This window comes from Cynocephalus volans, chromosome 10 (assembly GCF_027409185.1).
Source record: "Cynocephalus volans isolate mCynVol1 chromosome 10, mCynVol1.pri, whole genome shotgun sequence".
Classification (NCBI taxonomy): Eukaryota; Metazoa; Chordata; class Mammalia; order Dermoptera; family Cynocephalidae; genus Cynocephalus; species Cynocephalus volans.
In genome coordinates this window covers 5,636,341-5,758,236 of record NC_084469.1, presented here as the reverse complement: position 1 = coordinate 5,758,236, position 121,896 = coordinate 5,636,341, and the positions used below count along the sequence as shown (strand labels likewise).

General features: G+C 44.1%; 4 protein-coding genes, 5 non-coding genes and 1 pseudogene across 10 annotated transcripts; 2 read left to right on the top strand and 8 right to left on the bottom strand.

The window, feature by feature from the left end:
- Positions 1-11,991: 11,991 nt before the first annotated feature.
- On the bottom strand, positions 11,992-12,063 carry TRNAC-GCA (transfer RNA cysteine (anticodon GCA)). The gene has a single exon. It is a non-coding gene; the product is annotated as a tRNA-Cys (tRNA).
- Positions 12,064-12,826: 763 nt separating this feature from the next.
- SPMAP1 (sperm microtubule associated protein 1) lies at positions 12,827-15,515 on the bottom strand. The gene is made up of 3 exons (XM_063109226.1): positions 15,309-15,515; positions 13,866-13,965; positions 12,827-12,992 (listed from the first exon to the last, which is right to left on the bottom strand). The coding sequence occupies exons 1-3, from the start codon at positions 15,513-15,515 to the stop codon at positions 12,835-12,837; spliced, it is 465 nt and encodes a 154-aa protein (XP_062965296.1). The 3' UTR covers positions 12,827-12,834.
- A 2,804-nt stretch (positions 15,516-18,319) lies between these two features.
- RPL23 (ribosomal protein L23) lies at positions 18,320-22,289 on the bottom strand. The gene is made up of 5 exons (XM_063111917.1): positions 22,218-22,289; positions 21,556-21,639; positions 21,137-21,265; positions 18,586-18,699; positions 18,320-18,466 (listed from the first exon to the last, which is right to left on the bottom strand). The coding sequence occupies exons 1-5, from the start codon at positions 22,228-22,230 to the stop codon at positions 18,384-18,386; spliced, it is 423 nt and encodes a 140-aa protein (XP_062967987.1). The 5' UTR covers positions 22,231-22,289; the 3' UTR covers positions 18,320-18,383.
- LOC134389843 (small nucleolar RNA SNORA21) lies at positions 21,389-21,524 on the bottom strand. The gene has a single exon (XR_010024802.1). It is a non-coding gene; the product is annotated as a small nucleolar RNA SNORA21 (small nucleolar RNA).
- A 3,565-nt stretch (positions 22,290-25,854) lies between the features above and the next one.
- On the bottom strand, positions 25,855-25,926 carry TRNAC-GCA (transfer RNA cysteine (anticodon GCA)). Its single transcript has one exon. It is a non-coding gene; the product is annotated as a tRNA-Cys (tRNA).
- A 4,022-nt stretch (positions 25,927-29,948) lies between these two features.
- Positions 29,949-30,020, top strand: TRNAC-GCA (transfer RNA cysteine (anticodon GCA)). The gene has a single exon. It is a non-coding gene; the product is annotated as a tRNA-Cys (tRNA).
- A 1,512-nt stretch (positions 30,021-31,532) lies between these two features.
- Positions 31,533-31,604, bottom strand: TRNAC-GCA (transfer RNA cysteine (anticodon GCA)). The gene has a single exon. It is a non-coding gene; the product is annotated as a tRNA-Cys (tRNA).
- A 724-nt stretch (positions 31,605-32,328) lies between these two features.
- LASP1 (LIM and SH3 protein 1) lies at positions 32,329-71,869 on the top strand. Its single transcript, XM_063110921.1, has 7 exons — positions 32,329-32,494; positions 39,616-39,710; positions 48,632-48,716; positions 56,417-56,524; positions 67,220-67,373; positions 67,742-67,842; positions 70,387-71,869. Exons 1-7 carry the CDS (start codon positions 32,426-32,428, stop codon positions 70,558-70,560), a joined length of 786 nt encoding a protein of 261 aa, XP_062966991.1. The 5' UTR covers positions 32,329-32,425; the 3' UTR covers positions 70,561-71,869.
- A 13,043-nt stretch (positions 71,870-84,912) lies between these two features.
- FBXO47 (F-box protein 47) lies at positions 84,913-106,096 on the bottom strand. 2 transcript variants are annotated; one of them, XM_063112485.1, is made up of 10 exons: positions 106,075-106,096; positions 103,303-103,509; positions 102,739-102,909; positions 99,906-99,982; positions 96,836-96,944; positions 92,345-92,521; positions 91,216-91,362; positions 88,713-88,855; positions 86,220-86,379; positions 84,913-85,449 (listed from the first exon to the last, which is right to left on the bottom strand). In XM_063112485.1, exons 2-10 carry the CDS (start codon positions 103,481-103,483, stop codon positions 85,337-85,339), a joined length of 1,278 nt encoding a protein of 425 aa, XP_062968555.1. In that variant the 5' UTR covers positions 103,484-103,509; positions 106,075-106,096; the 3' UTR covers positions 84,913-85,336. The 2 variants fall into 2 exon arrangements, with proteins under 2 accessions (XP_062968555.1, XP_062968556.1); XM_063112486.1 differs by lacking the exon at positions 91,216-91,362.
- An 8,282-nt stretch (positions 106,097-114,378) lies between these two features.
- Positions 114,379-114,773, bottom strand: LOC134386799 (prefoldin subunit 1-like; annotated as a pseudogene).
- Between the last annotated feature and the right edge of the window lie 7,123 nt (positions 114,774-121,896).

Below are 121,896 nucleotides of genomic sequence, written 5' to 3'. Positions count from 1 at the left end.
CTTAACAACCTACAATAGTTCTCCATTATTCATACTGAAAAGCCTACTTTTTTTTTTTTTTTTCCCCCGGTGGCTGGCTGATACGGGAATCCAAACTCTTGACCTTGGTGTTATAAGCCCACATCTTTAACATGGCAGTTATGGCCCTTTATGACCTGACCCTTCTGATCTCTCCAGTCTCATAACACTTCATACCCTTCATACTTACTCTATGCTAGAGCTAAACTTTGGTTTCCCTGACATAAAGAATGCTGTTAATAAAAACATTTTAAAAATAGGTAATGCAAGGGGCCAGCCCGTGGCTCACTTGGGAGAGCTCACTATATAGGGATGGCTGGTTAGCTCACTTGGGAGAGCGTGATGCTGACAACACCAAGTCAAGGGTTAAGATCCCCTTACTGGTCATCTTTTTAAAAAAGGTAATGCAAGAGGCTGGCTGGTTAGCTCAGTTGGTTAGAGAGTGGTGCTGATAACACCAAGTTCCGGGGTTAGATCCCTGTACCAGCCAGCTGCCAGAAAGAAAAAAAAAAAAGCCTATGATGTAAAAACAGAAGTCTCACTGTTCCAGAAACTATCTTGTTCGTGGTTTTATTGAGGAACATATTAAATTGCTAGATTAAGAGAATAACAGCACTTATCATTCTGTATTATAATTGCCTGTACACATGTCTGTGTCCATGTAAGTTCCATAATGGTAGCGACCTTATTCACCTTTGAGTCCATTATGCCTGGTACAATTTCTGGCACATAACAGTTACTCAATAAAGTGTGATTAAATAAATGAATGGATGGATTAAAGTCCATAAAGGCCCCATGTCCTGGAGTGAAAAGTTGACCAAGATGTTTCCTTGGGGCAAGACCTCACAGAAATAATAGTAATCATTAATATAACTAATAATAATACAATAATAAAAGGGGTTGTGTAGTTGAAAAAGCCATGTCTAACTTTAATTTGGATCCCAAGTCCATCTTGTATGTTATGTGAACGTGACAAGTTTTATAACCTCTCTGAGGGCTTTTCCCATCTGTAAAATATGCATAATACACCTACTGTTCCAGGTTTTTGTGAGAATTAGTTGAAATAACATTTGTAAAGCATTTCACATACTGCCTGGCAGAGAGTAGGTGTTCAATAAATAATAACAATTCTACCTACAATGTTACTAATATCTGTAGTAACTTATCTTCCAGGGCTCCTGACGGACATCAGAGGTTGGGAGGAAGAGAGTGATTCCAAAAGTCATTGGTGCCATAGATTGAGGTAGAAAATATTAGATTGAGGTAGAAAATATTTGAAAAGAGGACAAGGTTATTTTTGAGGTGTACAGATAACTAAAATTGCAGGAACTATACTAATCTATTTCTTTTCATCAATGTTTCTCAAAGTGTGACCTGGGAACAACCTATAACCGAACCCCCGAGGGTCTTCTTAAAAACTACAGTTTCCTGGACTCTACCCCTGACCCACTAAATCACTCTTTCTGGGGATGGGATCCACAGATCTTAAGTTCTTCATGTGATTCACATGCACACTAAAGTTCCTTTTTTGGGGGGATGGGGGATGCAGCTGGCCAGTATGGGGATCCGAACCCCTAACCTAGGTCTTATAAGGCCGGTGCTCTAACCATCTGAGCTAACTGGGTAGCCCATGCACACTAAAGTTTAAAAACTACTGCTTTAGAACAAAGTTAATTTTCAAGGGAAAAAACGTGAATGGTCTTGTCTTAAACCTGAGAACATAAAGGTTATTTACAAACACTAATACAAAGCTGTTTTCCCATGAGAGGAGAGGAGAGATGTCACAGGTGAATCAAGGAATTAATCTCCATGGCTAACTTGTGTTGCCCTTTCATCCAGCTATTCATTAATTAATTAATTCATTCATTCAATAAATTCATTCATTCAATAAATTCAATAAATATAGCCATAGTCTGTAAGGTGAAAAATGCTCTTCCCAAGGTAGAGCCAGGTCTCTGCTGCTTCTTGGCTACTACAGAGATGGACGCTCCAGGTTATGCTTCTTTAGGACTTACTGCAGCCAGCCCTGGCAAGTAGGCCATAAATAGCATCACAGCTGTTGAACCAGATTACCTGCACAGGCCCTGATCACAGAGTAGCAAAAGGTCTGGTTAGGCAACAATTCTTTCAGAAAGTAGTGGGACAGGGAGCTGGTGAAGTGGATTAAGGCCAAAGCATCATCCAAGTTAGGAAGTATTCCTGCCTCTCTTTCTTCCTTCCTTCATTCATCCATTCAGCACCTTAAGGGAGAGATTATTACTCACAGTGCTAATATGGAGGCTACAAAGTTGGAAACTGTTCCTGTCCTCAAGGGGCTTATGATATAAAGGAGGAGACAGATATCTAAACACCTGATATCACTATTGTGTAATAAAGGCAATAACTGACAAATATACAAATTGATATATTAACACAGAGAAACAAAAGATTTTTTACACAAGCTGTGAAATATAGTGAGCTCTGGAGTCAAAGCACACTTGGGCTGGGATCCTGGCATGCCATGTTGGAAGTCAGGTAACTTTTCTGAGCCTCACTTTCTCTATTATATCTAACCTACCTCATAAGGTTGTTGTGGTGATTAAATTAGGTGATGCTCTGCTTCCCAGTCTCAGACATTCAAGTACTACTTTCTTGATTTTTGCCTTATTAATATAACCATGATATTTATACTTTTATTTACATTGATTCAACTTTTAAAAAATTCCCCAATATTTTCATATGAAAAATTTTAAACCTGTAACATAGGTGAAAGAATTCTACATGGTCTACCATATACCCACCACCTAGATTCTACAGTTAACATTTTATTATACTTGCTGTATCACATTTCTGTCTATATATTTATCCTCTCTCTATCCATTAAGCCGTCTTATTTTCAGTGTCAAAGCTGCCAACAGTACACTTCCTCCTAAATACTTCAGCATGAATATCATTATCTAGAGTTCAGTGTTTGTTTACGGTATTTCTTATTGTACACTGGTTACAAAAAATGAAACGCACAAATCTTTTTTTTTTTTTTTTTTTAAAAGATGACCGGTAAGGGGATCTCAACCCTTGGCTTGGTGTTGTCAGAACCACGCTCAGCCAGTTAGCCGACCGGCCATCCCTATATGGGATCCGAACCCGTGGCCTTGGTGTTATCAGCACCGCACTCTACCGAGTGAGCCACGGGCCGGCCCTAAAACGCACAAATCTTAAGTGGACATTCACTAAGTTGTGACAGATGCGTACACCCGTGAAACCCAAACCCCCACCAATAAATAGAACATTACCATCACCCACAGAAATTCCCTCATTCAACTTCCAAATTAATCACTGTCCCACAGGCAACCACGATTGTGATTTTTGTCCACCACAGATTGGTTTTGCTTGTTTTAGAATTTCATACAAGTAAAATATAACATGCACTTTTTTGTACAAGGCTTTTATTCAGCATAATGTTTGTGAGATTCCTCCAACTTATATCCATAATTCATTCTTTTTATTGATGAGTGATATTTCATGAATAAACCACAGATTTTTAAAATCATTTTCCTACTGATGGGTCCCACTGTGTTTTAGTTTTGGCTGTTATGAATAAAGTCACTATGAAGACTTTGCTATAAATCTTATTGTAAACATATGATTTCATTTATCCTAAGTAAAATCTTAGGAATAAAATTGCTAGGCCACAAAGTCTGTGTATTTCAGTTTTATAATAAACTGCCAGACCCTTTTCCAGAATGGTATACCATTTTACATTCCTACCAATTTGATTGACAGTGTTTTGTGTCATGGTTTTAATTTGAGTCGTTCTGATGCATGTGTGGTATCACAGTGTGATTTTAATTTGCATTTTGCTGACAACTAATGATGTCGAATAGTTTTTCATGGGCTTTCATTGGCCATTTGTATATCTTCATTTTTTGAAAAAAAGATGGCCAGTAAGGGGATCTTAACCCTTGGCTTGGTGTTGTCAGCACCACGCTCTCCCAAGTGAGCCAACCGGCCATCCCTATATAGGGATCCGAACCCGTGGCCTTGGTGTTATCAGCACCACACTCTCCCAAGTGAGCCATGGGCCGGCCCCATTTGTATATCTTCTTTTGTGAAATGTCTCTTCAAATATTTTCCCCATTCTTTAATTGGGGTGTTCTCAGTCTTTTTACTTTGTTAGACTTCTTGACATTCTGAACACTAGTTCTTGATCAGATATATATTTTGCAAATCATTTCTCCTAGTCTGTGGCTTGGCTATTAATTTTCTTAACAGTGTGCTCCAGGGCTGGCTGGTTGCTCAGCTGGTTCCAGCATCAGCCTTGTAACACTAAAGTCATGGGTTCACATCCCCATACCAGCCATCGGCCTATAAAAAAAATATATGTATACACCTTTTGATAATCAGACATTTTAAATTTTGGTGAATTCTAATTTATCAATATTTTCCTTTATGCTTATTGCTTTTTGTGTCCCCTCTAAGAAACCTTTGCCTACCCTCAAGTCAGAAACATACTCCCCTAAGTTTTCCTCTAACAGCTCTATGCTGTAAGATCCTTCTAAAATTCACTTTCATGTATGGTGTGAGGTTCATCTTTTTCCATATGGATATCCACACATTTTTTTGAAAAGACATTTTCTTGCCATTGAATTCTTTTGGTACCTTTGTTGGAATGAGCAGGACTAAAGCCAGGCTAGGACCTAAAACTGCCTAGGCTGCAGGAAATGTTAAAAGACAGTTTTTTTCTTGGCATGTATTTCTATGAGTTCCCTCTTTTCCCAAGGTTATTTAATATTTTCAACCTTGGTTACATGGCAAGATGACATTATTTACATAAGGGTAAAGTTGTTTTCCAGTCAGCCTGGAGCTGCAGACTTGCAATGAGGCACGTACTATCCAGACCCTGAGAAACCAAGTTAGACATCGATAAAGCTATGCTGATCCCACCCCTCCAGGAGGACCATGAGATGACACCAAGGACAGGAACAGAAGCCAGATGGGGCCTTGGTGAGACCTTGCACCTGGCTCCTTGCATAGACCCACCACAGATCATGTCCCCATTCCTCCTGCTTTTCATTTCCCATGTTCTATTCCCTCAGCCTCCTCGTTAAAAACCCCTCAGTAAATCTGAGTCTTGGAGATGATTTAACTGTGTCTGTTCTCCTTCAGGCTTACAGGAGAGATGGGTTAGCCTGACATCTCTCCTCAGGTCACTGGTATTCCTGAATAAAAGCTGAATTCCATGTTCAATAACATTTGACGTTTGGGTTGTTTGTTTTTGTTTGGGGCAGGTAGCTGGACTTGGGTTCGATAACAAGATTTTGGTCAGCCTAAGCCGGAGCTGAATGCCCTGGGATAACAGATTTTGGCAAGCCAGGCCAGGGGAAGGCAGATGGACTTGGGCCCCGTATCACCTTGTTGAAAATCAAATGGCCAGGCAAGCGTGAATCTATTTCTGGGCTGTCTGTCTTCCTCCACTGATGGGCTTGTCAATCTTTATGCCAGTACCACCTGTCTTGATTACTGTAGCTTTATAGAAAGTATGGAGAGCAGGTAGTGTTAATCCTTCAATTTTGTCCCTTTAAGATTACTTTGGATATTCTAGGTCTTTTATATTCCCATATAAATTTTAGAATCAGCTTTCCAGTTTAAAAGCCTTCTGGGATTTGATTGGGATTGTGCTGAATCTATGAGTTTGAGAAATTGACATCCCCTATCACTACTGAGTCTTAATTTTGTGAACATGGCATATTCTTCCATTTATTTAGATGTTCTTTAATTTCAGCAATGTTTTATAATGTTCAGAATAGAGGCTTTGCATATCTTCTGTAAAATTTATTCCTAAATATATTATTTTTTGTGATGTTATTTTAAATGGAATTGTTTTTTAAAAATTTAATATTCAAATTGTTTGGGCCAGCCCATGGCTCACTTGGGTGAGTGTGGTGCTGATAACACCAAGGCCACTGGTTCGGATCCCTATATAGGGAGGGCCGGTTAGTTCACTTGGGAGAGCGTGGTGCTGACAACACCAAGTCAAGGGTTAAGATCCCCTTACCTGTCATCTTTTAAAAAAACAAAAACAAAAAAACCCCGGTTTGCTGCTAGTATATAAAACATAATTTTCCATATATTAACCTTATATTTTACAACCTTGTTAAATTCACTTATTAGTTGTTGGAGTTGTTTTATACTTATTTATTTATTTATTTATTTTAAAGATGACCGATAAGGGGATCCGAACCTGTGGCCTTGGTGTTATCAGCACCACACTCTCCCGAGTGAGCCACAGGCCGGCCCTGTTTTATACTTATTCAGTGTTAAAATTATTTGGAAAAAAAAATTAAGAGAAAATCAATTCTTGGGAAAATAGTTTGGCAGTTCCTCAAAGAGTTAAACTTAGTTACCTAGGTATATACACAAGAAATGAAAACATAAGAGGGTACTTCAAAAAGTTTGTGGGAAGGGCCGGCCCGTGGCTCACTCGGTAGAGTGCGGTGCTGATAACACCAAGGCCACGGGTTCGGATCCTATATAAGGATGGCTGGTCTGCTCACTGGCTGAGCATGGTGCTGACAACACCAAGCCAAGGGTTGAGATCCCCTTACCGGTCATCTTTTTTAAAAAAAAAAATAATAAAAAAGTTTGTGGAAAAATAGAATTAAATGATTATATGAGAGGCTGGCTGGTTAGCTCACTTGGGAGAGTGTGGTGCTAATAACATCAAGGTGAAGGGTTTGGACCCCAATACTGGCCAGCTGCCAAAAACAAACAAACAAGATCATATGAATCTTTCCATGAACTTTTTGAAGACCCCTTGAACATCCCATACAAAAACTTGTACATGAATGTTAATAGCAGCATTATTTATAATAGGCAAAACATGGAAACAACGCAAATGTCTGTAAACAAATGAATAAATAAAGTGTGGTATATTCATGGTAGAGATTATTTGGCTATAAAAAGAAATTTTAAAAAAAGGAATGAATTACTGATACATGCTACAACATGCATGAAGCTTGAAAACATTACACTGAGTGAAAAAAGCCAGTCATGAAAGCTCTTTTGTGTTGTGTGATTCTATTTACATTAAACATCAAGAATAGGCAAATCTCTAGAGACGGAAAGTAGATTGGTGGTGCCTAGAGATGTGTAGGTGGAAGGAAGTGAGTGACTGCTAAATGGGTATGGAGTTTCATTTTGAGGTGATAAAAATATCATAAAACTCAACTGGCTGATTAGCTCAGCTGGTTAGAGCACAGCCTTGTAACCCCAAGGTCTAAGGGTTCGGTTCCCCACTCCAGTCAGCTACCAAAAAAAAAAAAAAAAGTTCTAAAACTGATTGTGATGATGATTGCACAACTTGGTGAAAACTATTGCACTGTGCACTTTCGATGGATGAATCGTACAGTATGCGAATTATATAAAAAAAGCTGCTTTAAAAAAAAAGAAAATCAGTATCACTTAACATAAATAGAATGAGAAACCAAGTACAATATTATTAAATACTAGCTAGGTATTTATATGTGCTCTCTTTGATTAAAAAAGCATAGATTGTAGGGGGAGGGGGAAAAAAAAGCATAGATTGGGGCTGGCCAGTTAGCTCAGCTACACAGAGCACAGCCTCTTAACACCAAGGTCATGGGTTTGGGTCCCCATACCAGCCAGCTGCCTAAACAATTAAATAAATAAATAAATTCCTTAAATAAAAAACAGGGTGGGGGTTGGTCAGTTATTAGCTCAATTGATTAGAGTATGGTGCTGATAATACCAAGGTCAAGGGTTCAGATCCCCTTACTGGCCAGTGGCAAAATTAAACAATAAATAAAGGGGGAAGATTCATAAGTGTTAAAGAGCTAGCACCAAATAAAACACTTTCTTTCAGCTACTCAGGAATGAGAAAGGATTGAAAAGGGAATAATTTTCTCACTCCGTGGTTCCATGTTTTTCATGACTTGTTTGACAGCTACAGTCAAATTGCAAATACCTGCAGAACCCATCCTACGTTTGGGGAAAAATGAGATGCCAGATGCAAAGCCTCACTACACTACCAGGAGTGTGGCAAGTGCCCCATTCATTCAAGCAACTCTATTAAGTAGCAAAGGAAGGGACTTACAAGCATTTCACATATCACTTTATAAATTGTCTAACTGCAAACTAGCCTCTAAAACTTCAAATGGGTTTAAATCTCTTAGAGATAGAGGAGGAATTGCTGGGGAAAACACCAAATTGAAACAAGGACTAGCTGGTCTGTGATGAAATATTTCCACCATGAAGTTCTGACCCGCCACCTGCCTGTTTAGTTGCCATCACCCAAGAACAGATCGTCCTCAGTTCATTTGTGGCCTGTTCTGGCCTTCTTTTTTTTTTTTAAAGATGACCGGTAAGGGGATCTTAACCCTTGACTTGGTGTTGTCAGCACCACGCTCAGCCAGTGAGCGAACCAGCCATCCCTATATGGGATCCGAACCCGGGGCCTTGATGTTATCAGCACCGCACTCTCCCGAGTGAGCCACGGGCCGGCCCTGGCCTTCTTTTTTAAACAACTTTTTTTCCCCCTCTTTTGGAACTGGGTGGTAAGGGGATCTGAACCCTTGCCCTTGGTGTTACCAGCACCACACTCTCCCAAGTAGGCTAACTGGCTGGCCTTGGCCTCTGTAATATTGTAAGGAAGTGCTGTCTCCCCATCTTGGGCCCTGTGAGAGCAAAAGGAGGGAAAATTAGAAGAGCAAGTCCCTTCTTCCACACCTGAATGATAAATTTGTACTAGATACCTTGCAAGTGTTTCAGCTGACCTTTCTCAGACGTTTCTTCCCAACACTGGGGAGAATTGGACCCAAAGCCACCAGGATTCCTGGAAACTATTAGGAGACAAAAAAGATTTCTTGATTCCATAGACAATAGTAGGACCTGAGGTTGGGACTCCTACTGTGCGATGGAAGGTTCTGCTCCTGCTGCCATATGTCCAAATTGTGGTACGTGTTGCAACACTTGATTAATTACTAGGGTAAAAAGTTGGAGGTGGCTAGGTGTGTTGAAAGCAACTTCAAATATTGCCCCAGCATGTGTCTGTCAAAACACAGACACCACGAAAAGGGTAGGAAACTGAAACTGAAGAGAGCTTTCATTTGACCAAATGTGCATATTGGTGGAGTTATATTTACTATTCAGCCAACAACTGCCATCCTATATGGAGCACACAATATGTGCCTAGCATGTAGTAGGCATTCTGTACTATGGCTACTATGAACAAGTGAGTGAATGAATAAATGCAAGAATGCAGGGACTGGCCAGATATCTCAGTTGGTTAGAGTGCAGTGTTATGACACCAAGGTCAAGGGTTCGGATCCCTGTACCAGCCGGCTGACAAAAAAAAAAAAAAAGAATGCAAGAAAACTCTTTTCTGGCCTCTGTAAAGAGAGAGCAACCAATACATGAGATAAGCCACGTTTATACATTTCAAAAATTCATATATAAATAATTCTCATATGCTGGCCAGTTAGCTCAGTTGGTTAGAGCATGGTGTTCAAAACACCAAGGCCAAGGTTCACATCACCGTACCAGCCAGCTGCAAAAACAAAACAAAAAATGATCAATAATTCTCATAGAGAAACAAAGTCTGTGGAACATGTGTCTATCCCCACTCCTCTCCAAAACTCAGCCAAAACCAAAGTAGCTTATAACTCTACAAGGACGAAGAGAACCAGAGAGGAAACAACAGTGAAAGAGCTGTGTCAAAAGGTTTTTGAAAATGGAAAGCAGTATGGGAAGTGACTTAGCAGAGAAGAGGAAGCTGAGCCTCTAGCAGAGGTTCTCAATCTTGGGTGCACATTGAAATTACCTGATGAGATTAAAAAACAAATCTTGAGGCCTAGGACCCACTAGCTGTCAACAGTTTAAAATTATCTCCAGGTATATGGCAGCCCCTCAAAATACTAAATTACCATATGATCCAGAAATTCTGCTCTGGGTATATACCACGAAGAACTGAAAGCAGAGACTCAAACAGATATTTATATACCCGTGCTTATGTCAGAATTATTCACAATAGCCAAAAGGTGGAAATAACCCAGGTGTCCATAGATGGCTGAATGGATAAACAAAACGTGGTATATACATACAATGGAATATTATACAGCCTTCAAAAGAAAGGAAATTCTGACTCATGCTATAACTTGGAGGAAGCTTGAAGATATTATGCTAAGTGAAATAAGCCAGACACAAAAGACAAATATTGCCTGATTCCATTTATATGAGGTACCTAGAGTAGTCAATTCATATAGACTGGAAGTAGAAAGGTAGTGCCAGAGTTGAGAGCTGTGAGAAGAGAAGGCAACTGATTAATGCCTGAAGAGCCTTGGGAAGGCTGGGAACTTGGCATCACCAAGAAGGGCTGAGGAGTGGGCTGCAAATAGGGCACTTATTGTGGTTAAAGTCTGTATAAAGAGCAGTTAAGATCCCTGTTCCTTATCCCTGGTCCCATAGGAGAAAGAAGATTTATTTATTGGAGAAATTGAAACTGTGAGACCCCTCTACTTCCAACTGGGTGGTCCAGGGCTTTCAGAACAGCAGCAAGGATTAAGTGAAAGTTTTTTTGAAAAGTGGGATCACCAATTCCCTTCCTCCTCTTTGTCCTGCTCCCAGAATGTCAAGGTATATACCCCAGGCAGGAGATCTCAAGATTTTTCTATGGAGGAACTAAATGGCCTTGGGAGTGGGCAGGATGGTGACCCACAGATATAGACATTTGGAAGTTCCCAGATGAAAAGGCTGGCTCAGCACTGGACTAACTACAAGAAGTTCACCAGTCAACAAGCCCAAGTACACAGAGTTTACAATGGCCTTTGTCCTATGGAGGGCCAGTTATTTGATGAATGCGTTCAACATGACAGTTCAAGACTGAGGGAAACAGCAGCAAAAAGGACATTGAGGAATCAGAGACAATACTTGCAGAAGAAGAATACTTCAGAAACAACCGTAATTTTAAAGAAACAAGACAAAAGACTGTATCCATGAAACAAGATCAGGATGTGATAAAAAAGGAGTAATTGGAACACATGAGAGAACTAAAATTAAAGAGCCAATCAAATGCTCTTATCAGGCATTTTGAAACTCAAGGACTTGTCCTGAAGATACAGGTGCAGGTGGGACAATATCCATGGCACAGGATGAATGCCTAAGGTGGGCAGTGCCAGCAGTGGACAGTTCCAGGGTTGAGAACTTAGCTGGATTTTTCTGCTTCCCAACCCCTCATACTTACTGCTTTCTAAGTTGGGTTCTCCAAACTTCTACCAACTCTGAGACCCCACTGTGCTTGCAGTAGATCCCTTTTCTGCTTAAGTGGCCAGAGTGGATATGTGTCCCATTCCAAGAACTCTGACCAGCACAATAAACAACTAGGAAGAAAGTGCCTCCCTAACTCTGCAGAGAAAAGATTATAGTGTCCCAAGCAACAGGTTAATAATACTCTTCAGATCAGGCAGAAATATCCTTTCAAACTTTAGGAAAGCTTCAGTTAGAAATTTTTTTTCTGGTTAGAAATTATGCCTAGAAAAAGTGAGTACATATTTTTTGAGATATCTCTTTCTTGAGCTGCAAACAAATGATCTTTTCTGAGGCAACTGTGTGTGTGTCAACTCCCACCAGAATGAAAGCTCCCTGAGAACAGGGGCCCTCTTTTTCTTTCAATCTGCTGCAGCTTTGCATGTACTAATCTTCCAAAAACACATGTTGAATGAACGTATTTATCTTTACTCTTATATGTCAGCTTGTGTTCACAGCTCTCAGACCTAATCCTAGGTTTAGAATTTCCTCAGAGACTTTATGTTAATTGAAGCCCAGGGTGGGTTCTACAGGGGCTTTGTCCTCGTGGTCACTTCGAATGTGGGAGGAACTAGGCTTTCAATACAAGGAGTTGAAAGTTCTTTGTCTTTCCTGGTGACAGTGTGGCTGGCAGTATTTATTCTTGATTCCACTGAATTAAAAAACAAATTAGGAAGGGGGCACCCGGATTTGAACCAGGGACCTCTTGATCTGCAGTCAAATGCTCTACCCCTGAGCTATACCCCCACGGCCAGTGCAGGCCTTCTTCCTTGTCCATTTATGGTTACTCAATGCAACGAGGTTCCTCCCACAGTGGAGCTCTGACAAGCTTTGTGTTCTAAAGCCCCACCTTCTTTGTATCCACCACCTGCTTTGGCTTTTCTCCTGGCCACCAATAAATTGAGTGGGGACACTCAAAAAATGACATCCTGGAAACTAGCCAAAAAGGAAATTAATACAGCATAAACAGAGAAAATGTCCACCCACACAGTATTACAGTTTCAGAATCCTTGGGCTAAAATGACCTCAGATATCATCTTGTTCACCCCCTGCCTCCTGATGAATTGAGGGCAGAAAGGAGAAGGAAGATGTGAGTTCTTTTGGATGGAATCACTCCAACAGGAAAATTGGAAAATCTTTCCCAAGGCAACCAAAGCCAATCCCTGCAGCCACTCCTGCCTTCTCTGTTCTTGATGGAAACAGCCAGCTTCTGACCTGGGGCCCTGCTGATACCTGAGGAAGTCCTTTGTTGAGGGCTAGGTGGTATGGTTCCTTCTTATTACAAGGGCAGGAGAGAACTGAGGCCTCTCCTTTCAAGCCTGGCACTCATTGGGTCTGAGAAGCCCTTTCTCCTCTAGAGAAGCTGAGGGTGGAGAAACTAGCTTGCCCCCTCCTCTGCCTCAGGAAGAAACAGCACACTTTGGAGACACCACATTTTTTAATATATAAAATAACATTGAGAGTGCATCTAAACATCTGTTTGAGTTTAGGTCATGGGCTATGAAGGAAGAGATGCTGTTAGAAGAGAGGGAACGGGGTGACCTCTCCAAAGACGGATGGGCGCTGGCGGAGGGCTGGAGTGTTCCGGCGGTAGCCAAATCGGCCATTGAACCCATTGACGGGTTTCAGATTGGCATTGTAGTAGTCGTGCCCGGTCACCTGCTGGAGGCAATGCCCTTGGGGGCAGGGATAGAGTCCAGAGTCTGCATTCAGCCCCCTCTTGCCTTCCCCACCCCCATAGTGCTGGTATGGGGGCTGATATGGGATGCCCACCCAGCTGTAGTCACTGTCCTCAAATGTCCCGAGTCTCTTGACTGAAAAGTCAAAGGCCAGGAGGTTGAGGGGACAGTAGGCTCCCTAGAAATCAAACCCCGTCTGAGGAATAGTTGCAGGAAGAGTGTGAATGGTATATGCTGGGACAGGAGGGACCGGAAATTTCTGGGCTTGGCCGAGCTTGCCTTGCTCCCAGGAGAAGAAAGAAAACCCCACCCTTGCCTCTCTGCCCCATCTGGAGAAAAGGGGTGAGATCAATTTGGCTAAATGGTGCGAAGATCATGTGACTGGAATGTGGCTGAGGGTGGAGGAGTTGGGGCGGGAGGAGGGTTCACCCTGCCTGAAAAATCTCTCTCAACTCTCCCAATTTGTTGCCAAATTGGGCCTGGAAAACAAGCAGGACACAGCCTGCTCAGGGAGCAGTGAGAGGAACACAGGCTTTGGAGTCGGAAAGAGTGGAATTCCAATCCCAGCTCAGCCCTTCTTAGCAAATCGCTTTAACGCAATAAACATCAGTTTCCCCAGCTGTAACTCAGGGATAGTGTGAGGGTAAAAGGCACCTGACATACAGTAGATGCTCAATAACTGCATATTAGGGGGCACTGTGGCACCACCTGCTCACATATGAGAAGATAAGCTGGGAGGATACAGTCCCTGTGTCTCCTTTCTCCACCCAGGCCTCTTGGCCACCACAGTTTCTCTCTCTGAATTGTGGGACACGCAGTACTGTTCCTCAGTGGGGCCACGGTGAGGCTAGAAATGAAGGTGGCACTTGCCTGCCCCTGCCCAGTTTCTCCTGTTGAGGTATCTCTGTCCTTGCCCGAAGATGTGGAAATAATCTACTATCCAGCCATCCCTTCCTGTACCGCCATGATCCTGAAAGTAAGGAAGAAAATATGGAAGACTGTCAGCCACAGTGCGGACAGATGCGCGGTGCAAACTCCCCCGGTACAGATTAAATAAACTGAATGCAACAGCGTAGCTTGGCAGCGAAGGGCTCAGTCTCTGCTGCCAGACAGACTGGGTTCCAGCTCCAGCTCTGTCACTAACATGCTGTGTGACCTTTTACACAACCTTTCTGAGCCTCGATAAAAGTTCAGATAAGGAAGGCTTGGCATAGTAAAGGCTTAAACATTACCTTTATTTAAAAGAAAATAATACCTACCACAAATGGTGGTTTTGATGATTAAAGACTACTTAAACATAAAAAGTTTCCAAAATGTGTACACCGTATGACCTTCGAGCTTTAGATTCTCAGGTTTTTCCCTTTTCCCCCAGATTCTGGCTCCTTCTGTCATAAAAGTTAGGTGAGTAGACACATAGATGCGTATATCCACTTTTTAAAAAATCACTTTTTTTTTTTTTTTTGGTGACCGGCCGGTACGGGGATCTGAACCCATGACCTCGGTGTTATAAGGAGGCGCTCTAACCAACTTGTGTCCATTTATATGCACTGCCCACACACCGCGTGCACACAAGCATTCGGGACCACAAACGAACCCCAAGATTTGTTCACAGAGTAACTCCATAAATCCTCCTTTCCTTTCCCCACGCCATTAATATAAACACAAATGCTTCAGGCCAAAGATTTGTTTGTTTGTTTTTAAAGTAAGCAACAGCAAACGTCCTTCCCGGGCAAGTCCTCTGCTGGGACGGGGAAGGAACTGAGGTCCGCAGAGGTGCGGAGGTTCCTTCCCCTGGCTGAGGTCGCGTCGAGCGAGTCCCAGCCCTGCCACTATGACATCACAGGACGCAAGGCCGCTCGCCCTCGGGTCTAGTCGGTTCCCTTTGTTTTGCTCACCCAGGTCGCACGGATTTTCGCGGTTTTAGAGCATTGGTGGCGTGAGGTCACCCTAAAAGTCGGGACTGTGACGTCACAAAGGACAAGGAAACAATCTTCCTAACTGGTTAATTTGGGAGAAGCGGGCTTTGAGCTCCACTCCCTAGCCTTGAGGAAACCCTAAATGGGACTATTCTCGAGTTCAGGGCTGGAAAGAGATTCTGCGAGCTCAGTGTGCCCGCGCTCAACACCTGTCACCCCCTCCTCCAGTTCTCGGGTTTAAGAAAACGAGGGGTGGGTGTGGGGGAGCCTCCTTGGTGATGAGGGCGCTAGAGTGAGACGCTTGGATGTGGGGGGTGCGAAACTGGGAAGTCGGCCCCGCCACCAGGGCCAGACTCTGCGGGCGGAGACAGTGGGATCCTCCGGGAAGCTCCTATACCTGATCGGTTTTCCGTAAAACGGGCGGAACCACGTGGCTCTGGAAGTACCGGTGGGTGTGGCAGTCCTGCTGTGCATTGTAGGGCGGAATCGCCGACCACAGCTTGGGCCTTGTGTACTCATAGGCGTGGGCCACGGTGCCTAGGGCCACACAGTCCAAGATAAAGCCCTTCTCCAGTCGCAGAGGACACTCACTGAAGTGCGCCATTCCAGCCACCGCAGCCTCAGAGCGCCTTTCTGGTGGGAGATGAGGGACCTGGATGGGGGCTCCCCTGCGCATCATTACGTGTCAAGGACCCCTGCGACACAAACCCTATTGTCCCCCCTCATCCTGATTGGACCGAATGAGTCCTTAGGGCGGTGGCGTAAGCTACTTGCGTGGCCCTGAGGTGAGGAGTGACTAGGAGACTATTGCAAGAGGAGTTGGGAGATCGAAAGAGGAGGAAAGAGGATTACTGAATGTGGGAAGTTTGAGTGCAATCAGACGCAGCTCCCCAAGTGTTCCTTTTAAGAGCAACGTGGGCCTTGCAATCAAGGTCAGGGGTTCAGATCCCCCAAACCAGCCAGACACCAAGAAAGAGAAAGAAAAGCTTGTATACAGAATTCATCAGAGGTCATATAGCATCTACTTCCAACTCTCATTTTACAGAGCTAGAAGTTGAAGCTTAGAAAGGTTCCCTGAATCCAGTTGGGTGCACAGCCAGAACCAGAATTCAGGTCTCCTTCTCCTCTCCTCACCCCAACCCTTTTCATCAGCTAGTATTCAACCTCTTGTTAAAACAACAAAAAGTGGGTAAACACATATATATTACCATCATTTTTCTCCCCCCAATTTTATGTATATGTGGTAGGATACAGCAAAATGTCAATTTTCTCTGGTTATGACTAGGTGATTATTTCCTTTATACTTTTTCTCAATTTTCCCCCTGAATAACCCCCATATAGATGCTTTATAATAAAACACCCTTACACAAATTCCTTGGCTCCTCGCACCAACCCTATGAGGTTCTATTAAATTCAGTTGACAGATGAGGCAACAGGCTCAGGGAGGGATTTCCTTTTATATTCAGTACTTTTATTATATGAAGGCACAGGTATTACTTTTCAAAACAGAAAAAAAAGCTTGCATTATATCCATATAGAAAAATCATTAATCCTGGTGATTCACTACTCATCATATTTAGTTTTCTACACTATGACTAACAAGCTCCTATAAATCAAATCTGAAATTACAGGAATTAAGTCTATAGCCTTGAGTCCATTCTATTAAACCTATTACCTAGAAAGAACATGGACTTAAGAATAAGAAAATATTTTAGTGAGTGTAAATATGGAGATTTCAGGGCCGGCCCGTGGCTCACTCGGGAGAGTGCGGTGCTGATAACACCAAGGCCCCGGGTTCGGATCCCATATACGGATGGCCGGTTCGCTCACTGGCTGAGCATGGTGCTGACAACACCAAGTCAAGGGTTAAGATCCCCTTACCGGTCATCTTTAAAAAAAAAAAAAAAAATGGAGATTTCAGTCCAAGTCAAGAACATAAATCTTTAAAGAATGAAATTTGTGTACTGGCCAGCCACCAAAAATCAAACAAACAAAAAGAATGAGATTTGAAGTAGCAGCCATTAGGGATTATACACTATCACACACCAGCTAAAAATAGGATTCATTTAAAATGGCAGACATGGGGGCCTCATGTCACACTAAAGCAGATTTGAAATTCACCGGCTGGGGGATGAGGTAGAATCTAAATCTCTACAACCAGAGATTGATTTAATACTCCTAAAACCAACACTGGCCCAGTCTAGACGAAACACTGGTTCTCAATTTTGGCTGCACCTTGGCATCTCCTGGGAGCTTTTAAGTACTGATGCCTGGGCCCTAACCTCCATACTTCAACTTAATCAGTCTGGGGTATGGCCTGGAAACTCTTTTAAAAACTCCACAGGATGAGAACCACTGTGCTCAGTTCTGGTGCATTCCATATCCAGTCTTGGAGGACAAAATGGTAGTCACCTCACAAAGTGAATATGTACCAGGGTCTTCATATACATCTTAATCTTTGGCCTTGCAGTGTACCCAACTTCCAGATGACAATACTTAAGGCTGACAGGTACAGATAAACAAACATAAAACTTAGTCTAAAAAGCCTATTTAGTCAAACTACTAATCTAAACCAGTACTCATTTTTTCCAGACCCTGAGTATGTCACCTAAATAAATCAACCATCACATGGTTTGGAAAGAAAAGCTCAATATCAAGACAACCTCAACACCTTCAAGCATAATTCCCTATTAACAAGGCGACCACCCATCTTGACTTGCCAGGGTTTATGCCTGTTGTGCTGGCATAATTCTATCTTCTCTTCCCATTCTCAAACTAGAATTTGGAAGGTAAGTTGTATAGCCATCCTATAGCCAAAACATTTTGATAGCAGCAAAAAACCTGCAGGGGGCTGGCCAGTTACCTCACTTGGTTAGAGAACTGAGTTTTAACACCAAAGTCAAGGGTTTGGATGCCCATAAGGGCCAGCCACCAAACAAACAAACCAAAAAAAAACCCCCAAACAACTCAAAATCCTGCAGGCACTATTAACTTCAATCTTCCATCTTAAAGCAAATTTACATAGCAATTACCTTGTGTTAAAGGTCTTACTAACATTAACTCATTCACACAACAATTTGCTCAAATCCATGGTCAGGATGTAACTATACACTACTCTACCTTATCTGAAATACCTTTCTCACTGTAGGACATTCAGTTAAAAGCTGTAACCTGTAAACAATAATTACTATTTGCAATTTATTTTAGGAACTTGAAATTCAAATAACTGTATTTCTTTAACAGCAGAAATTGGAAATACAATTGGAAAGCACCAAAAGTTCTGTAAGCTCACAAAAGGACAAGGACTGTGTCTTTTTTTTACACATGCCCACAGGGTTTGCACTGTGCAGTTTCATTTGATGGAGACGGCGATGATTAAGAGTGTAGAAATAAACAGAAAGGCAAGCATTAGGAACAAGTACTTTTTAATGGATATATATATATATTTCTTCCCCACAAATACACTGGACAATCATGCAATGCTGCCAGCATTAGATGCAATCCTGGGCCACAAGTCTGCACACTCCTTTGCAACTGGTCCTGTGATGGCAGAACCTACATGAAAAAGGGAGGTAAAAGGTAAGACATCAGAGGGTTCCTTGCTTGTACTCCTAGATCAGAGTTAAACCACTTAACCTCAGAGACCTAAGGAACAACATTGACTGCATTCTTACCTTTCATCTCGCCTTTATTGTTTACTATGACTCCTGCATTATCTTCAAAATAAAGAAACACTCCATCTTTTCTTCGGTATGACTTTCGTTGTCGAATTACCACTGCTGGATGTACTAAGAGGGAAGAAAGGAGAGCAATCATTTACCTGCCAAGTCCCAGCACCACCACAAAAGTGGTTTACCCCTCTGGACAGAACGTATACATCATTAGTGGTTTATTTTCTAAAAGTAAGTGTGAGAGAGTGCAAATATCAATCACCCTTTAGGGAAAGACCCTAGTCACTTAAATCAAAACCACCAGTATTTTCTTGCAAATGTTAATTTGCACTCTCTTTTGGAAGAATAATTAACAACATACCAGCAGGAAACTTGCTAAAGCACAATCTATGCATTTTCCCACTTCACCTAACAGGTGGGAAGTATTAGGATCCCAGCATCACAGAACTATGAATGGGACACCCCACCCTAAAACTGAATGAGTGGACAGCTGTTAACCCGTCATTAGCCAATACTGGACACAGCACATATCAAAACCCCAAGAAAGTAACTTTTAAACCTACCTGCACTAAAATGAAAGACACATTTTGCAGACCTTCAAAATGAAGCATCACAAAGTAAAATAAAATGCTTGAAAAGAACTATTTGAGTCAGACACACCTGGGTTCAAATCTTGACTGATACTATCTTGGAGACCTTGAGCCGAGTCACAAGTTTTCCTCTTGTAAAATAGGGACAACAATTACGCTTCCACATTCAAGATCAAACACCAGAAATATAAAGACAGGGATCCTGATTACCCTTGAGGCAAATACCAGACAAGAAAAATCTAGGTAAGCAGACACTTTCTAATCAAGTTAACAATGGAATACACACTGAGAAGTAACCAATACTGTATGTACAGAGAGCCTCCTCTGCTGGACCCTCATCTACTTATAAACCACTTAATTCTCACAAATGCATCAAATAGATAAATAAAGCAACAAATCCAGGGCGCTAAGACTTTCAGTTCTGCCTCCTTTCCACATTTCTGTGCGTATTATATTTAAAAACAAGTCCAAGGTGAAAGGATGTATTTATTCATTTAGGAGAAACAAGAACCAAAGACATTAACAGAATTGGAAATTCTCTTGTCTGTCCCACCACTGATTGAGATCAACAGTACCTCATCCTGCCATCTCACCCAGAATGATGGCAATTTGCTCTGCTCTTCTCTGACACCTCCCCAGGCCACAAGTCAGAACCAGGTAGTGTTCTGAGAAGAGGAAAAAGCTCATGCAGTTGCATCCTCATCCCAACCAACACATTGATTAGTCAATGCTTATCACAATTGCAGTGCTACCAAAACCTCAAGAGGACATTAAAGGGAAACAGAGTAAGGTTTCTAACCAAAAGGCTAAAAATTTACTGGGTGGTATGGAGAGGTAGATGCAGCCACAGAGGAGTAACTACAATACATCACCATAACCAGTCATATCACATTTCTACTACACAGCAAGGGATGGCTAGGACTTCTCTAGAGCAAGACATCCCAGAGCAGAGACAGACCAAGCAGGCACAGGGAAAAAGTTCAGGAGCTGAAAGTTAAACGTGCACTAAATATCAGAAGTTCTAAAGTCAGAAGTGCTCCAAGGCTTCCCCTTTTAATTCATATAGTTGGTGGGAAAACTTCTGGGGGATAGCGCATGATTAAACAATGAGCAGCTCCCTCTTTTAGTCTCTATCATAAGAGATCTAGAACCAACCAACCACAACAAACACGCAGCTCATCACCGGGATCTCACAACCACTTGAGAAAGTATGTGTTATTATTCTCTTTCAAATCAGTTAAGTCTAGAAAAGGAAACACACCTGTGGTAACGTAAGTCTTAAAGCGGTGATCTCACCAGGTGTAGCTCTAAACCGTCTGTCAAAAAAATATTTCTTTACTAAGCACCACCATATATATTTGTTGACAAGGAATCAGTAACAAACCAAAGATCTGCTCTGATGGAACCTTAAGTAGAAGGCACAACCCTAAATGTTACAAAAAAGAATTTCCACCTGGGAAGAGGAGAGGTGTCAATAAGTAAATGAGCTGAAGATGAGTGGATTAGAACATTCCAGGCAGGAGGCCGAGCAAATGCAAAGGATCTGAGGCTGGAAGGGGTATAGGTTGGAGTGGTAATCCAAGAACTGAGAGGCTGGGGATGACACCCAGCAGATGAGGGTGGACTGTAAATTCCAGGAAGGCAGGCTTCTGTTTCTACAGGTATAGGTATGGGTATGGGAGGTGGTCTACAAGTGTCTGATAAACTGAGATGGGGAAGCACCAAGTTGAATACGCCAAACCCTCAGCTTACATCAGAAGCCAACGAAGATCTTAAGTAGGGAAGTGATAAGATGGTCCCCAAGACAGTATGAGCAGAGCTTCAATTTCATTTATTTATCTCACACTACCTCTAAAAAGAAATTAAGATTTAAGAAGCCTTGAGAACTGTAAAAAGTTCCATTTTCCAATAAAGGGTTATCCCTCAACTATCCACCATGAGATAAGGGCTCCTTGCATACTTACCCTTCTTTCTGAGCTCTGGTTTGCCTTTCTTGACTGTGGCCATCACCATATCACCCACACCAGCGGCGGGAAGTCTGTTCAGGCGTCCCTTGATCCCCTTCACAGAGATGATATACAGATTTTTGGCTCCTATAAAAGGATGTAAATAAAAACCTAGTTTTTTGAGGGTTACACCGGTGTAACAATTGCCAAACACTTCCAAAGTCTCTCCCACCACTCGCTGCCCAAGCGGTTAGTTCCCAAGGTGGAACTCCTTGTCACACCACCGATTGAAGCAAAACAACACAGCATGCTGCTACTTCACCCAAAAGCGGTGTTTTTGCTCTGCCCTTTCTTGACGGCTCAGTGGGTCATTAGCAAAAGGCCCATTGAGTGCTTTTAAAAGGGGGAGTGTAGCAGGGTGCAGCGAAAGGCCTCACCTGTGTTGTCAGCACAGTTGATCACGGCTCCCACCGGAAGACCCAGGGAAATCCGGAATTTCGCACCGGAGGACCCACCACGTCCTGCAGGTAGGAAGAGAAGGGAAACAGGATAAAGAGGTCACTGTCCAGACATGATTCGGAGTTCCCTTCACTGTCAAGCTATAAATTCATCACCCATGCTTTGGAAGACTGTATACTATAGATTAGCTCTCTCTAGGATGCCACTTACTCCCTCTCCGTGTGCCACCCGGTTCTCAAGGAACATAGCCACCTCCTCACTATTAACATCCTTATGCGAGATTAAGGGGCCTGAACGACTCAATCCTTGATCCGACTTTTGCAACACGCAGTTCCTCTTACAATACGGGAGACAGCGCCCGTCCCCGAAGCCGGAGCCTAAACCAGTTCAATTTCATCCCCATTACTGCAGCGCCACGCGCGGAGCGATCTCGCCGGTTTGGGTTTAGGATCACATCGGGATCCTACAGCACCCCCAACACTTTCGGGGACACTTTCAGTGCTCTTGCGGCGCCCCTCCTCTCCCTCTCCGACCCAGAGGAAAGCAAAGCGCCCAAGCTGCACAGGGCCGCCGCTCCCAGCGAGGCCGGCAGCCACCGCACGACAGATGGCGCAGGATCCCCCACAGCCAAAAACCTCACCTCGCTTCGACATCTTGGACGCCGGAAACGGACAAAAAGGAAATAGCCACAAAGGACACTGGGATATGAACCTTTCCGTCACGCCCACTCCCGTCACGTGACCGGAAGTGTGTTAAACCAGCCTCTTCCTCCCAGGACTCTCCCTTACCGTGCAGAAATGCGGGACGTCAGTTGCGACCACGCGTCTAAGTGGCGGGTGGGGCAGCAGAATAAGACGCGGCGTCTCCTCTCTACGAGCTTTAAAGTAGTTAGGGACATAGATAAATTGATTTGTTAATTTACCCAACACCTCTTTTGAGCACTTAGTTTGTGCCAGGCACTTCTCTGGACACTAAAGATTCAGAATTAATGTGCCATGCAGGGGTCCCCAAGGAACAGAGGGCGTGGGGGTGGGGGGAGAGCGAGCTCTAAACGGTTTCATTTGGATGTGATACAATTGAGAAGCGCCGTTACAGCGCTACAGATCATTCCGTCTGTGTGTGCTTGGTACCATGCCTTTCTGTATGTTACAGGTATTGCTTTATAACCCCTTTCACTGTTTCAAGATCCTCCTATTCTCCTGGCTTCTTTCCTTCCGTGGATATATTCATTCAAATATGTATTGAGCGTCTACTTTATGCCAGATTCTGTACAGGACATGCATCAGAGTACATGAGGGAACAAAACAGATCATTTTTGCCCTTATGGAGATTACATCCTGCCGGAGTAGAGGTGGATGTTACACACTGAACAATAGATATAATAGATAATTACAGTATATAGTGTGTTATATGGGGATAGTATTAAGAAAAAGTGAAAGGACAGTAAGAGGGATGGGGGTGCAGATTGCAATTAAAAATAGACTGGTCAGTGTAGGCCTTATTGAAGAAGTTGACATTAGAGCAATGACTTGAAGGTGAGGAAGTTAGCAATATGACTGGAGAAGATTGGTCCAGATAGAGTCATCAGCAAATGGAAAGTCCTAAGGCGGTGGCGTGCCTGAACCAAATGAGAGCGAGCAAGGAAGCCAGGTGTGAAGGGAATAGTAGGAGATGAGGTCAGAAGTATTGGAACTGAGGGACTGGCCTGTGGCTCACTTAGGAGAGTGTGGTGCTGACGACACCAAGTCAAGGGTTAAGATCCCCTTACCAGTTATCTTTAATTTAAAAAAAAAAAAGTATTGGAACTGAACCACTGTGGACTTTGGCCTTTACTGAGTGAAATGGGAGACAATTGCCCAATTTTAAGCAGAGGAGGAACACCGTCTGTGTACCAGAAGGGTCTGTGGTTGTATTTTCGAGACTAGACTGTTGGAGGGGAGACAAGGACACAATTAAGGAAATCTGTTAGGAGGCTATTGCAGTAACCAAGGAAAGAAATGACGGTGGTTTGGACTAGAGAGGTAGCAGGAGAGGTAATGTGATGTGGTCATATTCTGGATGTGTTTCGAAGGCAGAGCCAACAAAATGTGGTATATGAAAGAATGAGCCAAAAAGTCTCCAAGGCTCCTGAGCAATTGTCAGATGGCATTGCCATAAACCAAGGTACAGCAGTTAGAGCTGGCTGGTTAGTTCAGTTGGCTAGAGTGCAGCCTCATATCACCAAGGTCACTATGCCAGCTGGCCACAAAAAAAATAAAATAGGGAAGTCTATGGGAAGAAAGGGTTTGGTTTTGTGTTTTACCTGGCCAGTATGAGGATCCAAACCCATGAGCTTAGTGTTGTAAGACTTCACCCTTACCAGCTATGCTAACCAGCCAGCTCCAGAGCAGCTTTCTTCTGGCCATAATATCCTGGGCACAAGTGGTGACAGTCAGCTTTGTACCTCATGAATATGCATAACCAATACAATTTTTTTAAAAAAATAGTTTTCTTGGTTGGTACTAACATTAGTATTTGAACCAGAAAAGAGGGACACAATTAATTCTCTTCTCCCAGGCTCCCAGATCTAGACACCAAGTCTATCAACTTGACTCTTTTCTAAACTTTTCTGTCCATGAGTCCCAAGGTCTGCCCTTGGTTCAAAGCTATTGCAATAGCCTTTAACTGGTCTGACCATAATCTCCCATTGCTTAAAACCCTGTGCTATAAACTAGAGAAGCAGAACAGAAAAAGAAAGAAGAGAGAGAGAGAGAGAGAGAGAGAGAGAGAGAGAGAGAGAGAGAGAGAGAGAGAGAGAGAGAGAGAGAAAGAAAGAAAGAAAGAAAGAAAGAAAGAAAGAAAGAAAGAAAGAAAGAAAAGGAAAGGAAAGAAAAAACTCTGTGCTGGCCCTCTAATGCTTATAGAATAAAGTCCTAGCTCCTTAGCTTAGACTACTGCTACCACTCTAGTCCAAACCACCATCATTTCTTTCCTTCGGTACTGCAGTATCTTCATAACATTTCCTTACTTATGTCCTTGTGTTCCTTCCCACAGTCTAGTTTCAAAAATTCAACCACACTGATCCTTCTGACTAATTAATCAGATAGTATTTCTCCTTTGCATTAAATAGGGCAATGGTTACCCATCCAGCACAGCATTGAAGTCTCTTCTCAAAATGTTCTACTTCCTCCCCAGCCTCACCTCCTGCTACCTTGTGCTTACACTTCACACTCCAGCAGTACCAAACTGCTTAGGATTTCTCGACATATCCTTCAGTTTCACCCCTCCTTATAATCAGATTTGTGCACTTTCTCCTGCTTTATCCAATACGTGTTCTTCAGAACTCTGCTCAGATTTCGTCTCTTCTCTGTGCCATCTCACAACCCAGCGTTCTCTTCCCCAATCCACCTCTTTACCTGGAGCTGTAGTTCTCAAATATTTTCATCTTAGACCCTTTTACCCTCAAATTATTGAGGACCTCAAGAATTTTTGTTTCTATAGATTATATCTGTTGACATTTACCAGATTAAGAATTAAAACTGAAGAATGTTTAAATATTTATTAATTCATTTAAGGTATTAATAAGACCATTATCTGTTAGATAACATTTTTCAATAAATTACTATATTTTCCACACAAAAATCAGTTAGTGAGAAGAGTGGCATTGCTTTCCATTTTTTTGGAAATCCTTTAATGTCTGGTTTGATGAAAACAACTGGTTTTTTGTATGTTTGTATATCTAATCTGTTGTAATATCACACATCATGTAACCTCTGGAAAGCTCCACTCTATACTCATGAAGAGTGAGACAGGCAAATAATGTCTTAGTATTACGGCAAACCCTGAACAACACGGGTTTAAACTGCGAGGTTCCACTTACACATGGATTTTTTTCAACCAATTGCGGATGAAAAATACAGAATTTGAGGGATCCAGAGCCCACATATTGAAGGCCAAACTTTTCATGTATGTGGGTTTTACAGGGCTGTTATATGTGGATTTTCAACTGTGCGGGGGTCGGTGCCCCAACCCCTGCGTTGTTCAAGGGTCAACTGTATGATGAAAATAACTCTCTCTGCACGGAAAATGTCGCCAAAACACCCAAGGGTTCCCATGCCACACTTACACAACACCACCACCGACCCAGAGTCTGGGGACATAACTTTCAACTTTGCACAGTAACTTTCTCACTTGCACTTGGATACTGCAGTTAATCGCTTTTTGAATTCGCGGAACACACAAGAGGCTTGTTGAGCAATATCTTTTTCTCTGTTTTATATTCTAAAACCGTTAGGTTTAGGGGGCACCCGGATTTGAACCGGGGACCTCTTGATCTGCAGTCAAATGCTCTACCCCTGAGCTATACCCCCTCTACCGGTAGGAAGCAGATTACAGCTTAATTATACTGCAATTTTACTTACCAGACATTATTTATGGACAATAGTTTGGTATCTATGATAAACTGCTTCAAGAGAAGATCACAAAGGCAATCCAGACCCAAGTGGTGGGAGAGGAGGAAAAAATCTTCTCTGACCAAGCCTGGATCTGAAGATCCTGTGGGTGTGTGCAATGGGATTCCTCTCTTTCATCACAACCTTTCCTACCTCTGGCATCTGGGAATTCTTCATGTCTAATTTCAAACCTCCCTGCCTGCAACCTGAGTTGCATTGAATCCACAGCCCAGTGCTTTGCACACAAGAGGAAGTGCCTCCTTTGTTCTCCCTAAGACCCACTCTGCTCCCTGGCCAGACTGCCCTCCCTGTCTGCATTCTCTCCAGCATCATCAATCACTTCCTCTCCCCTGGCTCCTTCTAACATCAAGTTTCCCTAGATAGGAAAATCCTTCTTTTAGCTGTGATCACCTGCCCATTTCTTCTTTCTCACTACCAAAATTTTTTTTTTCTTTCCTAGATGACCGGTAAGGGGATCTTAACCCTTGACTTGGTGTTATCAGCACCACGCTCTCCCAAGTGAGCCACGGGCCGGCCCTTCTCACTACCAATTTTAAAGAAAGTCTGTGACTTCATTTCTTTCACCATCAACTGCCTGTCTCTGAAGTTCTGCTACTCTCTGCATTTGCTTTCTCGACTGTTATTTTTTTCCCTTGGACTATATATGTTATTTCTCCAAGCAGACTATAAGTTCCTTGAAGGCAGGGATCATGTTGCATTCCTTTTTGTATTTCCCAAAGTACTTGGCACAGTGCCTGGTTCATTGTAAGTCCTGGTTTATACTCCCCGGCCAAACCACAACATAATTAAATTCAACTATGGGATTACACCAAGCCTGCCCCTAAGCAGCTGAATGTTGTTGAAGAAAAGGTCACAAATATGTGTCACTCCAGCAATCTCAGACCTAGCATTTCTACACTTCTGCCCACGTATGTGCACTTTCCCACTCTCAAAAAAGACTATTTCACACACTTTCTCCTACCTCAAACCCTCCACACCTTATCACTCCTCCTCCCTCTCCCAGCTGAAGAGTTTGCCTCTTTCTTTTTGGAGAATACAGAATCAGTCAGATGCAATGGTGTGCTGACAAATGCTTAACAACCAGCTCGGGGGGAGCAGATTTGTAGCCTCTGCCGATTCCTGTGGTGCACATACTCCCGCTGCTGACTTCAAGCTACCAAGTGGAATCGATTGGCTTAAAAAGAAATTCCTGAAAATTGAACCATTGGTTCTCACAAGCCAATATGAGCTGAATGCAGCACACTTCTGAGATCAACTACCTCTTTCATCAACTATCTATACACTGACAACTCCCAAAATTATATTTCCAGCCCAGACCTCTCCCCTGAATTCCAAAATTAGCTGCATCTCCAACTGTGTACTCAACATCTCCTCTTAAATGTCTGTTTTTTTTTTTAAAAAGATGATCGGTAAGGGGATCTTAACCCTTGACTTGGTGTTGTCAGCACCATGCTCAGCCAGTGAGCGAACCGGCCATCCCTATATGGGATCCGAACCTGTGGCCTTGGTGTTATCAGCACCACACTCTCCCGAGTGAGCCACGGGCTGGCCCCTTAAATGTCTGTTAGGCGCCTCAAACTTAACATGTTGACCTCATACTAGATGTGAAGTCCATGAGGATAGTGGGATGAACTTTATTATTTTCTGTACAGGAGTTTTATTTATTTTTATTTTTTGGTGGCTGGCCAGTAGTGGGATCCGAATGTATAAGAATTTTAAGAAACTTTAGCCCTGTGCCAGCCAGTTGCAAAAACAAACAAAAAACTCCTGATTTTTTTCGAAACTTTTCCCTTCCCATACATATATATATATATATATATATTTTTTTTTTTTTTTAAATCCCAGGAAAACCACAGCGCTATCCACACAGATAGTGAAGAAAAAAAAGAAGGAAAAAAAAAAAAAAAAACAGAGAAGAATTGTTCTTAATTCTTCTCTTCCCTTCATCTTCCCCCCACCATCCAACCTACAGCAACAGCTGTGGCTCACCTGCCATGGTCCACCTGGATGCCTTCATTCCCCTTCAACTCCATCTGCTATTCCCACTTGTGGTAGACTAAATAAAGGGCCTCCAAATATGTCCACATCACGATTCCCGTGTGAATCCACTCGAATATGTTGCCTTCCATGATAAAAGGAACTTTGCAGAAGTGATAAAATTAAGGATCTTGAAATGGGGAGACTATCCTGGATTATTCAGGCGGGCTCAATGTAATTACACAGGTCCTTATAAGAGGGAAGCAGGAGGGTCAGAGTCAGAGACAGGGAAGGTGTAAGGATGGAATCAGAGGTCGGAGGGAGAGGAGATGCCTCACTGCTGGCTTTGAAGACTGAGGAAGGGGCTATGAGCCTAGGAACAAAGCAGCCTCTAGAAGCTGGGAAAGTAAAGGAAATTGATTCTCCCCTAAAGCCTCTAGAAGGAATGCAGGCATGCTAACTAACACCTTGATTTCAGTCCAGTGGTATTGATTTTGGAATTCTGACTCCAGAACTGTAAGATAATAAATTTGTGTTGTTTTAGGCAAATAAATTGTGATAATTTGTTATAGCAGCAATAAGAAATTAATCTGCCACTGTACCTTAAGACATCACCACCATCTCTGACCTGTGCTATTGCAATAGATTCCTATCTGGTCTCTGGATCTGCCCTTTTCTTTTTCTTAATGTGGTAAGAACACTTACTGTGAGAACTACCCTCTTAACATTTTTAAGCATAGAATACAGTATTGTTACCTATAGACACAACATTATACAGCAGATCTCTAGAACTTATTTATCTTACATAACTGAAAATTTAGACCCCTTGATCAGCAACTCCCTGTTTCCCCCTCCCCAGTCCCTGGCAACCACCCTTCTACTCTCTGCATCTATGAGTTTGACTATTTGAGATACCTCACATAACTGGAATCATGCAGTATTTGGCCACCTGTGACTGGCTTACTTCATGTAGCATAATGTCCTCAGGGTTCATCCACGTTCTTACATGTTGCTGGATTTCTTTTTTTTCAGGCTGAATTATATTCCATTGTTTGTACTCGCTGGGGCCACTCTTGACTCCCTGTAAATCTTCCTTACAGTAGTCTGGGTGATGATGTCAAATCTCCCTGCTCAAAACTGTCCAGTGGCTTTTCATCCACTTGGTGTGAGATCCAAGCTCCTTACCTTGCTTGGCCTATAAGGCCCTCCACAGCCCTGGCTACTTCTCCAGCTCTCTTGAATCACTCTCCCCATCCCACCTTCCTCCAGCCACTCTGGCCTTAGGGTCTTTGCAGTAGCCATTTCCTGTATCCGGAAGCCCTCCCCCCACAGATGGACAAATGGCTGCCTCCTTCATGTCATTCAGGTCTTAACTCAAAAATCACCTGCTCAAAAAGCCTTCCATGGCTATTCAACCTGAAATAGCCCCCTAGTCCCTCCCTAACACATCTTGCTTTTTATTTTAATGATTTCCTTTATCACTACTGGGCATTTCCTTATGTATTCACGTGTGCATTTATTTCGTCTGTCCCCAGTAGATTGTAAACTCAGTGACAGTGAGAACTTTTGTGTCTTTTTATTGAAAGTATGTCCAGCACCTAGAGAGGGACATATAGCTAGTGCTGCACGAAAAGAGGGGGAGGGGCTCTAGACTATATAGCTAGGCCTCTCAGTGGAGGTGTCTTTTTAGCTGGTGTTTTTATTTCTCTTTGGAGAGATCGGGGGAAAGTTTTGCAAGAGGTTGTTCTCTGACTTGTTGGGGAAAGGAATGTGTGAAATTGTGCATAAAGAACTGAGCCTAGAAAAGGCAGATTGGTAACGCCTCACCGAAAAACTCAGTATCTTCTAGCAAGAAGAAACTAATTTTGAACCAATGAACAATTTTTAGTATGAAAATGTTAAAATAGATGTAAAAAACAATTCACCTACTTCTTGCAAGAAGAGGGGGTATAGCTCAGTGGTAGAGCATTTGACTGCAGATCAAGAGGTCCCCGGTTCAAATCCGGGTGCCCCCTCACTTTAAGTTTTCCACAGCTCAGGTATAACCCAGAGCAATCTGAGTCAGCGAATACGGAATCCAAAACTTCCTGGAGGTGTTCTTTCTTCTGCGTAATTTGCCCGTTCGAATGTTTGCCGTATCTGAGAAGTAGAGAGCAGCAACCCGAAGGTTGATTTAGTGGGACTGATCTGTATACCGAAAGTGGCGAGAAGCCCACCGGTACCCTCGAGACCGGTTAGTGTAATGTCAACTGTAGTTCGTAACAATGACGTGCCGGGGGAGGGGCAGCATCAGCACAGACATAAAATAGTAGAAGATAAAAAGTGGCGGCTTCCGTCCTTTATATTAGCTGAGAGGTAGGGCTTTGACCTGAAAACCCAGAGGTGGTAAATTCGAGGACCGGTGTCCAGGAAAGGGGAGAAAAGTCGCTCATTTCTCTCGTTTCGGCTTTGTCCCCGGCCGCAGCTCTGCTGTCTCTCTGTCCAGCCTGGCGACACAGCTACAGTAATGGGGGCCGAAGGGAAAAATGCGCTCGAGTATTCCCCCAGGGCTCCGAGGAATGACACAACCAGATTCCAGGTTTAAAATATCGCAGCTGCCCCTTGACCCCGGCAGCATGCCTCTCTCTTTCTCCTTTATTTTTCCTTTTTTTGGGCAAAACTCAGTTGAGGGGACGCCTTTCCTTCTTCCTTATCGTTTTCCTCCAGCCCGACGGTGATATACAGTCAAGGAGCCAGCAGATACCTGTCCCCATTTTTAGGTTTTGCAACTCCATGGGCCTTGTATCATTAGTTCAGTGGTTCTCATAAAGTGTGGTCCTCCAGCCAGCAGCACCAGCAGCACCTGGGAAATTGTTAGAAATGCACATTTTCGGGGCTCCACTCCAGGCCTACAGAATCAGAAACTGGGGGTGTTTTAAACAAAACCTCCGAGTAATTCTGATGGACGTTCACGTTTGAGAACCACTGCATTCATGTATATCAGCATCGGGATATAACTTTATTTTTGTACATTAAAATGAGCGGGTGGCCATTTAACGTTCTCGGCATGCTTTTCCCTCGGCCTGTGTCACGAGCAATAAGGATGCGCACAGCACCGTCATGTCACTGGTAATAAAGAAAGTTGAAGTTGGAGAAGGGCTGTGTCTGCGGGTTCCCCTCTCTTGAGCCACACCCTACCCCCATCAGCGACGGAACGCCAACTTGGGGGAGTAACCCTGTCCCCCGAACCTGGCACCTCGAACTGCCTGACACATCTGAGGCCGGCGACCTTGGCCGCGGAAATCCAGACACCTCTGGCGCTAGAAATGCGGCCGCGAAGCTTTTGTACCCTACTGTGCGCGTACCCTCCTCTCCTCCTTCCGCTGGGCACAAAGCAAAACTGAAAGGTTTCCGGTAAGTTTGGAAAATGAGGAAGGGACTTTTTTCATTTTTGTTTTCTTTTAGCCTAGGAACCAAAGTTAGAAAATGTAAGTCAGAAATGAAACATGGGTTATACTAGTTGGAGGGGAGGAGGAAAAGCCAGCACGAGGGGGCACCCGGATTTGAACCAGGGACCTCTTGATCTGCAGTCAAATGCTCTACCACTGAGCTATACCCCCGCGCCGCTCCCGCGCTAGAAGGCGGCTCCTCTGCGTGCTAAGACACAGTTGAGTAGAGAATCAGAAACAGGAGAAAGGAATGAAGGAGGGAAGGGGGTCAAGCAGAAAGCAAAAGGTGCCCAGATCCAAGAAACCCGGGGGAAAGCTGCATGGCAGAGGCGCAGGGAGAAAACTAGCCCAGGTCGCGCGGCGCTGAGTCCAGGAGGGAGGCCCTGGTTCTACCCTACAAACGAGGGAAAGGGTGAGGGCGGAAAGGGGGCTGGTCAGGGGGGTTCCCCTTCGGTCCGTAGGTTCATGCCAGGTACCGACGGGTAGAAAGGAAAGTCCCTGAATCTGAAGCTGCTCGGGCATTCAGCAGCGTTCCAACCCCACCCTCGATGGGTGCGAGGGGTTTGCCAGCCTCCTGCAGCCCGGGCGCCGCAGATGTGCAGCCAGTCGGGCTCCGCGCCGCCTCCAGCGCGGGCAGGACCCTGAGCAAGGGGCACGCACGGTCGCCCTGGGATCGCTGCGGCGCTAGCACCCCCAGCCCGGCTGCCCTCCCCGGAACCCGCCCCCGCGCAGCCCCACGTCGCCCCGGCAGCGCGCCTCGCCGCGCGCGCCCCTGCCCGCGCCCGAGGCGCGTCCCCGCCCCGGTGCAGCCCCTCCTCCCTGCTGTGTTTATTAGGGGAAGGAGGGCGGAGGCGGAGGCCAGTTCCCCAGCTCCAGCCGCTGTCGCCGCCGCTGCCTGTGTAGTTGCAGCCGCGGCCGCCTCCCGCCACCTCGCCCGGGGAAACAGAACGCGCGCGAGCTCGGGTGTCCCCGCCCCAGCCTTTCCCGAAGCCATGAACCCCAGTTGCGCCCGGTGCAGCAAGATCGTGTACCCCACGGAGAAGGTGAACTGTCTGGACAAGGTGAGCCCCGGGACCCGGAGACGCGTCTCTGCAATCCCCGAGCCAGTGCTCCGAATTGGGGAAGGAGAGAAGGGCCAGGTCCTTGCCGCCTCATCCCCGCGATCCCTCGGGAAGGGAGGGCGGCAGGCGGGCGGTGTCATGGGGTGTGGGGACAGACTCCGGTCTGGAAACCAGGAGATTCGGGGCGAGGCGAGGAGTCCACGCGTGGCCGGCAGCCACTGATGGAAAGGGTGGGCTCCGTGCCCCGGGGTCGGGAAGACGGGAGAGGAGCAGGGTGTGTTGGGGAGGAAGGTTAGGGGTGCAGTCCCGCCCCCTAGGGCCGGGAGAGTGAGAGGAGACGGCCGCTCCCTCTCCCCGCCGCGCCGAGCGCCAAGTAGGCGGAAGCGCGGGGCGCTGGGGGAGGGGGAAGGGAAGGGCGGGGGGCGGGGCAGAGGCTGGGGGCCCAGTGAAACCGCCCGCTCTGGCGGCGGATGGCCCCTCTTCCTGGCCTGGAGACTGGGCAGCGGGGGCTCTCGGCCGGCTAGTGTTGCGTGGTGCTGAAGGGGCTTCGGGTAAGGACCGAGCTCCACCGAGAGATTCCCTTTTTTGAACGACCTGCAGCCCCCTTGGTGGTTCAGCGGTTCATGGACTATCAGACCTCCCCCATACCTTCCCAACCCCCACATCAAATGAAAAGCCAACTCCCGGTGCTGGGCCGCCCATCCTGCACCGGGCGGGGTCCGGTGCTGGGGTAGAGTGGGTGGGGAGTGCTTCGCTGAGATCTTCTGAAATTGTGCTCAAAGCCAGGAGTCCGGCTTGTAGAACAAAGAGCTAACTTTTCAAAGCAGGTTTCTCCGGTGGAGGCTGGGTTGGTTGTGTTCTGGGGAAGCCGAGGAAAATGGGAGGTGTTTGGGGGGAGGCGAAGGTGGCCTTCTGGAAATTCATTGTCCCCTGGGGGGCCTTATGCGTCCTCCCACCCCTCAGTGCTGGACTTGTTCATCTGGTTGCCATTATACTTTTGGGGGGGGGGGCGGAGAGTACAACTGGGTGTTTCCAGCAGTTTGGGGTAGGATCCTGTCCGTCCGTAAACTCCCTAAGATCCTAAGGCAAAACCTGCCCCTCTTCTGTATCCCCTCCCCAGTCTGAACGGGAGGTCTCTATGATTTTTGTCCCCCTCCTCACTGGGCCTTTCACCTGCCACCCAAAGCTGGCTCTGAGTCCAAATATTCCCTCTTTTCCATATGAACCGGCAGGGGTGGGGGCGAGGGTGCACGGGCTGGAAGAGGGGTGCAGAGTCCTGGGGCCAAGTTCATTGCTGGCTTGGAGCCAGGTTTTGTTTGGGGAAGGATAGTTCATTGGATGCTTTGTCTCTCCCCTCCCCCTTGGGGTTGCAGCTTCTTCAGTGACCTTTGGCCTCTGAGTCAGGATGAGGAGGTGGGGTTTGAGGTTCTGAAGCACTTTTGAACTTGCTCTTGGGGGAAGGGGGCATATGGGGCTGCTGCTGTTTCACCTTCCCTCCTGGGCTTGACTGGGCAGGAGATGAGGGGACATATTGTGGGCGCAAGGGAAGATGCTGACCTGCCCAATGACCATGCCAGCCTATGGAGGGCAGAACTTTAGCTTGGAGCTACTAAGTGAAGAAGCCTCTTCTCTCCTTGCACACTGGGGTGTTTGCCCTTTCCTTGTGTAGGGATTTTGGCCTCTGCATCTTGAGTTCCCTGTGCACCCCTTCTTCCCTACAGACAAGAATGGGGAATAAGCAGTGGGCACTTTCACTGATATAAGGCAGAAGCAATACAGGATGGAGGGATTGCTAGCCTGGGAGTTGAGAGACTTGGTCCTAGTTCCAGTTCTGCCGCCACCAGCTTTATGAAGCACCTCAGTGTTCACCATCTGTCAGATGGGTGAGATGATGTCATTTCCCTGGAGGTGGAGCAGTGCACAAGTGCCTGCCAAAGTGCGGGAAGGGGGTGTGGTATAGGCTGTGCCCTCCCTACCTTTCTGGGATACTCTGTCCAGCCCCACACCCATTCCCCTGGTAAAGACCTTCGGTGCTGTGTGTCAGAAGGGAGGGAGGTAGAGATCCTCCCCAGTTGTTCTCTTGCCCTAACTGGGAGAGGACGTTCACGTGGGAGCTGCCCTGGGAAATGGGAGTTGGTGATTCCTCCCTCTTTAGAACCCTCCCTACAGGAGGAAGTGGCCCTGGAGAGACTTTGCTCCTTGTTCTGTGCAGGAGGTCTTGACATATTCAGGTATCAGACCTATCTCCTTCTCCTCCCCAAGGCAGTAAGGACAGAGCTGGTACCCAGTTGCTGGAGCTGAGACCTGGGAAGGGGAGCATTTAGTCCCATAGGAACGGTTGCTAACCAACTTCACAAGGCTTCCCATTTACAATGAGAGAGTCAAATTAGACTCACCCGGTTCACTACAATCCCCTATGGCACTTATCCCACAGTGTGGCCCGAGGTACAAGCTGTGTCCTTGGTGTCAGCCTTTTCTTCTTCCAGAGCCTTATCTTCCAAAGGCATAGGTGGGAAAAGGCCATGTCACCTCTGAAGGCTGCCCTGCCCCCATCCTGCAGTACCTGGTGTGCTCTGCATGCTGAATAAGTATGTATTGCTGATGACGGTATTTGAGGAAGGAGGTCGAGATTTGCTTTCTCAGAGGAGTTCTGGGATTAGTGCTGGGGAGAAACAGAGTGACCTCATTCACTCACTCAATGAGCAAATATTTATTGAGCACCTACTTTGTGTACCTACTTTGTTTCTGGGACCTACATTGTCAAGAATCTTGCCATGTCCGTCCCTGTCTTGCTTCTCTAGGCTTCTGAAAACAGGTGGACACATTCAGGAAGGGTGGAAGATTGGTCTGCTGCCAGCCCCCCAGGAATCCCCCAGGGTAGGTTCTCTGCCTCTGGTTGTCAAAGTACCCCCTCCCCCTCAATGGGGGTAAAGTCCTTGCGGCTGTTGTGCCCATTTTCCCAGTTGAAGCTTAGAGCACCCCATGATCATCTTGTGACCAATCCGTTCATAATAGCTCCTACTTACTGCAGGGTACCGGGCTTGGTCTTCAAAGCAGCATCACAGAGCAGGTGTGATTGCTCCTGAAAATTATGAACCCCATGGACGGAGGCTCAAATCGGTGATGTGGCTTGCCCCCTTTCTTAGCCAGAGCTAGAATTCATATCCTAAGTTCTTTCAGCCCACTTCTTCTGCTGGTGTGTTTGAAAAAAATTACTTTTATTTACACTATCTCATTAGTGCCCAAATGAGTCCCACCTCTTCCTGACCCTGTCTGGAGGAATGCTCTAGGCCTGGGACCTTACAGAGGGGAACTGGGGCACTAGGAATAATAATGTACTCCTGGGGATTTATGGAAGTCTGTGCCTTTTTTTTTTTTAAAGATGACTGGTAAGGGAATCTTAACCCTTGACTTGGTGTTGTCAGCACCACACTCTCCAAAGTGAGCCACCGGCCGGCCCGAGGTCTGTGCCTTTAAGCCAGCAGCTCAGGTGGCCAGCTGAGCTAGACTGGTGACCCTGCCAGGGTGGGGCTGGCGTTGCCCCTGGAGGAGAGAGAAACTGTAACCCTGAGCAACAGAAAGGGAGGGGAAGGTGTCATACTCCAACCCTGAGTCACAGCCACCCCAGGCAGCCTGGGTACAGAGGGCAAGGTGCCAGGCTGCAAGCCCAGTGACCTGAAGCTCGCCACATCCCCTCACCCAGAGATGTAGAGGGAAAGGGGCTGGCCCAAGCCTTGTCCAAGTGAGGAGGATCCTTGCAGACCTTCTGCCTCTACCAGCCTCCATTTACCTTTCTGTAGAGTGGGCTTTCTGTAGAGGGGGATGCAGGCAGACAAGGGAAAGTCAAGGGTGAGTCTCCTCTGGGTTGAGAGGTTGCGTCTGGGGCTGGCTGGCTTCGGTGAACAGGCAAACCATGGACTTTGTGGGTAATGGGAAGGATTAGAGTCATATGCCTGGAGGTGCACTTTGCTGCTGAGTCCTGAGTCCCAGGAATGCACCTCTAAAACCTTCTCTCTCTTTTTTTTTTTTTTTTTTTTAAAGATGACCGGTAAGGGGATCTTAACCCTTGACTTGGTGTTGTGAGCACCACGCTCAGCCAGTGAGCGAACCGGCCATCCGTATATGGGATCCGAACCCGCGGCCTTGGTGTTCTCAGCACCACACTCTCCCGAGTGAGCCACGGGCCGGCCCTAAAACCTTCTTTCCAGGGGCCTCTAAAAGAGGGGACTCTTGCTCTGGGACAAGGCTCATGGGGCAGGGTAACGAGGCAGACAGGGCCACTGTAAGATTGTATCGACTCATGTCCCTGGCAGTGTCCTTCGCCTGACCTGAGTCAGGACAGGGTTTCTTTATCTTGGGGTCCTGGTGGCCAGCCCATACTTGGCTCACTGGGCTTGTTGAGTGACTGGCCATTTTCTCTCTCCCCTCCCCACAACTTTCCTACCCTCAAGAGGACACAGTGGCAGGAGCTGCTGGATATTCTTGACCCTCACAGCCCCCCCCCCCCAGAGGAGAGGCAGTGGCACGAGGCAGGAGAGGCTCAGGCATTGCGTGAGGCCTGGGGCCCGCCTGTCTCCTTACCCACCCCCAGCACCTGTGCGAGACAGTAGTTCTAGCCCCACTTTACAGACATGGAGGCTGAGTTCGGTAGTTACCCAGAAGGCACTCAGTCTACTCTTGTTTTCATTATTCTGCTCCTGAGCCCTCTGTAAGGAACAGGTGACCACCCTCCCCTGCCCCAGCCTCTGATGTGTCTAGCTGAAAGCAAGTAGTCTCTGGGGGTGAGATGCGGAAGAGCCACTGATGGAAATGGGTACCATCCCTTTGTATAGGGGATCCACATCCTCCAAGTGGCAGCCTGGAGGGGTCTTGTGGAACCTCTGGATAGGGTGGTGGCCCTGTACCCCCAGCCTGGTCAGTATCCTCTGCCCCGCTTCTCCAAGTGGTTTGCCTCCATGGTGGGGACCTGGCCGTGTGTTATAGTAGGGGTATCTGTCTCTCTCTCTTCATCTCCCCCACGTTAATCAGGAGGCAGCCTTGGAGGTCCCCAGTCCTAGGACAGTGTGTATTCCTGCGTATGTGTGTGTGAAAGTGGGTCATGGTCTGGATTCCGGAGAATGTTTTTCCTGGCAGTCCCCTGCGGGGGTGGGGAGAGGCGGGGGCCCAGGCAGGGGCATGTGCAGCTAAGCAGGCAGGGGCCAGCAGACTGAGTAGTGACAAGGCTGGGGCACTCTGCCGATGCCTCCCCATCACTGGGGAAGAGAGTGGAGCTATCACTTCAGGGGCCTGTGGGGCAGGGACCACCTTGTTTTAGTTTTCCAGAGGGTTGTGTGTACTGGGGTTACACACTGGAAATTGCTGTGTGAGGGGGTAGGGGATGGGCCAGGTTGGGGTGGGGGCCAAGCTTAGATGAGAAATCCCTCTGCTTGCAGACTTCCAGCTGGCCTTCTTCCCAAGGAGTGGTTCTCCTGTCACTTTGTTTAATATTTCATCATTAGATTTTTCCTTTGGGTCTCCTTGATAGGGAAAGTACATTATTAGAAGGCGCTTGCCCCCTGAAATTACCCTGGTGGTCTCTGCTTGAAGTGGGTCATGATGGGGGAGGTTGAATCCCAGCTTCTTGGCTTCCGTCTGTCCCTTCCTCCACGTGTCTCAGAAGCACCTCTTGGTTTGGGAAACACATTTTGAAAAGCACCGCCTTGGAGGAATTCCTTGACAGATGGCCAAGAATCAGCCCGGTGACTGGGCACCTTTGAAAGTCCCCCTGGGTCCTTCCCTACCCTGTGCCCTCCTTCTCTGGGGTTCAGGAAGTCTTCCCTGACCTCTGGGAAATGGAGCAGGGACAGGCCAGCCAGGTCACCCAGGCAGCCTATATTCTGGACCCCTGGTTTGTCCTGATCTCAAGGCCTCATCCAGACCTGCCAGGGGCAAATTTATATCCCATTTGCATGGGTTTACCTGAGCATCAACAGTTCCCAGAGATGGGGTCATTTCTGTTTTGTGGTTTCTCCTCTCATCGCTTTCTCCTCGCTCTCCCCCATTGGCTATCCTGGACCAATCCTGGTGACTCAGTTCCAGTTCCCTGGGCTTGCCTGTCCCTCATTCTCACACACAGGCACCGGAGCTGTGGCTGGGCACAGTGAAGCCCTGCCTGTGTCCCAACACACACAGCCTCCAGGGAGGGCTGCTGAGCCCCTTGGCTGACGTTTATGCCTGCCGTGCCCAGCACCTGACATTTGAGTACTTAGAGGTGCCCAGTGCTGTGCTGAGGGCTTTGCAGGTGATTTCTCATTTAATCTCAGCCATCCCAGGAGGGATAGGTATTATTACATGCATTCTACAGACGTGGACGTGGACTCAGAAGTGCAGGGCCCTGCTCTAGGTCATGTGGCTAGTCGGGTGGAGCTTTGATGTCCACTATGGGGGATCCACCTCCAAGATTTTCAAGCCAAGCTCTTGAGTGCCTCAGCAGGAGACCAGCTGCTGAGTGCTCTCCTACCTGGGCACCCGTCCCACTCCTCTACTCAGGGGTTCCACAGCAAGTGGGAGGTGTCAGAGCTGGAGCATCGTGGGGCTCACGTGGGGCTTGTATATGCATTGGGAGGCCCTAGTGTGGGAGCGGTGAGCGCCTGGGCTCTGGGCCTGCGTGGGGGCTGGGCCTTCCTCTTCTCCTGTCCTTGTCCAGGCTAGAGGGGTTGCCCCTTCGTGTTCAGCAGCTGCTTCTTAGCAACCCTAGTGCAGCTTTACATAAGCAATGAGGCCTCTGCACTCTGGAGTGGGAAGAGTGGTCTGGGGGAGGTGGACTGACCTTCTGGGGGCTGCTGCCACCACTGTAACCGGGCTCTTCACCACTCACCCTTCATACCTGCCCTTCTCCCCTTCTGACAGCTCAATGGCTGATGGGTGGGGGGTGGGCAAAGGGAAAGCAGTAGCATCCACTGCCAGAGCCTGTGACCTGAGATGCCTCAGGCTCAGAGGGGTGATTCCATGTTCTCCCTGCAGCTATGGGCCTAGGACAGTCCCCAGAGTGGAGAGCTCCTGAGTGCCCCATCCTAGGGCACGAGCCCCCTTCCTGAAGTCCTCATGTCTGATGGGTGTCTTCCCTCTGTCTCCATCCCCAGTTCTGGCATAAAGCATGCTTCCATTGCGAGACCTGCAAGATGACACTGAACATGAAGAACTACAAGGGCTATGAGAAGAAGCCCTACTGCAATGCGTGAGTCCTATCCTGGGCAGGGGGCTGGCTGGGTACCTTGGCTCCCTGCCCGAGTTCTTCCTTTTAACCACAAGGTGACATTGACGAGTACTTCCACACTCTATTTGATATGTATTAATCACATCTTGTCCTCACAGTAGTTGGGTGAAGCAAGGGTTGTTATTATTCCCATCTTACAGATGAGGAAACTGAGGCTTGGGGAAGGGAAGGGACTTTCTCAAGGTCGCATGGCTAGTGAGAGGCTAGTTCAAGCCCAGTCTCTTGACATTAAAGCAAGCATGTTCTTTCCATTGTACCCTGCTGTAAGAGAGGGACCCAGCTTGGTCTTTCAGGAATAAGTGACCTGCCCTGTTTCTGCCCAGCTGTGTTTGGGATTGGAGACTTTGTTGTCCCTTCACCTGGCAATTAGCAGACTCCTTCTCTTACCTGGGCACTTACTAGGCTTTGGGAGCTCCTTTCTCAGTGGTCCCTCAGGAAAGCTGGCCCCAGACCTTCTGATGTTCATTTCTTGAGAAGTAGGGGAAGCATGAAGGGTGTGGCCCGGCATGGGCAGATCCCTTCCCTGCCTAGTGAGGCAGGCTGTGGAGACTGGTTTTTTTGGATTGTGGTTAGCTTGGGCTCTGTTCCTTCTGCACTGGGACCTGCAGCCTGGTCTGCTGGAGGGGGGAGTTGGGAGGTGGAATAGAGGTGGAGTCCCTCATCTCAGAGGGACACAACCTATCCCATCCCATGCGGTTCCAGATGGTGCAGCAACCTTCCATCTTCTGGTTGACCTCATGAGTAGCAAGTGCAAACTCAGCGTCAGGTCCGCAGGACACGCAGGACCTCATAGCACCCCGCTAGGTAGGGGCTTTGAAGGTCAAGTTATTTGCAAGTAGGTGGCAACAGCAGTATTCAAATAAATTTAGGATCTGATCTAAGTCCAGTTTTTTTTCTTTGTTTTTAATTCTTTGTCAAGAGGCCCTTTGTAGCTGCAAAGTTCATCCAGGAAGGGAAATTTGGGATTCGTCTATAAGGGGTTGGGGGCTTAAGCCCCTCTGAAGGGCTGTCTCTCCCTTACCCCACTCCACTTGCCTGCTGCTACCACTGCCCCGTCACTTTGGGGGTTTGATCATTCATCAGACATTTATTGCCTGCCTGCTGCTATATGCCAACCTGTGCCAGGTGCCAGGAAAATAGATTTCTGATAAAGTCTCCAGCCCAAGAAGTAACATAAATGTTGTCCCTTCTGGAAGGACTGGGCACTAGGCAGGTTGCCTGGGGTAGTGGACGGGTCACGGCTCTGTCCTGGCTCCTCCTTCAGTTGTCCCTTCTCTTCTATTAACTTCTACTGTTCCTCTTCCCTCTATCTACCCCTCCCACCCACCCCCCAAGGGAAATGGGACATGCTTCGAATTCTTAAGGGCTCACACAAGCCCTGATTCTCTGCCACTTCCTCTCTCCATTGGGGAGTGGGGTGGGGTTCAGAGAAGCCAGGGCAGTTAACCCCTTGATTGCTGGACCACTTCAGGATTTGTGACCCAGCTGTGTATCACTCTAAGCTGTCATAGCACCTTGCTGAAGGCACGTATGCTCACACAGAGCAGCTAGTCTGGGCCAGCCAGCCAGACATGGGGATTCCGGGATGAACCAGATGGGACCCTGCCTGTAAGGAGTACCCTCTAGACCTGTCTAAGCCTTGGTTTCCCCATAGTTAAAAAGTCCTACAGGGCTGGCTGGTTAGCTTAGTGGGTTAGAGCATGTTATTACCAAGGTCCAGGGTTTGATCACTGTGCCACCCAGCCCCCACCCCCCAAAAAAGTCCTGTACAGCTAGACCAAACACCAAAGAGTATTTGTTGAGCACCTGCTATGTACCAGGCACTGTGCCAGGTGTTCACTGTTACACTCTCCTGTTTTCTTCCTGCATCTGGCCCCATCCTTGAGTGACATTCAGTTTCCTGAATCCTGGAGTTTCCAGGGAATGTTTTACCCCATTCCTGTTTTGGCCTTGCTTTGTGGACCACAGGCCTGGCTTCCTTTGCTTTCGCATCACCTGTTACATGCTGGGCTAAGCCCAGTGCAGGACCCAAAGAGGCAGGTGGTCTCTCCTGGCACTTTGCCAGGGAGTTGGGCCCACCCACTGAGTGTGTTAAGTTTGATGTGCAGGGTGGCCTCTATGTTCTCCCTGCCTCTGGCCAGTCCCTGAGCCCTGAAGGGAGCTAGGATCTTGCAAGAAGGTGGTCAGGAGAGAAGAAAACTGTCTTTTCACAAGGCTTCAGCTTCTTAAGGCTGCGATTTAAGTTCTGGAAAGTGACTATAAGCAGTGAAAAGGCTTCTTAGGTTCTTTCCTTGTATCAGACTTGTTTGGGGGGTGAGGTTGGGGAGAGAACACAGGCCAGAGCTCGTAGTAGCCTGCTGGTGTGGGGGACCGCCATGTACGTGCAGTTACACACGTGCCTGGTGCAGACCCAGACACACACGCCATGGGGAGGAACACCAGGGAGCTGGACTGAATGGGCCGCGTGTGTGTGCTCACATTTGGGGCCGCAGCCACGCAGGCACTGCTGTGCAAGGGAGAGGAGCACGCCTGCTTTTGCACAATAGCCAATGGTGGAAGAACCGCTAGTTGAATTATTTCTGGAGGCTTCTAGGTGGGTGGGGTGAGCCTGCTGGTTGGTTAGAGAAATATTTATGCCCTTGATTATTTGTTTTGTAAACTGGATTTTCCAAAAGTGGGGCAGAAAGGTCCACACACCCTGGCTTGGTGCAAACCTGCTTCTTTGTCTTCATGCAAATGGTCTAGGAGTCCGGAGGTCAGGGAAGGGGTGGGGATGGAGGTGGGAATGGAGAGAAATGTGCCTGTTCCCTTCTCCTGGGGGGCCTACAGACAGAGGCGGGGTTGCAGGCCAGGGGAGACAGCTTTTGGGGTGTCAAGTAGGGAGTGGACATGGGCTGGGGAAGGAAAGGGGGAGCTCGATTCTACCTTTCTCCTCTTCATTGACTGCAGATATCTGGGGTCCATCCTTCAATTTCCGTGAGCTGCTGGGTGAGGGGTGGAGGAGGGTGGAGATGTCTCTGATTCTGGGGAAGCAGAGGCTATGCTGTTGCCCCTTCCTGCAGGCCTCAGATGGGAGTGGGATGGAGTCCGTGCCAGATGGGCCTGGATACTTAAATGTCTCTGGATTCTAGCAAACTCTAATCCCAGCTGCTTTTAAGCTGGGGTCATGGTGGGCATATCCAGGACTGGGGCCGGGGGCTTTCCTGCCTCCCCAGAAGTCTTTGCTTTTGACTAAGAAAATTGAGATCAGACATCTTGGGGAGCCGGGGCTAGCAGCAGGAGTAAGAGTGAGGGGTATGGGGTAGATGTTTGGGGTGGGGAAGGCACGTGCAAATGGACAGTCACAGAGGCCAAATGCAGCCTCCAGGCAGCACCCCCTCACTCACCTCCAACATTCAGAGATATCAGGGCCTCCAGGAACCTCAGGGATCACTTTGCCTCCTAACACCCCCATTTTACAGATGAGGAAACTGAGACCCAGCATTTCCATGTCTTATTCAACTTGGCAGAATCATTTCTTTATGTATTGCCAACAGGGGCAGGTACAGGCTTTGTTTTTCCTTTTCATTTTGTCTGTAATCCCTGGGGGCTGGAAAGTTCTTCCTCATGTCTAGCCTTGATCTTTTCGACTGCTCGTTTTGTTCTTGTGGTCAAACAATGCTTCCTTGTTGCTTCCTATCCCCACCACTTCAGCCCATTAGGCCGGGGGGACGGGTGAGAAACTGGGTTAGCAGGGAGCCCTCCCTGCCTGCCTATGGGCAGTGTTCCAGCAGCAGCTCTTCCCAGAGGCAGGATGTCAGGGCTGGGTTTTTTTTCCTTTCCTTTTGGTAAAACCAAAAAGCTCCTTGTTGCTTTTGTTCATGTATTTTTGTTCCCCCTTGAACACAAAGCTGTGGTTTTTGAAGGGGTCCAAGCCTGAAAGAGGAGAAATTACATGTAGAAAGGGGAAGCTGGGCTTTCAGGATCTTTGGTCTACTCCTGTTCTTCCTCTGGAGGGTAGCTAATGGCAGGACTGGGGAGTGAGGCTGGTGCCCTACAAGCCGTCCCTGTTCCCCCTGAAGCCCATAAGCCTTGCAGCTTCTCAACATCCTCCCTGCCCTCAAGGTCCCTCTGAGCAGGAAGGAGGTCCTCAGGGATAAACCCTCTCCTGCGACAGAAGACGTCTCTCCCACATCCCCTCAGGTCATTGTCTGGCCTCTTGAGACACCTCTTTTTGAGCCTACAGTTTATTTATTTTTTTAAAAAGATGACCGGGTAAGGGGATCTTAACCCTTGACTTGGTGTTGTCAGCACCACGCTCACCCAGTGAGCGAACCGGCCATCCCTATATGGGATCCGAACCCGCGGCCTTGGTGTTCTCAGCACCACACTCTCCCGAGTGAGCCACGGGCCGGCCCTAAATTGTTTATATTTTTACTGAAACATCGTTGATTGTACATATCTGTGGGGTACAAAGTTGAATATCAATACCTGTGTGCAATATGTGATGCCCAAATCAGGATAATTAGTATATTCAACATTATACCATGTAATTGTCTTTCGCGGCCCTTTACCAATTGCTCCTTTACCCTTCCTCTCCCTTGAGATACCTCTTGACCAAGCCTGGAAACAGGGGTCAGGTTGGAAGGATGAAGTACCTTCTTCTGTACCCACCCTGCCAAGCACATCTTTCTACAGAGGCCTGAGAGCTGGGGACGGACTGGGGTCCATCTGACAGGGAGATGTCAGCCTGCCCTTAGCTGGCTGGGCAGCTGTGGTGTAGGGGAGAGTGCACTGGACAAGGTCTCTGTCCTTGACACTGGGCCTTGGTTTATTCATGTGTAAAATGGGCACAGTGATAACACCTGCCTTTTCTAGGCCAAAGCCTTGTGGCATGTTTCAAGAGAGAATGTGCACGGACACAGTATATCAACAAGTTGAGTTGCATGTCTGTAAATTCTCCTGAAGGCCCAGGCCGCTGCCAGCAGCTACCTGACTGCCCTGCCCCATCCCTGTTCTTGCCCCATTTCTTCCTGGCCAGGAGAGGCTTTTTCTTGGTTTTGCTCTTATGGATGCTGTCCCTGCCTCTGTCCCCCAGGCTTCCTGTTGTAGCGGGCTGTTTCCAGAGTGGCTAAGAGCAGGGACTAAGAGGGGAGCGGGGCACGTACAGAGAGCCCATCCATTTGGAATGATTAACAAGGGGCCTGGGCACAGGCTGGCCTACAGAAGGGACAAAGAACAGCTGTGCTCTGGACTCAGCTCTCTGCCTGGGCTTGCTCACCCTGCCCTCATTCCCTTGCTATAGCCAGTCTGTTGTGGGGTTGGGCTTCTAGCAGGGTCACCAGCTGGGGTGGTGGCCACTCATCTGTCTCAGCACCCACACTAGCATTACACACACATCCATCCATCCCGACTGGAATCTGAGGGTAGTGGGTGGGGGAGCCTTAACCTGAGGACAGACTGGGAGGAAAAAGGTAGTATTCTCAAAAATTGTTTCCAGAAGGAGGTCAAATCAATAGGAGCCCTCTTCGAAGCCAGTCGTGTTGGTGGGGGGAGGGGCTCAGCAGTGCTGTTGGTACGCCCTTCCTTCTAGAAACAAACCCATGACACCTGTCTTCCTCCCTAAATTGTCTACACGGATCCTGCAGACACACACAGTATCCTGGTTTTGCCCTCGTGGGCTGCTTCTCAGTTGAGGACACCCCTGCTGTTTGTGTCTCTTCCCCCACCCCCTTAGACTTCCCTCTCTCTCTGTCTGCTCTCCCTGCTCTCCTGCCTGGAGCTGAGGATGCAGTTGCCATGGGAACCTGAAGCCAGAGAGCAGGGAAGGGAAAGGCAGGGCTGTCTCGCCAGGGCTGGGGGCAGTGAGGAGGGGGCGGGGTTGGCCCAGCAGGAGGAATATAGCCCCTGCTGCAGGTCTGCTGCCTTCCTCTGTCTGGGGTTGGGCTTAGAGGGTAGGGGTGGGAGACTGGGGTTTTGGAGCTTCCTCTTTAATCCAGTTAATCTGATGCAGGATTAAAAACCTCCCCCCACCCCTGCCAAATTAAGCTGAGTCAACATCTAGGCTGGCTCAACCCCCCTTCCTTGCTGATGGGATTAGTGTTCTGGCTGTGGGAGGCTGAGATCAGGGGTAATGGTGGCTCCAGAGAGAGGATGAAGTGCCTGCCCACCCCATCCGAGGCATTTGCAGCATGTGGAGGGGCTCCAGAGATCCTCTGGTGGGGTGTGGGGTAAGGGGAAGAGGGACGCACCCTGGGCTATAGGAAGTGTGTGGGTGTGGCCTGTAACACAGCTGCCAGCCTCAGTGTCTAGGAGATGCCCGTTGCTGCAGAGGGCACATCTGTATGTTCATTGCGTGTGAGGCATACACAGTATGTGTAGGGTCTGCAGAACTGTGCCACTGGTGGGGCGTGTCAGGTGCACGTGTCTAGGTGTCCTTGGGCTGCTGGATCTGGCCCTGTGTTTTAACTCTGTGCCTTTAGGCAAACAGGAAACTCTAGGGTTTGCAGACTGGCTCCCAGGCCTGCCACCCACCCTGCCCCCTACCTCCCAGGCTGCCTCTACCCTGCCTCCACCAAATGCCAACCGGTGCCGTCACACCATCGTCTCAGAACTGACCCTTCAAATCTTCTCCATCCCCCTGCCTGCTTCTGCCACGTGAGTTCCTACTTTCAGATGCTGTCTGCACCACAGCCCCCACTCAGGGCCAGCCAATTCTGCTAGCGATCTTACTTCGATCCCTTCTACTCTTCTCTTTTTAGTCTCCAGGAACAGACTCCCAGTTGATCCTCCCTTGCCCTGAAACTGCTCAGGAATTTTGAAGGGAGCTCCTCAGCTGTGGGTGGCCCTGGCTGCATGGCACTGGGCCAAGCCCGGGGACAGGACTCCTTGCCTTAGGCCCACATTCATCCATGGGCCATTTCTGTTGCCAACTGGAGGCACCTGTGTTTGCTTTTCTTCTGCTTTCCTCCCTCTGTGTGCCTGGGCTGACGCAGGTGGCCAGGACCCAGGCAGGTCCATGGGGATTGGGGGAGGGGCACAGCTGGAATCACCTAGGTCCAGGACAGTGAAGCCAGCCCAGAGGGGAAAAGGATTTGCCAAGGTCACCCAGCAAGTCAGTGGCAGGGCCAGAGTCCGGTAGTATGCCTTTCTAGTCATACCCCCCCTTGGTTGAATTCTCCAAACCCCAAGTCCTTCCCTTCACAAGTGGTGGCGCAGAGGGAAGTCGTGTGTTTACAGGAAGCTCTGGCTTAGGGTGGTGTGGCAGCTGGAGAACATGCCAGGTTTGGTGAAAGCACAGGCAGGTGAGCAGCTGTGTCTAGCTCTTGTGCATGTCAGCCATTCGGGGTGGGACATGCCTGGAAGGAGGTCCCTGGAGGCGGTCCATCTCCTACCTGAGGGCAGCCTGTGAGTCAGGGATCTGCAGTGGTCACAGCTGGAGGCAGGGGGACTGTGGTCTCCCAGGGCTGAAAATGGCTAGAACTTGGGCTCCTACTTGGGGAAGGCACCCACCAGTGCCTGCAATAGTTGGGGCCCATGTGGACACCCAGCCATTTCACTACCAGCCCATACAAACCACCGTGAATCAAACTGCCTCTCTTTATCTCTGGTCTGCTGGGGACCATGTGATGACCCAGGGGGATGTAGGAGTCTCGAGTTCTGGTTCCGGCCCAGCTTCAACGCCTGGAGTGACGTTTGTTTATTCAAAAAATATTTATTGAGCACCAGCTACTGTTCTAGGATCTTGGGATAAACCAGTGAACAAAAGACACCAAAAAATCCCTCCCCTCGTGGAGAAGTAGTGGAGAGAGAAGACAATGAACCAATGTGATAAATAAGTTAATTATGAAGATCTCTAAGTGACCAGTGCCTGGTGCCAGCACGCTGTTTCCTCCTCTGTGAAATGAAGGAGTTGGACCGGATTGTTCTGGAGGTCCCTGCAGGTTGGCTCTGTGGGCTGCCCAGGCTCCTGCTGCCTCCAAGCCAGCCCTTGTTCTGGGGACCAGGACCCTGGTGTGTCCTGTACCTGGAGATTGGATGCTTAAATTTGGCATGTGGGCTCTGAAGAGATTGTCTAGGTGGAAATCTGGATCCTAGCACACGCTAGCTGTGTGCCTTGGACACGTGGTTTAACCTGTCTGGCCTCGGTTCTCCCATCTGTCAAAGGGAGACAATGACGGTACTAGCCACATAGGGTGGCTGTGAGACAGTCTGATGAACTAAGGCGTGTAAGCCCTTAGCAAAGGATGAACATTAACTGTTGTTATCATTGTTGTCTGTCACCCATCAGTGACCTCCTTTCTGGCCTTAAACAGGTCTTCCTACCTACTCTCCAATTAAGTTAGACCTTGTTAGCCTTTTGAAACATCACTTTGGACATGTGCATCCTCTCATCACTTCCTCCAGGAAGCTGCCCTGGATATGCTTGTTTCTTTTTCCTTCTGTCTCCCTCTCCCCCTTTCCTTTCCTCTGCATGGTTGTCTCCACTTTTGGTCTTAGCTGAAAGCTTAGTCCCAACGCCATGTCCATCTTCTCTCCAATCTTGCTGGGCCCTCCTGGGTGGCCCAGTCCCTTTGACCTTCTTTTGTGGTGGTAGAATTGAAGGCATGGATCTTCTCCAAACAATGGTAATCTGAAACCCTCAGAGAATGTCCTGATGGCTTCCCTTTGGCTCAGGACAGTTCCAACCCCTGTTTCCCCAGTTCAGCCAGCCCAGGCTGAGTCTGAGAAATGCTTGCCTCCCCTTGGCCATGATGGTGGACACCATGGTCCTGGGGTTGGGGCATGGGCTGCCCAAGGATAAGAGGAAGTTCCCAGGAGAGAGCCAGAGCCCTGAGAGAAGCTCAGATATTCTTGCCTCTTCCCCAGAGTGACCCCCACTCTGTTTTTTTTCTGTCCTGCAGACACTACCCCAAGCAGTCCTTCACCATGGTGGCCGACACCCCGGAAAACCTCCGCCTGAAGCAACAGAGCGAGCTCCAGAGTCAGGTGAGGGGGCGGGGCTGGTGCTGTGGCCTGGTGGGGACAGCTGTTGTAACTCCCGATTTGGCAAGGGCTCCTTCCCCCTGTGCTTACTCAGCAAGGCCAAGGTGCTGAAACCCTAGCAGTTGCCTTGGCTCCACCCCCGCACCCAGGTACTTCATATTTCTGGACTCTATCAAAGGACTGGGGGAGAGCACACCCCCCACCTACCTAAAGTGGGTGGGACAGGCGTATGTGTCTGTCTGATTCTGCTCTGGGGCCCCCTAAGGCCCGCCTCCTCCAGGAAGCTGTTTCCCTCCCCCTCGTCTCCATGGACATCTATCCACAAAGGAGGGACTTGGGGGAGACCAGGCAACTCTCCTGTCCAGGCTCATGCCAGTTTAAGGTTACACAGCCCACCCTCTCTAACCATGTCCCCAAGCCTTTGCCACCCCTTGGAGGGCAAGGTAGGAAGGGGGCTTTGCCATGGGGTCCTGCCCTGCCTTTGAGCACTGCTGTGTAGGAAGAGGTACATGCTCCTCTAGCAGGACACGTGGGGAGGAGACGTGTTCCTAGCCTGGGGAGATTTCGGTCTTTAGGGGACATTGAGAAATAAGCCAAGGGTCTGGAGCCCTCAGACCAGAACAACTAAACATGCTTGGGGGTTGGGAGGGCTTCTGGGACAAGCCTGGCCTGCAGTGTGGTGGGGCGGGGTGGGGCTTCAGCAAGGATTAAAGGATTAATTGAGAGAATACATGCACTGTAAGGGAATTTACCGAGGTCAGGGGGCCCAGGGTCAGGAAAGTGCTGCAGATATGCCACCTGGGTCATACAGGGGGCATCTCTTCTAATCCCGCCAGAGTAGAGTTCCTCCTGCCTGGTCTTGACATGACCTCCATGGGTCCTGTCAGAGAGAAGCAGTGCCACCCTGTGTAGGGCTTCTGGGCATGTAATTCTCTTACGTAGTCCTCCCAGCATCCCTGTGAGGAAGGTGCTGTTTTTCCCCTTGCATGGATGAGGCACCCGAGGCTCAGAGACATTAAGGGACTTTCTGAGATCATGCAGGTTGTAGTGGAGGTAATAATGGCATCAACAGCTCACGAACTAAGTGCTCAGTGCTCCGGGCGTATTAGCTCACTTAATCCTCACAGCAGCCCTGTGCAGTTGGTAGGATCGCCCCACTTTACAGGAGGGGAAGTAGATGCTCGTGACCGGCAATGCAGGTTTGTCAAACGCTGGGGTTTGTGTTCTTTCCGGTTTTCCACCTGACTCCTCTAAGGAGAATGATCTCTAGTAATAAACACGATTGTCCTTCATGCAGTTGGGGACTTCTATAGCTTAGCGAGTGCTTTTATTTTTATTTTATTTTATTTTTTAAAAAGATGACCGGTAAGGGGATCTTAACCCTTGGCCTGGTGTTGTCAGCACTACGCTCAGCCAGTGAGCTACCCGGCCATCCTTATGTGGGATCGGAAGCCATGGCCTTGATGTTATCAGCACCACACTCTCCCGAGTGAGCCACAGGCCGGCCCTTAGTGAGTGCTTTTAGTTACCTCACAGCATTGATCATTGACTCAATTCTAGGGTGCAGGTAGAAGACCTGTCATCTGCATTTTACATGGGAGGGAACCGAGGCTGAGAGAGGCACAGGGCTTTGCCTGTTGACCCACACAGTGAGTGAGTGAGGGTCCAGGATTTGGGCCTGGTCCTCTCACTCCCAAGCCCCAGTATGGTGCCCTTGACCACACTGAGGCTCAGGCCTCCTGTGTGTTCCACAGTCAAGGAGAGCAAGTGGGGGGATCTGTTTTGTCCCTTACCAGCAGCTCACATCTGCCACCCCACCTGCTGCAGGACAAAAGCTGCAGTTATTGGGGGAGATGGTGTGCACAGTGGACCTCTGCCAACTGAGGGGGACCAGGTGGTCCAGTGGGCAGGGAGAGGGCTCTGAGACAGCCAGCTGCCAGGGCAGACCCTAGACATGTCCTGACTAGTGCCTGGGACTCCCCATCCTATGAAAGGCTGGTTCAGGCCAGAGGTGGAGCGTCAGAGGGACCTGGAGGAAGAGGGCTGGGAGGAGACGGTAGGTACTCAGAAAAGGTGCAGGGCTACAGGTATGGGAGCAGCACACACACACACACACACCCCTACTGTCAGGAGGAGAAATTCAAACCCCTCAGCCTTTGTCAGTCCCACAAAAGTAGGGCTGCAGCTCTTTTTGCCCCTGGAAGCTGATCCCTGGGGATATATGTGTTACGCATACCTGACCTCATTTAATCCTCACAACCACTGATGAAGGAGGGGCTCTTATTACCCCCATTTGTACAGATGGGGGCACTGAGGTTTAGAGAGGTCACTCCACTTGCCTGGAGCCCAATGACAGAGGCAGATTTCCAGCCCAGCTGATCTGGCCCCAGAGCCCTTTGCCCTTAACGGTTCTGCAGTGGCTCCAGCCCCATGTTCCCTCCTGCAGGATGCACCAGTCACCAGCCAGTATTAGGGGGCATGTGAGAATGCACATTCCTAGGCCTCACCAGGGGCTTTTGGTTGGCAGCTCTGGGTGAGGCCCAGGAATTTGCATTTTGACACACCTGGTGATTTTTTTTTTTTTTTTAATTTAACGTTTAGATAGAAAATTATTTTCTCAACATACAAAGGAAAACATCACAAATTGAATTTAAAGTCAGTTGATAAGGAATAAATTTAACACACAAAGATTGACATCTTTAATGCGTAAAGAACTCTTAAAAATGAATTAGAAAAATCTTAATAGAAATTTGGTGAAGGACATGAGCAGACAAGTCACACACCCCAAAGAAACACATGTGGCTAATAAATACATCTTAAGATGTTCTTGCAGGCAGGGGCAGTAGCCCACAGCCCCTGTCTCAGAACCCCGGGCATGCTCCGTTGCTTGCCTGGATGCAGGCGGGACAGCATGGCCCACGGCCCCATTCCCCTGGTGATTCTGGTAGGTACTTTTGGTCCCACAGACATACTTTGAGAGGCTTAGCTGGGCCAGTGGGCAGGGTGGAGGCAGGCAGGAGCTGACAGAGAGATCACCCTGTTGTGCTCTGAAGGGTGTGGTGCGACGGAGTTGGGGCTTTGCGCTGAGGGCAAGTTGGGGATCCTTAGGGCTGGGGCTGGGGCAGGCAGAAGGACCCTGTCCTCTCGAAGGCCTGGTTCTGTCTTCCTTCCACTTCCCGCCAGCTGTGTGGTCTGAGGCCCGCCTCTCTTTTTTGCCTCTCCAGTAAGATGGGGACAGCAAATCCAGTTGCCTGGAGGCTGGGGCTGGGCCTGATGCCCTGAGGCTGGGAAGGCTGAGCCAGCCTGGCTGGGGGTGGTGACAGGTTCTGGTTCCTGCTGCTGCCCATTGTGGGGGCTGGGCTGGCTGGAGCTGCGTGTGGCTGGTGGGGAGGGAAGTGGGAGCCTCCTCTGCCTGCCCTGCTCCCACCCCACCAGGTTCTCAGCCAGTCTCTTTCCTGGGTCCCTTCCTCATCCTGCCTTGATGTGTCTCAGGCCTGCTCTGTCTCTGCGAAGGTGCCCATGCTATTTCAACTTTGTTTTCCCATCTTTATACTGGTCGCCAAAATGGTACTTTGGGTGTCTGGGACACCTGGAGCCTCCTCTGCAAGAGAGGTAACCACAGAGCTGTTCAGAAATAATCTTCTGAGTGGTCCTGCCCAGGGTTAGGTTAGGGTTAGGTTAGCTGGGCTCCAGTCCCGCTTCCTCACCTGCAGCTCCCCCATCCCCAACCCGGGCCGACAAGAGGCAGAAGCTTTAGAGTGGGATTGTGTGGAGGTATCTTTGTGGCCCTGGAGAGTGTTTTTTCATGTTTTCCTTCATTGTCACACCTTCATGATGGTGTGGGAAATGCCATAGAGGGAAGGGACAATACTGTGAGAACCCCTCACTGTGTCATGGGGCAAGATTTACACTCTTCTTTTGGACCTCGTGACAAGCACAGCAGGCAGCACACGTGTAGTGTCACTCTTACCTGAACCAACTGGCCTAAAATCAGAATCCCAGATCTGCCACCACTAGCTCTGTGACCTTGGGCAAGTTACTTAACCTCTCTGTGCCACTGTGCCTTCATCGGTAAAATAGAGCTGACCTCTCTCTAAAGGTTGTTGTGAGGATATTAATATATGTCAGGCATTTAACAATTCCTGGCACAGAGGCAGCACCCAATAAATGTTTGCTATGACTATTCACCTGGAAAGGAGAGGAAATGGAACTTGGGTGTGATGAAGCCGAGGAATGGACACAATGACCTTTTGACCATTGCTTCCAGTCCTGGCCCTTTTCATTAGCTCTCTTCCCCATCTGTGTGTGTCTAATTTAAAAACTGATTTCTGTGCTGGTCAGTTAGCTCAGCTGGTTAGAGCACAGTGTTACAACGTCAAGGTCAAGGGTTTGGATCCCTATGTCAGCCAACTGCCAAAAATAAAAATAAAAAGGGATTTCTTTTTTGCTGGTAGGGGATGGGTTACATAGTATGTGGGTCCAGTACCTCGTAAGCACATAATAAGTGAAAATTTGTTGGTGACATATTTTGTTCAATAAATTTCTTTTTAAAGTCATGATCTTTCAGGGCCATCCGGTTAGCCCAGTTAGTTAGAGCGTGGTGCTCATAACACCGAGGTCCAGGGTTTGGTCCCTACACTGGCCAGCCACCAAAAAAAAATAAAAAGGGCAGGCCAGTTAGCTCAGTTGGTTAGAGTGTAGCCTTATAACAACAAGGTCATGGGTTTGGATCCCTGTAATGGCCAGCTGCCCAAAAAAGAAATGAGAATTTATCCTTTTTGGGCTGGCCAGTTAGCTCATTTGATAGAGTGTGGTGCTGATAACACCAAGGTCAAGGGTTTGGATTCCCATATTAGCCAGCACCGTCCCCCCAACAACAACAGCAACAAAAAGTCATGCTCTTCTTTTTTTTTATGTTCGGTCGTCACAGCAGATATTTTCCAAACTATGTTGCCATGTTAGTTTGGAGATTTATGATTATGTGCCTGTATTCAATTAATTCATTATTCATCCAACAAACACTGATTTGTACCTACTGTTTGCTGGAGTAAGTGATGAACAAGGTAGATACAGGAGTAATAACTAGGAACCTACATATAAAAAGCAGTTTCATGGACAGTGATTGTTGGGGCGTCAGGAGCCTCAGGCATCAGTCCTGGCCCTGCTGTGGGAGTTTCCAGGATGGGAGGGCCCGGGCATCGCCCAGGAGTCATCTGGCCAAAGTGCTGAGTTCCACCCTGACCTGAAAGACAATGGGGTCACATGACCTCAGGAAGATCCCTTCCCTCCACAGGGACCCCTACGTGCCCTGGGCAAGCCGTCCCAGACAGTAAGGGTAAGCACTGCTACCTGAATAAGGAGGGGCCCTGATGGGGGGCCTCTGGGCCTCCTCATACTCCAGCCACCGTTTCCAGCACCAAAAGGCCTTTCAGAGAATCTTACCTACGTTGATTCTCTATAATCAGGGTCTGAAGTTACTTAAAAATGGTCACAGACTCCAAGTGGGAGGGCTTTTAGAGATCAGCTAGCCAGCTCCCCTTAGGAGACACAGAGAGGGGAGCTGACTTGCGTAGAGACACACAGCAAAGTAGTGCTGAGCCCAGGCCTCCCTCCTTTCTCAGCCCCTATTCCCCTCAGCCCCACCCTCTCTGGGCCTCCTAATTAGGAGTGAAAGTAATTATCCTTCCCCAACAGTGAGGGGGAGGCAGTTCCTGAGCCTGGGAACCAGCTGATGTCATTGCAGTGTCACCATGGCGATTATTCCCCTGGATTAGGGGCCTGACCCTTGCAAAGCCAGGAAGCAGAGGGAGGAGTGAGGGACTGGCCCTTTAATGTTGACGAAGTCCTTTCACAGTCATTCTCAGGAGTGTGCTGAGCCCTACTCTGTGCTGCGTTGTGCGCTTGCTACTTTAGAGCCTCTGTCTTCATTGGTGATTGGAAGGACGGTATTATGATCTCCATTTTACAGATGTGGAAACTGAGGCTGGAGAGGTTAAGTCATTGGCCCAAGATCACTCAGTAAGTGGGAGACTGAACCTGTGTTAGTACCAGCACTGTCTGGCTCTGTGCGTGCACTTGGTGATAGGAAGCTCCGTCCCCATATTTTAATTGACAGCTCTTTTTACAGATAGGGAACCAAGGCCAGAGGCCTTAGATTCAGAGTTTCTGCATCTGAAACTATGTTTTTCTGTCTTTGAGTGCCTTACCTTCCCTGAATCCCTCTTCCTAAAGGGCACCCCCCAGCATGAGTCACTGTGATGGCCCAGGGCTTCCTGGAAGATGCTGGGTAGGTTCTGGCTCCTGGGTGGGTTGGTGTGTGTATCCACTCCATTAATTTCTGGTCTGATGGGAACTAGCACATCCAGGCCTTTCTTTTTAGTCTAGATCAGAACAAAGGAGGAAGTAGAACCCCACAGATAAGTGGGGAACAAACAAGGACCCCTGAGCCCTGGGGGATGTGCAGGGGACCCGACAGGTGCAGCCATGGCTATATATGTGTGTATCCTCGGGTAAGGGTGCAGCTCAGCACTGCAGCTGAATGACTCCATGCCTGGGAGCTGCCTGAGCTCATCATCCTGGAAATTCCCAAGCTCCTGGGCCCTGTGTCCTGGTCTGACCTGTTTTCAGGACAGTGCAGCCCCCATGGAGGAAATCCAGGCAGCTGGTGGGGTCTGGAACAGATGGCTGCTGAGGTGGACAGTGAAGTCTCTGGAAGCTAAGGAACAGTTCCCTGTCCCATGAGTATTTCCCAGCCTTCATTCTGTTCTTCAAAAGCCTCAGGGGAGGACAAGCTGTTCCTCATATTTCAATTCCTTAGTATCAAAGTCCTTTCTGATATCTCACATGAGTCCCTCTAGTACTTGAGTTTTCCATGGAATTCTCCGAAGAGGAGGGCAGTGGTGGGGTGCTAGGGTTCCTCCCCGGAGCTTGGAACTCTGTTCTGAAATGCTATCTATCCCCCACCAGTTCACTCCCCTCCTATGGCGGTGGCCTCAGAAGCCATCCTGGCAGGCTCCAGGAAGCCACCAGGGCCTGTCAAAGGCTCATTGATTGAGCCTTCCGTGTGGCTGTCTCACCGCCCTCCTTTCTGGGCACCAACTTTGTCCTTTGGCACAGCCCTTACTCAGCTGGTCACTTAAGAACTCCCGCAGGCTCTCAGCGGGTAGGGCCACATCCTGGCTAGGGTGAGGACTGGGACAGCCCTAGGAACTTTGGAAAGAACCTTTCAGGCAGGCTGGGCTGGCTGTGAAGGGTCAGGAGTCGGTCAGATAAGGGTTTGCATCTTGGTGGCTCTGGACATTTGTGCTAAGCTCTGTGACCCTAGGCAGGGAACTTTACTTTGCTGTGGCTCAGTTTCCATATCTGTAAAATAGAGCTAGTAAGTGTTTGTGTGTGTGTGTGTGTGTGTGTGTGTGTGTGTGCGTGCGTGCGTGGTAAGACTTACGTATGATAGTTCATGTAAGGCACTTGGCACTGCGCCCACCACTCAGTGCACCGAAGAAATGTGAATGGGTTATTATTAGTCTAATACTTCTTAGCTAAGGCTTCTGCTTTGAGTTGGGGATTTCTGGTCAGGCTCTTTCTCCTGACTCCCTGGCCCCATCTCCTGACTGGCTGCTGTCTCAGAGGGGGCTGCAGGCTGAGGCCCGTTCTGCTCCCCAGGCCTGACTCCAGTCCTCTCCCCTCCCTCTTGGGGCCTCCAGGTGCGCTACAAGGAAGAGTTTGAGAAGAATAAGGGCAAAGGTTTCAGTGTGGTGGCAGACACGCCTGAACTCCAGAGAATCAAGAAGACCCAGGACCAGATCAGTAACGTGAGTAAGCTCCTACCCCCGCAGTGCCCACGCCATCCGCTGCCCTCCCTGCCAGCCTGGCAGGCATGAATGAGGCCCGTTCCTCCACTGCCCTGCTCTTGGGCGGGCCTAGCTTGGGCAGAGGGCAGGGGAGGGTGTGGAGTTCCCTGATGCCTTTTCTTTGTGCATCCCCAGACTCCCTCTTTGCCAGACTCAGTCCACATAGCATTTCCTCCTTGAAGGGGATATACTTTTGCGGGGGGTATATGGGGGGCCTGTGTGCTAAATCACCCCTTGCTCTCTCTGAAGCTGTTTTTCTTTTTTTCTGGGTATGGTGGGTGTCAGGGTGCAGACTGGATGTTTCATCTTAGCACAAAAGTCAAAACTGGGGGGTGGGGGTGGGGAGGGGCCAGCCCCCCCCCCCCCCCCCGCCTGCCTTGGGTGCTGACATTGCAGTCATTTCCGCCCTTCCTCGGCCTCCTCCCCCACCTTGGCCTGCTCTTCCTTCCTGTGTAAAAACCCCAGCCAGCTCTGCCCTGCCAGACCTGTACCCCGTGGTATGGGCCCTCCTGAGCCCCAGGTGGCCAGCAGTGTCAGGCTGTGGCAGGGGTGGGAGTGGAGAGTGGGCGGTGGATCGATGGTCCTCGGCATCGTGTGCCCTCCCCCTCCACAACACCTGTGGCCAGAGAAAGGGACTTGATTTCCTGCTTGGCAGAGCCACAGACCAGCAGCTTGTGTGGCTCTGGGCATGCGGAGAGTATTGCCTTTGGGGCTTTGGGCATGTGGGGGAAGGGACTGCTGTGAGCCACCACCACGGAACCAGGGCAGGGGCCCCATGCACAGAGTCCTGGGGCACACAATACTGCACAGTTTTCCCAGCCAGCCTGGGCTTGGAGGTTCCACAAATGAAGGATTGGGCAAGTGTTTGTCTTCATGTCTGTACCAAGAAGGGGTTGACCAGTTGCCCAGTGTTGCTGTGGGCGGAGGGCCCAGATTTCAGGTGGCCTATGCAAGCACCCAGCCCCTTCCCATCCCTCCACTTGTCCTTGTCAGGGCACACCTTCTAGAGGTTGGCTGTACCATACTTGGAGTGGGCTGCATGGGTAGGTTGGGGGGATTTCAGAAGCCCAGGGCAGCCAGCAGAACCAGCCCTACCCAAGACTGTGGCTTTCAAACTTTGACTTCAGCCTACAATAAAAAACACATTTTACATCATTACCCACCAAACAAGAATACATTTTTTTAGAGAAAAAATAGAATCAAGACTTTCATGAACAAGTACTTACTACTTGGAGGACTTTCACATCTTTTCTGTTCCATTTTATTTTGTAAAGATGCAGGTTGTAGACTTACTAAGTAAGCTTTGCAAATGGTTGTTGATCTGTAGTGGCCTGAGGAATTGGAGTGCTTCCTTTGGGCTAGGAGGGCATGCCTCAGAGGGCTCTAATCCGTCTTCTCCCTCAAAAGACCTGTCACAGTTGCCCCTTTATATGCTAGGGCCTGGCCTCCCACCCCGAGCTCCCCTTCTGGCCCGACACTCCACAGGGTAATTAGGGTTTGTGTCTTAGAGCTTTCAACATGGAAAGTGGGGGAGGTGGGAGATAGCCTTGGTAATGGGGAATGGCTCACAAAGCTGGAATCTTGGCTCTTTAGCTTCTGTGGCTTTTCACTGTGACCACCCTTGTCTTTTATCATTGACACTTGCTCCTGGTTTGCAACCCCAACCCCCCCAGCACGTTCACTCATAGCTTCTTCCTGTGGGTTTTGGAGGAAGGGAGACAAGCAACTCCAGTCATCCCTGCCTCCCTTTCTGGAAGGCTTCCAGAATACTTCCTACTCAGCCTGTTCCACCTGCTCTCTTCCCCTACTACATTAGAGGTGTTAATGTCCTAGTAACAAAACTCACTGTGGCTAAGACATCCACACCTAAGGAGATAACCATCTTATCGTTAACCACAGGGCTGCAATTAGCTGATTGTCCTCTGCTCTGAGCAGGGAGAGGTGACTTGAACCTGACCCTGTTGCTGTTTTTGCAGCTTCATCTGAGACCTGTGAAGTGTGATCACAAAGCTGGAAGACTCTTGGTTTTAATGAATGCAGTTAAAGTCTGTCAGATGTGGGCCTCCAAACCCATGCATTACAATCACTTGTGGAGTTTACTGAAAATGCAGACTCAAGGGCCTCCTCCCCGAGGCTGTCAGAATCAGCATCCCTGGGAGTGGGGCCCAGGGATCAGCATATTAAACATGTTCCCTGTGTGCCTGTGGTGCTCCTGAAGCTTGAGAGCCATCACCTTAAAGTCTGGAAAAGCTTCACCAACCCCTAAGTCAGAGGCCACCACACCTGGCTGTGTCCCAGAACCCCAAGGGAACTTTAAACCATGCTTAGAACCATTGCTAAGTTGTCCCAACCTCCAGAAAAGTGTAAGGAAAGATGGTGTTTAGAGCCACACCTTTCATATCCAAAATAGTGTTTCTGTATGTAACTTGTCACTCACTGCCCAGATTAGCACCAAATGACTCCTAGTTGTTTCTAAAGGTCAGATCATCTTGCAGAGAGACACAGATTTGCTTCCCTAGAGGAATATGCTGCAGACAGCTTTTGCCAGCCAGAACATTTTAAAAACAAGTGTCTGTCTCCTCAGGGGGTGTTTGCTTTGGATATGCGCAGTCTGTCATCAGTCCCGCTAAGAGGACTAGGATCCCAGCTTCTGTCATTTCTGGGCCGGGCGGGCCTCAGTTTACTCATTTGTAAAAATGGGGATCATAGCCCCTATCTTAAAAGGTAGTTGCAAGGAAAATACCAAGAACTTGGCATATTATAAATGTTGTCAATATTATTATTACTTTCAAGACTGACCTTTTTGCTTTCTACACTGTAGCTAAAGAAAGGATATGAAGTAAAATTTGGCTGAAAGTTTTGCTAATGAGAGTGTATAGAACATTTTGAGAAAGATGGTAGTAAGTTATACATTTGTGGTGAGTAATTGCATTATTGTTAAAGCCATCTCTAAAGGGTTGAGAGGCCCGGGCCCATGCTCTGGGATGAATCTTATAGGAGTACTTCAGAAAGTTCATGGAAAAATGGAATTGAAAGACTATATGAATTTTTTCATGAACTTTCTGAAGACCCCCTCATACATTCAGAATCCTGGCCTTTGGTCATGAGCTCTAATGGCTTTAATGGATGGCAGAGTTTAATTGCTGGAGCCCCTTTATGGGGGCCCTTGCTTTTATTTACTTACATATTGATTTTCTGTGTACAATTTTATGTCTAGGACTTTTTCTTTTCTGTGAAATAGAACACACAGTAGCACCTACAGTAAACACTTGTTTGCTCACCATGCATGTCAAGAAGTGGAACATGACATTACTTTAGCCCTGTCAAATAGTTTGCAGAGTGTAAAACTGCAAACTATCATATAGCGAGCACCTATCATATATTTATTTAACTTACTTATGAGGGAACCAGCTAGAGATTAAAGCTGGAGAATATGAGAAGTAAATGATAGTAAGTGAAAGAAAGTACTGGATCCAATTAGGTGCACAACTGGGTTAATATCCTACCATTGGCTACACACTGGTTAATGTCCTACAGGACAATAAAACCATAAACTTTGAAGATGTCTTTGCTATAGGCAGAAATCCTTTGCATCTCTGTCAGCCAAAAATAACTAGCATTTTATATTCTATAAGTTAGTTTCAGTCTCTAGACTGGGCGTAAATATAGTAAATAGTTACATAAAGTTTCTTCTCCAGAGTTCAACGGTCTGGAGGCAGGCTGGTTGGACAGTCCTCTAGTATGATTTTGAATGCAAATACTTTTCTTTTTCTTTATAGTTTTAATATATAACTGTGCATTCCTATACATTATAGTTCCATTTTTCCTAATTTTGAACATGTAGTATGTAATTCTTTGTGTCTCGCTTCCTTTGTTAGAAATAACATAGGGTTTAAAGATTCATCTATATGTTTGCATATAGCGGTAGCTTGTTATTTTTCATTGCTGTATAGTACTCCATTGTAAGATTATACCACATTTTATTGATTCTGTTGTTGATGGACATTTGGATTGTTTCCAGGTGCTATGGACATCCTCATATATATCTTCTGGTGCTTACGTGGAGTGGAATTGCTGGCTCTTAGAGTGTATGTTCCTTCAGCTATACCAGATAATGCTGAATTACTTCCCAAGTGGCTGTACTGATTTGCCCTCCTATCACCAGTGATGAGAGTATCCATTCCTCCACATCCTCAGACTCATGCATGTTAGCCATTTTGATCATGTGTAGTGGTATCTTATTGTGGTTTTAATTTGCATTTCTCCGGTTATTAATAAAGTTGAGCACAGAGTTATATTAGTTTTTAAAATACAGTACTGTGAATCTCTAATAAGGAGCAGTATTGCCTGGTGGTTGAACTGTGGCTCTGATGTTAGAACTGGATTCTGACTTAACCCACCACTTACCCATCCCTTGAGTCTTGGTTTAACCCGTCTGTAAAGTGGGGATGATAATGTCATGTTGTTCTCTGGCTGGCTGAGAAGGGGAAATGAGTAATGCGTGTAAGGGCACAAAATAGGACCTCGACAAATGGCAGACATTGTTATTTAAAAAAAAAAAAGCCCTGGCTAGTGAGTTGATTATTCCATTCCAAGCCTGATGTTTCCTCTTTCACCATGAGGTAGAGTCATGTGGGGAGCAACATGTAGAGAGTCAGGCTTTTATTTTCCACCCCAGTCGGGAAAGTCAGGGGTTTGAGAAAAGGGAACATCAGCCAGAAGAGCTTTGTCTAGTCATCCCGGAGACCCGGCCAGTAGCGGCCTGGCTGAAAGGGGAGGGTCCTTAGGTCTTAGGCCTGGACCCCTGCATCCATATGCTCCTGGACCTCATGGGCACAGGTAGACTGTGGCCTCCTTCCATGGAGGCCCAGGGCAGCTCCCAAGCTGGGGCTCTGCTCACGTGTCTGGGCTTATGGTGATCCTCATTCAGGGCTCTTAGAAGATCAGAACTTTGCTGAGCTCGGAACAGGGATCAGCCAGGTCCTCGGAGTCTGGAAGATGTTTCTTTGCCTTCTGCATGTGCTGACACCCCCTCATGTGCCTATTTGTTTAACAAGGTCAGCCAGGAAAGTCATAAATCCGTTTGCTGTAATACTGAGTGATGAATCCTTATTTGCTGGGGAGGGGAGGGAGAGGATGTTGAGGGTCTTGAAATTTTATCCAGGTGGCCCAGGCAGAAGGGGACTGTAGTCTCACTTTTTCTCAGCCCATTTGTCCCCTCTCTGCTGCCTCTCCTGAGCTTACATGCCTGGCGTCCTCCTCTCTCCAGGTTAGGGTCACCTTGTAATTATCCTCCTCTCTCCAGGTTAGGGTCACCTTGTAATTATCATCCCTTTTGAGAGTGAAAGGGGGTGCTGCTACTTATTCCTGAACCGCAGACGTGAGCTGGGACTAGAGGCAGACTTGGGCTGTCATTGAGCAATGCCTCAGGAAGTCGTTTAGCTTATGAGCCTCATTTTCCTCTTCTGCAAAATGAAAATTAAAGTGTCCATGTTGGGCTGGCCAGTTGCTCAGCTGGTAGAGCATGCTGCTGATAGCACCAAGGTCAAGGGTTTGGATTCCCATACTGGCCAGCCACCAAAAAAACCAAAAAACAAAACAAAAGTGTCCACGTCCAACTATTTTTTAAGGTGATTATTGTCGGGGTCCGGGGAGGTAACATTTGAAGAGCTTTAGTGAACTCTGTGAAGAGCTGTGCAGATGTGAAGGTTATTAATATTCATAGTAGCAGGTGGGCGTGCATCGGCGGCGGGAGGGTGTCTGTGTATGGGTGCCACTGCTCCCGCTGCCTGGGTCAGCTGGCCCTCATTTTATATATGTTTGTCCATGTGTAGTGTTTGAAGGAGCAAGATCAATTCCACCAGCCACTTGTGGAAATTTACACATGTCCACACTTGATTTCAGCTTCGAGTTTGCTTAGGTTCCTAGAGATCGTTGGGGTCCTTAGGACCACCTGGGAGCAAATGGTACCATGGCCTATTTACAGATGAGGGGACTGAGGCCCAAAGGGGAAAAAGACTCTAGCAAAGTCACACAAGTAAGAGAAGGGCTCTTGATTTCCCAGGGATGAGGCATGGGGGGGCAGTGCCGTCTGTGATGAGGGACACTGATAGGGGACAGAACCAGGCTTTGGCTCCTCGGCCACCCCCTGCCTTTGATAAAGGGCCTAGGCACACCCTCTGCCCCAGGGCTCCCTGTCCCCCATCACGAATGTAGATAGAGTCACACCCATGGAAGGGCTGTCACCCACAGTAGCTGGGCCCCCAACATCAGGGACACCTGTCTTTCCAGGCCACCTGCTGGCACCCTCAGAGCCTAGTGCAGACCTCTGTCCCCTCCACATCTGCACTTCCCTTATTGGTCACTGGTTCTCAGGGTCAGGCTTCCTTTCATGAATAGAAAAGTAAACAAGGGGAGCTGACCTTTCCCACCCCCAGGACAAAAGTCAGAAGGCAGGTGCCTTGTGTTGTGAGCCTGGAGACCTCAGGAGGGTGCCTCCTTCCCTTGTCTTGTCCCCACCTCACCCACCAGTGGACAGGGGACACTAAGGGAGTGGGGCTGAGGAGATCCACCTTTTATCCGTGAGAACTTCACCCCTGCGTACCCTTCCGAGTGGGAGTTGGGGGGTCTGATGGATTTCCAGTCTGGCCGGTGCTGCTGCGACCCCCTCAGGAATATGCTCAGCCTGTTTTGCCATTTGGGTGTAGGTCCCTGCCTGGGCATGGAGCGAAGGGGCAGGGAAAAGAAGGGCCTGTCCTGACCCAAACCCCTAAATGAGATGCTCTCTGCCTCCAGCCTGGACTCCTCCTGGACTGTCTCCTGCGCTGTTATGTAGCCAGGATCCTGGAGAACAGGAAGTGAGAACCAGCTTCCAGTCAGGTGCCCAAGGCCTGGAGAGAATTCAGGGCCTGGGCCTGCCTGGGATAGGACCAGTTTCTCTCCTTGTCCTCGTGTCCTGTTTTCCGAGGTTCCCCTGGGGGGGTGAGGGAGAGCTGTTCAACCTGTCATTCTCTGTCCCACTTCCTCCACCACCCCCAGGCCAGCGCAACACCACAGAGCCTGCGAACCCTGGGCCTTAGCACCACCAGTCAAGGTGGGGGATGGGCAACAAGTCCCATTGGGTAGACAGGAAGAAAACCTTAGAACTCCTGGTTTTGGTCTTCTTCATCTCATATCTTTTTTATTCATTTTTTTTGTGTGTAAGTTTTACAACATACATTTCCATATTTATAAATGATGCTTCTGTGTAATTTATAAAATATATGTAATTTGGGAGGATTGTGCTAAAACAATATTTAACCAACAGGAGTCTGCAAAGTACAAGAGCCCTCGAAAAGTTTGTGGGAAAAGAGAATTAAAAGCCCATGAACTTTTTGAAGTATCCTTGTATTTTGGCAAGCAGGTGTCAGCAAACTTTCTCTGTGAAGGGCCAGGTAGTAAATATTTTAAGCTTTGTGGGCCGTGTGGTCTCTGGCAGCTCCTCAGCTCTGCAGTTATACCACGAAGGCGGCGTGGAGCATAGGGTGTGGCTGTGTCCCAATAAAACTATTTCTGGGACTGAAATTTGAATTCCAGAGAAATTTCGTGTGTCACAAAATGTCATTCCTCTTTTGGTCCTCCCTACCCCCCCAGCTCATGGGCTGTAAGCAGACAGGCTGTGGGCTGGATTTGGCCCGTGACCATAGTTTGCCAACTTCTGCTATAGACCACTGGTTCTCAAACTTGAGCCTGTTTCAGACTCACCTGGGGAGCTTCTTAAAATTGCATATTCTGGAACCCCAACCCTGACTTTGTAGATTTTCTGGAAGGCCCTGGAACCTGCATTCTAACAAGCAGTCCAGGTGTGTCAGAAGCAGGTAGTCCGGAGACCAGATTTTAAGAAACGCAGGTCTGGAGGATCTCCAGGGTCCTGGGCTGCTCAGTTCAGCCAGCCCTGAGGCCTGGGGCATAAAGTGCTGTGGGAGGCCCCAGGATCAGAATAACTGGGCCCATCACCACCTTCTAGGATCTTCCATTCAGTGGGGGACACCAGTCACTGACTGTACAGCCTGGTCCTGTGTACTGTGGGAGCAGGTGCAGGGCCCTGGATTCAGCCTGGGAGCCAGGGCCAGGGTCCCAAGGATGAGGTGCTGTGGGGGACCTTGAAGGATGAAAGAAGGCTGGACCATCCTTGAGTAGTGAGGACGGGCTGCCTCCAGGCATCCTAAATCCCTTCCCTACCCCATCACCATTTGTCTGGATGACCTTGGGCAGGTTCCTTAGCCTCTCTGGGTATCAAGGATGATAGTGGCTGTCTCAAAAGCTTGTGGGGAGGATTAAGTGAGCTAATATGCATGGAGGGCTAGGCCACCACATAGTGTCTCTTGCCCTTGTCATCCCCCATCACCATCTGCCCGTGGATGGGGGACACTTAGGGAGTGGGCTGGGAGATTCACCTTCTGGGCTTGTCTTAGGGATCTGAGAGCAGGGCATTGGCCCTGTGCACTTGGGGGTTCTCAGTCTGGCCATGGCTGGCTCTCTCCCCACAAAAGAGTCTCAGCTGGAGGTCTTCTGGCATTTGGGGCAACGACATATGCACGCGAGGTTCTATGACTTACGTGACTGGGAAGTTCAGAGGTCTTGTTTCAGTCACAGTTGGGCCATCCAGGCTCCTTGTTGCTCTTGGTCAGCTTTGATCTTCCAAAGGGCTCTCTCCACGGGGAGGGCAAGATGGCCGCAAGCAGCTGCAGACCTGCATTCTCCCACCCGCTTCCTCTTAGCACCTGCAGAAAGACCCCTGCAGGTTTCTGATCAGCCCAGCCTGAGTCGCATGCCCATCCCGGAGCCAATCACTGTGCAGAGGACTGGTCTCTCTGGCCAGGTCTGCGTCTGAGTGCCATTGAGCCAACCTCTCTCTCCTTTTCTCCTTCTCCCTCCTAAGCACTGGCCACCCATCCCCCAAACATCCATGCACTTGAATACCCAGAATGCCTGACCTGTGCTCTCCTTCCCTTTGCACCTTCAAATCCTCCTTGTCCTTCAAAGCTTAGCTCCAAGGTCATCTCTTCCAGGAGGCCTTCCCCTGACTCCCCAGGAGGAAGGAACTCAGTTCCCTGTTAAGACTGCTCACTTCTTCCCACTCTGCAGAGCAGTTGCCTGTTGGAGAGTCTCCTTCCCAGTAGACCAACCTCCTTGAAGGTGGGACCCACTTTTCCTTCTTATTTATCCTATTGGCCCTAGCAAATGGCCCAGGTCCAGACACAGAGTGGATCCCCTAAACATGGAAGGAAGGACCTGCAGAGAATAAAGCAGCGCCGCCTGTGGTCACAGGAATACACTGCATTCACAGAAGCAGGTTTCCCTCCTTCATTCCTGGTCACTCTGCCATCACAGGAAGGAGTGGACGGTACACGTGTCCACAGGGAGCATCATCCCACATGCATGTGCCATGGGCCGTCTTGGCCCTGCTCAGTGGGGTGGCCTAGATTATCATCATCTGCATTTCTTGTGTGTAGTTCTTGCTACAGATGCACCCAACATGAGTCTCCATGCCCACCTGAGATGCGGGTGCCTGGGAACAGGGATTGTGTCTCTTCCCCTGTCTCATATTGGGCTGGGCACTGGGCCTGGTGCTTGGGGAGGGTTAGAGGAGCTGGACTGCAGGGCGAGGTCTGAAGCTGCGGCATCACACCGCACTGAGCAGCTAGAGGCAGGGAGGCCAGTGGGCACAGGGAGCTGTGGGTACTTCCTCCCCACCTCCTGGCCTTGCTGGCTAATGCCACTGGCGTCAAGCTGACCTGAGTCTCAGTCCTCAAAGAACATGAAGCCCAATTTAAGACTCTTGGGTGCTGGTGATGGAGGTGAGGTCAATAGTGCACTGTGGGGGCAAGAACTGGATTGTTGGAGCCTCGTGTGCCTGCCCTGTGGGTGGTCTGGAGCAGCTGACTTCTCTGGGCCTCTCTTGGCCCTTTTTTGGAACTTGGCAAGAGGAGGAACTTATCTCCAAGATGGCATCCCAGCCTTGGGGAGGGTCCAGCATCTCCTGTTCCTGCATCTCCTGTCTGCTGTGCACCCCAGGACTCTGGACTCTGTGAGAGGCAGAATCGCCTAATGCTGGAAAGTGCAGGCTCTGGAATCTGTATGATCTTGGACAACTCACATTGCTTGTCAGTGCCTTAGTTTCCTACTTGTCTGTTACGTGGGGGCTGCAGTGTTCCCCCTTGTCGGTGCTGACAAGGTAAAATGGACCTGTGATGTAAAACACCTAGCGCAGTGCCTGGCACATAGTGAGAGCTCAGAAGCAGGAGTTGCTGCTGTTGTCACCGCTGACCAGGGGGAGCAGGGCAGCCCTCAGTCCCTGACATAGGCACATCAAAGTGACAACTCGTGTTTGTCCAATGGTTTAGTTTGCATGTTCCTTTTATATCTGCAATCTCATTGCATCGTCCAACACCAGAGGTAGATACTGATGTCCCACTTTACAGAGGTGGAAACTGATGCTTGGCAAGGTTAAATAGCTTGTCCAAGGGCACGCAGCTGGTGCTCCTGGGATGAGACCTGGTGCTCTCTGTCTGGAGTCCTCAGGGAGTCTCTCCCATCCTGGATCTTGAATGCCAATAGGAGGGGACTGGTTGGGTTGCTGTGGGTTCCTTCACCCGGTGCCTTCTGCTCCTGCAGATAAAGTACCATGAGGAGTTTGAGAAGAGCCGCATGGGACCCAGCGGGGGCGAGGGCATGGAGCCGGAGCGCCGAGATTCCCAGGACAACAGCAGCTACCGGCGACCCCCTGAGCAGCAGCAGCAGCCACACCACATCCCGACCAGTACCCCTGGTGAGTGCAGGGCCTGTGGGGACAGAGGACCTGAGGCCAGGACCCCCCCACAAACCCACACCCACACCCGTCACTACTCAAACCTACAGGTCCCATTCCCCCCAAGGGCATAAGTGCTAGGGTGACCTGTGCTGGGCAGAGGGGATCAGAAGGGCAGGCCCCCCCATGTGATGGGACACACAGCCCCTGCTATAGGATATACAACACAAGCAAATGTGCACACGTAGACACAAGCCTTTGAGAAGTGTGGGTTGTGCAGGGTTGGGGGGGTAGGGTGGAAATTCATAGCATGGGCTGCATGGAAGGGGCTCTGGGAGGGTCTGGGTTTGGCAAGGCAGTGCTGAGCCCAGTTGCCTTCCATCTTCCAGTTTACCAGCAGCCCCAGCAGCAGCCAGCTGCCCAATCCTATGGCTACAAGGAGCCTGCAGCCCCAGTCTCCATACAGCGGAGTGCTCCAGGCGGGGGCGGGGTGAGTAGGGACCCTGAGGTTGGAGGTCAGAGGTGGGTGGGCCACAGGGAAGGCCTCCTAGACACAGCTGTATGGACTCTCCTGACCTTTGACCCCAGCCCCTGTTGTCTGTGAGGGTGAGAGGAATCTCAGCCTCATGTGCTGGGAGGAAGTGTGGTGTGGTAAGCAGAGCCTGGCTGGGATTGGGGCCCTGCATTCCAGCGCTGGCTCCCTGGGAGCTCACAAAGCACCTTCTGCTTGGTGCCTTCCAGACCTGGGCCCTGCTCCCACTCTTCATAAGCACGACCTCCCCTTGTCCTTCAGATCTCAGCCTGCCCTGCCTCTGAGGGGCCCTCCCAAACCACCCCACGTAAAGTGGGTCTCCCTTGACATTTTCTGTCACTCAAGCCCACTGGTTTCCTTCAGAGCCCCTTTTCCCTGTGCCTGCTGTCTTCTCCATGGCCCCCACCAGACTGAAGCTCTGTGGGGATGGGGCAGACCCTTTGGCTCACCTACTCTGAGCCAGGCACAGAACTTTGCTGAATAAGTGAATGAGCACGAGTAGGAAGGGGGTGGGATCAGGCTGACTGAGTCCTTAGAGATGAAGTACCCGGCCTATAAGGCCTGCTGCTTATTCCACTCACCAACGCAGCTGAGCCGCCCTTACTGAGCTCTGGACGGGTTCAGCTCCTCTGTGCTGGGTGCCTGGGAATTCAGAGTAGCTCACAGAGGAGCAGGAGAGACAGATACTTAGAGAAATAGCCTGAGATAAGTGGCCTGCAGAGCCTCCTGGTCTGGACACACAAACGAGGGAGTGTCAGTGTTGTCTGGTGCACCAGACAGGCCCAAGAGGTTACCTTGAAGGATGGGGTTCCAGATAGGCCAGCCAGTCTTTCTATTAGTCCTCACTAAGCCGGCCTAGACATGAGGGATTTGGCTCGATGAAAAACCACCTTCCTCCTCTCCTGGAGCTTACATTCCAGTCAAGGAGGCAAACAAGAAAGCAATAAATAAGTACATATATAATGTAAGGTCTGATAGTGGCACATGCTGTGAAGAAAAAGCAGGATGAGGGATAGAGAGCAGCAGCGTCAAGATGTGACGTTTGAGCAAAGTCCTCAGCACAGTGAAGTGGTGAGTGGAGCAGGAAGGACAGCAGCGCAATGGCCCTGTGGCAGGAATATTCTGTGAAAGTTCTAGGAAGGCCAAGGTGACTAGAGAGGAGAAGAGGTCAGATCATGTGGGGACTTGTAAGCCACAGGAAGGCCTTTGTGACTGGCTGTTTTAGTCTGTTTCTGTTGCCTGTAACAGAAATACCTGAAACTGTGTTATTTGTAAAGAAACAATATTTATTGCTTACAGTTTCGGAGGCTGGGAAATCCAAAGTCCAAGGAATACATCTGGTGACGATCTTGTTCTTAGGTGGTGACTCTTCACAGTGACACAGGATGTCACATGGCGAGAACAGCAGAGCAGAGAGGCAGAGAGAGCTTCTCATCGCTCTCCTTTTAAAGCCATCAGAACCACTCCCATGACCACTGTTAAACCATTAATGGATTAATCTATTCACTAGGGCATGGTCCTCACAATCCAATCACCTCTTCAAGGCCCCACCTTTCAATTACCATAATAGGATCTCCCACCCTCTTAACACGTGCAATGGGAGTCAAGCTTCAATGGTTTTGGGGGGACATTCAATCCATAGCACTGGCAGAGTGACAAGGTTTAACTTATGTTTTTAAAGGATCACTCTGGCTGCTGTGTTGAGAAGAGGCAGAGTTTGAGGGTGGAAGCAGAGAGACAATTTAGGAGGCTGTTGTAGGATGCAGGAATAGATGGCTCAAGATAAAGGCAGAGTTGGCGATAAGAGAGACCCAAGTCACTTTGTGAGGGGTGTGACCTTTAGTCCCACAGGGCTGTGGGTTTCAGACTGTGTCCTGTGGAGCCCAGAGACAAGTTGATGTCAAGGGCAGTGAGGGTGAGGGAAGTTAGAACGTTGTCTACCTCCAAGCCTGCTGGTGCCTTTCACGTGCATTTACTGGATATTACTGGAGCTGGGGCTTAAGCAGAAGATTTTTGGCTGAGGTTTGGAAAGTGGAAACTGATAGAAACCTCTTATGTTCCCTGAAGATTTTTCTCCCAAGGAAAGGTCTTTGTCCTGAGTGAAACCAGACTCATCACAGCTTCAAAAAGAAAACACTGATGCTTATAATACAAATAATCACAGACAGGGCATGTCATATTTTTAAACACTACCCTGGCACTGTGACTGTTGGACCTTACTGCATTCCTGTTGGGGGAGGTGGCAGAGCTGATGTGACCTCAGTCCCTGTCCTACGTCTGGCCCTTCATAGCTGCCAAATACATTGTGCGAGGGTGATTGCTCTCAGAAAACGAGACATAGAGGTGAGAAAATTCACGGCAGAGCCTAATCCCCCATCTCTTGGTTCACTGTTCCCTGGGCTCTGCTCCAGTTCCCTAGAAAGTTAGAAAGAAATGCCAGACCCAGGAGGGCAGCGGGCGAGCCTGTGTCCCGGGCCCAGGCTGACTGTGCTCCCCCGACAGAAGCGGTACCGGGCTGTGTACGACTACAGCGCTGCCGACGAGGACGAGGTCTCCTTCCAGGATGGGGACACCATCGTCAACGTGCAGCAGATCGACGACGGCTGGATGTACGGGACCGTGGAGCGCACCGGCGACACAGGGATGCTGCCGGCCAACTACGTGGAGGCCATCTGAGCCCCGCGTGCCGCCTCGTCTGTCTCCAGTGCATTCCACAGCATCGCATCCGCCCCGCGCGTGGCCTGCCACCCTTCAGTGTCTCTGTCTTTTAAAATCTGCGACAGCTTGTGTTCCCATCCTTCCTCCAGCTTCTTTTGCCAACCGAAGCCTTGTTCTGCCGCTTTCGCGGGCTCCTTCCTCTGGCAGGTTTTTCCCTTGACTGACTTGTTAGTTTTCTCTCTGGATGGAACAGGGCCCCATCGGGGAGGGCGAGGCCTGTGGGCCGGGCTGGCATGGGAGACTCGTGGGCTCCTGCGCCTCGCCTGTCTCTCTCTGTCCACTCCTGCCCAGCTCCTCCTCTATCCAGACATTCCAGGGCTGGGGTAAGCCCCAGACCCCCCCAGACAGGGGCTCCATACATTCCCTGGAGTGGGATCCCACCCACCCCCTGGGATGGGGACGGGGGACTCTGCTGTTGTGTAGGGACCAGTGCGATGGGCTTTGCCTCTCTTCAGCAAAGAGGGCTGCTGGCCTAACCAAGAGTCCCCCTCCCTCCCTCTTCCTCCTCAAGGGCAACACAAGGAGTGTAGAGCTTCCGCTTTGGGGCGAATCAACCCCTCCCCAGTGTTCCTTCTCACACTGTGATTTCGCCCTCCTGCCCTCACAGACCTGCAGTGGGTGCAGAGCTCCCAGGAAGCACAGCTTGGGTCAAGTTCTTGCCTTTTTAATTTTAGGAACAGCTGCAGGAAGGAGGGGAACAGGGTGTTCTCTTCTACAGCCCTTTCCCCCACTCCCACCCCCAATCTCTAGGGACCTTTGCTTGCCTCCTTGGCTGGAAGCTGTGTCCTGAAGGGCAGGGCAAGGACGCCTAGGGCCTCTTGGCCTGCTCTGGCCCCCAGCCCCTGGGATCTGGGTTAAGTGGGCTGCTTCTCCCTGCTCCTTATGAGAAGATGTCCAAGGGCTTTCCATGGCCTCCCCTCCCCGGCCCCATGCCAGATGGACTTGGAGCAATGCAAAGCCAGCAGGAACCTCTGTATCTCCAAGACCTGGCATGCAGGGGTGGGAGCATGTTGTCTGCAGGTGCTTATGACAGGGAGTGTGCGAGGGTGAAAAAGGGCGGGTGCGTGTCTGCAGGTGCCTCTGGGCTTACGTGCAGTTGGGTGAGTGTGAGGCGTGCAAAGCCGTCTTCCCCAATATTTTCTTCAAAACCCACAGTGAGAGGGGAGCCCCTCGGGGAGAGATGTTCCTATGTTTTCTTTGGAGTGAAACTCCTATTTCTAAATGGAGGAAGCCCACCTACCCGCCTTTGCAGTGTGCTGGGCACAAGTAAGGGAATGATTATGGAGGTGGTGGGGGCAGCTATTGGGCCTGTAGCCTGCTTGGGTGGGAGGGTGAGGGGACAACTTCGTGGCTTCAGGCATATTCCCTGCTCCCATCCCTGTGTCTGGGACTGCAGAATCAGGCGCCAGAAGGACCCTGTGTCACCCCCGCTGTGGGTGCCTCACTCTGGGCTCTCCCGCCAGGCCTCCCCATCACTTACGTAGAGTCCCCTTGAAGCATGGGAGAGGGAGGGTCCCAGGGCTACAAAACTGGAAGCACAGACTCCGGGATGGGGAAGAGAAAGTTGGTGCTATACCCAAGTTCCTTCTCTCTGCTTGTTGTCAACTGTGACAACCCTGGCCTGATGTTACTCATCTCTGGGTTTTCTTGTCACCCCTCTGGGTCTTCCCCTCCTTTCTTCATCCTGAGTCCAACCAGGCCCCACCATTGATTGACATCTTGTCCCTTTGTGCACCTGTACCCTGCAGATGAGGGACAGGGCCTGAAGATGGTGGCCTATTCAAGAAACAAGTCATCATGGATGTTTTTGTCAACTGCTTGTTAGTTGATTTGGGAATATCTACCCAAAATCAGAGGTTGAGGAAATGACTGTGGGTGAGGAAGCCTGCCTGACCAATCCCTCTTCCTGTTTGGCCCCAGCCGAGGTGAGGGCAGGCAGAGTGTCTTCTATGGGGCATTTGGGGATTAGGGGGAGGGGCTGGCCCATTGCGTTTCCTCGTGATCTCAAAGCACAATGTGGACTCGGGGAGCAAAGGTCAGGGACACATCCTGCTGGAGGGCCTGTGGTTGCGAGGGTGGTGAGTGAGTGGGAAGACGTATGACTTCAGAAGGAGGGCCGGGAGGAGCAAGAAGCTGCCTGTGGTCACTCGGCTTCATTTTCCTCCAAAACAAAGCAAGCCAGCCACTGGCACCTCGCTGCCCGCCCCTGCCTCTGCTCTTCTCATTCTAAAAATAGGGAACATTTTCTTACACACCCCCAGAGAAGGGAGGGACTGTCACACTGGTGCTGAGGGACCCAGGGTCTACTAGGAGTCCTTGTTCCTTACCAGAACCATCTGTCCCTACAAGAGCACAGAACCCTGCGGGCTGGGCTGAGTCTCTGGTCTTTTCGTACAGTTGACAGAGGTCTCTTAGCCAGTCTAATTCCAGGAAAGAAGATGCATCGAAGCTAGAATGTGAATATAACTTTTGTGGACCAATAATAAAATGCAGGAGGCCCAACGGTGAGAAAAGTGAACTCTCCTGACGCCGCTTCCTGTTTTCTCCCCCTCATGTCCTTCCAGGGAAAACTACTTTTTTGCTTAATTTCTGCCTTTTCCCCCCTCACATCTGCACTTTGGGGCCTTTTTTGTGATAGCTGGAAACAAAACAAAACAAAATACCACCCCACAAACCTGTATTTAAAAAGAAACGGAAATCACTATGTGAAGTTTGCCTCTGTCCAAACATTTCATCCATGTGTGTGAAGCCGTCCATTTTTTTATATGGGGTTGTTGTCTTTTTTCGGTCTGTTTTGGTCCCCTCCCTTGTGGGTTTGTGCTCGGGATCAAATCTTTCTGACCTGTTATGATTCTGAACATTTGACTTGAACCACAAGTGAATCTTTCTCCTGGTGACTCAAATAAAAGTGTGATTTTTACCTGTGGACTTGGTTCTCTCTCTGGCTCTGAGGTGCTGCTGCTGCTGTGTGTGTGTGTGTGTGTGTGTGTGTGTGTGTGTGTGTGTGTGTGTCCTGTGTGTGTGTGTGTGTGTGTCCTGTCTGCTTGTGGTCCTCCTGGGAGCATTGCTGCCCTTCAGGGAGGGAGTGACCAGCCTGGAAGTCGAGGGGCAGGTTGCTGCTGTCTGACTTGGCCCTTGGCACCTACTTCCTCCCTGTTGGGAACGCCCTTCCCATCAGCCTACTTCTAACAGCCACCCATTCATCCCTCTCTGCACAGCTGAGTGACACTCCCAGAAGCTTCCCTGAGCTCCTAGTTTCCTCTTCCTGTCTCAATTCCTTGGTTAGGCATCTGCCTTCTGACTAGCCAGTGCACTCAGGGCAGGTGATGAGTCCAATCCATCTTTAGATCTCCAGCGCCTGCCCAGGGGCAGGCATGGAGCTGCCCAACAAATATCTGCTGAACTGATGAATATGCTCAGCTTGGGAGCAGTTCTAGCACTCTGTCACTGCCAGGCACTTTGTAGGAGCTCAGCACATGTTTGAGGAATGAAATGACAGGACATTCTGCAGCGAGACAAGACCCAGAGAAAACCAACTGGAAGGTGACCTGGCAACCCAAAGCACTATTCGCAATGCCTTATGAATGTACCCTTAAACACACTGCTATTTTTTTCATCTAACAGCCAATGAGAGAAGTCACTACTTGGATGTCCAACTTGCAGGTGGGGCTCCCTGAAATCCAGAAAGGCAAAGTGGTTTGGTGGAAGTAGCACAGCTGGTGGCAGAGCTGGGGGCCTTTGGACCCCCAGTGTGATGCTCACAGTCTCAGGCCATGTTGCCTTGTCAAGTGCTATGACCTTTGCAGCTCTCATGTATTTCCTGCACTCCATACTTGGCTCCAGGTACCCAGGGTCTGTGACCTCTGGCCAGAAGACCAGGTGGCCTTCCCTCTTGTCAGTGGGGATGGGAAGAGGACAGTGGTGAAGAGGGGAATCTGGTCCCTTTCAGCCCTGTTCAATGCCACCAGTAGGCCTCATGTTCAGCTGCTTTGTGGAGAGGGGCATTTCCCACGTGAGGCTCAGAATTGAATCATTCCCTGACGTAGGATAACAGCAGGTGGAGAGGAAAAGGGCTTTTCCCGAGTTGAGTGTTGGTAATCAGGAGAACGACTGTGGCCCAGTCAGCAGAGCTGGAGCAGTGTAGGAGGATCTGAGGCAGCCCGGGGAGGTATAATTAAGACAGCACTGACACCCGCTCCCCCTCCAAAGGAGCTGGCAGTGGCATATTTTCCCAATAGAAGGGAACTAGTCAGCAGATCTTGCCTCCTGTTGGCCCTGACCCTGTCTGCAGAGTGCAGTGCCTCTCCCCAGGAGGCTTCATTTACATTTAAAGCTATGTGAGGGGCAGTGAGGGGCGGCTTTCTCAGAAAGCTCCATGCTCTGCCTCCTGCGGAGGGGCCCCCTCCTAGAAGTGGCCTAAGTCCCTGAGGTCTGTCATTAGGAGTGGGGGTTACCAATGTCCTAACCCCAAGGCCCTTCAAAAGAACTATCTGGGGTGGGGCCAAGGATACTAGGCCTCAGAGAAGTCTCAGGGAGATGTTTTAATTTAATATGAAATAATCGAGATTTATAGAAAGCTGAAAAACAACACAAGACATAACTGAGTCTTCAAAAAAAATAATAAAACATCAATCCTCCTTTCCCCTCAGGAGAAACCACTTGAATGTGCATTTCTAGACATTTACTGCACAGGGACGGGCCTAACTGAGAATATGCAGTGTCCTCTCCATGTGTAACACCATGCTGAGCTCTCTGAAGAGGATACAAAAGAAAACAAAAATGTGGGCAATGACTGCGAAGAGCGGAAGGAATGGATGCAGGAGATACCTCTGGTGCTCATCCTGTAAACGGAGCGGTGTCAGCAGCACGCACCGCAGGCTAAGTGCAGCTAGAGTTCAGGAGCCCTCCAGACTGACAGGGTGAGCCAGTCTTGGGTGGGAGAGAGAATATGGACTTTGGAGTCTGCAACTCTAGTTTTGAATCTTGGTGTCCGCCATGTATAAAAGGCTTGTAGGGAGGTTGCAATTAGACTACATGGCAGTGTAGATATCACATAACTGTTAGCTCCATCCCCAGGGATGCCAACTGAGACCCACATGAAACCTTTGTTCCCCCACAATGTGACCTTTAGAACTTGCCAATGGCCCGCCCAACCCCCAGCCATTTCTTTTCTGAGATAATTTGCGAGAGATGTGTGAGACGAAAAAGGAAGCCGAAAAGCAATCAGGAGGTCCTGGCGTGGGGTGTTTTTCAGACCTTCCAGCCACAGCTGCCTCCCCTCAGGCTGGAGGGCTCAGGGGTGACAGGGCTTCACCCTCTGCCTGCAGACCCCTGGTGGGCCCATATCACAGGCTTTTGTTTCTCAACCCAGCAGAAGTGGGGCGTGGAGGGAGGTCAGAGGTAAATCTCCTGCTTCAGAAAAGAAGTGTCTCAGAAGCACAGACTGGAGGTCTCTTTTCTGCCTGCACAGGGAGCTGCCGTCCATGGGGTTCAGGTGATGTCAAGACCTTCCCATATCCAAACTCACCTTTCAGCATGGATTTTGACTTTGGATGACAAGGCTTTACTTGTAAATATGCTCTTAGTATGCAACTTTGAGACTAAAATAGAAACATCATATATTTTAAAATATAAGATGAAGTGTGACACACTGTATACAATTTAACATATATTTTTAGGATTTTGTTATTTAAGAAAATGGCATGTAATGGTACTTAACTTTCACAAAAGAGAAAAATGTTATTTTAACTGTCTGGAGAATATAAATATTTTCATTGTCGTAGAAACCCAAAAAAAAGGCAGCCAGGAGGATTCATTCCGAGGGGATCTGGTCAGAGATCTATCTCCTCCTGCATCCATAGCATGCACACTCCATTTAGAAACAAAGGGGTGGGCCTGGGTTCCTGGGGAGAAATTGAACCTTTTCAGTTCTGCCTGGTCTAAATCTAGCAGTTCCCTGGTTACCCACCCCCGGGCTCTGTGATTGGTGGACTGTGGTGTGTGTATGGGGGGGACTAAGCTGCTGCCGGAGCTGCAGCATCCCTTAGTCTCAGGCCCCCAGGAGGGGGAGGGGGAAAGAACTAGGGTGGAGGGAAGAGGAGCCATTTCTCTCCACCCACTGCAACCTCCGTGCTCACGGCTCACATTTGCCCAGAATCCAGGGGCCTCTTCAGCCTAGGACTTCACAATGCTGGATATTTTCATCCTGATGTTTTTTGCCATCATAGGCCTGGTCATTCTGTCCTACATTATTTATCTGCTCTAGTGGCCTGGAGCTGTGGCCGGGAACCTGCAGGAGAACAGCTCAGAGGAAAGGATGAAGCTGAATGGCCGAGCAGCCTGCTTGCTGACGCACCGGTGGAGTTTTGCTTCTGGTCATTATTTCGGGTATTGATTCAAAAACAAAACAAAAAGAGAGCTTGTTGTCCTTTATTTCTCTCAGATGCATTGACGTAGCATTTCTCAGACCACTCTGAAAAGAATAAGAAATGCCAGCTTCTTTCTTTTGGACCTAATTTAAAATATAATTTTTAAAATTAAAAATAGAACCCACAATGCAAAGGATTTTTTAGGTAAAAGGTGTTGGGAGTGGTGGGCATGGCAGGGAGGGACCATTATTTCCTAATTTCAAGTTAGATGCTCGAACTCCAAGTTGTCCATTTTCTCCTGGAAATGAAAGGTAACACATCTTTATGTGGCAGCAGAGTGGTTTATAACTATGATTTCATAATTGCCTTAATCAATGAATTAGTCACTCATTCTCACTTGAGGATGAGATAGCGAATTAAATTTACTTAGGGTGGGGTTTTGGAGGAGATGTCCATTTTTTCCCCAACTATAGGACGTGGTGGCGAGGAGGGAGGGACTACTAATTCTTTTCCCCCAGTCCATGACCAATACTCGGGAGCTGGTACCTCTGTTGCTACTCCCATCTGAACCTTTTTGTTTCTGGGTTTCCCACAGCTCCTGGTCTCCAGTTCAACGAGAGGCCCCTTATCAACAGCAGCAGTCCTGCTGCCCAAGAGACCCCTTCCAGAGCCTTCCAGACCTGGTTAATCCCTAGCAAGCAAGGGGCTTTTGAGCTAAGAGACAGAGGCAGAGGCACCCGGCTGGGACATCAGGAATTCATGGACATGGTTGGCAGATGCTGCATGCATTTGAGCTATTATAGATAGAGGGTGTTGAGAAGATAGAAAGTTGCAATGTAGACCCATTAAAGTTACCATGGAGAACTGCTCAAAAATTCATTTTGATAGTCTTTCCTTGGTCTAACTGCAACTGCATATTATGCTAAAATATGTTCTTTCCTTTCCCTCTCACATGCCAGGCTTCCCTTGTAAGTTCAGGAGCAAGATCAAGTTGTTTGTCTTCATTTATGAAGTAGTCACTTTATCACTGTCTTTACAGATTGCACAATCTGGGGTTGTGTTGTTTCCCTTGTCACACTCTCCAGCCAGAAGGAAACTGTCTTTTGAGATTTTAAGATTTATCATTTCTTCCCCACCTCATACCACTGTGCCCCAGCTTCTCACTTAAGGAGAGAAATGGTTCTATAGTGCTCATTCTTTGTGTCTGACTGAATTATAAATTATTGACAGCAAATGGCTATACTTATTTAGAAAACATCTCTTACCCCAAAATGAGTGTTGCTTTTTATATTGCCAAATGTTTCTTTTCTGGAAAAAAACTTTCGACATATTTTTCTGTCCAGTTAGTTGAAGAAATCGTGTTTTGGGATTCAGAGTAGAATTGGTCCCCAAATCTGTGGTATATATTTCTTTGTCAAGTTCATCATAATTGTTCTACATTTGATTTTCCCTTCTAGCTTAAAGATAAACAAGGAGAAAAATTGATTAGTAGTTTTTAAATAACATTGTGTTCAATTTCCGTGTTTCAGAAAGAAATAAAATTGAAGCGGTATAATACATGTCATGATTAAAATGGAAAACTTTCATTTTAAAATTCTGGACAAGTAAAAATACTGTTCTGGAATCTTTGTCTTGGCAACAAGTTTACATGACCTTCAATAAGTCTTTTAAACTTTAGGGCTTCAGTTTATTCTGTCAAATGAAAGGGTTAGATGAGAAAATTGGTAATACCCCTCTTCATTTTAAAATTCTAGAATTCTAGGATGCATTATCTTTGGAAACTACAATCACTGAAGGGCCGGCCCGTGGCTTACTTGGGAGAGTGTGGTGCTGACAACACCAAGGGTTAAGATCCCCTTACTGGTCATATTAAAATATATATATATATATATATATATATATATACATCACTGAGAGCAGAATTCCCGTGAAACAAATTCTTAATAGTTTACTGGTATTCCCCTTTTCCGCTCACTCTCTCCAATGTGGTTTTATAATGAAAGCTCAATTGCAAAACTTTCTTCAGCACTGACAGCCACCTTTTGAGGAGAAAATAGCAATATTCATTTATTACAAATATATATTATATCGGTTATAACTTGCCTAAACTGTTTAGGGAATATTAACAAGCACGGTGCTATGAGGTGGTATGTAACAAAAAGATAGGCAGTCTGACATACACAAATGCATGAAGCATGGCTCTGAACACTAATACATTCAGGAATGGTTTTCAGTGGAATCCTTCATGTGATATTTCCCACTAAAATATTTCTCTGACTTTATGGCATAACCTCACGTTTTGAACCACAATTTTCCACTTCAAACCAATATAGCAGCTCTATGTCCCTACCTAAGTAATTTGGGCAAGTGCTATTATTCTGGATTAATCCAAACTACACAGTTAATTATGGTTGTGGAGATCTTCACAGTATGTATAGTCTCTTAACCAAGCTTTCTCTGAAGTTTTTTTTTTTTTTTTTAAAGATGGCTGGTAAAGGGATCTTAAACCTTGGTTTGGTGTTGTCAGCCAGTGAGCTAACCAGTTAGCTAACCGGCCATCCCTATATAGGAATCTGAACCCGTGACCTTGGTGTTATCAGCACCACACTCTCCCAAGTGAGCCACGGGCTGGCCGTCTCTGAAGTTTTTTATGATGTCAAGACTCTTGAGTCTATATCCATACAAAGTTGAAACAACTAATCAATTCAGCGAAAAAAATAATTCAATTTCCATCTTACCAGTGGTATACACCACTGGTTTAAAAATAATTAAGGCTGGCCATTTAGCTCAGTTGGTTAGAATACATTATTGTAACACCAAGGTTGAGGGCTCACATCTCTCATACCAGACAGCCACCAAAAAATAAATAAATAAGTAAATAATTATATTTTGGAAGAAATTTTTTTACTTTGTACCTATATCTATGTGATAATATTCCAGTTTATAACAGGGTTTTACTGTGTTGCTTTGATAATTTTTAAAATTTCACCTTAGGGGTGGTGGGTTAGCTCAGTTCGTTAGAGCATGATGTTAAAACACCAAGGTCAAGGGTTCAGATCCCTGTACGGCCAGCTGCCCCAAAAATAAATAAATAAAAATTTACCTTAAACTATTTGTATATTGGCATCCTAGAACATAATAAAAAAATGGGAAAACTTACTTCTGTAATATAAAGTTTTGTATAACTTTTACAAATCAGTGTCATAGAGCAATCACGTCCAATAAAATGGGGATTGTACTTGGCTCATGTCAACGTAGTAAAAACAACTCTGAGTAATTGTACATTATTTAGAAAAAAATTAGTGTGATATAATTCTAAGAATCATTACTCTAATACCTGCTTTTCTGATTAATATGAGGGGTCTGTGTGGAAAAGTGATATATTTTATTTCAGGAGAAACAATAACTAAAAGGATAGATTTTATGAAAGTTAAATGATGGAAAATAAATGTTACAGAGTTAGAACCACCTATGACGCATTTTTTGGATGTATGGAATCAAACCCAAACTGTCTGAGTTTGAAACTTGGCATAGCATGATTTATTAAATTTCAGAAAATGTGCTTACTTTTAAAAGGCTTAAATTTAGCATTACTCAGATTTCAAAAGCCCTTAAAAATATCATTCTGGTTTTAAATTATTCAAAAATAATGGGACTTTACCCTAATAAGGTACTTAAGCATAGATGAAGTAGAAAATTGTCTTTGTAAATTACATGCTTTGGCTTTATCAAACTCTAAATATTTGCTAAGCCTAGAATGGCCTGTCTCTTCTGTTAGTTTTGCACCCCTCTATTTTAAACAAAAGTAAAACAGAAGGGGGGAAAAATAAAACATATGTAAAGGGGGAAATAGAAAAAGCCATTGACATAACTTCCATTATAAAGTCAAACATGCAAAAGCAGATGCATTCAGAAACATTTAAGGACTTTGTTCTTAGAAAACACTGTAAGATCTTGTAGTTATGGGAAATTGAAGGTAATAAACAACACTTAATTACACATTTTGTTTTTCAAAACTGGTGTTAAACTATGATAACTGTAGCATTTGTAGTTTAGCAGCAATTAGAATATTAATTGCTTGAGGATTTGGTCTCTGAATTAAATAGCAAAACATTGTAGAATACTGTTCTACTTATAGATTACCGTTCAATTTATGAGTTTTTACTATTAAATGAAGTTATTTAATTTTTTATATGTTATAATATTAAGCATAAATATCATATACACAAGTAAATAGCTAATTGCAACATTGTATTAAGACACTGCATTTTTTGGTCATGGTAGAGCTGTAATTAACAGCTTAAAGATAAATTCCCTTACAAGAAATTCAATGACTTGTATAATGAAACACTCTGAACAAGTTGGAAATATTTCCAATTTTAAGTTTATTAATATGAATAAATAATAAATTAAATAAAATTTAGCAAACATTAAATATTTATGTATCAAAGACATTTTACAATAAATACAATACTTTTGAAATAACAATGCATATTTATAAGTTTTATGCACCTTTCAGAAAGCAGTGATTTTAGAATGTCTACAAATATTATTTAAAAATTTTTTTAAAGTTTTTTTATTTTACCAGTTGGCCAGTACTGGGATCCAAATATTTTTTTAATTTAAGGGCCTTTCAGAGGCTGTTTAGTTGTTTTTAAGTCTCCAGTTACTTGAGGGATTTTCTGGAGTTAAAGTTGTTTTCTGGATCAAAAAAACTGCATTCTTAATTAGTCCTTTGGCACTTTTTTGTTTTAACCTGGAGAACATTGTCCAGTACAGCTGTCTTTCATATCTCCCATCTTAGTGATGCCTCAACAAACCAAGGAGCATAATGTGCATGTCCTGATTTCATACAGGTTTCACAGCTACCTGCTAGAAGAATTGCTACAGAAGTCACATTGCTATTAAAATGTCCAACAACCAAAGAGGCTTCTGTAGCAACTTTGTTTTTACCCTTTAACACAAAAATCTGTAATCATATAATTGAGTACTATTCCCATAAAGAGGTTAACTCTTGAGTGATAATCACACAAAGAGGTTAGTTTTTGTTTTTTATTGACATAAGAAGGCTCTTCCAGTAGCACCTTCTGCTGGACACCTCATACTTGCTCTAATCTCCAAAGGTGAATAATTAACCTGACAAGAAAATTTTTGCTACTAACAGAAGAACTGGAAGTATGAACTAAGTCATCATAGGATGGGAAAAGTGTGAAAAAAGCTGCCTATTGTTTATGCTATTGAGAAGAGCCTGTTAAACAACCCTTGAACTTGAACACTTGAACCACTTCCCAAGTGTAGTCATTTACTGCCTGCATTGTGAACACTACGAAGGTGACAGAAGGACATGAGAAGAAATCATCCAAAAAAGTGTTAAAGTTCTACGGTTTCATAAGGTACAGAGTATTTATCACAAGATAAAAACTTTAAATTAGTTTCTAAGAAAAGTAGCATCATTAGTTTATTAGTACTATTATGGTGTGGGGTATGTGTAGAAACAGTAATAAAGATAAATATAATGATATGTTGTTGAGCTTGCCTTCTAGTGGAAGTAATATTCACCCTCAAATCAAAATCAAAGAGACTGAGGAAATCACTATAAAAAGGAAAAAAGATCAACTGGCCCTTTTAAACTTAAGAAAGACTTTTAAAAAAAAAATTAAATAAATAAATAAAAAGGGAAAAAAGAGCCTGGTCTTCTAATTCAGACTAATCTCCTAATTTAGAAAAAGTTATGGCTTAAATTATCTGACTTGCAGGTTACATGGTTATATTATGGCTGTTCTTGTTAGAAATTGTCAGTCTTCTAGTGTTTTTTGGCTATCCTTTTGGCAAATGCTCCTTTTTCTGTGTCGCAATTTGACTGCCTATACCATCACTTAAATATCAATAATGATGATGATGATAATATATTTTTGCAGGTTAATCTCCCACCTTAAAATTTGGTATTACACTTTATTATTGATGACAAATATATTCAGCAAAAAACTGGACCACTCAATAGAAAAAACTACAAATTTGGTCACAGATGTTATTTATATCTATTAATAACTGAATAAGAATTTGTCAGTTTACTTTTTATTGGTGGCAAAATGATATGGTTTATCTACTGCACCCAAAGAATAGATCGAACATTTTATGTTCCAAATTTCTAGGGAGGGTGAGATAATAATCTCACAATTATTGATAATAATGAAATACAATGTGAGTTTGAAAAAATTTACAGCACAGTCAATTCAAGTGTGTATAGAGATTCAAAACCTAAATCAAAAATGTTTTAAATTAAATTATGTTTCTTTTGTAAACCTGCTGAAAATAATGCTGTGGAGACTTGCATAATTCAAGGAATTCAAGGAAACTTCACAATGCCAAATTTCTTTCTCTAAGAAAATTAAACTTACCATATATTTAGTAAAATATTAAAAAATTCACTATTTATATTACAATTTTTATTTTTTTCTTTATTTTTCCTTTCCCTCTCAAATAATCAAATGAGGTATATTCTCAACTTGGAATCACCAATGTTTTGATAAATAAATCCATGCTTTCCAAGCATGTATGGGAAAAAAAGGGTCGGGGGGAGAAAAAGCTAATTAAGGTGTTATTTTATACTCTCATATCTGCCAACTTTTAATCTTTATAATTCAGTTGTGGGTGAATTCTTAAATTGAGAAGAAAATGAAACTGAGATAAAAACAGAGCATTGTTTCTCCATAAGTATGCTAATGTTAAATTCTGGACAAAAAAATTCCTGGCACCAATGGAATTATAGTTGGACAATCCATCAAAGAAAGGCAGCTAAATTCTGACCCTACAAAAACTAAGATAAGTGCTTTTGCTACTGAAATTTAGTAAAATTCTGTTATCACAATTTATACTTTCTCCACAATTTTCACTCTTCTTTAGTTCTATTAATCTCTTACTCAACCCCTCTTGCCAAACATTTGAAAATGTACACCCCACTTCTGCAGGTAATTTCCATATCCTCTAGTGTTTCTTCCCTCTGTCAGCTCCAAAAGTGAGTTTAATCAAGGGCTTAAGAAAAGAAAGTCAGGCCGGCCCGTGGCTCACTCGGTAGAGTGCGGTGCTGATAACACCAAGGCCACGGGCTTGGATCCTATATAGGGATGGCCGGTTTGCTCACTGGCTGAGCGTGGTGCTGACAACACCAAGCCAAGGGTTGAGATCCCCTTACCGGTCATCTTTAAAAAAAAAAAAAAAAAAAAAAAAAAGAAAGTCAGCTCTGAGAAGTCCAGTGAGAAGGAGTGTGTCTTCAGCAGAAGTAAAGTGATCAAATCCAAGGAGAAGAGAATGAGAGATCCAGGAGGGATCCAGCATTATTTCAGCCCGGTTAGACACTATTATCATCTACTTTAATAGTAAAAGTGGTGGTGGCAGATGCTAGTCAGACTGAAATAGTCCTGGAGCTTCTTGGAAACCATTTACAATTGAGTGAAGAGAAACCCCACTCTCTCATGGGCTGCTCTAACCATCTATGCTTCTAGTGTCTTTCATCAAATTCCACTTCTTGAGATTAGGAGAAAAGCTTTAGAAAGAACTTCAAGTTATTTGTAAAGATTGTCCTAGCAGCAGAATAACTACTTTCTTTCATTTTACATTTTTCCTTATTTGCAACATTTTATTCTAATCCCCAGGAAGGTATGAAAGATGATTTGATTATATTGAGGCAATATATACCTTTCTCTACTTACAGACCTTTTGTATGATTCATCTTAAAGAAAGACATACGAATATGTAGGTATGCATATATACCTACATATATTATGCATATGTCTATACACACATACACACTTTTAAAAAATCTGTTAGTTCAAGCAAAACATGAACAAAATATAATGTTCTTTGTAAGCATATGCCAAGAAGGTGGTAAAAATGTGCTTTATATTCTGTACATTCCAAAATACCATATTGCAAATCCTCACAAAACATCTTGGCTATGTCTAGATAACTTAAGCGAAGTGAACAAATACATATTATTTAGTGAATTTGGGTCTGCTCTAACTATAAAATAGAAATTTCTCTTGCTTCAAAGATCCACACATCCAGGTTGGGCTGGCCCCAGAGTCTTGGATAGTTAATATTCCATTTCAATTTGGTGTTAGGTTTACTAAAACCTGAAAAGGCAGAGCTTGTTTTCCAGAGAAATCTCAATACATTCTTGGGTTTGCCAGTTATTTTTATATTAATAATGGTATAAACAGCTGCTTCTAAAGTTCTTTGCAGCTCTTGAATTCTTAGGTTACTTAGATGATAAAAAGTCCCATGGATGCTATTTTTCAGGTGTGAAAAAGTAGCACTCTTCTAATTCTGAGTTCAGTGAGGTATTCTTTAAAGGCAAAGCTTTCTGACTATTTAGGTAGAGTATTCATGGTCAAATACAGGACCTCCTTATGGAAGTTAGCCTGAGCATGTACAAGATGGAACAAATTCAAAAAGTTTCTGTCATCTTCTTCACGGTCTCCTATATGCCATGCACAGGAACAGACAATAGGGAAAAGAAAATGACAGTTAAATTTTTAAATATATGATGTATGTGAAACAAGATATTCTAATTGTCCCTAATAATATTTAAGCAAAAGTTAGTGACCTTTTACTAAGTCAGACATTACCCGCTGAAATCATGGAATTATATAAGAACACTGGATTAGAAGTAAGAATAATACCGGCCCATGCTTTATTGCTTCTAACTTTATGACCTTGGGTGACTCAGGTAACTTCTCTAAGCCTTAATTTTCTCATCTGTCAAATAGGGTTAATTATCATGTTGACTACCTAATAAAACTGTAAAATAATATTTGTTGAAAACTATACAAATATAAGATATTATTATGATGACTATGATAGTTGGTAAGTGAGCAAGTTAAAATTTTCTTGCTATGCAAAATTGAAATTGGGTTCTTTTAGAGCCAACTCTTCAACTTTATGTTCTCTATTAAAACCAATACCAGATCTTAAAAGTGACAAGAGCCAGGAACTAAATGTATCCCAATGGAAAAACAAAAAAAGTCTGCTCCTTCCATTGTTAGTTTAGAAATAAAAGTCTACACAAGGTTGGCTGGTTGGCTCAGCTGGTTAGAGCCTGGTGCTGCTAACACCAAGGTTGAATCCCCATACTGTCCAGCCACCAAAAAGAAAAGTCTACACAGAACTAGCTCTGTCCTAGCTCTGTCTTAAGTGGAGACTAGAATGCATTTTTACTTATACCTATGCACTATCTGCATTCCTACTCACCAGACATAATTGATTGCAGCATTTCCATTATAATACATGCAAATGCATTTGCCACACTCTGCAGGAAGTTATGTCTTTCTACTGGAGTGCTAAAGACTTTACAGACTTTTTGCATCATTTTAACTGCCCAATCCATGCAGTATAGTTCTTTCTCACACACCTGATTTAGACATACAAAGAATTATGGTAAACCTTCATGTGAAAAAATATGTAGAATTTGAAAATGTTATCGACAATGATGGTTTATGATTTTACATAGTTTATTATACATGACACTGTATTGTATAAGGGGGAAATGCTCTTATATCTAATACTCCTTTGCTTTCGAATGGTGCAATTTTAGTGGGAAAAAGTACCAAGTAAATAAAAACCCGGTCCAAGATTATCATGGAATATTATTTATTAATGCAAGAACTAATATTGAAAACAGTTAACATGAAAAGCAAGACTTCTGCTCATTCACTCATTCAATAAACATTTATTGAGCACTTGCTAAGAACTAAAGATACTATGACAAACCATAAAAACTCGGCTCTATTTTCAAGGAGTCCAATGAGGGTGGTAAACAAATAGGCAATTTCAGTAAGAAAAACTCTATGGTATTATAAACTTTCCATCTTGAGAGTTTTAGGAAATTTGTTTATCCATTATTAAAAGTAAGAAATTAAAGGGGCCGAGCCCGTGGCGCACTCGGGAGAGTGCCGGGCTGGGAGCGCGGCGCTCCCGCCGCGGGTTCGGATCCTATATATGCGAGTGGCCGGTGCACTCACTGGCTGAGTGCCGGTCACAAAAAAGACAAAAAAAAAAAAAAAAAAAAAAGTAAGAAATTAAAGTTTACATGTTCCTAGCTTAAATTGACTGAAAGGTAAAAGATTTATTTACTAATATTTACTTGCACAATGTAACTCAGCCAAATAGATAACATACAGCTTGAAAATAAACTATATAGTAGTGTAACTAAATAACGTCAATCTGACAGGAAAGATTGTTTGACTACTTCTTATGTATAAAGCACTGTATCAAGCATTATGAAAGAAATAATTGACATGGCCCTGGATTTCAAAGGGCTTGCAATTTATTTTGGGAGATGACTTACCCCACATGTACAATGGCTTAAGAACATTAACAGCAAATGAAGACAAAGAGAGTATAGAAAACAATAATGATCAGGGTTAAGATGTTAGAAAAGGCTTCTCTACCCCTAGTGACTTTCTCTCCATTCCATTTGCTATACTGCTCCAAAATGACCTGCCAAAAACATAAAACTGATCACTTCTCCTCCCTTCTTAAAACTTTTCAGCAGCTTCCTATTAGAAGATGTGTTCCAGCTCCACAGAACGGCCTACACAAAGCCCTTCCATACCTAGTCTCCCCCTTTCTAACCTTACCTCCTTCTACTCCTCTTCTTTATGTTTTAAACTTCAGAAATAATTCTGAACTGCTTACAGTGCCTTGAATATAGTCACGTGATTCCACTTCTCTGCTGCCTTGAATAATCTACTGCCACCCTCTATCTGCCTGATAAACTCTTTCTATTCATTTTTTAAAACAATTATCTACTGGGATTGGGGAAGTCCTCTCTGTCCTCTACTCTCACTTGATTCTTTTTTTTTTTTTTTTTTTTTTTTTTTTAAAGATGACCGGTAAGGGGATCTTAACCCTTGACTTGGTGTTGTCAGCACCACGCTCAGCCAGTGAGCGAACCGGCCATCCGTATATGGGATCCGAACCCGTGGCCTTGGTGTTATCAGCACCGCACTCTCCCGAGTGAGCCACGGGCCGGTCCTACTCTCACTTGATTCTGTCTCTCTCTCAGCCACCTCTTTTTGTATATATATTTTTATACTTATCCCACTATGTTTATTTTTGTATATCTTGATATTTCTTAAAAGAATGTAAGTGGCTTGTGGTCAGAGATTTGTTCTATTAATTTCCACAGTCCTAGAATCTCACACAGTTTATGGCCCATAGTAAGCACTCAATAAATTTATGTTAAATGAATGAATATTAAATATATTTTAAGAATTTTTATTTTGAAACATTTTAACTATACAAAAGTAGAGAGAATAGTAAAATGAATCCCCAGTACCCATTTCCCACCTTCAACAATTACCAATTTTGTTTCAACTCTATGCCCATTTACTTCCACATTCCCTCCCCACCCGACTCCTACATTAATTATTTCGAAGCAAATTAACTGGGACTGTTTTTTAAAAATCCTATTTTTAAGAATATAGCTTAGCAGAGCTGTATAATGACAATCTAGATGTAAAGTGGAGAGGGATCAATACAAGGAATGACTTCAAATATTATTCTAAATATAGTATATAGCATATATTTTAATATTTTGAAAAATAAGTATTAAAAATATATAATTAAATGTTTATTCTTTCAAAGTGTTTTGTGCATATTTCAATTTCTTTAGGGAAGCTCCTTGGTAGGTCAACTGAAATGTTAAAGAACTTGCTAGAGAAAAACTAAATTTTTACTTACCAAAGCCAAAAAGACTATGAGCCTTGCCAATTCAAGTGCCCGTCCATTCACAGCTTTACTAGCCATGAAAGTGAAACAGATGTTATTCCCACTTAGGATTAGGAGACGTGCATTATTCTCTAGAAGCCACTCACGGGGAACCACTTTTATTAGAGGAAGAACAGTTATTTAATGAGAAATTATACAATAGCTATAGTAAATATCATTAAATATATGCAATATTATATCACCATATTGGAAATACAATTAGTGCCAAGGGAAATGCTCAGAAAAAATACTTCAGTTTTTCAATTACAGCATTCAACCAGAGACACAGATTATTGCCATGTCATGGCAGCTCTTACAAATGTACTAGTAATATAGGCAAAGCAATTCTCCTACACATAGATTAGCAGGCAAGGTGCTCTAATCCTGTGTAAGGAAAGAAACCTTGTAAACTTTAACATCTAAAGGACTATGCAGGAATGGGAAGAATTGTTTCACCTCTCCTATACGAGCAGGAGAAGGCTTTCTTCTTACATAACTTAGGAGGGTGTTTCTGAGAACCTGCAAAATGGTAATAACTGAGCTAATTAAATAATGAAGCTTTCAAATAATAAAAAATATACATATATAGGACAGTTCTGGTCAAGATGGTGGAATAGACTGTCCCCAGTGTCACTCTCTCCCACAAATCAACCAATTTACAACTATAAAAATGTAATATCAGCCAAGCTGGGGCCGTTGGAGCTCAGGGAAAGAGGAGGAGAGACCTACGGAGTTCATGAAGGTGAGAGAAACTATGATAAGAGAAAGAAAAAACTGCTTTGAGCATTTCGTGCCACGGCCGCCTTAAGCCTGGAGCTGCTGAGTGCGTGGAGCAGGAGCTGGCAGAAGCCACAGCTATGCCCTTCAGAAAGAGGTGCTTGGAGGCGGCAGGGGAGAAGAGGGCCTTGGTGGCCCCCAGGACAGCAAGACCACTAATAGGGTTCCCATGGACCCATGCAGGAGCAAGGAGCAAGAACAACTGAAAAAAGGGAGCCATTAAGAGACCGGTGAGTCATTGCAAGCGACTAGTGCAGGGCCAGTCCTATGGGAAGTGTTTGGAGCACAGGCCCACTGGGAGAACACTGGGACACAGCAAGGACAGCTGGCCTGCCTCCCAGTCATCACAGGACCACTCAGAGGAGACTGGTTGGGAATGCAGAATTGCATGGGGTGCAGTTTGATGAAAAAACTCAGGCCCATATCAGAATTTCTACACAATCCAGACCCCCTGGGTCTCTGGAGAGCCCGAAGTACCTATAAGGGCAACGATTAAACCCTGAGCTACACAAAAAGCCTTCCCTAGAGAAACAGCAGCAAAGCAATAATTTAGTTCAACCACACAGCTCAAGTACTGGTTCCCACAGGAAGTTCCCCCATTTTAGAAGTAAGCAAAGGACAAAACATTAGTTCCGGCCCAGGCACACCACCAGTGCCTTGGGGCCTGCCTGTGAACTGGAGGCTTGGAGCGGGACCGGACCCCACTCCCACCTCTAGGCACACCATGCCAGTGCTTCAGAGCCTGCCCGGGGACCTGAGGCAGGGAGAAAGGGAACAGAACCCCCTCCCACAACTAGGCACACTGCATCAGCACCTCAGGGCCCACCTGGTGACCTGAGGCATGGAGCTAGGAAGCGAACCCCCCCCTCCCACAACCAGGCACACTGTGCCAGTGCCTCAGGGCCCACCTGGGGACCTGAAGTATGGAGCCAGGGGCCAGACACACCCCACAACCAGGCACACCAGCAGCACCAAGGAGCATGCCAAAAACATCACCTCCATGTGGGTGGCCCACCACAGCCACCACAATAACCATGGCTGCCACAAAAGCGGCTAGACGCCACAACCACCACGCAGATGGTCCACCAACCACTGGAGTGCATTGGCACAAGGTGAGTCACCAGTAGAGATAAAGAAAAGAAGAGGATGTCTCTCTCCACAAAGCCCATTTCAGAGTGACAGAAGAAGCATCTGCTCTATGATAATATTGGGGGACCTGATCACACCTCTCAGCATTGGACAGATCATCTATGCAACAAGTGAACAGAGTAACCATTATTCTTTCAGAAGGAGAGAAGAAATCTAGGGTAATTAGTGGGGAGAGGAGGGAGGGATAGGGGGATGTGGAGAGATTGGACAAGGGGCATAAAGAATAATTATGATTTGTAACAATATATATGCTAATAATATTGATTTGATCAACATATCTCAATGTTGAACCCCCAAAATATGTATAACCAATTTTGATTCAATAAAAAAATTAAATTTAAAAAATATATATGTATTTATAAAGTTGGCAATTGAAGGAAAGTAAGATGATTATATACATTCTCTTCAAACATAATGCCCAATTCTTTAGATATTTTAGAGCATTTAGTGATTTCTAATAGGTACTTCACTTGTAGAATTATCTTACTATTTTACAACTGTATTCTAATAATAAATTTCTATTATTCTGTTAGTAAATACATATTTTTACCTGATAGTTCATCTACAAGACTGATAACATCATCTGTTGTCCACTCTTTGGTGCGAGTGTCATATAGCAATTTAATGGCATCAGCCAAACCTTTCAGACTGGATTCATCTGTAGGACCTTCTATCATTTTCTGCCAAACTACCTGTCCTGAATTAAAACAAAAACTAGGCTATAACAGAATAGTTGGCTTTCTGATAAAGACTTCATGGATTGTGTAAAAAGGAAAGTGGATTGCATAATGGAATCCATTTACTTATATAAGCTACTTTCATTTTAACTTTCATAATGAAAGGTCAATTCCGATAACAGTATAATGTTTCTTACTGATATGATGAAGCACATCAGCAATAGCTAAATGAAGTAAAGAAAAGGTAATTTCATGATGCAGAATAGTGCTTCTAGTTCAAAGATAATGCTATCCCATAATAGAAATTGAAATAAGCAATTGGTGTAATCTTAATAAAATAAAAAGAACCTACAGATATCTTTCAAAAAGAGAGAATATTATATTTGAAAATCTTTCACACATTTATATCAAAACAGAGTAATTCAGTTAACTTTTGATTATTTACCTATGACCAACTTTCTTTGTGGATTACAAACAAAATTTTCATCTCGGACTGGCTTCCTGCTGTTACTCAACATACTTTAAGCTTGTTACCTTCTGACATAAATCAATGTGAGCTAAAGAAATGCATGATACTTTTAATATTAATTTAAGCAAAAGTGAGAGGCAAAAAACTTGCAAAAAATCATATTATGCAAAATTAAGCATCAATTCTGACTACCACTTTGCTTCACAGACACCAATCTAGTAGCAAATATAACCTTGAGTTAAGATAATGTTTAAAAATGACAAAAAAAAATAAAATAAAAAAAAATAAAAAAATAAAAATGAAAAGCAGCTATTGTATATAAACCAGAAATGATAGGAATATATTTGGTCACGGCCTACAGCAGAACTATTTCTGTCTTGAAGCTTAGGTTATGTAATATACAGGTATGAAATCATGAAATACAGTTTAGCCATTAGGAATGATGAAATTGAGCAGGTACAAAAAGATATACTTTCTAAATAAGAGTAATTAACCAATTATATAACACACATCCCCGAAAAATGGGTGCTCACCATCCTGAGGAGATATTGGCCCAAAGATGATATACAGCAATCTTGCCTGATTCACCATTGGCCATGGTTTTAATATTCGTGTCAACCAAAAAGCAGAATCACTTTGATGCGTCCAGTGATCAAGCAGGACATTCCTACAGAACAATCTGATCCTTAACTCCAGTTTTCGGGCACTTCCTATGAAGACAAAAGAATTGTAAACCATTCTTCCTAGAAAGGTTGATGTGAGTATCGGAGAGTGATAAGAGCAACCTATTAACCATTGAGGTTAAACAATGATCATAAATTGGGTTTCTAAACAGGAAGTAACCAAGAAATTATCTGCTCTTAAGCTGCCCTAACTTTATAGTTTATCTGCTTACCCTTACCTTTCTGATTTATATTCAATACTTTTAATAATGAGACAATCAAAAGACATGCTTAAGTTTACCAGAATCTTGTAAAATTTTGGATTTAGAAAGAAATAGAGAAAGGGCAAAGACATACATGATTAATATACTTTGTACTGAAGTGTTACTTCATTTTTCTCCATAAAAATTTTAGATTATCGAGGGACTATTTTTTTAAAACTGCTTTATTGAGCTATAATTCACATACCATACAATTTACACATTTAAAGTGTACAGTTCAATGGTTTTAGTATAGTCACAGATATGTTTAGCCATAACCAGTCAATTTTAGTACATTTTCATCACTTCAAAAAGAAATCCTGTTCTTTTAGCTATCATCCCCCTATCTCTCTGTCCTTTACCACCCTCAGCCCTAAACAACCAATATCTACTTTCTGTCTCCATTGATTTCCCTATTCTGGATTTTCATATGAGTGAAATCATATAGTATGTGGTCTTTTGTGACTGGCTTATTTCACTTAGCATAGTCTTTTCAAGATTCATCCATGTTGTAGCATATATCAGTACTTATTCCTTTTTATGGGCAGATTATATTCCATTGTATGGATATACCACATCTTGTTTATCCATTCACCCACTGATGGACATTTGGGTTGTTTCCACCTTTTGGCTATTATGAATAATGCTGCTACTAACATTTGTGTTCAAGCAAAAAATAATAATAATAACAAAAAGAAAAAAAAAAGAAAAGAAAAACATTTGTGTTCAAGTTTCTGTGTGGACATACATTTTCATTTCTCTTGGGGATATACCCAGGAGTGGAATTGCTGGGTCATATGGTAACTCTACATTTAATCATTTGAGGAACTGTCAGACTGTTTTCCAAAGTATCTGTACCATTTTACATTCCCACCAGCAATATATGAGGATTTGGACGTCTCCACATTCTTGGTATCTAACTTTTTAATTCTAGCCACCTAGTAGATGTAAAATGGTATCACACTGTGTTTTTTTTTTAACAGCTTTATTGAAATATAATTTACATACCATACAATTCACCCATTTAAAGTGTACAATTCAGTGTGGTTTTTGTTTTTTTGTTTGTTCTTGGCAACTGGCTGGTACAATTCAATGGTTTTTGATATATTATTAATTTAAAAAATTGTGGCAAAATATATATAACATGAAATCAGCCATTTTAACCATTTTTAAGTGTACAACTCAGTAGTATCAATTATATTCACAATGTTATTCAACTATTACCACTGTCTAAAAAAGTGAAAACTTTTTTATCACTCCAAATACAAACTATAACCATCAAGCAATAACTCCCCTTTCTCCCCTCCCCCAGCTTCTGGTAACTTCTAATCTATCTTCTGTCTCTATAAATTTGCCTGTTCTAAGTATCTCATATAAGTAGAATCATGCGATATTGGTCCTTTTTGTTCCTGGCTTCTTTTACTTAGCATGTTTTCAAGGCTCATAATTTTGTTTATACATTCATCTGTTGACGGACATGGGTTGTTCCCATATTTTGTCTATTGTGAATAATGCAGCAATGAACATTAACATACAAGTATCTGTCCAAGTGCCTGCTCTCAGCTCCATTAGGTTTATACCTAAGAGCGGAATAGCTGGGTCATATGGTAACTGTATGTTTAGCTTTTTGAGGAATAGCCGAACTGTCTTCCATAGCAGCTGCACCATTTTACATCTTACATTTTTACACCATTTACGTTCTACTTACTTGTAGGTAAGACAAGAGTAAATGGAAAGTCTACTAATGATCCAAGGCCATATGTAAGCACCCCCTGCTATGTCAAGCCAAGTAACACAGACGTTTAGAGGACAGAGATTATTGAGGCCTGGGTTGATCAGGAAAGGATTTACAGAGGAGGTCAGGCAAATTGGGTCTTAAAGGATGAGAAAGGGCTGGCCGGTTAACTCAGCTGGTTGGAATGTGGCATAATAATACCATGGTCAAGGATTCAGATCCCTTTACTGGCCAGTTTCCAAAAAACAAAAAAAAGGACAAGGAGAGATGTTATTTCAAGAAAATGAGATAGAATGAATAAAAGGTACTGAGGTAGAAATGTATAAGAGGTGTCTGAGAAACAGTGAGTAGAGAAATATGCCTATGTCAAAATGATATGAGAGTAGTGAGCAATGAGTTTGAAAAAGTAAGTTCGGACCAGAATGTAAAGGCCAGTATAAATCTGACTTTATTTTGAAGACATCATGGATCTAATAAAAATTTTTGATCAAGGGAGAAACATCATAAATTAATTTTGCTGTTGTTTCATTGGACTTCTAAATCTGCCCTTTTGATTTAAAATTTGTTTTATAATGAAATATTTCAAGCTTAAAGAAAAGCAGAGACACTACAACAAATACTGTGTACCAATCACCTAGCTTTGTCAAAGCTCTACTTCTTGGTATATTTGCTTCAGATTTTTAAAAATAAACATTGAAGATACAAAGATATAAAGCTTCTTGTATATCACTTCTAATTCTTTTCTCTTTCCCCCCCAGAGGTAGTCACCATCCTAAATTTGGGTTTTGTCCCTCCTTTATCAGTAAGGGTTCTCTGGAGAAATAGAACCAACAGGATAGATATATATATATTTATCTCAAAGGCAGTCTGCTGGCAGAATTCCTTCTTGCTTGGGGTGGTCAGTCTTTTTCTATTAAAGCTTTCAGCTGACTGGATGAGACCCACTGACATTATGGAGGGTAACCTGCCTTCCTCAAAGTCTACTGATTCAAATGTTAAGCTCATCTAAAAAATACCTACACAGAAACACCTAGAATAATGTGTGACCAAATATCTGGGTACTGAGGCCTAGCAAGTTGACATAAAATTAATCATCATACCTTTTGAAAAAAAGTATATGTTCTTATACTTTTTTACATATGTATGTAACCATAAGGAATAAATATAATTATTTTACATTTTTTTATTATGTATATAAATGGTATCATACTGAAGGTATCCTTTGGTAACCCTTTATCTCAAATTATGTTTTATTTTGTTTTTTTGGCAGCTGGCTAGTATGGGACCCAACCTTTGACCCTGGTATTACAAAGCTGTGCTCTAACCAACTGAGCTTACTGGCTAGCCTTCAAATTATGTTTTAAGATTTACCCATATTAATATATGTGGATCTAGTCATTAATTTTAACTACTGATGATTTTAATTGTATGAATATACCACAATTCATTTATCCATTCTCCTGACAACAGGCATTGAGGTTGTTTGCAGCTTTTCACAGTTACAAATAATGCTGCAATGGTCATTCTTATAAGACGGTACTTCAAAAAGTTTGTGGAAAATAGAATTGAAAGATAATATCAATCTTTCCCTGAATTTTGTGAAGTACCCCATACATGTCTCCCTGTGCACATTGTGGGAGTTTCTCAGAGTGGGAAATTGCTAGCTGTAAAGTTCTATAATTTTAAAAATATAAAATATTTCAGGTATACGGAAAGGGTTAAAGAGGGAGGAGCCTAGGGAAAAATTGGTTAATGGACACAAAGAATGAATACATTCTGTACTGACAGATATGCCAGCTATTCTGATTTGATCATCACATATCGTACACAAATACTGATAGTCAACTCTGTTCCTCACAGATATGTATAAACAATTACGTTTCAATTAAAATAAATAAATAAATAAATAATTTTTAAAAAGAGTTAAAGAATACTATAACGAATTCCTTTGTATTCACGACCCAGCTTAAGGAATAAAAATTAATACAGTTGAAGCCCTCTGACTATTTCTCTTTTCCCATAGGGCTTTTTGCCTAACTATTCCATTCATTGTTTATCATTCTCTTACATTTCTTTGTCTGTGTAAGAGGGGTCTTAAAAAAGTTCATAGAAGGATTTTTATTATCTTTTAATTATATTTTTCCACTAACTTTTTGAAGTTCTCTTGTATGTTCGCCACAATTTACTTTTTTTTTTTTTCTAGGTGACTGGCCAGTATGGGGATCTGAACTGCTGGTGTTATAAGGTTGTGTTTTTACCAGCTGAGCTAACTAGCGAGCCCTCCTGCAATTTACTTTTAAATATACTCTTCTTTTTTTTTCTATCTTAATCTCTATATAATATCGTCTGTGAACTGTAGTTCTTTACCTGGTTTGCTGCAGACAGCAGACTGCATCTTGCGGGAGAGATGAGTCAGTTCACATAAAAAGTTAAAAACACGATGGCACTCGAGTTCATCCCAACCTGCTGTTAAGGTCTGAGGAAAATAAAATAAAGGAAACACTGCAGATGTTCAGACCATCAAATCAAAATGTAAGTCACTTATGAGCATAACTGTTTTTAGCACATGATCAAGTCAATGTGCAATTTTTATCTACCATGGAACTATTCAAATTAACAAGAAATTTATGTAAAGAAAACCTAGAAATGCTCCAAAATCCAGTTTATTCTTGGTTGGAAAGGGAGTATCTTTTCAGAGAACTTTTAAATGGTACCAAATCCTGAATTTTGACAAATGAAGAAAATAACAAAGTAAGACCAAAACGCTGGAACACAACTTTAGACATCTGACTCACAACCACACTGTGGCTTAGTTTTAAGACTACAGTAGAACCTCTTTGACCCCCTCTAGCTGTCATTTATGATATTGCTTACAAATGAAAATGATATTTTAATGTGACAATTCTGAGCAATTCTTTAGGACTCTTCGATGTGAAAAAACAAAAAACCTTTACCAGGACAAAAATTTAATAATTATATTTGAACATACTAGAATGTACAAACATATGAAAAGGGAAAAAAATATATGAAAAGGAGATTCAAATGGTATACAACTACATTTAGATTTTGAAAGGTTGATTGATCACATAAATTCTTCTTAAAATAGTTAACTGGATTTCAGTACTTTAAAAATTATTCTTATTCCCTCTGGAAGGACATGTGAGAAACTTTAACAGTGATTACTGATGAAGGAACTCAGTGGACAAGGGACAGACCTTGGAGGGAGACTTAGTTTTCATTTTATACATTTTGTACCTTTGGAATTTTACATGAATACATAGGTATGTATTACCTGTCCCAAGGAAAGAGAGAAACAAAAAAACAAAAACAAAATTAAAGAAGCAAAAATCTGTCTTGGAAGAGGGCTAGTAGGAGGGCCTAGGCCCCTGGAGTCTGGGTGTGTAGGAGCTGGGGGCTGGTAGGCTGGGATACAGAGCAAGATTCTTCCAGGTGCAGTGCATACCTCACAAGGTTGTTGTAAGTTTTAAATTAGTTAATACATGTAAACAACTTAGGACAGTGTCTGGCACATAATAAGGGCTCAAGAAATGCTAGTTATTATTATCTTCTTTGTTTACAATAAAAGATTAGTAAAAAACGTACTTGAAATCATACATTTTAGTTGATTTCTAAAATCACACCTTAAATAACCAGCCCAAGACTTTAAACTCACTGTGTGTGTGTGTGTGTGTGTGTGTGTGTGTGTATATATATATATATATATGCACACACTCATACGACCCCATAATAAGTCTAGTCTTTACAATTGGCTGGAAACTTCGAGGACACTGGTGTAGAGAAGATAAATATCAAACATTTTTCACCAATGAGAAACCCAAGAAGAAAATATAAGATGGCAAACACACTATTAGATTAATACATACTCAAATATTTACAATTTTATTTTGCTCTCTTTAAGATTATTAAAACTTCTATTAACCTATGAAAGGTAGATTACACGCTCTACTTGTTAACAGGTCAAAAAGTATTCCATTTCTTCTTTCATTAAAAAAAGTACCTGTAAAAATATGCCATAACATGGTAATCCTAAACATTGCATAGGAGCTGCACAGCCACTGAATTTAAAACAGGAAATCTGTAAAGATAATAATGTTAATTTCTCATTTTCAGTGGAACTGTACAATGATTTGACATTCAAATTTAATGGAAATATGCAAGAATTTTTTCAGTATATATTCTGATTAGGATTGTGTTACATAGCTGAGTATTACAAAAGAAGTATAAAACAAAGTCTCTGCCCTTAGGGAGCTCACAATTTATGTGAGAATTGTGGAGAATAAGGAGATTAAGACATACACATGAAATTATAATAATTCAGGTTAGAATATGTATAAATCTTAAAAATGACTGAATAAAGACTATATCAGATAATATAAAAGTGGGGGAAAGATAAAATTTGGTAATGATAAAAAAGCTTATGAAGGAAACATGAAATAAGCAATGTCATAAAGTAGATTTGGAAATAACCAGTGGGAAGGTTTGGTGAGGGAAACAATAAGGATAAAATTGTATGGAGGTAAAATAAATAATGTCTATTTGGTAAGAAATATTATTAACAGCTTAATTAGGCTCAAAGCAGTAGAAAGTAAGGTTGTATTGTCAGGAGAACCCTAAATACTAGCTATGGACTTTGGGCTTTATCTTGCACAAACTGAGTAGCCACTGAATGGTTTTGTTTTTGGTTTTTTGGGATTTTTTTTGGCAGCTGGCTGGTACAGGGGCCACTGAAAGATTTTTAAGTAAGAAAGGTATCCTGATGTATGTGATGTTTTAGGAAGAGTAACCTTGATTCAGTATACAAAACAGTTTGGGGAATGACAAAATGGATAGCAGAAAGACTATCTGCAAAGCTGCAGCAATAATATAAACCAGAACTCAACACAAATACTGACATGGAAAAAAGTCAGTGCATCAGAAACAGTATGCATACTACTGAGTGTAGAACTGAACTATCAAAACTGGAAGTATGTTTGGATTTGTATATAAAACTCAGTCTTATACAGAGATTATGCCCAAACACGTTGATATACATTTCCAAGTCTATTACCACAAAAGGTTTGTCATTTTATATATTAAAAATACTTTCCTGGGCCGCCCGTGGCTCACTTGGGAGAGTGTGGTACTGATAACACCAAGGCCGTGGGTTCGGATCCCTATATAGGGATGGCTGGTTCGCTCATTTGGGAGAGCGTGGTGCTGACAACACCAAGTCAAGGGTTAAGATCCCCTTACCAGTCATCTTTTTTAAAAAAAAGAAAGAAATATAACTCTGTACCCCATAAATATGTACCATCAATATGTGTCAATAAAAATTTTTTAAAAAAATAAATAAAATAAAGTGAATGTAAGACATTTAATAATAAAATATCTTTACTGGAAATCAAGGTTGTTAACTAATTCAGAAGTATGATCTTACTTCTGTGAGAGTCTTGTGAACGTACTTTAGCCTTTCTTTGGTGGGTAGCAGCAACGTGCATCTTTTAAATAGTAGACCTGAGACACAAGAAAAAACGACAACACAATTAGTTTAAAAATATCAATAGAGCACAGCATAATGTCTCTTGAAAGTCAAGTATGATGTATCACAGTGGACTATAAGTTGATATGGTTTTTAAGAGAAAGTTTGGGAGGAAGAATGCAAAACAGTTATAATATATGGTGTTTACCAAGTGACTCTGATGTTCACTTATGAGGCGGTGGTATAAAATCTTGTAAAAAATTGTGAAATTGACACTATAGAACACATATGGAAAAGTATTTAGATTTAAAAAGATATGATCATAAGACATAAAGAAAGATACACAAGGGAAACTTTATTTTGTCTTTCTTCCAAACAGACTCCAATATCTCTTGAAGTTAACCTCATGTCCACAAAATATAATGTTTTGAGTTGTTAAGGTAAAACATGGAAAGAATGAGAAGAGATTTCGTATTCCTCTCTCCAAATACAAAAATTTAAAGTCATAAGTATTTAAAATTTCAAAGGTTAGAAGTCATTTTTGCTCACAGAAAGTATCCACTTTGGATGAAATATCTATCTCTTCCTTCAAAGATATCCTTTTATGGGGCCTGCCGTGTTAAGAATGTATAGAATTTTGTGTTCAGATATTTTAAAAAAAACAACAGCAAATAAGACTCCAGTTTCTCAGTGAGATGTAACTTGAACTACAGTGACAGGAAGTGTAAGATTTGTTTCCTCTAACAGTTGTTTTCCTAAAATGGCAATACATTGTTAGCATTCCTATAAGGGCAATTATCCTCCAACTACATCGTAGAAAAATGTATACCTGAATCTCATGACTTTCTTCAGCTTTCATCGTTTCTATATTTTCTTTTTTACATAAGAATTACTTTACATAATTCTGAAAAATCTACAGGAATCTAATTTATTTTTAGAAGTTATTATGTTTGGGGCCGGCCCGTGGCTCACTCGGCAGAGTGCGGTGCTAATAACACCAAGGCCCCGGGTTCGGATCCCATATACGGATGGCCGGTTCACTCACTGGGTGAGCGTGGTGCTGACCACACCAAGTCAAGGGTTAAGATCCCCTTACCGATCATCTTTTAAAAAAAAAAAAAAAAAAAAAAAAGAAGTTATTATGTTTGAGTAACACACGACCAGAAATGAGTTTTAAACATAAACCCTCCTTAGTTTTGTATATAAAATGACAGGGTTGCAATTTACCATAAAACCCAATACTGGCAGACTTTTTTTTTAAAAACACAGGTGCTCTGCTATACCCTTTAGAGACCAACTTCTTTAAGTTCTCACTAAAATACAGTCAGATATAATGTTCTTTCCATACTGGCCATCTGCTCTGTTTTGTATGAAGAAGCAAATTAAAATTTATAATCTTCAAAGTGCAGGATTCTGAAAATGTTATTTTAATGTCTGAAAACAAGAACATATTAGATAGGAATGGTAACATGATAAAATGGTAAGTACATCAAACGTTTACCTAAAGAATTAGTCATAAGCCAGGTGTCTGCATCAAAATTAAATGGAAGGTTGAAATCATTACATGAATAAAACTGTTTTTAAAAGCTAGCTATTAAGATCAGTACAAATTTGAATTTTTTAAGAACTGTTTAATTAAAAAAATTTGGGGGGTGCAGCTGGCTGGTACAGGGATCCAAACACATTACCTCCAAACACATGACTGTGTTATAAGGCTGTGCTCTAACCAACTGAGATAAACGGCCAGCTGTCACTTGTATTTTTTAACTGACTTGTCCATATAGTTGTCTTAACACTTTTTTTCTTTGTTTGTTTGTTTACGCAATTGAGACTTGGTCAGGGAGAATAAAGATATTCACAATGAAAAGAAGCAAAAAGTATTGCCATATTCTGTTACAGGCTTTACTATGTCTTATCATAAATACTAAAACCAACAACTCTGTAATCAGATTACACACCTTTCATTTGATCTTATTAAATATACTTATCAAATATACTTTGATGTATTTACATATCTATATAGTCTTATTTTATCATCTTAACATTAGGCATCCTTGGGCTACTAAAAAGCAATATTCAATTAATTTATTATTATGCATTTTTTTAAATCCCAACATCATCTTCATATTTGATTTTATTGCCATACTTTGGTTAATTATAAAGTGGTTTTATAATTAAATTGGTGTCATTAGTCAAGCCAAAATTAGAATTTTATTAGGGATAATGAAATAATGAACGGGTTAAAAGTCATAAATGATTACAAATCAAGGGAGAAAAGATTATACAGAATTTCCTTTGATAAGGTCAATTTAATTATAGCGTAACGATTTATTAGTAAATGTGTAGAGTGCTTAAAAAAAAAAAAAAAGAAAACCATAGTTCCTTTTAAGAGAATAAATGATCTTTCACAATAATGTGTTTAAATTTCTTTTCCATTTTTAAGGACTAGATTATGGCTGAAAGGGAAAGAGAGAGATAAAAGTCATTAGATTCAAAGGAAGTGAAGCATAGAAAATGCATCAATTTCCTAAGCTGGTAAGCCACCTAGACAATAAGCATAGGTGATATTATATCCACATGAAATCATAAGGACCAACACTTTCTCATCATTAAAGAGAAGTGTAAGGGACTGTTAAGGGAAAGCCCTCACACTGAAGAGTAAAAGCATCACAGAAATAGGTACATTTTAGCAAATATTCCATATCCCACTGGCCAAACAGAATCGTATGATGAAATCCTTTTTAATTAAGTGTGGTTCTCTACTTGTTGTAATTCTTATTACATAAATTACCTAGAGATCTGTAGTGCTCCAGTATAGCAGAGTCTTGTCTCCTGCCAGGCAGCTCAAGGTTATGAAAGTCCTGAAGTAAAAGTCTTTTGCTTCCTGATGAGGTTGAGATATAATTAATGATGTACTGGCTGACTGTTTTGGACACCATACTTAGCATGCTGATATCCTTCACTACCAAAAGAAATGTATATGTATGAATGGTTTAAATGCAAGAACATCACTATTTGTACAGTCTATTAATTTATAAGCTAACTAACAATACTAATAATAAACCCAGTGTGAAAAATCTTAAAATTGTTTTAAATCTAGTTTTCAATGAATTAGAAACATGTTGGGATGTAAAAATTAAGTTACCATGACATTATAAACAGAGGCATGCTTGAAAGAATTTGAGTATTGTGCTTTCTCATTGTATCCTTTACCTAACAATGATGAAACTTTAGAAAATAAACTTCACATGAATGCCACTAACATTTAGCAGGGCCTAAGATAACAAACTAGTTCTTGGGAAAAATAAAAATATTCTAGTATCTTGTGTAGCTTATTCATAGTCCCAAACCTCACCTGACAAATATCTTAAAGTTATTTGGAATATTTCCAACGGCAAGGCTTTAAAATTTCCAAGCGTTGATAAGGGCTGAGAATCTGAGTCAGTGGTGTTGGAAAAATAACTGGATCGACGATTACTACGTCTATATTTCTGGTTAGGAATCAAAGTGAAACTGGTATTTATTCTAGATGCCATCCTTTTTCTTATATCACGAATTTATCCTGGTTACAAAAACAAAGTAAAAGAGACAAAGAAGAAAGGAAATTAAAGCAATGAAAGCTGTTGTTATTTTTCTTAATAAAGAGGTTGATACTTTGATGGGTGATAGCTGTCTCTCCATATTTACAAAAGTTTTAATGTCATATCCAATTTATGGAGTTCCCACCAATAGACTCCATATATTCATCTCAGCATCATTCGAAAAATTTTTAAATCCTTTATCTCTTTGCCAAATATTCTAGATAGAGTAAGAGTTTTAGCAGGAAATAAGATGTGTATTTGGATGAGATATATTCTAAGAAAAGAGAAATACGAAATAGAAAAAAAGTAAGAGAACACAAGAATCAATATAACATAAAATACATTCAATATCAACTAGTATGTTGTTTTTACAACCTTTATATTTTAAAAAAATCAAAGTATTAATATAGCTTTAAAAATTTGTAGTAATGTTTTCCTGTTTCTTTTTTTTTTTTTTTTTTTTTTTTTTTATTTTTTTTTTTTAAAGATGACCGGTAAGGGGATCTTAACCCTTGACTTGGTGTTGTTAGCACCACACTCAGCCAGTGAGTGAACCGGCCATCCGTATATGGGATCCGAACCCGGGGCCTTGGTGTTATCAGCACCGCACTCTCCCGAGTGAGCCACGGGCCGGCCCTTTCCTGTTTCTTTAAAACTAAGTACTGACATGTTCTTTGTTAGAAACAATAAAAACAAAGATAAAAATAGAGACTAAGTTTGGAGCTATTTAAATTTACTAGCTCTAATAGATTAAATAGGTGGCATTACTATTATCAATTATGTGCTGTGTAATACACAATTATGTGCTGTGTAAGCAGTGAAATTAAAGTCTTGTAAAATTAATAAGACTCAAAGAGATGAATAGAAATAATCCTCTCAATTCCACTTTTTGTTAATAATAGTCCTTGATAAGTCTTACAAGTTCATACAGCTTGATTTCAAAGATGAACATTTCTGAAAGGGAACTTATTAATTGTGACTGATTAAAATCACTGATTACTTACACTAAACAATAATTCTTAAAAAAATATATTATGCATCACACACAGTGACTTTGTGTTATTTTATTGCTCCAGTTCAGAAAACAATGTCTTCTGTGTATATATTCATATACATATATACATGCATAACTGCTCCTTGTTTCTGAAGTAACAACTAAGAAATTTCATCAGAGTTACAAATAAATCTAACCAAAATGCTTTTTCTCCTCTGTACAAAATTGCTAAGCTCACACTGTTACTTACACATCTTAAAAGGTTACATATCAACTTACATCAATTTAAAGTTACTTATACATTCGGGAACATGACAAAGAAATATAGTGTTTAGTGAAAAGCATAATCTGAACTTCCTTTAAAACCATACCATAACACTTAGCTTCAGCATTCAGTGAATATTTAAATCAGTAGATATTTAAAAATAATCATTAAAATTACCCAAGTAACATGTCAAAAAGTCTACAAAACACAGCTGAATATTCTGCTCCTTTGCATGGTTTTAAAAATATATAGCTAAAAAAAAAAAAAAAAAAAAAAAAAAAAATATATATATATATATATATATATATATATATAGCTAAATAAAAAGATTAAATTCACTTATAAACACTTTGGTTTATATCCTTCCAGAATTATATATATATATATATATATATATATATATATATTGAACAAAAAAGGGGAATCACTATTCATTCTATTTTGTAATCTTTTTTTAAATGAATTTTCTTTCCATGCCAATAAATATACTTGTCCAAGTACATATATTTTAATAGCTGCGTGCAATTCCACCAAGTAGAAGAATCCCAATTTATTTAATCCATGAAGTTATTTTTTAACTTTTCACAGTAGGCATGTTAAAGCATTTTCATTACAATAAAATATAAATTTGGCCTACGATTTGTCCTGTTTCTCAGGAATCGTGTAAAATGAGACTTGGGTGGGGCTTGTGGCACTGACACCCAGGGGACTTCAGCGTGTCACCACTATGAATACATATTTAAATCTCTGAAAGGATTTTTAAAAAAAAAAATGGACCCAAATTCTTCTAAAACTCAAGTCTCCTCTTAGAATCCCTTGGTTTCCTCACTCAGAGCTGGACGTTTTGGGGGGAAACAGTAGGCTTTTCAAAAAATCCTAAAGCCATAATCCCGAATTACCCCAAATATTTCTGGTTTCCAACCCCTCTAGAGAGTGAGAATCACAGACCAAAATAATAATAATAAAACGACGTTTCAATGACCCTGTTCCACCGCCCTAAATTCTGACTGTGTGAAAAGTTTTGAGGGCCCAACTGGATTAATTTTCCCCGCCGCACTTCAGAGAAAAACATCAAACAGCAATTAACCAGGATTTCGGTTTTGTTTGAATTTAACAAAACCTTTTGAAGAGCTCCACCCTACCTGTGGGGAGACCCACAAGAGAGACCGGCCAATAAGAGAATCAAACCTCAGGGTGATGCTTTTTTTTTTTTTTTACCCCGTTCAGTCCATGAAAAGATGAAATTATCTCCAGAAAATATTTGAGGGAAAAAAAACCTCTTTTTACCACAGATTTTGACAGTTTTCCGGCTACAGAGTCACAGGAGAATGGAACTTAGTCGTTTTGCCCCACCGTCCTCAAATTTCTTAATGTTGCAGAAAGAAAATATCTCCTCAAGCTTTTTGCACCGGAATAAGGGAAGGTCCGGCTCCGGTCGGCTGCGGAGCTGCGTTCCCGCCTCCCAGGCGCCCCCGCGGCCTCAGGAATATTTTAAAATCCTCCCAGGAGCCCCAGCGGGAATGAGGCCACGCCCCCTCACGAATAGCTCTCAGACGCGGCTCCCATCGTGCCCTCCTTCTCATGAATAATTAACAAGGGCGAGGTTCTTGGCGCCCGAAGCCGGGCAGCAGCCGCGCTTCGCTCCTGGTAGAAGCCCGGAAGGGGCTGGAATCGTTACAGTCGGGGGAGCGGAGGGTGCAATCCAAAGTCGAAACCTGGCGAGCCACAGGTCGCCTGCAGTTACTTCCCTTTCACCTAGTTTTGAGGCAATTTTTGATTTCCCTGCCCCACTAGGGTAAATTACAGGAGCTTTCATTAAAATGTTGTTGGGTAAAAACCTCCAAACGTTCCGTTTTAAACCCGTCTGCCTAGAATCAAAGGAAGAGGAGTGCCTCCAGCCTCTCAAGATGGAGTCCAAGACAAATCTTTCTAGCCTGGCCCTCCTCCCTCGAAGAATTGAGTTCTCTTTTACTTATTCATTCACACTGTTGATGGAAGCCTGCTCTGGGCCAGGCGCTGGAGTTGGTGCTAAGGATACAACAGAGAACAAGACACATAAATTTCCTGCCTTAATGGAGTTTATTAGTCCGATGGGGAAGATACAATACACAGATAGAGAGTATCTACAGACGGTGAACTCAGCGTTATAGAGGAAATAAAGCAACAGAGAATAACGGTGTGTGTGTTGCAGAGGGAGCTATCATGAAGGTCCCTTTGGGGAGGTGACATTTAATTTCAGAGGAGCCAGTGAGAAGGGCTGAGGAAAAAGGGAACAGTGGGAAAGATTCTCCTGCTTTGGGGGACCAACTCCACATTACATCCAACAAATTAAAATGAAAAATACAAATAACTGAAGATTGAATTGAGATTTAGGATTAGTGACGTGCTGTTATATTACATAGTCAACGACATTGACCAATTTTGACTTTGTGTCTTTTGGGATCCCATTCTCTCACCCTACCCAAACATTTTTTATAGGTCCTTGACAAGGTCTCAGTCCCTAGGCAATGGGGCCAGGAGTGTGTAACGGATACAAGGATCCTGAGTGGTGAAAATTTAGATTTTATTCAAAATGCTATGGGAAGTCATTGAAGAGTTTAAGCAGAGAGTGATACGATCATTAAAAGATTGCTCTGGCTTTTATGTGGAGAATGAACGAGGTGAGTAGGAGTGGAAGGTAAGATCTGTTAGAATGTTGTTGCAGGGCTAGAGCCGTGGCCTTGGAGAGATGAGTTTGATATATATTTTGGGGAGAGAAGTAACTGAATTTGTTGATGGACTGGATATTGGGGGCAGGAGGGAGGAGATAGGGATGATTCCCAGGTTTCTGACTTTAATAAATGAATGGAAGTTAATCCTATTTACTGAGGTATTCAAGTGGGGAGGAATTTTTCTAGTGGAGAACTAAGAGTTTAATTTTGCAGATGATAAGTTTGAGGTATCTTTGAGACATCCAAGTGGAAATGTCAAGGAGGCACTTGAATTTGGGAATCTAGAGCCTGGAGGAAAAACTCTGGACTGGAGATATAAATCTAAGAGTCTTTAGCATTAGAGGAATATAGACATTCAGAGATTGGGCAAAGGAGTACATGTTCTCAAAAGAGATTGAAAAGGGGTGTCTAGTGAAGTAAGCTGGAGAAAATGAGGAGTAGAGAGTCACAGAATCCTGAAACTAGGTGCTTCTAGAATGGGGTGTGGTCAACTGTTCCAAGTGCTGCTGAGTTCAGCAAGGTGTTGGTCAGAAGAGTACTGTAGGTGTTGACTGGATTTGGCAATCCTGCCTATGCAGAAGTACTGCGGGTCCACCTTGTTATTTCCCATTTCAAGAACCTACAGTGGGCTGGCCAGTTAGCTCACTTGGGAGAGCATGGTGCTGAGAACATCAGTGTCAAGGTTCAGATCCCCATACCAGCCAGCCGCCAAAAAATACCAACCAACCAAACAGAAGAACCTATGGTGACTTTTCCTTGCCACATCAAACTCAAATCCCTCTGCTATTTCTTCAGTGTCCTCTATGATCTATTTCTCACCCATTCATTCATTCATTTGTTACATTCGATGCATGCCTATTTTCTGCCAGGCCCAGTGTTAGCTGCAGCGTAAGTATGATTTCTGCCTTCCAGAGGCTTATGGTCATGAGCACCCAACATGTACCAACATGTATTCTCTTCCTTCCCAAGGAAGCAAAACTGCTACTCCAGCAGGGGTTGGGGGAGGTGTCTCCTCCTTAGCAGATTTGTCCCTACCTCTTTGTGCTGAAACTTCCATAAAAAATGTCTTCCTTCCTTTCCAAACCTTCCTCCAGGACCCACTTCAAGATTCATACCCTGTGTAAAGCTTGTTTCTTCAATAAGTATGCTTTCTCTCCTAAGAGACGCTGTAAACCCTTTAACATGTCTTTTATCTCTTTTGTATCTGTCACATACAGAAGAACAACAGGGACAGAAATGGATCTACCTGAGACTACAGAAACAAGCTTGAGGGCCTCCTGCCTGCACAGGCCCCTTCCAAGGCCCTGTACCTAAGTTCGTATTCATAAATAGCAGATGAAAATTGAAGAAATTTTTGCTGATGGGCTCAGAATTAACTAACTTCAAATATTTGTTGATTTATTAAGCTTGCTTTATTAATAGAGATTTATGTGAGAATTAATTACTGATTATGTCATTCCCTTGCCCAGAAGCCTTCAGTGGCTCCGTATTGCCCCTAATTAAATATTAGCTTGATCTTCGAGGCTTGCCTCAATGTGGCTGCATTTTATGTCTCCAGCCTTATCTCCCAAACTGTTCTTATTTTCCCCAAACTGAATCCCTCATTGTTACCCTGGTGGTGGAGTTCATGCTGATTTTTCTGCTTGGAAAGCTCTCTCCTGCAACTTGACCTTCATCCTAAAAGAGCCTTTAGGCTGTTGCTTCTCAAAGAGAGGTCCCTGGACCAACAACATTACCTGAGAGCTTGTTAGAAATATAGACTCTCAGGTTGGCCAGTTAACTCAATTGATTAGAGCATGGCCTTGTAAAACCAGTCACAGGTTCAGATTGCCATACTAGCCTAGCACCCAAAAAAGTAGAATCTCAGACACCACCTCAGACCTATCAAATCAGAATCTGGATTTTTACGAGATCCACGGTAAAGTTCGAGACAAACTAACTTAGGCCATTTCACAGGCCCCCTCCTCTAAGAGTCTTAAACCTTTTAAGTCCCTATAATAAAATGTTTTTCCTCATTTGAACTCTTCATTCTTTTGGGCACTTCATTCTGCCTTGAATTATGGTTGATCATTTATAGGACTTAGTTATCCTGTAGGTTGTGAGCTCTTTGAAAGTGTAACAGGGAGTCTCGACTTAGAGATGAGTTGACTTGGTAACATCCCCAAACACACAGGTATATCCATCCAAATCTAGACGGTGCTGGTGTTTTAAGCTCATCCTCAGAATTTTGCAAGGATCCAGGTATAGATTGACTCTCAAATGTGCCACATGTGGGCAGGATGATCTGTTGCAATTATTTTTACTTGACAAAACAAGCATGTAATTATTATTTTATATCTTGAAAGTCTTAAATATCATTCCCTTTACCTTTGGCTAGTGCTGTGTGACTAAAATTATATCTTCATCCCTAAATTCCAGAGTAGGAGGAGAGCTGGCTTAAATTATTCAAAAGCAGCTGGTTACCTGTAACATTCTGTAAAATCTTTAGGGAAGGAAATTTCACAAATTCCTTTGATTAAAACAACATACAGGTTTTTCATGAAAATACTAATTTAAAATTCCTGCAAGAAATCAATGTTCACCGCAGAAAAATATAAATATACACACAAGTCTCTCTGCTCCCCCCAAGTCAACCCAATCTTTCTACTAGGAGGTAACCACTGATAACACGTTGGTATATTTCCTTCCTGATGGGATCTCTCCTGGCCTAAAAACATAGATATATATGACTATTTTTACTAGCTACCTAGTATTTCACTGTAAAGATATATCATACAAATTCCTTTAGTTGATTCTGCATCATTAGATTGTTTCCATGTTTCCCCCTATTTAAACAATGCTGCAATAGGCACTTTGTATATTCTTCTTAGAATACATTTTTAAAAGTTAATTTCTTAACTTTTAAGAGTATATCATTTAATGGTTACATTAAAAAAAGCGGAAAGTAACAAGTGTTGGCAAGGATGTAGAAAAATTGGAATCCTTGTGCACTGTTGGTGGGAATGTAGAATGGTACAGTTACTGTTAAAAAATTAAATATATAATTATCATATGATCCAGTAATTCCACTTTTGGGTATATACCGAAAAGAAGTGAAAGAAGGGACTTGAAAAGGTGTTCGTACGTCCATATTTATAGCAGCATTATTCACAAAAGCTGAAATGTGGAAGCAACCTAAGTGTATATACATACAATGGAACATTATTCAGACTTCAAAACAAAGGAAATTCGGACACACGCTACAACATGAATGAACCTTGAAGACATCATGCTAAGTGAAATAAGCCAGTCATACAAAGACAAACACTGTAGGAGTCCACTCATATGAGGCAGTTAAAGTAGTCAAAATCAGAGAGACAGAAAGTAGAATAGCAGTTGCCAGGGAGGAACTGGGAGTTACCGTTTGATGGGTACAGAGTTTAGTTTTTACAAGAGGAAAGGAGTTCTGAAGATGGATCATGCTGATGGCTGCACAACATCTTGAATGTCCTTAATACCACGGAACTGTACATGTAAAAATGGTTAAGGTGGTATTTTACCACAATACAAAATAATAAATTTTTTTAAATTACATATAAAAATTTATAAATGCAGTTTAAAATGTTTGAAGATGTGATTTGTAAATAGGTATAAGTATTGCTCAAAGTCCACTAAAAGTGGCTGTTAAATTTATAGATTTATAAATAGAATATTAAGATATTTAGCCTGAATTTAGAAGCTTAAGGGAATACTTGGTTTTTAATGTGTAAGTTTAATAAATCAAATATTAAAACAAACAAAAGCATAGGCAAGTGATAGAAAATCCCAAGTTACATACAGTAGCTTAAAAAGATAGAAGGTTATTTTTCTCATAGAAACAAAGTCCAGAGCTAAGCAATCAGGGCTGGTGTGGCAATGCCACAATCATCTGGAACCCAGGCTCCTATCTTGTTTCTCCCCATCCTCAACCTGCAGCATCCACCTCATGGCCCAAGGTGGCTGCTGGAGCTCAAGCCATCATATTCACATTTCATCCAGCAGGAAGGAGGAAAGGCAGGAGAAAGAACACCTCCCCCCCAACATTTCAAGGACTCTTTCTCTCCTTGACGTTGATTTGGCCAGAACTTAGTCACGTGGTCACCCACTGGGAAATATTTTGGAGGACCCTGTGCCCAGCTAAAAAATGGGGGATTTTATTACAATATAAGACGGAAGAGCAGATTGATCAGAGTACAACAGCAGTCCTTGTACAAAAGGTTAGCAACATTTTTGGTAAATTTTGCTTCCTGGCTTCCCATCCCTTAATCAACAGCTTTTTAATATCTAAATTAATCTAACAATAACCTGCACCAATTTCCTGTTGGTTTTGATAGAGAAGAAACACAACTGATTTATGTCTTTTATATAATTGAAAATAATTAAATCTACTTCTAACTTCCCTTCTTTAGAATTTCCTTTCTAGTTTGACTTTATTTGAGTTTCCAAATCCTATTCCATCCTTCTGAGATATTTCTCATTTTCTATTGATGTTGCTTTATTTTGGCCCCTAAGCTTGTCACATTCTCTTCCTAGTAGATTATAACTGTTTAAACTAAATTGATTTTATCCTATACTTTTGTGCATTTATTTCTTTAAGTACTAAGAGTAAAGCCCAATAATTGATGTTTTCTTGGCTTCTCTTTTGTCCTCCTTGTTTTTATTGAAAAGATGGGTATTTTCTTTTTAGTCTTTATCTATAAAGATTAGTCAGCTGAATCACAAAAATTGCTAGCATGTTGTAACACCAAGGTCAAGGGTTCAGATCTCCATACCAGCCAGCTGCAAAAAAAAAAAAAAAAAAAAAAATTGCTGGCAAAATAATAAGACATTTTCAAGTGATTTGCATAGGGCAGTTGGAAAGAATACACTAACAGAAAATGAAAATATGCATAAACTAAAGGCATGGGGCCGTTGCATAGAGTCCTTTGGATGTAACATGGTAGCGAGATTTCATCCAAAGTCAGGAGAATACTTCTAGGGTTGGAAAGAAATTCTTCATTAGACAAGGACACCAAGGCCAAAGGAAATAAATGCCTTTCCCAAGGTTTTCAACCCCAGCATCCTGGCATGCTGCCAGCTTGAGTAATTTTATTTGAGTAATGTCGAATTTTGTCTGGAAAAGTGCTATGTGAAAACGTCACCTATAAAATAATATGTACAGTATTATACTATTTTAAGATGAAAAATGTATATATAAGTATATAAAATACTGGAAGGAATGACACTATTAATATGTTGGCAGGAGTTATTTTTGCACGACAAGATTAAGGGGGATTTAAGTTCTTTTCTTCTTTCATGCATTTCTAGGTTTTCCAAGCTTTCTCTAATCGAGCCTATATTATTTGTATTATTAGAAATAGTTATTTAAAATGTGCACTGTAGTATATTACTGCCCCACAAATGGAAGAGATAGAGAAGAGCTGGAACGTAGTTTTGGATTTTTTTAAAAACGAGTATCATCATAAACTGAAAGATGGCAATAAATAAATGTATTCCAATGTCTAAGCCACATGTTGATAGCTCTGTCTGGGTAATTATGAGACAGAAGTGAGTGGGCATTACCTCCTTTTCCCAAAATCTTTTCCTGACCCTCTCTCAAAAGACCTGCCTCCCCCCTGGGGCTTACCCCGTGCTTGCTTAGAGTGCCCAGCAGAGGCTCTGCTGGCAGGCGATGCTCTGGCTTGCCCCAGGACTCTGATGCTTCCATTGTTTCTTGCTTTCCTTGGAACTGAGGTTCAGATGTGCACCTGGTGAACAGCCTTCTGGGGAACAGGCTTAAGCAAGAAGTGGGGAGAAAAGGCTTAGCAGGGGTGGCTGCCCTGTGAAGGGGAGATTGGCCAGTGAGCCACCAAGGCCTATGTAGAAGTCTCTGGAGCCAGAGAGAACAGGCAGGGGTCTTTCCCCTTGTAGGGGTGGTTCTTTTTTTAAAAAAACTAAAATTGTTCAGAACCCCCCAAAAAAGCACCCTACAAGATTCGTTTTTTATTTTTTTGAGTTTTGAATATTTATTATCCTTGTTTTTAATATAATTTGTATATTTACATAATTTAATTTTTAATAAGGGCTGTTTTTAACAATTGGCATGCAACAAAATTCCTGAAAATTGAATAACTGGCTCTTCTGAGCTGGAGCAAGCCAGCACTCCACCACCCCTGCACCTCTAGGAGGCCTCTGGACTGTAGTGTCTGTCTTGTGATATTGGCCAAAGGGAGAACATCTTGGAGGTGCTGCTTATAATCGAACTTTCTTTTGGAATGTTTGGAAAGCAGAAGGGAAAGGAATCTTTAGGCAGACTGTATAGAGGAGCACAGGTATTCTGTTCACTTTAGTTCAGCTGTGAATTTAAGTCTTCCTCATCTGTATACTGAATGGAGGCCCCAGAGGTGAGGGGGTTAGTCAAAGGTACAAAAAACAGAAAGAGAGGAGGGCAAGATCCTTCTCCCCAAAGAGGGAAAGAAAGGCTTCAACGCAGAGGGAGCAGGAGCTGAGATGGAGATGGCCACTTCCTCCCACCCTCTGTTCTCATCCCTGAGCTCCAGAAAAGCAGACTTAGCAGAGTGGGGAGATGCCTTTTACTGGTCTGGCCAGCATGCCTAGTGGTAGGCTCAGTGCTTCCCTCTCTGTCCTGGCTCCCATCTTCCCTCTCCTGGGAGTTCATGACTCACCCCACAAGAGAGGACTGTCTTGGGCAGGGGTGGCAGGCAGAGCAAGGATAAAAAATACCAGGTTAGGATCGGAAGGGGACTTAGGGTTATGCAGAAATTGCAGGGTTGCTAGGCCATCCGGATAAAAAGTCCATTGGGGCAGAGGGGAGGCTGTTTCCCCACACAGGCCCCTCTGCCTTTACCAGGAACGGGAGGGGTCAAGACGGAGAGCTTGCCCTGGAGGCCCCCTTCTGCGCCCTTCCTGCCATCAGCATCTCCCAGGTGTTGTCCTCAGCTTCCTTCATGCTCCACTCCAGGTAAGATTTTTTTCTGTTCTAGCTCTTTAATTGTTTCTTTGGCTATTTTCTGTTTCTCTGACAGATGATTGTGAATTACCTCCGTGGACTGAAGAATACCCATGCTTCCTACACCTTCATACATGTTAGTCTCATCTACCAAAGCCATCATCTGTGTATCGGTCACATGGGCATGCTTTTTCACTTAGCTGTTCAGTCTGTATGTTTGAAAGCTTCACTTGCTGTTGAGTGTCAATAACTTTGGCTTGAAGCTCTGCGAAGGTCTTCATCAACTCCAGATCCATGGGGGCCACCATCTTGGTGTCAAGATTAGTTTTTAGAAATACAGAAATTCTGATTTTATTACCCCTTAGTCTGCATCAAACTCCAAGCAGCTTTACAACAAAACCCCGAGATGATGTGGATTCACATATGAAGGGACTGGTTATTGGCTTCCACCCTCTGAAGCAGGCTCAACCCCAAATGGCAATAAATTCAATCTCCTAACTTATATTTTATGATGGAATTATTTGGATTACACTTTCAGCATTATGCTGAGAATTCTGGAAAACGGTTTTAATTGTCTTAAAAATTAGGGCCAACAAGCCACAGACTGGGAGAGAATATTTGCAAAAGACATATCTGATAAAAAGGACTGTTAACCAAAATGAAGAAAAAACTCAAACTCAAGAAGAATACGAACAAACCTGATTGAAAAATGGGCAAAAGATCTGAGCAGGCACCTCACCAAAGAAGACATGCAGATGGTAAACAAGCTTGTGAGAAGATGATCATATGTCATTAAGGAAATGCAAATTTTAACTACAGTGAGATACCACTACATACCTATTAGAATGGCCAAAATCCAAAACACTGACAACACCAAATGCCGGCGAGGATGTGGAACGACAGAAACTCTCACTCACTGCTGGCAGGAATCCAAAATGGTACAGCCACTTTGGAAGACAGTTTGGCAGTTTTTTACAAAACTAAACATACTCTTACCATACGATCTAGTAGTCACACTCCTTGTTATTTACCCAAACGAGATGAAAACTTATGTTTACATAAAAACCTGCACATGAATGTTTATAGCAGCTTTATTCATATTTGCCAAAACTTGGAAGCAACCAAGATGTCATTCAGTAGGTGAGTGAATAAACTGTAGTACATCCAGACAACAGAATATTATTCAGTGCTAAAAGAAATAAGCTATCAAGCCATGAAAAGACATGGAGGAAACTTCAATGCATTTTACTTACCGGAAGAAGCCTATCTGAAAAGCCTGCATACTGTATGTTTCCAACTTTTTGACATTCCAGAAAAGGCAAAACTATGGAGACAGGAAAAAGATCAATGGTTGCCAAGAGTTGGGTTGGTGAAGGGGTGAATCGGTGGAGCGCAGAGGATTTCTAGGGCAGGGAAAACACTCTGTATGATACTATAGTGGTGGATACGTCATTGCACGCTTGTCAAAACCCAAAGAGTGGGCCTGGCCCGTGGCTCACTCGGGAGAGTGCGGTGCTGATAACACCAAGGCCCCGGGTTCGGGTCCCATACAGGGATGGCCGGTTAGCTCATTGGGTGAGCGTGGTGCTGACAACACCAGGTCAAGGGTTAAGATCCCCTTACCGGTCATCTTTGAAAAACAAACAAACAAAAAAAAACCCAAAGAGTGTAGAACACCAAGAGTGAACCCTAATGTAAACTATAGACTTTGGATGATGATGGTATGTCAATGTAGGTTCATCAGCTGTAACAATGCACCACTCTGGTGGGCAATGTAGACTGTGGGGGAGGCTGGGGGGTGGGCAGGGGTATGTGGGAAACCTCTGTACCTTCCTCTTGATTTTGCTGTGAACCTAAAACTGCTCTAAAAAAAGAACGTCATGAAAAAAGTAAGGCTAGCGCTTAGCCTTTAATTTAGGAAACATTTTCCAGTTTAAAAAATTTAGACTTTCCAGATACATCCCTGTACTGGCCAGCCACCAAAACAACCAGAACAACAATAAAAAAACAGATATGAAAGCAGTCAGATTTTTAAAAATATGTACATGTATTCCAGGTTATATGAAAGTAGGTGAGCATTCTCTCATTGTCTTCTCAAAGCATAAGAATTAAATATTTCAGAAACTTAAAAAAAATAATTTAAAGAAAACATTTTTTCTGTTCTATCTCATGATCTATTTATTAGATCTATTATTAGATCTCATGAATGCAACAGTAAAGATAATTTTGAAGCAAATTCTATGTGAATAGATTCAGCAGGACAGTCGCTGCAAAACACAAGTATGAAGAATACTCCCATGTGGGAAAAATTGTTTAAAAAATTAACTTCCAGATGGTCAAAGTTCAGCCTTGACTCATTTGAAATGTTTTACAAATTGAAAACACCGAAATATGGAAAACCCAGAAAACGTACTCATTAATTGACTGAAATGACTAAGTGAACAAGCCACAGTAGCCGAATAGAGCTCATTTCAAGCACAAATGTGTGCTGCAATTTTTCCAGGAGGTGGCAGCAGAGAGCTGTACAAGATTTAATAGGCGTCTGTTTTCTCAAATGGGGGAAGGGGGAAGTGCAGAGAGAAATCCCAGATAGAAAACTGGAGAGCACTTTAGCTGACACAAAATACCCTCAGTTTATGGGTGAGGAAACTGAGCTCCAAAGAGATTATGTACCTGGCTTTCCTAAGGCGAAACTCTTCATTAAAATAATTCCTTGAAACATGTCAGGCTATGCAAATTTCATGTATACTTACATTACGCTCAAAGCAAGCAAATTTAATTAGACATGAAAAAATGTAATATTTTTCACGAGAGAAAAGCCTTTGGAGTATTTCCAAAACTTTCCCCCCTTTTAAATTAAACCTTAATAGGTGGATAAGCTAATCTGAAAGCTTTCTGACGGGAAGTACATGGGGTAAGAGCACAGATTTTGGGAGGCAAACCTGAAATTGATTCCTCGTACATCTGATGCTGCTGTCTCACCTTGAACAAATTATTCTAGCACTGTGCTCACTTCTAAAATGGAGTAATACATCTACTCCAGGGCCTACAGGGTCAGAAACACTGGGTACTTTTTGGCAGCTGTCTGGTAAGGGGATCCAAACCTATGACCTTGGTAATACAAGACAGCACTTTAACCAACTGAGCCAACCAGCCACACCTCCTTTTTCAACAGGACTGCTAGATAAAACACAGGACACCAGTTAAATTTTAACAGTGAGCACTTTTCTTAGTGTAAGTATGTTCCAATTTTTGCATGGAAGGCACTCATACTAACAATTTATTTACTGTTTACCTGAAATGAAAATTTAACTGGGTGTGCTGTATTCTTACTATATCTAGCCACCCTCATTTTTAAAAGCTTCTGACTTATTACAAAATGAAGAAACACCAAAGCGGTATTATAAATTTGTGGTAAATTTTTAAATATTTACATCTAATAAGTTAGAATTCCAAACCAAAAAATGTATTGTAATGTAATTGTGCCAGTTGCAAGATAATGATAGAACTTATAAAAAAATATTAATCCACAGGACAGTACAGGAAGTGTATGGTCTGGTATTGGGACATATGCTTAAAGCTGTGCAACATAACAAATGTCTTCATTTAATCTTGTTTTTCTGTGACTGTATTGTAATCTCATTTGGAGATGAGGTCAGAAATCTGAATTTGAGGCCTTTTGTGACTATGAGGGCTCAGCCAAAGAGCCTTCTGGACCCCGGTGATAACAAGCCCGACTCATTTTCTGATATGATAGTAGAGATACTTGGTACTTTATCCAGGAAAAATGTTTTCCTTGTCAAATATAACAGAATATTTTAACATGGTTGTATTTTATGTATTGTTCCTTTGTTAATGTTGGTGAAAGAAGCAGAAAAGCTAACAAGCCAATTGCAGCCCAAGGACATAGTGGCCCAGTTTGTACCCTTCCAGGTGCTGCAGGAGCCTCAGCAAAACTTTAATATCACCGCGAAGGAGGGCATTTTCTCCCTTTAACCACTTGCATAAAGAAGAATTATAGTTTATTATGTACTTAAGTTGTCTGTTCATCACATCCCAAGTATTTTTTCAGACTGCTGTGGTTATCAAAAAGCACCATGGAGGTATTAGGAAAAAAGTAGATTAGTCAAGTCCAATTAAGTAGATGGCCTCAGTGTTTGGCAGAGTGCCAGATTTACAAATAAAGCCAGAACTAAAAAAAACAATAACAACACAACTGTATTGTTAGTATTTTCTTTCTAAATTACATTTATTAAATATTGAATAGATAAAAACAAATATTTGCAAAATATATGTAAGAAATAAAGAGTCATGGTGCAATGGTCCCTCGTATATCCCCCACCACTCAGTTTAAGAAACAGAACATCATTATGAGATCTGAAAGCCACTGGGATTCTCTTCTCTCTCCCCTTGGAGGGAACCATTACCCTGAATAAATTCCCATGTTTTTCATTACAGTTTTACCACGTTTGTGTTCCTAATATTTATATGTATATATGTGCTTAGATTTTAGCAGAAATATAGCATGCATACAAACTCATGCATGAAAAAACATGTTTGGTTTAAAAAACAACAATAAAATGAATGTGTATTTCTTTTTTGGCTCTCACCAGCCAAGAAAGAGGACATTTATCATGTCCGAGAAGCCCATGTGTGCACCTCTTCAATTGCATCTTCCTTCTTCCACCCAGAGATGAATACTATCTGGAATTTTGTGTTAACCATTTTTATCGTGGTAAAATACGCATAACATAAAATTTACCATTTTACCCATTTGTAAGTGTATGGTTCATTCACATTGTTTTGCAACTATCACTACCACACATTTCTAGAACTTTTTCATTTTCTCTTAATGAAACTCTGTACCCATTAAACAATAACTCGCCATTGCCCTCTCTCCCCAGTCCCTGGCATCCACCATTCTACCGTCTCTATGATTTTGACTCCTTAGGAACTTCACATAAGTGGAATCATACAGTGTTTGTCCTTCTGTGATTGGCTTATTTCACTTACCATAAAGTCTTCAGGGTTCAGCAGTGTCGTAGCATATGCCAGAATTTCCTTTCTTTTAAAGGCTGAGTAATAGTCCATGGTGTGCATATACCGCATTTTGTTTACCATTCATCCATTGATGGACACGTGGGTGGCTTCCACTTCTTGACTGTTGTGAATGACGCTGCTATGAACATGGGTGCACAAAAATCTGTTTGAGTTCCTGCTTCCACTTCTTCTGCGTATATACCTAGAGGTGGAATTGCTGGATCCTATGGTAATTCTATGTTTAATTTTTTGAGAAACTGCCATACTGACTGCACCAGTTTACATTCCCACCAGCAATGTCCCGGGGCTCCAATTTCTCCACGTCCTCACCAACACTTGTTATTTTCTGTGTTCTTGATAATAACCATCCTAATGGGTGTGAAGTAGTATCTCATTGTGATTTTGAGTTGCATTTCCCTAATGATTAGTGATGGTAAGCATCTTTTTATGTGCTTATTGGCTATTTGCATATCTTTTTTTTTTTTTTTTTTTAAAGATGACCAGTAAGGGTACCTTAACCCTTGACTTGGTGTTTTCAGAATCACGTTCTCTCAAGTGAGCCAACCGGCCTTCCCTATATAGAGATCTTATCAGCACTGCACCCTCCAAAGTGAGCCACGGGCTGGCCCTATCTGTATATCTTCTTTGGAGAAATGTCTATTCAAGTTCTTTGTCCATTTTTAAATTAGTTTGTTTTTTATTGTTGTTGAGTTGTAGAAGTTCTTTATGTATTCTAGATATCAATTCCTTATCAGATATATGATTTACAAATATTTTCGCCCATTCCATACTTGCCTTTTCACTGCGTTAGTAGTGTCTCTTGATGCACAAAAGTTTTTTTAATTTTGGTGAATTTCAACTTATCTATTTTTTCCTGTTGCTTGTGTTTTTGGTGTCATAGCGAAGAAATCATTTCCAAATCTGATGTCTTGAAGATTTCCCCCTATATTTACTTGCAAGAATTTTATGATTTTAGCTCTTGTGTTTAGTTCTTTGATCCATTTTGAGTTAATTTTTTAACATAGTACAAGGTAAGGACCCAACTTCATTGTTTTGCATGTGGACATCCAGTTTTCCCAACATCATTTGTTGAAAAGACTATCCTTTCCCCATTAAATGGTCTTGGCACAGTTGTCAAAAGTCATTTGACCATATACGTAAGGGTTTGTTTCTGGGCTTTATTCTATTCCATCTGCCTATATGTCTATCCTTATTCGAGTACTATAACCATTTAAAAAATAATTTTGACCTCCTATTCAAGGGTCCTTCAAAAAGTTCGTGGAAAAACGGAATTAAAAGATTCTACGAGTCTTTCCATGAACTTTTTGAAGTACCCTCATAGAGAATCCCTAACCTGTTTATTGTTTCATTTTGTCCCTTCAAACCTTTTTTTAAAAATGGAATCACACAGTATATATTCTCTGACTTGCTTTTTTATTCAACATTATGTTTTTGAGGGTCTTCCATATTAATATATATAGCTGGAACTTATTAATTGTTCCTGATATATGGAATTCTATTGTATGAATGTATCACTACTTATCCATTCTACTGTTGAGGGATGTCTGAGTTGTTTATAATTTTTGTTTATACAAATGATGCTGTTAGGAATATTCTTTTTCATGTCTCCTGGTGCAAATATACAAGCATTTATCTGGGTTATATAGCCAGGAAAAGAATTGCTGAGTCTTAGGAACTGAACGTCTTCAACTTTCCCAGGTGTTGCCGAATTGTTTGCAAAAGTGGTGGTACCAGTTTATATCCCATCCCAATGTATGAAATTTCCTGTCATTCCACATCCTTGCTTAACATTCAGTACTGTCAGGCTTTATTTTTTTTGCCAATTTGATGGTTGTAAATTGTATCTCTCTATGATTTTAATCTGTACTTCTCTGATTACTAATTAGGCTGAGCATCTTTTTATATGTTTGTCAGTCTTTAGATTTCCTTTTTTCTAAAGGACATATCCATGTTTCCCCGTTTTTCTATTGTGTTGCCTTTTAATTGATTTTAGTTCTTTCTACATCCTACATACCTTTTAGTCTCTTGATGGTATCTTTCAATAAACAGATGTTCCTCAATGGTAATGCAGTAGAATGTCTCAGTCTTTGGTCTATTAACATTTGGGGCTGAAAATTTCTTTGTTGTTTGTGTGGTGTGGTGGGGGGAGTCCCGTGCGTTGTGGGATGTTTAGCAGCACCCCTGGCCTCTGTCCACTAGCACCTCTTTGCCCAAGCTGTGACAATCAAAAATACCTCCAGACATTGTCAAACATCCCCTGGGGATTGTGGGATGGGCCGCAACATTGTCCTGATTGAGAACCACTGGGTTAGTGCTTTTTGCCTCTTGTTTGAGAAATCCTCTCCCACTCTGAGGTCCTGAAAATATTCT

Coding starts and splice junctions, on each gene's coding strand:
- FBXO47 (XM_063112485.1), bottom strand. CDS start 103,483: ATGGCATCTAGAATAAATACCAGTTTCACTTTGATTCCTAACCAGAAA. Junction 99,983..102,738: donor GGAGCACTACAGATCTCTAG/GTAATTTATGTA, acceptor CTTGTGTCTCAG/GTCTACTATTTAAAAGATGC. Junction 92,522..96,835: donor TGCTGTCTGCAGCAAACCAG/GTAAAGAACTAC, acceptor TTGTCTTCATAG/GAAGTGCCCGAAAACTGGAG.
- SPMAP1 (XM_063109226.1), bottom strand. CDS start 15,515: ATGGCGCACTTCAGTGAGTGTCCTCTGCGACTGGAGAAGGGCTTTATC. Junction 13,966..15,308: donor TTTTACGGAAAACCGATCAG/GTATAGGAGCTT, acceptor CCTTACTTTCAG/GATCATGGCGGTACAGGAAG. Junction 12,993..13,865: donor GAGAAACTGGGCAGGGGCAG/GCAAGTGCCACC, acceptor CCTGCCCCCAAG/GGCATTGCCTCCAGCAGGTG.
- LASP1 (XM_063110921.1), top strand. CDS start 32,426: ATGAACCCCAGTTGCGCCCGGTGCAGCAAGATCGTGTACCCCACGGAG. Junction 32,495..39,615: donor AGGTGAACTGTCTGGACAAG/GTGAGCCCCGGG, acceptor CTCCATCCCCAG/TTCTGGCATAAAGCATGCTT. Junction 56,525..67,219: donor CCCAGGACCAGATCAGTAAC/GTGAGTAAGCTC, acceptor CTGCTCCTGCAG/ATAAAGTACCATGAGGAGTT.
- RPL23 (XM_063111917.1), bottom strand. Junction 21,266..21,555: donor CAACTGTGCTGACAACACAG/GTGAGGCCTTTC, acceptor ATCCTTTTATAG/GAGCCAAAAATCTGTATATC. Junction 18,700..21,136: donor ACCAGAGCTCAGAAAGAAGG/GTAAGTATGCAA, acceptor CTTCCCTCTTAG/TACATCCAGCAGTGGTAATT.